Source organism: Sarcophilus harrisii, chromosome X (genome assembly GCF_902635505.1).
Source record: "Sarcophilus harrisii chromosome X, mSarHar1.11, whole genome shotgun sequence".
Lineage (NCBI taxonomy): Eukaryota > Metazoa > Chordata > Mammalia > Dasyuromorphia > Dasyuridae > Sarcophilus > Sarcophilus harrisii.
This window is the reverse complement of record NC_045432.1, coordinates 7,246,797-7,390,975: the sequence shown is the minus strand read 5'-3', so window position 1 is coordinate 7,390,975 and position 144,179 is coordinate 7,246,797. Positions and strand designations below refer to the sequence as shown.

Below are 144,179 nucleotides of genomic sequence, written 5' to 3'. Positions count from 1 at the left end.
AGATTCCATTTGGGGTTTTTTTTTTTCCTTGCTAGTTTGTCTTTGATTCTTCTCTGACAAAATGAGCAAAAAATTTAAATGGACCTTAACCACTGACAGCTTCTATACGGATGGAGAGCAGACTCTAAACCCTGAAGAGACTAAAAACAGACTGTCTCCAGATGAATCCCCAAAGAAGGATATGATCTGGTCCTCAGCACAGATGAATCTCACAGAAGAAATTAAAAAGGCTCTCACAAGAGAGCTAGAAGAAAAATGGGAAAAGGAAAGGGAGGCTTGGCAAGAGAGTATGGAGAAGTCATCCCACTCATTTAAAGACAGAGTGGGATAAAGAAATGAAATCATTGAAAAAGAGAATTAGTGAAGTGGAAACAGAAAATAACTCTCTAAAAAATAAAATTGGCGAAATGGAAAAAATTCCATAGAACAAAACAACTCACTTAAAAACTCAATTGGACAATTAGAAAAAGATATAAAAAAGTGAATATAAAGATATCTTTAGATATATATAAAGATATATAATATATATATATATAAATATAAATATAACATAAAGATATATAATAAAAAGATATAAAAAATATAAGAAAATATTTCATTGAAAATCAGAATCAAACAAATGGAACTGAATGACTCAAGGAGACAACAAGAATCATTCAAGCAAAACCAAAAACAATCAAACAATGGGGGAAAAAATGTCAAATACCTTCTTGGGAAAATAACAGACCTGGAAAATAGATCTAGGAGAGACAATCTGAAAAAAATATGATGAAAAAAAGAGCCTGGACACTATTTTCCAGGAAATTATCAAAGAGAACTGCCCAGAAGTCATAGAAACAGAGGGTAAAATAGACATTGAAAGAATTCATCGATCACCTACTGAAAGGGATCCTAAAATCAAAACACCAAGAAATATAGTGGCCAAATGCTAGAACTATCAGACAAAGGAAAAAATACTGCAAGCAGCTAGAAAAAAACCAATTCAAATATAGAGAAGCCATAATAAGGATTACCTACAATCTAGCAGTGTCCACATTAAAGGATCGAAGGGCCTGGAATATGATATTCTGAAAGGCTAAGGAACTTGGCATGCAACTAAAAATAACTTACCCAGCCAGAATGAGCATCTTTTTCCAGGGAAGAAGATGGACATTCAACGAAATAAGCAAATTTCACCTATTTTTGATGAAAAAACTAGAACTTAACAAAAAGTTTGATCTACAAATATAGAACTCAAGAGAAACCTAAAAAGGTTAAAAAGAAATCTTGGGAACTATATTTCTACTATAAAGATATATAAAGAATACATGTATACCTTGTTCTAGAAACTGGAGGTGAAAAGGAAATTGTACCAGAAAAAAGAAGTGGGGGTACTACATCTCAGAAAGAGGCAAAGGAAACCTATTATATCTGAGAGAAAGAATGGAGGGGGATGAATATAGTGGGTATCTTACTGCCATCAGAATTGGCTTAAAGAGAAAAATTTTAGACATATTTGATTTATGGTGAAACTTCTCCCACCTCATTGAAAAGTGGGAAGGGAAAAGTGAAAAGGGAAGGAATAAGCTAAGCGGAAAGGAATAGGGAAACTGTGAGGAAAGGAGTAAGATAGGGGGAGGAACTCTAAGGTGGGGGGAGGGATACTAAAAAGGGAGGGCTGTGAGAAGCAAGTGGTGCTCATAAGTTTAATACTGGGGAAGGAAGGGAGAAAAGCATAAACAGGGGTTAACAAGATGGCAAATGATACAGAATTGGTCATTTTAACCATAAATGTGAGTGGGGTAAACTCCCCCCTAAAGAGGAAGCAGTTAGCAGAATGGATTAAAAGTCAGAATCTTACAATATGTTGTTTACAGGAAACACACCTGAAGCAGGGAGATACATACAGAGTAAAGGTAAAAGGTTGGAGCAGAATCTACTATGCTTCAGCTGAAGTCAAAAAAGCAGGGGTAGCCATCCTGATTCTCAGATCAAGCAAAAGCAAAAATTGATCTAATTAAAAGAGATAAGAAAGGGCACTGTATCTTGCTAAAGGGTAGCATAATGAAGCAATATCAATATTAAACATATATGCACCAAGTGGTGTAGCGTCTAAATTCTTAAAAGAGAAAGTAAGAGAGCTGCAAGAAGAAATAGACAGCAAAACTATAATAGTGGGAGATGTCAACCTTGCACTCTCAGAATTAGATAAATCAAACCACAAAATAAATAAAAAAGAAGTCAAAGATGTAAATAGAATACTAGAAAAGTTAGATATGATAGATCACTGGAGAAAACTAAATGGAGACAGGAAGGAGTACATTTTCTTTTCAGCAGTTCATGGAACCTATACAAAAGTTGACCATATATTAGGACATAAAAACCTCAAACTCAAATGCAGTAAGGCAGAAATAGTAAATGCATCCTTTTCAGACCACGATGCAATGAAAATTACATTCAACAAAAAGCCAGGGGAAAATAGACCAAAAAATAATTGAAAACTAAATAATCTCCTACTAAAGAATTATTGGGTGAAACAGCAAATCATAGACATAATTAATAACTTCACCCAAGAAAATGACAATAATGAGATGTCATACCAAAATGTGTGGGATGCAGCCAAAGTGGTAATAAGGGGAAATTTCATATCTCTAGAGGCCTACTTGCATAAAACAGAGAAAGAGAAGGTCAATGAATTGGGCTTGCAACTAAAAATGCTAGAAAAGGAACAAATTAACCCCCACCCCCACCCCCCCCCGGGTCAAACACTAAACTTGAAATTCTAAAAATAAAAGGAGAGATCAATAAAATTGAAAGTAAAAGAACCATTGAATTAATTAATAAAACTAAGAGTTGGTTCTATGAAAAAACCAACAAAATAGAAAAACCCTTAGTAAATCTGATTTAAAAAAAGGAAAGAGGAAAATCAAATTGCTAGTCTTAAAAATGAAAAGGGAGAACTCACCACTAATGAAGAGGAAATTAGAGCAATAATGAGGAGTTACTTTGCCCAACTTTATGCCAATAAATTTGACAACTTAAATGAAATGGAAGAATACCTTCAAAAATATAGCTTGCCCAGATTAACAGAGGAAGAAGTAAATAGACTAAACAGTCCCATTTTAGAAAAAGAAATAGAACAAGGTATTAACCAACTCCCTAAGAAAAAATTCCCAGGACCAGATGGATTTACATGTGAATTCTACCAAACATTTAAAGAACAATCAACTTCGATGCTATATAAATTATTTGAAAAAAATAGGGATTGAAGGAGTCCTACCAAACTCCTTTTATGACACAGACATGGTACTGATACCTAAACTAGGTAGGTTGAAAACAGAGAAAGAAAATTATAGATTAATCTCCCTAATGAATATTGATGCTAAAATCTTAAATAAAATATCAGCAAAAAGATTACAGAAAATCATCCCCAGGATAATACACCATGACCAAGTGCAATTTATACCAGGAATGCAGGGCTGGTTCAATATTAGGAAAACTATTACCATAATTGACTATTATCAATAACCAAACTAACAAAAAGCATATGATCATCTCAATAGATGCAGAAAAAGCATTTGATAAAATCCAACATCCATTCCTAATAAAAACACTTGAGAGGATAGAAATAAATGGATTTTCCTTAAAATAGTCAGGATCATATATTTAAAACCCATCAGTAAGCATCATATGCAATGGGGAAAAACTGGAATCTTTCCCAGTAAGATCTGGAGTGAAGCAAGGCTGCCCACTATCAACCATTATTATTCAATATTGTATTAGAAATGCTAGCCTCGGCAATAAGAGTCAAGAAAGGGATTAAAGGAATTAGAGTAGGTAATGAGGAAACCAAACTATTACTCTTTGCTGATGATATGATGGTATACTTTGAGAATCCCAGAGATTCTACTAAAAAGCTATTAGAAATAATTCATAACTTTAGCAAAGTTGCAGGATACAAAATAAACGCCCATAAATCCTCAGCATTTTCATACATCACCAACAAAATCCAACAGCAAGAGATACAAAGAGAAATGCCATTGAAAATAACTGTCGACAGCATAAAATATTTGGGAATCTATCTACCAAAGGAAAGTCAGGAACTATATGAGCAAAATTACAAAAAACTTTCCACACAAATAGTCAGATTTAAATAATTGGAAAAATATTAAGTGCCCTTGGATAGGCCGAGCGAATATAATAAAGATGACACTACTCCCTAAACTAATCTATTTATTTAGTGCTATACCAATCAGACTCCCAAGAAAATATTTTAATGATCTAGAAAAAATAACAACAAAATTCATATGGAAGAACAAAAGGTCGAGAATCTCAAAGGAATTAATGAAAAAAAAAAAATCAAATGAAGGTGGCCTAGCGGTACCGATCTAAAACTATGTTATAAAGCAGCAGTCACCAAAACCATTTGGTATTGGCTAAGAAAGAGATTAATTGATCAGTGGAATAGGTTAGGTTCACAAGACAGAATAGTCAACTATAACAATCTAGTGTTTGACAAACCCAAAGATCCTAACTTTTGGAATAAGAATTCATTATTTGACAAAAACTGCTGGGATAACTGGAAATTAGTATGGCAGAAATTAGGCATAGACCCACACTTAATACCGTATACCGAGATAAGATCAAAATGGGTCCATGATTTAGGCATAAAAAACGAGATTATAAATAAATTAAAGGAACATAGGATAGTTTATCTCTCAGACGTGTGGAGGAGGAAGAAATTTGTGACCAAAGATGAACTAGAGATCATTATTGATCACAAAATTGAAAATTTTGATTACATCAAATTAAAAAGCTTCTGTACAAACAAAACTAATACAAACAAGATTAGAAGGGAAGCAACAAACTGGGAAAACATTTTCACAATTAAAGGTTCTGATAAAGGCCTCATTTCCAAAATATATAGAGAATTGACTCTAATTTATAAGAAACCAAGCCATTCTCCAATTGATAAATGGTCAAAGGATACAGACAGTTTTCAGATGATGAAATTGAAACTGTTTCTAGCCATATGAAAAGATGCTCCAAGTCATTATTAATCAGAGAAATGTAAATTAAGACAACTCTGAGATACCACTACACACCTGTCAGATTGGCTAAGATAACAGGAAAAAATAATGATGAATGTTGGAGGGGATGGGGGAAAACTGGGATACTGATGCATTGTTGATGGAGTTGTAAACGAATCCAACCATTCTGGAGAGCAATCTGGAATTATACCCCAAAACTTATCGAAACGTGCATACCCTTTGATCCAGCAGTGCTACTACTGGGCTTATACCCCAAAGAGATACTAAAGAAGGGAAAGGGACTTGTATGTGCCAAAATGTTTGTGGCAGCCCTGTTTGTAGTGGCTAGAAACTGGAAAATGAATGGATGCCCATCAATTGGAGAATAGTTGGGGAAATTGTGGTATATGAATGTTATGGAATATTATTGTTCTGTAAGAAATGACCAGTGTGATGAATACAGAGAGTCCCGGAGAGACTTACATGAACTGATGCTGAGTGAAATGAGCAGAATCAGGAGATCATTATACACTTCAACAACGATACTGTATGAGGATATATTCTGATGGAAGTGGATTTCTCTGACAAAGAGAAGCTCTAACTCAGTTTCAATTGATCATTGATGGACAGAAGCAGTTACGCCCAAAGAAAGAACACTGGGAAATGAATGTAAACTGTTTGCATTTTGGTTTTCTACTGGGGTTATTTCTACCTTCTGAATCCAATTCTTCCTGTGCAACAAGAGAACTGTTCGGTTCTGCACACATATATTGTATCTAGGATACACTGTGACATATTTAATATGTATAGGACTGCTTGCCATCTGGGGGAGGGGGTGGAGGGAGGGAGGGGAAAAGTCGGGACAGAAGTGACTGCAAGGGATAATGTTGTAAAAAAATTACCCAGGCATGGGTTCTGTCGATAAAAACTTATAATTATTAAAAAATAAATAAATTTTACTTTAAAAAAAAAAAAAGAAAGCTATCTTATCATACTCCTACTTCATACTTTTGTAGGATGGGAAAGGCATAAGAGAAGAGGGGGTGTGACTGATAAAAGAGAAAGTAGATTGAAGGAAATAAAAGCCAGAAGCAAAACACTTTTGAGAATGGACAGGGTGAAAGCAGATAGAGGATTGAATAAACAGGGGTAAAATGAAATAGAGGGAAATCATAACTGTGAAAAAAATTACAGCTTATAAAAGACCTAATTTTTCAAATATATAGAGAACTGAGTCAAACATAAAAATAAGAGTGATTCTTCAATTGATAAATGATTAAAAGATATGAGCAGGCAGTTTTCACATGAAGCAATCAAAACTATCTATAGTCACGAAAAAAACCCTCTAAATTACTATTGATTAGAGAAGTTTAAAATGAAAACATTTATGAGTTACTACTCCATACCTATCAGATTAATTTATATGACAGAAAAGGAAAATGACAAATGCAGTTTTGTAGGAAAACTGACCCTAATGCACTGTTGGTAAAGTTGTATACCAATTCAACCATTCTGAGAGTAGTTTGGAACTATGCCCAAAAGGCAATAAAACTATGCAAACCCTCTGACCAAACAATACCAATATTAGGTCGATATCTCAACGAAAAAAAAAGAAAGAAAAAGGACCTTGATATTAAAAAATTTATAGCAGCTCTTTTAGTGGTGGAAAAAAATGGCAAATTGAGATGTCTCTCAATTGGGGAAAGATTGAACAACTTGTTACATATGATTGTCATGGAATACTATTATGCTATAAGAAGTAATGAGCAAGATGCTCTCAGAATAATCTGAACACTTACATGAACTGATACAAAGTCAAATGAGCAGAGCTAGGAGAACATTTTATACAGTAACAGCAACATTGTATAATGATCAACTATTAGTAACTTACCTCTTTTCAGCAACACAATGATCCAAGATAATTCTAAAGGACCTATGAAGAAAAATGTTATCCATCTCCAGAGAAAGAACAGATAGAGTCTGAATGCAGATCAAGGCATTTTTCTTTTTCTTTATTTTTCTTGTTTCTTTTTTTTTGGCAAAAATATGCTTTGCACGTGTGTATGTGTATTATGCACATGTATATCAAATTGCTTGCCTTCTCAATGAGAAAGGGGGAGAATTTGGAACTTAAATTTTTTTTTAAATGTTAAAAATTGCTTTGTAATGGGGGAAAATAAAATTTTAAATTAAACAAAATAAAAAAGCAACATTTAAGAACTCAAGAAGCAAGGATCAAAGGTCTAGGATACTTGAGAAACCTAATGTAGACTTTGCAAGTCTAAACATCACAACAGATTTCTTTTTCTTCAGCCCTTTATTACTTCTAACCCAGGAAAAAATATCTTTGTACCTTAAGTTGGACTAGAATCAGCATTTAGAACACAGAACAATTAAATTAATGGGAAAGCAGGCAAGGTACATTTTAGAACTTGTTTTCTACTATATTAATAATGCAACATTAACAGCATTTCATTCATAAACTAACAACAGTAATGAAATCATACTTAATGCAAAATGCATTAAGCACTGAAACACTTATTTTGAATATGCAAGTAGTTCATGAGTACCACATAATAATTATGAGTGGAATAGAGTATCATTTTTAGTGCCTCCGGTATTTAGTACCACACCTGCAACATAGTAGGCACTTAAATGCAGGATGATTCCAGGGTAGGAAAAAAATCAGCGATCATCTTGGGCCAAATCTTGCCCATCTCTTGCTTTTGTCTGAAGGGAACTAAGTCAGAAACATTTCTCCATTGAGAAAATTGCCAGTACAACTAACATATCTGGCTAAGATAGCAATATAAAAGATACTAGAATCCAGAATTCCACCACCAACAACAAAAGAAAACTAAGCCATATAAGGAGTAAGCTCCTTCATTCTACACACAAAAAGACAAGAAACAACTAGAATTTGGGAGAGGATTTGCACCAGGAAAGCCAATGCAAACTCCAGTAAATATATCTGAATCATTAAAGGAATAGGAAAAGTCATACCAGGGAAAAAGAATAAAACACTAAACACAATAAATAAACACTGTATGTTAGGAGAAGTCCCAAAAGTAATCCTACAAGAAAACAATTCTGTTCAAATAAAAACATCATCTTAAGAGAAAATGGCCAGGCCACAAGGACTGTAGGTAAGGGTATGATACCCTATGTGGAAGCGGAAGGGAGGAAGGAGTTTTATTTAGACCCCTACTCTATTCCAATCACTACTAATCAGTTTGATATTTTACATAAATCATATAGGAATAATTAGATAAGGTAGGTGTTATGGGCCAGAACTCTGAACTTGAAACAAAGGATTCTTACAAGGTGCTAACTAAGTCAGTGGAATCGATAGAGACAATAGTTATCTAGTTTAGCATGGTTCAATGATAGATTTAATCTTACAACAAATAATGGTTTCCTAGTGATGTAATGATTGGTTTATACTCAGTGTAGAGCATATAAGCTAGGAGCCTTAGCCAGGATTCATTTGGAGAGATTCAGAGGGCAGAGAAGACAGACAGGAGCTCAAGCTCTCAGAACCAAGGAGAGAGATAGGCTTTTAAGAAAACTAACTGGGCCCCAAGAAAGGAGACAAGACTTTAAAAGAGATAATAAAGGATTTGGACATTAACCCCTGGCTACTCGTGTGGTGATTACTAAACTGAAACGAAGGCTGCCTCCAGAGACCCCAAGAAAACCGAACCAGAGAACATTACATTTTGGCGCTTGGGGTCTCTGGGAGTCTTGGGAGCAGCCTTCATTTTAGTTCTGTAATCACCACAAGAACAGCCAGGTGTTAAAGTCCAAATCCTTTACTGTCTCCTTGCCTGGGGTTGGGCAGCTTTCTTAGAGGCCTTCAGTTCAGAGTTCTGGCCCATAACAGATAGGTTCTTATAATAGGCCCTTATAGTGAGTCTCAGACTTGAATGAAATATTCACAACTTGTTTACCAATTATAAAGCTCAGTTGTGGAACAACAAGAATGCTTACAAAGATATCACCATCCTATTTTACTCAAATTCCATATCCAACATAGATGTCTTGATTCTTTGGAAAGTCCCTTAACTTATTCCTTAGTTCCTCTAGACCATTCTCTCTTGTCCAACCTGTGACCTCACCCCTGCTTATATAACATTTTTAGTCCTCAAAAGCAAGGTCTATTAATCAGTGAAATTCTGTATATTACCATACCTCTTTTGAATATCTGGGTACCAAACCATATTAAAAACTTTTTAGAAGAAGGGGGCATCTCAGATCATGAGGAAGATCTGAGGTTCAAGACTTCATTAAAGGAGACCCTGGACCTTTAATAAAGTGCCATTGGTTCAGCGCTCTGCCTTGGTGGTTTTTTTTTTCTTGCAGACTGACAATTTTAATCTCCACATCTTATCCCGAGGTGGAGAGGTGATATGGTGAGGAATCCTGGCCTGGCCATCCACATGATATGGGTGGGGTGATCTGAGCCACACAAGTATGGAGATCCCTGGAAAAAGCATGTTGGCTTGTACTTCTGAAAGGGAAATCTCATATGCTGATTAAGTTGCTTAATGGTAGATTTATAGCCTAAACAAACATGATAACTTTCAGTGGTGTTAAGAGTTATTTTGAAATGAAAATTGCCCTTTGTATCACAGGATAAATTATAAAATAACCTTGAGGTAAAAGATGGAGATGACTAGGAATGTTTTGGTGGAACTGAGAGGATGCTCTGGAGGAAAAGAACAGAGATTTTCTCTCTCTCCCCTTCCCTCCCTGACTGTGTGCCTTGGAGAGACAGGAAGGAGAGGCGCAGAGGAAGAAAAATTCAGTGAAATGAAAATTATTTGGAATATGATTGATAAAGGAAGTGTCATATCAGAATATGCAAAAAACAAGACAGGTACAGTTTTAGAAGGGTGCATATTATGTGTGTGTGAGAGAGAGAATGAGAGAGAGCAAAAGCAAATAGCCTCTGGGGTCATCTAATAAGGCAAGCAAGGAGAAGTAACTTTTGATATTGAAGCTACTATCCCACAGCTGGTGGTCTGTTTATGTGTCTTTCTGTGCCTGTGTGCCTCTGAAACTGTAAATGTGTGCAGAGTTTAGAAGGAAATCTGACAAATCTATCTCTGTGCCTTGTTAACTAATGTGACTGTAAGTTCTCAGAAATTCTTCCTTTCCTTTTACATTCCTGAATAGTGACCAGGTTCAAGGAACATGGAGGGAAGCATAGATAAGGAGGAAGGGAATATTTTCATTCATACTCTATATCGTTTTTATATTGTTAACTAAGTAGAAATTGAATTTAGCACTAAAATGTAATCATTCTTCTTTATTCTTACATTAACCAGTAAGAAAAAATTGTGATGGGTCTCTCACTGACAAAAAGAAGGAAAATGAAAAAAATCAAATTATTCAGATTCTATTTTGTAATCGATTCCATTCTGTATCATTCCCAATATGTTGTATAATTGTCCAAGCATGTCTCTAAATTTAATTCAGAAATTCGTTTCTATTATTTAAAAATCCAGTTCTCCCACTAATCACCAAATGTCATCGATTATTTCTTCATCTCCCTAGGGATGGGATGAAACAACAATGTAATCATTGTGGTAATTTTCTTATTGGTTATATTGTTTCCCTACTTCTGCTTGAACTGCTGTTGTGGGTTATGGGAGCCTCAAATGTAAGTTACTCTGTTTCCTCCACATTAACAAAACCACTCATAAAGCACTAAGGGAACTCTGTGGAACTCGGTATCAGAACGATTGTATGAGTAAGGCGCAAGAAAGGAAGGGTATAGAGATAGCCAGAATGGGAACATGACCTATGAGAACTACCTTGCGGAAACTACACAACAAATGCCTGCTCCAACTATCCGCTGAGAAAACTTGCACATGACCCTGGGCCATCTCTGGCACGGTGTCTTCTTTGTGTTTCTATATCATACCTCACCTGGATAGTGGTATGGGGATCCAAGATGTTACTTAGTCCTGCTGTCACCCAGGACAACTGGCCTCTTGTGAGGAACTCTCCCAATCAACCTACTTAAACCTAATAAAATCTACATATAAACAAGTTGGCATGAGCCTCTTTCTTTGATCTTAGTATCCTCTCAAAAGGTATGCCACTCTAAAATTGGCATAATTAGGACAGAACAGATCTGCTCCCTTACAAGTAGTTTGCCATTTCCTTCTGAGGAAAAATTATGATTTTCATAATTTACAAGACAATGTGTGTAATGAATATACTACTAATTTAGCTTTCTCAGAGCTGTCTCTTCTGGCCTGAGACTCAAAAGTCTTACAACACAGCTTGAAATGACCACTCAATTCTTCACAATGCTCTCCTAGGTATATGAAGTGAATCAAAGATTATAGAACCTGCTCCTGTCACAGAACTTTGATCTTGTCTCTCCTCTCCCCCCTCCCCCAATCAAGTATCGACCTGTTGATTTGACTCTTACAAATTGTTCCCACAGGACTGGAGAAGACCCATATTGTCTTGGATTAGCAGGCTTTTCATGGGAAAAGCACTCGGGCCCTAAAACTAATTGTATTGTAATCTACCTTCCCCCTCCCTTCCCATTTATGATTTGTGTATAAAATCTCTTCCTCCTCACTCTGAAAGCGATTTATTAAACTGCTACTTGATCTCCAAAGCCTGTTTGCTTTGTGTAGCACCAGCTATCCACAGTTTTGCGAATAAGGCAGTGAAATTCAGTTAACATTAATTAGTGATGGCAGGTTTTAAGAAATCGTTGTAGTAGTGAAGCCTTGAACTCTTCAGTACATGAGGGAAGGGACTAGATGCCACTAGACCTTTTCCCCCCAGAGTCTCAACTCTTAGTCTGGCAAATTCAATGCTCGACTTCTTGCTCCACTATTGGGTCCAGTCTTTGCTCATGCCTACCCCTCATTGTAAGGAATGTTCAGGAGACCCCTTTCTTGTTCCTGATCACTTTGTTCATTAAACTATCAGCTAGGTAAGACCTATTTTTGCACATGGATTGGCTTTTGCATGATCTTTTCTCTTTCATAAATGCACATCCAGCTATGGACTGCATGTTTATTTCTACAAGTGGTAAATTTTACTTATGTAAGATTTACTTATATAGTTGGCTTTGTGTGCAGGTTAGAACTGGTTGAAATTCGGTGTGATTACATGCTTGATTTGAGTTGTGACATGTTTATTTTTGTAATTTAATTGCTAGCTAGTGTCAATTATTTGTATTTGTACATTTGTATTGTCATCTCTTTACAACGTACTAACATTTGTGTATTGTGCATACTGGTTAGCTAAGTGTTATTATCTTTGAATGTACACCTTTAAAATGGGACAGATGTGAGGTAAACACAAAAGGGAGGTAGAGGCAGTTCTCATCAATTCACCCCCAGAACAAACATGTGTCTTTTAAATGGATAGGAAATATGATTCTGACTGTCCCTGCTATTGTCAGGATGGGGTTAATTTGAATAGTGACAACCCCAAACTTTTCTGGCCTCATTAAGCCAGCTTTGATAAAACCTCATTAGAGTATTTAAAGCAGAAACTGATGAATAAGGAAACTCAGCCTCTTGAATGGGACAGCTATAATAAATGGTGTTCAGAGTCAAAGAGCATAGGTTCAAATTAGAAGCAGTGAAAGAAAGGATTAAATCATTTGAAAAACTTCTCCTTTACAATCCCCAAACTATCCAACTACCCAATCTATACCCACTTTACCAACAAACTTCATCAGCTCCCCAACTTCTATGTTCCCTTTCAAGGTGCAAGCTAAAATTTGTCCAGGAAAAACCCCCAAGGACAGTAGTTTGGTCAGGATCTATGGTTTCAGCCTTGGAAGCATGGAGAAGCCAAGGAGTATCCCAACCCTAGAGAGGTTCCCATTGGCTTTGCTGGACAGTTCTGATTCACCCCGTATTCATACAGACCCAGGTGTCCCGCTGTGCATCAACTCATGGTTGCCTTGGCTGGGAAAGAGGAGAGAAAGACTTGGTGCCAAAAAGCTGGTTGGGAAGATCCCGAGGAGGATCTTAAAACAGACTGGGACTCAGAGGGCCGAGGTAAGAAGCATTACCAACTCATCCAAGTTATGGGTGAAAAACTCCTTAATGCCATACCCCTTGCTTTCCGTCAACCCAATGACTTAACAAAGGTCTGGGATACCAAACAGGATCTTGGAGAATCTATCAGTTTTATGACAGACTTGCCCAAGCTTTTGGTGCCAACTCGGGTCTCAGTTGAGTTTCTTTCCTACTTTACTAGTCATTTTCACCCACCCATCTCTAAACAAATTAAGTTATTTCTTAATTTTTGGGTTCCTTCTTGAGATTGCTGTACGGCTGGCAGTTACTCTGGTAGAGGTGGACAAAAACAGTATTTAAAAAAAAAACTTAGGGAAGCAAAAAGGAAATTTTTCCTTGCAACCCCTCTGCAGCTGCAGCAGCCCATTCTTCACCATCCCCACCCAGCAGTCCAAACCTTATTGTTCCCCTCCTGTACCATCAAAATCAATCAGGCCAGAATGTGTGGTAAAGCTGGCCAATGGAGGAAAGAATGTAAAAGGAGGGGCTAGAGTAAATGCTGAAGAGAAAAAATCCTAGAAAACATTGAGAGACCCTCCTACGATCCCAATCACTCAGCATAATTTGGCCCTGGGGAGGGTTGGCACAAGGAGAAGGATATTCAAGTCAAGCCCCTTATCCCCATGACTCCTGGTGGAGATGTCTCCTTGTTCATACAGGGGTAAGAGGTGTCTGCTCTAGCTGACATTCTCAGTTTTAAACCCTTCTGCCTTCCCCACTCCTCTCCCCTGGAGTTGATTGTATCTCAGTTGTAGGGATTGCCAATAAGACCATATCTCTGAACCTGTCTCCCTTTTTATTGGAAGGATCAGTGCTTTTTGTCCTTTCATCCTGGTCCCTGAGGCTCCTAGCCACCTACAAGGATGTGATCTGCTCCATAAATTACAGGCCACCATTTCATTTGACCCAAGTGGAATCACTTCCTTGTGTCTTATCCCCAATGTCCTCCACTTCTGAAAGTGTCCCCATTTCTTCAGTTTCTTTCCTTTAACCCCTTCTGTACCCGAGCCTTTGGCTTTTTCCCCAGAAGCTCAAAACTCCTTAGATTCTTTGAAATCTGCCCTCCAACCACCCACCAACTTTAGGCCTTCCTAACTATTCTCTCCCATTCGATTTATTTGTCTCTGAGAAAGGAGAGAATGCAATTGGTGCACTAACACAGAAACATGATGAAAACTTTTGCCCTGTAGGATACTACAGTAAAACTTTGGACAATATTGCTAAAGGCTTCTCAGGCTGCCTTTGGGTAGTAGTGGCCACAGCAATTCTTGTTTCTGCTACTGAGGATATTTATCTTGGTTCTCCCCTAATGATACATGTTTCCTATGCCGTTGGAACACTCCTGAATTCATATCACACTCAGCATTTGTTCTCCAGCAGGCTGGCCAACCTGGCAATAGCTTCGTTATTCAAGCCTAACCTGACCATCAAACTTGTAAACGCACTGAATTCTGCCATCTTTCTACCTGAGGAGGAAAGTGAGGATGAAATTTTAGATCATGACTGTGTAATTTATCTGGATTTCTTGCTTTCTCCCTGGGGAAGATCTGAAGGAAACTCCCTTACAATGAACAGACTTTGACTGGTGTACTGATGAATCCTGCCTCAGAAATGAGGAAAGAGATATGGTCACTGTTTATGGCATCTCCACTGCCACAGAAGTGGCTGAAGCTTCATCACTACCTGAGGGGCATTCAGCACAACAAGCTGAACTTGAGGCAGTAGCCAGGGCTTGGGAATTAAGAAAAGGAAAAAGGATTAATATCTATACTGATAGCAGGTATGCATTTGGGGTGGCACAAGACTTTGGAATGTTATGGAAATATCAAGGCTTCCTCAACTTTTGAGGACAGCCTATCAAAGATCAGAAACAAGTGTCTCAGCTATTACTATTTACTGTTTCCACAGACCATAGCAGTGATAAAAATTCTAGCCAAGAAAACAGCATTCATGTCCATAGAAATAATTTGGTGGACCAAGCAACTAAAACTGTAGTTTTAACTCCCCAAATTCCTGAGGACAAAGCTCCTATAGTAGAAGTCCCTATGATCTTTAGATAAGGTAAGGCTTTAGACAGGGGTGCTCAAACTTTTAAAATAGGGGGCCAGTTCACTGTCCCTCAGACTGTTGGAGGGCCGGACTATAATAAAAACAAAAACTTTGTTTTGTGGGCCTTTAAATCAAGAAACTTCATAGCCCTGGGTGAGGGGCGAGTCCTCAGCTGCCGCATCTGGCCTGCGGGCTGTAGTTTGAGGACCCCCTGCTTTAGCACAACCATCTAGCCGCGAAGCCCTGCCTAAGTCTCTTAGCCTAAGGAAGCGATAGGTACAGCCCAGGAGAGCATGCTTAGCACAAAGAAAGACAAGCTTCAAAAGGTGGGATATAAACTTGATAAGACTACTTGGCCCAAATGTACTTCTAGTATTCCCTAAGAACTTGTCCTATGTTGGAACATCTTCATCCATTCAACCATTTGGGGACCTGACAAGTTGGCGGAACTAGCCCGAAAATATTGGTGGGGAAAGTTTTCACAGTCACTGTAACCACCTGTGAGATGTGTCCCACCTGCTCCAAGCACAATACATCCAAGCCTCTGAAGCCATTTGTGGCCAGTTTACTCTCCCAGATGCACCCTTTGAAAGCTGGCAGAGCTGCTTCACCTGCCCCTGGTTACAAATATTCTTTGATTATGGTCTTTTATGTTTTCCTAGCCGGTAGAAGCGTTCCCCTGTCATACTGCCACAGCCTCGGGGATAGCAAACATCCTCTTAGAAAAAAATCATTCCATTATGGGGGGCTCCTAAAGAAATACATCGTGTTAGAGGTACCTATTTTACAGGAGCTTCATTAGCTAAACTGCTTTCTTCCTGGCCAATCACTCAGCACCTCCATTGTGCCTATCACCCCCACAGTCATCAGGAAAAGTTAAAAGACTTAATAGGATACTTAAAACCTTGCTAAATTCTCTGAAGAGCTAGGTATATCCAGGCCCAAACCCTTCCTTTAGCCCTACTAAGCCTTAGATCCAGACTATTTATGATAGTAACAGAATAACCAATGCCATAGTAACCAAAGCATAGTAGCTAAAGGTTCCCTCCTACAGTACTGCAGCGGGTTGGCTCAGAAAATATCAGACTTACCAACTTGTCTCACAGTCCTATTCTTTAAGAAGCTCAACTGAGGCTCAGTCTCCAATCCAACCCAGTGATCGGGTCTACTGGAAACGTCATCTCCGACAGCACTCTTAGAGTCACAGTGAAAAGGTCCCTTTGAAGTCCTCCTCACCGCTCCCACTGCAGCCAAAGTGGGGAGTGAATCCACCTGTCACATCTTAAAAGGGCAGTACCGCCTACCTGGATTGCAAGATGTACAGGCAACCTGACCTTGAAAAGCAAATGGGGTCTGAAGCAGCTGATAACTGAAGTAAACAGCTGTTCCCAAGACCCCAGGAAGAAAAGTAGGCAACAGCAGATGCAAACAACCAACCCAAGAAAGCGGATGGGCTTGCAGTTACTCTATGAACTAAGCCTTTTCTCTCCTTGCTACAATATATCTCAGTAGCAATCTCAATGTTTACGGAAGTAGCAGTTTTCTGTCTAATACTTTTACACTGTATCTATTCTTATGTGGCTCTACATTATATCACAGCCTTCATTCGGAAGGGAGCACTTTTGTCTATATCACACTGAAGTCCTTATTTGCAGGGAACCACTCTGCTGAATTTCCTGTCCGGTTAAAGTTGTCCCTCCATCAGTAATAGAGGCTGGTTTTTCTATCTACTGCAGTCCTGTTGGCATCTGCAGATCCCTGGCTGGTATTGTCACCACTCGTGGCAGAACTAGCCACGGAGCTGGAGCATAGGGGGAAGCTTGTCACCAACTTCCAAATGCAGGTCGATTCACTGGCTCTCATGGTATGGCAAAGCCATAGGGTTCTGGACACCCTAACAGCTGGGGGAGGCGCTGTGTCATCACTGGGGAGAAATGTTTTCTGGGTCAACCAATCCTCTCAAACAGAGAAGACATTAGTGCCCTAAACAAGCAACTGAATTTTTACGGAATAGGGGTCAGAACATTCTGAAGAATGTGTCCCCTCGCCTCCCTTTGATCTATTCACCTGGTTGCCTGAAAACTTTGGCAAGCATTCTCTGTTCTGCCCTCCCTGTTTAATGTTTCTCTTCTTTATTTGCTTTGCCATCTACCTTGGCATGAGCTCTGTAACTTACATAGTTTTACATAAAATCAAAGTCATGCCTTGAATAAATGTTCCTTGTTGATCTTTCTTCAGGGTCGTTCCGACCTTTTGATCAAAAGGAGGGAATGAGGAAAAATGATTATGATTTTCATAACTATCAAGATGATGTGTGTAATGAATATAAGAATAAATTATATTTCTCAGAGCTGCCTCTTCCGGCCTGAGAGTCACAGCCTTAGAATGCAGCTTGAAATGATCAATTCTTGACAATGCTCTCCTATGTATGTGAAGTGAAGTGAATCAAAGATTGCAGAACCTGTTTCATCACAGAACTCTGGCCCCGGACCCCACCAAGTAACGACCTGTGTGGTTTGAAACTTACAAACTGTCCCCACAGGACTGGAGAAGACCCATATTGTCCTGGATTTGTGGGCTTGTCATAGGAAAGCACTCAGACCCTAAAACTGATATTATACCTTGCCCCTCCCTTCCCATTTATGATTTGTGTATAAAATCTCTCCCTTTCCTGCAACAAGGGAGTCTCCTGTCCTAGAGAACTTCCAGTTTGCAGATTATTCCACACTCTGAAAGTGATTAACCTGCTACTTAATCTCTAAAACGTCTCTGCTTTGTGCAGCACTAACTATCCATGGTTTGGAGACCAAAACAATAAAATTCAGTTAAAACACTTCTCCAGCTCATTTTCCAGATGGGGAAACTGAAACAACAGGGTTAAGTGATTTGGCCAGGGTAACACAGCTACAATTGGCATTATTAAAGCAAAGCCTCTGCTACTTACAACTGTCATAGTCAGCAGAATAATCTATCCTCCTGATAACTGACCCAATCTGGGCAGGAAAGTCTACCCCTTATAGAAAAACAAACATCAATTTGTGGTGAGATCATAAATGGTGGTGAGAAATAAATGATATCATAAATTAAAAAGAAATTTTAAGAAGGTGAAACCAAAATCTGAGCTTAGTGAGGCGAGAACAGAGAATTAGAAACAAACCACCTTTCCCTGCTCTTAGAGTTGAAAAGGAAATGCAAAACAGGAAATACAAACTCCAAGCCAATTTTCTCAGGACCATATATCCTAAGGGAAGGAAAGATGTGGTACTCTGGGCCTTGCCCCTTACCACATGACATCACTTGCTATAAATGAATGAGTCTCCTCCTAAACATAAATGCAAGCAAGAGAGAATAACTGTGCTCAGTTATATAGATTTAAAGACTCAGATATTTTCAGCAGCTAAAAGAAAAAAGCTATTCCCAACCATTAGTAGACCAAGGCAGGATGTCCATGCTACACTAGTCCTCCTGCCTCCAAGAAGCAGAATTCTGGCACTTCCAACAAGATGTTTATACTTTAGGTGATCTGCGTATATGCCAAAGCCCACTTTTCCTGTGGGCATCCAAATACTTAGAGAAAAAGTTAACAGAATTACACTCACTACTTGAACCAGATGACTCTTTAAATAGATTAAAAAAAAAATTAAGCAACTAAACAGAATCCCAGAAAAGCTAGATATGATAAATCTTTGGTAATTACTGAATAGGAATATAAAGGAGCATATTGGAAAGGTTTAAAATGATTGTACATGTATAACCCCCATTTCTTGCTATCTTGGGGAGGGGAAGAAAAGGAAGAAAAAAATCTGGAACACAAAATTTGACAAAACTGAATGCTGGAAACTATATTTACATGTAATTGGAAAAATAAAATAGTATCGTGGGGAAAAAATAAAGATATCTATCTTTCAGGTGTGAATAGCACTTTTACAAAAACTGACTATGTGCTATACAGCATAAAAACCCTCAAAATTCAGGATAACAAATACTAAATCCGTTCTTTACTAAATATAGCACAATAAAAAGTATAATCAAAAAAAGGCCATTTGAATAAATGACTCAAACTTAATTGAAGACAATTTAATCCTAAGAAAACTGTTAGGGAGTGGCAAAACATAAATCATAAAAACAATAAAACATTTATCAAGGAAAATGTCAATGGTAGACAAATTTACTTCAACTTTTGGGATACAGCCAAAGCAGTCTTTAGGGGGAAGGGTATTTATCTAAACACTTTCATCAACAAAAGAGAAAAGAGGCAGATCGATAAATTGGACAAGTAGCTAGAAAACAAGCACCAAAGTAAAAAATTCCAACACAAAAATTAAAATCCTGAAAATTAGAAAGGAGATCACATTAAAACCAACAACAAAAAAATCCCATGAACTATTAACAGTAGGAATTTTTTTTGAATTAAGAAAAAAGTTAAACCATTAATATGTTAAGATATCAATAGTTATGAGAGGTAAACTAAATTGTCAATATCAAAAAAAGAAAAACCGTTCATAATAAATGAAGAGTAAATAGAAGAAACTATTATAAACTAGTCAGACTAATCACGGAGCAAAGCTAAAAGGCTAAATGAAATGAATATTTACAAAGATAGTTAATACTTTAGTATTAAGTTACTTAATACTTAAGTTACCAGAAGTAATAGAAAAGTAAATAACACAACCTCAGAAAAATAAAGTGAATAAACCATAAAGGAATTCTGAAAGAAAAAAAATTTGACATGATTTTTCTTGTGCAGCATGACAAATGTGGAAATATGTTTAGAAGAATTGTACATGTTTATCCTATATTGGATTACTTGCTGTCTAGAGGAGGGGAGAGGTAGGGAGGAAGGGAGAAAAATTTGGAACACAAGTTATTGCAAAGATGAATGTTGGAAAGGATCTTTGCATGTGTTTTGAAAAACAAAAAGCTATTATTTTTAAAAATCTAGTTTCAGTTCCTTGTAAATCCAAGGGATTTCTATCACTCAAAACATTTATTCCAATAAGTCATAACTTATTTGCAAAACAGGGGAAAGGGCACACCAAAAACTTTTGAGACAAATATCAATCCCGATAGCTGGATCAGAGAAAGAGAATATAGACCAATATATCCGATGAACAGATTTGCACAAATATCTAATCTTAGTAAAGATGCTACAATGAGATATAAAAGATCACACACTATTATTATATTGGGTTTATCCAAAGAATAAGATTAATTAATATTAGGAAAACGATTATCCTTTTGTTTATACATCAACCTCACTATATATCATGCCCACGTTTATACATCAACCCCAACATATATCATGCCCAATTCCTTGTGAACCCATTTGGGGTTTTCTTGGCAAAGATACTAAACTTGTTTTGCCATTTCCTCCTCCAACTTATTTTACAGAGGAGGAACTGAAATAAACAAGGTTAAACGACTTGCCCAGAGTGACACAGCTTTTAAGTGTCTGAGGCTGAATTTCAATTCAGGTATTCCTGACTCTACCCTAGGCATCCTATCCACTGAGCCACCTAACCACCTCTAAGAACAAGTCATACTGTTCCCAAAGCACGAGACCGTATAAAGTTGCAAAGTGCTATGGGAGAAATATGGTAGACATTATATGATGACATCCATTTTTTTTTTTTTTTTTTTTAATCCTCAGACCCTCCCTGGTTGGGGTCAGGATTTCTATGGCCAGCCCCAGGGAGCTGCCGAGTGCGCAAGGTGCGCGCATGCGCGCTCTCCAGTCTTCAGCGCAACTTCCGTGGACAAAGAACTGCCTCAAATCAGTCTGCCCCAAGGGTCTCCGCTCTGCCCAGCGCCCAGTTCCAACCCCAAACGTTTTCAGTTTAAATGCCCCACACTGGAATCGAATACCAGTAGCTCGGCTTGTCCTTCCGTCCGTCCCTCCCTTCTTGCCCCCTCCTCCCCGGTCCTCTCCCTCCTCCCCTTCGCCCGCCTTCTCCTCCCTTCCGGCCCCCCCCCCTCTCCCCCCCTCCCACCCCCCTGCCTCCGCCCCAGCCCCCCGCTCACATGCCCCTCCTCCCCAGGCCTCTCCCCTCACCCCCTCAGCCCGCCTTCCTCCTCCTCGCCAGCCTCCCTCCCTCCCTCCTCCGGCCCGCCCCACTCCTCTCTCCCTCGTCCCTTCCGGCCCGGCCCCCCCGGCCCCACTCACTCCCCTCTCCTCCCTCTCTCTCCCCCTCCTCCCCAGTCCCCCTTCCCTCCTCTTCCGCCCCCTCCTCCCTCCTCCTCCTCCGGCCCCGCCTGTTTCCTCCCCGCCCCTCACTTGCACCCCTCCCCTCCATCCTCCCCGTCCCCGCCTCCGCTCACTCACTGTCTTCCCTCTCTTCCTCCGGCCTTTCTCTCTCCCTCCCACCTCGGCTCCGCCCCCTCCCATCTCCCCTCTCCGCGCTCTCTTTCCCTTCACGCGCTGGGAGTGGGGAACGCCTGCGCAGATCCGGAGAGCGCTGAGGCCCCACGGCCACTCCAAAGGACCCGATTGGTCTCCGGGGCCAGGATGACGCCGGTCCGGTACCGGCCAATGAGAGCGAGCCTCGCGCCGCGGGAGCGCGTCCGGGCCGCGGCGGCGCGCTCGAGGGGCCGGGGAGCTATGGCGGTTGCCGGGGTGGGCCCTCAGCAGCGTGGTGGGCGGTAGCGGCGGGGTGCGGCACGGGCGCCGGGCACGACGAACTCTTGGCCCGCCAGGGGGTCCAACAAGCGCGGAAGCGCCCCGCAAGCCCAACTGTCAGGCCCGAGCAGTTCGGGCAGCTGGGCAAGGAGCTGCGGGCCCAGGACTGCCTGCCTTACGCCGCCTGGTGCCAGCTGGCCGTGGCACGCTGCCACCAACGCCCCACGGCCCGGCGAGGCGCTGGCCCTCACCGAAGCGGCCCGCCTCTTTCTGCGGCAGGAACGCGAGGCCCGCCTGCGCCTGGCCTGCGCCGCCGCCTACGGCGAGCCCCTGCAGGCGGCCGCCAGCTGCTTCGCCTTCGCCGTGCGCCGACCTGAGCTGGGCCAGCCGGCCGCGGCCGCCAGCCTGTGCCTGAGCGGCGGGCCCCTGGCGCCCCACAGCAGCTGGCCCGGCCGCCGTGCACTTCGAGCGCGCGGCCGAGCTGCAACTGCCTCTGTTGCCGTTGGAGGCGCTCCTGGCGCTCGGCGACGCGGCCTCCCGGTGGGCTGACGCGGGACCGACGGCGTTGAGCTCTTACACGCATGCAGCGCTGGCCGGGAGCGAGCGGCGGGGCGGCGGGCGGGCTGGGGCCCGCTGTTGGGGGCGGCGGGGGGCCCCTGCGGTCGGGCGGGGGCCCGGCCAGGGGGCCTTCTGGGACGGGCCGGTCCAGTGTGAGGTGTCCGGTGCGTGCGCTGCTGCTGCAGCCCCCGCCGCCCAAGCTCCTGCCCGAACACGCCCAGACCTTGGAGAAGTACTGCTGGGAGGCCTTCGAAGGCCACTGTCAGGACAGCATCTGCCCCTTGCCCGAGGAGCTCTTCCTGCTGCTGCAGTCCCTAGTCATGGCCGCCCACGAGAAGGACCTGGATGCCATGAGAGTGTTGCAGGGGGAGCTCTGGCCACTGCTCAGTGCCGATCAGAACCACCTGCTGCACCTGATCCTCCAGGAGATGGTCGCCCCTGCCGGGCAGGGCATCTGATGGGCATCCCTCACTGCCAGTCCCCATCTCCCAGGCTCAGGGGGTGCTCTGCTCTCAGCGGCTTCAGGACTAACCGCCTAGCCGCTCGAGAGTCAGCCTCGGGAAGACCAAAGGAGATTTCTCTGAAACCCTCTCCTTCCCGTTTAGGTAGCTCTACCTTACATCAAGGCAGGAAGTAAGCAGGAATCATGGAGGGGCCACCGGCCGTCACACTGAACCCTTTAGGCTTTTGGAGCTCATTTCAGTGCCATCCTTGTAAATCTGGAGAGCACCAAATGGGATCTTCACCCCGAGCTTTCCATGTCCTAGTCCCTCTTCTCCCCAACTCAGAAATTTTACCTCCTAAGCAATTATCTCATTATGATTATCAAATGTTGGACTGGCTGGCTAGACCTAAGTAACAAAATCACCTGTTTTGACTTTGCTTAATGGAATTTTCATTCTTTGTAATCATCAGCTGGAGTAAAGGAAAAAGGTTTGGCCAGTTCTTTTTACTAGAGAGTCACTTGTCACCCCAATCTTGGTATTTTCACTTGTTATTTTGGCTTCTGATTACATGATGATGCTTTTTTTCAAATGCTACTTTTTTCTTTGGGTACCCCTTCTGTGAAATGGGAATAAAGAATAATTCCCTTACCTGAACGTTGTCTCTGGTAGTCCCCCTTAGGATCTGTCTAATGCATCATTTCCCTCATAGGCTGTCTTTGTGGTAGCTTGTTAGCTTCGAAACGATATCAATGTGCAAGCCAAATCTTAGTATTTATAGTAGATGAATTTTCTGAAATTAACTTATTACACTTGATTCACATTTGTGAAGTTGTAGTATTTATGTATCTGCAAGATAGTATGTATTAAAAGTGACTTTTTAAAATGAAACACAATCCAGTAATTGTGTATGACAGTGTGGAGCAGTGGGAAGAGTGTTGGGTTTGGAGTCGGTGCACTTGGGGTCTGGCGTTGCCTGTGTGACATCGGGCAACTCCCCCGGCCCCAGTTTGCCTTCTGTAGCACAAGAAAGCTGAGGTCCCGTCTTACTGGAAACTTAAGTTCCTGTGATCTTTATTATGGGACCAGACATTGACTAGAACAGATGTTATGCTGAAGATGACTTTTCTCTCAAAGATTCAGCTTTGCAAATTTACCTTTTCTACTTGTGCATTTTTTATGACCAATTCATCATAGCAAGACACCTGAGTTCAAATCCTGCCTCTCTACATTTAATAGTTTCTGAACTGCTGCAAGTTACACAGCCTCCCTCAGGCTGGCCCAATCTAGAAAACAGAAAACTTAATTCCTGTCTGCTAGCATTGTTATACACGAGGGAAAAGGGGCATCTGATTTCATTTTCTTGTGTAACTTTCCCTATGTTTTAACCATAAACATTGGGGAGACGGCTTTTCTGAGATTTGTAGATTCCTAACTCCCAGTATCAATTAAGTGGCACACAATTATAATTTAAATATGAACTTTACTTTTTAAAAAACAATTTCCTCACGCTTAGAGTCAAAGTTTCATGTGTTCATGATATAATAATCAGTATTCCTGATGAGCTTTAAAGTAAATTGTTTTTTCTTTGATGATGGAAACTATCAAGAGTTACAATAATAACAATTCCCTCCCATCCCAAGAAGGGATTATTTGGTGACCCAAGTCAGGGAAGCAGTTGAAGCTTATTTGGGACTGTAGATAGAAATCCAAGGCTCAGTAAATGAAGTGGCCACTTCTGATTGGCTGAAGTTTGTTTATTTTGAAAACCTAAAGAGCTAAAAGTAATATGATGTAATCGAAAAAAAGTTTTGGATTTGGAGCCAGAAGACCTGGTTCTACATTCCTGGCCATACTTAATGCCCACATGACTGGGCCAGTCCCTTGCCCTCTCTAGCTCCAGTAACCCCATTTGTAAGAGGGGCTTAACCTTTGAGGTATGCTAGGACCTTAGGACATGATCTACAAATGGATTTCTGCACAAATACAAGCTGGGAGGGGCGTGGCTGTAGAGCAGTTCACATGAAAATAACCTGAGGGTTTTCGTGAATTACAAATAGTCATCGGCAGTGTTACATGATAGCAAAAAAAGAGGGGAAAAGTAGCTGGAAAATATCTTTGGCTACATTAATAAGGAAATGTATCTTAGGTAAGGGAGGTGAGAATCCTAGCATGCTCTGCTGTGGTTGGCCACAGAGGCAATATGATTGGTTCTGGGTACTGTACTGAGAGTTAATTGTCCAGAGGACAGCAATGAAAATGGGACCAGGACGGAAAAGGACTGGTTGAAGGAAGCATATTTAGCTTGGAGAAAAGGAGACATGGGGGAGGCATGAGAGCCTAAACAAACTTAATTCTTAATTCTAACCCTTCCTCCTTTCCCTTGGGGCAAGTAGTGGCTTCATTTTAATTCTTTGGCTCCTATGACTAAGGGCATTTAGGTTAGAGAAATCTAAACTCAGGGAAATTTGCATTCGTTTCTCTAATGTATCTATCTTGATGCAAAAGGGGAAAAGACTAATTTTATGCAACTGCAAATTTACGGGATTGAGTTTTCCATCTGTATTTGACATTTTACATATACAGTACTCAGAAATTCAATGTTTAGGAACCAGATGTGAATTCTTCAAGGCTTCCCCCGCCCAGTTCAATTAAGTAAAAGTAAAGATTGTTGTGGGTGGACTTCAAACCTGAAGATATTTAGCCTAAAGATGAAAAGTTTGGGGGAGAAAAGGGCAATGATGAAATATAACTGTCTTAAAATATTTGAGTGATTGTCCCCTTGAAGAGAGTTAACTTATTCTCTATAGTTTTAAAAAGCCAAACCAGACCCCAATGGGGAGAAATAAACATAGAACAAAGTTTAAATGCTTACGTATGAGCGCTATGCTAGTCACTCAATGATGTACAAAGTTTAAATAATCCCTACCCTTAAGTTTTGTAGGGAGCAATTGGAGGCCAATTTAATTTTAATATCAGGAAGAAATTCATTAGAGCTGCCCATAGGTGGACCAAGCAGGGAATGAATTCCCTTTCCCTAACCTTAAAGCAAAAGCTGCAGTGTTAAAGTAGCTCACGTTCTTCTATTTAACATCTTAAAACAAGCCTGTGAAGTAGATGTAGTTTACCTACGTTTTATAGCTTACAATTATCAGAATCCTGGATCTGAACACAGGTTTTCTGATTTCAGAATGAAATATGCTTTCCTGTCTATCATCAATCATGCTAGTTACAAACTTGTAAAGATGAAAATCCTTTCAAATGATTTTGTTTATACTAGGTGTCTGAATACTTGTTCAAAATAGTACCAAAGTTTTGGCTTAATTAGTGGTAGTGGCCAAATTCAAAAGTCTTCAGTCAGTAAGGTTTGATTTTGAACCCACAATCAATCTTTTCACCTCGGCTGCCAGTCCCAAGCTCTGCCTTCCAATATGAAATTGCAGCCATCAATTTGAGCACTGGGGGGCTTTTCCCCTCTTTTAACCTCATTTTTGAGGCTAGAACTTAATATTTAATAAAATTAATTAAAATGATTGGATAACAAAATAATATCACTTAAGCCATGTGCTTTTTGAGGATCATTCTATATATTTTTGTCTTCTAAAAAAATAAACTTTTATTGATATCTTTGGTTTTTATATGACCTTCCATTGTATTTCTCCTCCACTCTGTTGCAGAAAAACAGACTTTGTAATAAAATAGGGGAAAAAAGAGTAACATTATATGCAATGGCCCACACCCATTTCCTCTCTACTTCTGCCAAGAAGTGGTGGTCTATATGGCTGTTTGGGACCAAAGCTTGGCCATAGATTTGCAGTGTTTAGTAGGCATAAGAAGGGAATAGCACTTCTAGATTTCTAGACTTCAAACTAGATCAAAATCTGTCAGTAAAAATAGAAAAGATAAATAAGATTAGACTGTTTAATAAACAAGCTGGTTCTAGAAGTCTAGACTTCTAGACTTAAAACTAGAGCAAAATCTGTTGGTAAAAATAAAAAAGATGAATAAGATTAGACAAGAAAATAACAACCCCACTGTTTAATAAACAAAATAATTACCTAGAAAAGAACTCCCTATTTAACAAAACCATTAGGAAAACTGCAAAGCAATCTGGCAAAAATTAGGTTTCCAAATTTAGGTTAGAGCAACATATACCATATTTCACAATAAATTCAGAATGGACACATGACCTGAATTAATATTTAGCTATTAAAGCTCCTATTAAAAAATAGAGAAGCAAATCATATGTAATTCACAGTTGTGATTAGGTGAATTTCTAACCAATAAGTGGTAGAGGCAAATACAAAGGATAAAATAATTTTGGTTATATGAAATGAGCTTTTGAATTAACAAAATTTATCCAAGTAGGATAAGGGAAGTATCTGACTGGGGGAAAACCCCGTCTACGTGCATAAGCGATCCTATTCCATCTAGTTTCCAGCATAATTGCCCTCTCTATCATCCCTACTCTACCATTTATCTTCACTCTCTCCCTCTGTCTTGGCTGTCTCCCTACTGCCTACAAATGTCCATGTCTCCATCTTCAAAAAACCCCCACTTGAGCCCTCCTCCCCCCACTATCATCCCATATCTCTCCTCTGTAGCTAAACTCCTTGAGAATGAAATCTATATCATAAAGAAGGGAAAGGGACCTGTATGTGCACGAATGTTTGTGGCAACCCTGTTTGTAGTGGCTAGAAACTGGAAACTGAGTGGATGCCAATCGGTTGGAGAATGGCTGAATAAATTGTGGTATATGAATGTTATGGAATATTATTGTTCTGTAAGAAATGACCAACAGGATGATTTCAGAGAGGCCTGGAGAGACTTACACGAACTGATGCTGAGTGAAATGAGCAGGACCAGGAGATCATTATATACTTCAACAACAATACTAGATGATGACCAGTTCTGATGGACCTGGCCATCCTCAGCAACGAGATCAACCAAATCATTTCCAATGGAGCAGGAATGAACTGAACCAGCTATGCCCAGAGAAAGAACTCTGGGAGATGACTGAAAACCATTACATTGAATTCCCAATCCCTCTATTTTTGTCCACCTGCATTTTTGATTTCCTTCACAGGCTAATTGTACAATATTTCAGAGTCCGATTCTTTTTGTACAGCAAAATAATGGTTTGGTCATGTAGACTTATTGTGTATCTAATTTATATTGTAATATATTTAACATCTACTGGTCATCCTGCCATCTGGGGGAGGGGGTGGGGGGTAAGAGGTGAAAAATTGGAACAAGAGGTTTGGCAATTGTCAATGCTGTAAAGTTACCCATGCATATAACCTGTAAATAAAAGGCTATTAAATTAAAAAAAAAAAGAGAGAGAGAGAATGAGATCTGTAATAGGGGCCTTCACTTTTTTAAAATCCCTATAATCCCACATCTAACCTCATTTCCATTTAAACTTCTCTCTCAGAAATTACCAATCTCCCAATTGCCAATCCAATGGCCTTTTCTCAATCCTCATTTATCTCAGCTTCTGTCACCTTCCTGCATTCTCTTTTCTCTCTAGATTTTTGTGACACTTCCCTGTCCCAGTTCTCTTCCTACCTACCTACTTCTCAGTCTCCTTTGCTAGATCTTAAACCCCTTAATGCCCACTAACTGTGGATGTCCCCCAAGACTCTTTCCTGAGACTCCTCTCTCTCTCTCTCTCTCTCTCTCTCTCTCTCTCTCTCTCTCTCTCTCTCTCTCCTTCCCCCCCTCTCTCCTCTTCATGGTCCCTTCCAACAAGCTGCCTCTGCCCTAGATCCACCTTCTTGCCCCCTGCTCCCATCCTGTCCCATGCTTGGAGAGCCAGGTTTGTTTGGATGATGTCTAATATCTTCCTGTCTGTGATGGGGAAAAGAGAAAGGAATCATACCCTGAGCAAAAGTTCATACCTTGCTTCCAAACACTGAACCTTGGCTGTTCTCCTAGTAGCCATACCAGAGTGGGGCATGACATGGCATGGAAGACCCCAGCTAGCCTATATATCTGCTAAGAACAGAGAAATCTTGAAGAATCTGGGAGTGCCAAACCTGGTAACAGGCTTTTCTGGTGGTTTCCTTAATTACCCAGCTCCTTCCTGCCACCCTCTCATAAATTCAGCCATATTGATTAGTAGGCTGTTTTGTGGAATCTCCTCTGTCCTGAAAGTCTGGTATAAATGGAATACTCTCTGAGCTTTAGTTAGTTAGCTCATCTGTAAAACAGGAATCAGACACCTACCTCACAGGGTCGCAGGACCTATAGCATCCGAAAAGTGTATTCTGGGAACTTCAAAGCACCTCAGGTCACCTGTTCTCTTCACCCCAGGGCAAAGTTCCCCATGGCCAGGATGAACCAGAATCCTCCTTTGTAAAGCTGGTCTGGGCTCAGTTGTATTTCCACAGCTCTATTTTGCCCCAAGCCCAAGATCTTTATTTTTTAGATAAGAAAACTCAGGCACAGAGAGATCAAATGATATGAACACAATCCCATAGCCAGTAAGTATCTGAGATGGGACGTCAAAGTCAGGTCTTCCTGATTCCAAATCCGCTGCTTCATCCACTGTGCCGTGATGATTTACTAGATTTTAAGCTCAGACTGACACAATGGTATGACAACACTGGGGGGGAAAGGTTATACAACCTTAGGCTATGTTAATAGAAACATAGGATTAAGAATAAGGGAACAAACAACTGTATTCTGTACTTGTCAAATCTGGGGTACATGTATAGGAATGAGTATCATATTTGAAGAGGAAGAATGACAAACTGAAGGGCATAGAACAAGAATGGAAAAGTCTAGAAATCATCAAAGAAATGTTTAGCTTGGAAAAGTGACTTAGACAGTACAGCATGAACGCTTGTTTAAAATATCTCAAGGATATGAGAATGTAAAAGAATGGCTTACTCTGGGTAGCTTGGGAGGGGAAAACTAGGCAGAACAACGGGTAGAAGTTACAGAGTAGCACATATTGATTCAATGTAAGAAAGAATGTCCTACTAGACTATTTTGTTGCCCAAATGCTATCAAGAACCACAAGCCTATAATTTTTTAGTTGCCCTCAGTTCACAGCTCTATTTTTAAAGGGGAGGAAAGTTGGTAACTGGAAAGATAATTGTGTTACTCAGAAGCAGCTTGAGTTCTTACAGAGCACTACGTCATGATCTCAAGGAATCACTGGCCAGCTAGGCTGACCCGTACCTGAAAAAAAAAAAAAAAAAAAAAAAAAAAAAAAGAGGCCCCAGTCCAACGTACCTAACGAGTGCTTTGAAAATGGTTTATGGCTCAACCTGATCTTTCCCTCATGAAAACGATGGTATACAAGGGAACTTCTGCTTACTGGAGAACAGTATGGCGGGCTTGAGAATGAATCTGTTTATATCCTGACTTGGAACACTTTAGCCACCCTATATAGTATGGAGATGAACCTAATGTTCATCTGGGCTGTGAAAGTTCAAGATCAACCGTTTTAGAGGGCAGCTTCTTGAGGAGGTTGTGCCCTTCCTTTCGACTTGCCCCACTTCCATTTTCCTAAGAAAATGTTTCCTTTTTAAAAAGATAATGTATCTAGCAAAAGGTATCTAGTAAATGATACAGAGAAAAAGGAATTATTGGGAAGAGCAAAAAGTTCTTCAAGGGCCAGGTAAGTGGCACTGCAGTAGATAGAGCCCTGGCCCTGGAGTTCAAATGTGACCTCAAATACTTACCACTTACTAGCTGTGTGACCCTGGGCAAATCACTTAACCCCAATCGCTTCAAGGGGAGAAAAGAAGTTCTTACAGCAAGTTTCCAATGGCTTACTACAGCTCCCACTATCACTGGAGCCCCTCTATAACCTAAATAATCTCACTTTATTTACAATTCCTCCCCACTCTGTACTGTCTGCTCTACACTAATTTCTTCATCATCTCTTGAACATTACAGGCTTGCTCCTAACTACAAATGTAGTTGTGAATCTTCCCGTCATGATGGTCATTCTTCTCTGAACTTGCCCCAGCTTGTCAACATCCTTCCTGGAACTTAGCCCTCCAAACTGAACATTAATAAGTACAGCTGTGGTCTCACGAGGAAGAGAACAGCAGAGCCAGAAACTCTTATCTTCTAAAACTATACGTCTTCAGTACCAGTTCTGGAATTACTCTCTCAAACTCCATTAGCCTTGACAGGTTGAGTCTCCAGAGGGACACTTCTACTTGTCTGCCAACAGGTAGAGGGGTCACTCTGAGGTGTTGAAGAGTGTTCTTCTGATGCTGTGGTTCATGGTCCCCCACCAATATGCTTCTCTCCATTGATGAGTAGTTGACTGCAATTGGCCACACTTAGTTTTTAGAAAAGTTTGGGATTTTTTGTTTGTTTGTTTGTTTACTAAGGGGGAAGAGTAAGTAATAGCTGCAAAACATTCCCTTCAAAAGTCTATGACATTCAGCAATATATACCAAGGAGAAAGTGGGCTCAAGCCTAGAAAGGCTATGGTTAAAGGTAAGTTTGGGCAGTACCCTAAAGGAGGACTTCTTAAACTTTTGCCACTCATGACCCCCTATTCAGCAAGAAGTGTTTACACAACTCTCCCTCAAATATGAGCGGAGGTGTTTCTGGCAGCACTCATGACATGTACAGTGCAAAGTGTACATGTGTGTTCAGAGCTCAGGCTGCAGTGAAGTCGCACAATGCAACATGGGCAAGTGCTGCCCCAGACACCTTGGATTCATTATGCATTTGATTCTGAATTAATTTTTGGTTGTTGTGTTTAGAAACCTTTTACTATTGCCAAATTTTTTTGTGACCTCCAAGTAGAAGGGGCAAAATTTGCCTTAAAGGACAGGACTTGGCATAAAACATATGTGAGGAAAATATGAGTCCTGATCGGCTGAGAAACTTGGAAGCAAGAAGCCCAAAGACAGAAGCAGAAAGATGAGGAGAGAAGGTATGGTCTTTGAATGGTAAACAGAAAGATGTAAGATCCTTGGCACGTCAAAGTAGCTCCTCAATATTTTCCTTGATGATTTCAGAGAGGCCTGGAGAGACATGAACTGATGCTAAGTGAAATGAATAGAACCAAGAGAACATTATACACAGCAACAACTAGGTTATGTGATGATCAGTTCTAATGGATGCGGCTCTTTTCAACAATGAGGTGATTCAAGCCACTTCCACTTGTCTTGTGATGGAGAGAGCATCTGCACCCAGAGAAAGGACTGTGGGGACTATGTGTAGATCACAACATAGTATTTTCACCTTTTTTGTTGTTGTTTGCTGCATTTTGTTTTCTTTCTCGTTTTTTTTTTCCTTTTTGAACTAATTTTTCTTGTGCAGCATGATAAATGTCGGAAATATTTTTAGAAGAATTACACATGTTTAACATATATATTACATTACTCTCTATCTAGGCGAGGAGGGTGAGGGAAAAGAGAGAAAAATTTGGAAGACAAGGTTTTGCAAAGGTGAATGCTGAAAACTATCCTTGCATGTATTTTGAAAATAATAAGCTATTATTAAAAATATTTTTTTTCCTTGAGTCCCAGACACTGCTAAAAATGAGTAAGCTTCTGGGAGTGAGAGCCATCTCACTCAGATTTCTCAAAGCTTTCAATTCACTCCTGGATCACTGAGTTCTCTGACTCTTGTTTGTTCTATCTACTCTGTATGACTTTCTCAGTTGCTAATTTTGCTAAATATGTTTGCTTGCCAATCTCCACGATTCTACGTTGTGAGGAATGGCAGTGGGAGGGAAGACTCTTTTTCTGACTCGTTTTAATCAGTGAGTTTGGGATTCCATTGGGATTCCAATATGAGAGATTGCAGTAAGAACTACAAGGAAATTTGCCTGGACTTCTAGGGAACTGACAATGATACAGGTATCCCAGAGAACTGTTGATGTTCTGGGTAGGAAGAGACATGTAGAAAAATTTGTCCAGACCCCACCTGGGGTCTTATGCACTGAGGGAATGATGAAAGGAACCCAACTGGTGAACATTTGAGTTGTTGGCAGTAGAAAAAAACAGTCCCCAAAACTTTTTAGAGCACCCTGAAGAGTGATACCGCTCACCTGGATATGAAAATTAGAGCCACACCCCCTGTCAAGGAAAGCCTCATCAGAGTTAAAACTGCACCCTTCACATTTGTAGAGAACTGTTGGCTTTTGTGGTGAGATACTTGGGCCCTGCATGTTCGGAGGATTGATTTTGCTTGTGCCCAGAAATCCTAAGGAAGCAACTCGTGGGGTTAGCTTAATTCCTTCTCTTGAGAGCTTCATTTCTCCTTAGACCTTATTTGACCTTGTTTTGTTATTTTTATAACTGAGCCTTCTTGTCCTACCTGGTGAGTTTGCAGTTCCATTTGGATTGTCCTTGCAGCAGCAATGGTCCGCTGGAGGAGATTTTGTGGTTGCCCTTTGGGATAAGGACCCAGAGGAAATTTACCCGTATCCCTAAGGAGATCATATACTGGGATTCCAAGAGAAATTCTGTTGTGCTTTCTGTGGAAGGGAAATAGGAATATTTGTTTAGTTTGGAAATGTTAGAAATTAGTTTGGTTGGATGATCTCATGTGCTGAAAAAATCATGGAAGAGTTTTCATGTAGGACATTTGTTCCTCATTGGAGAGTCAGAGTGGCTTTTTAATCTACCCCAAATCCTTACCCCTTGTGTGAAGAGTCTCAAGTGCCCTGTGTATGCAACAGACTCCCATGACAACTAAAATAAAAGTTTAGTGGGAGAGGAGCTAAGAGGACTGAGGTTAATCTAACTCTCATTGGCCTGGTATGGGGGAAGATCTACTGTATCTCCCCCCCCCATGGGAAATTGACTCAGATACTTATTTTCCTTATCATTCACTGCATGACTTTCTCCCCTGTGAAAGCCCTCAGGGGCTGGATCTCAAAAGTAGTCTCAACCTTATCCCACACTAAGCAATTCCTGCTCCACCAGCTTAGATCTCTGCCCCAACTGACATTTGACCAGAAATGTCCACAGTTGGATGCCTCAGACTCGGTGGAGTATTACAGAGCCATCTGTCCACCCCCACCCCTGTGACACGTGTTGTCCTGTCTTCGTGACCTGACCCAATCTCTCTGTTTTTCAGGTCTTTGGTCCAGCACTGGCAATTCAGAGCTGAAGTTTCCGGGGTCCCTAAAAGGCTGTGGCCAAGCTGGCAAGTGTGATCCAAACAAGCTTCCACAGCTTGCAACTGAGGTTCACATGGTACTGGAAAGGGGAAGGGGGAGCCAGGGTGCAGAGATAAGTTTCATTACAGACCTGTGTTTTGTCTTTGAGTCTGCTACTGGGGAAGGAGTGAGCTCAGGGTTAGTAAGCATCGATTCCTGGAGTTTGTTTTTAACTTTTTTTTTAAAGTGGAAGTGTCCTAGGCCAGAAAGACAACCAAAATCAACACATCCTTTCTATTTCGGAGAGCTTTGAGAGGTCATGGGAATCAGAGAAAATGTCTATTCTCCCTTCTTATTACTCATGTAATAGATGAGCCCTCTCCTAAGTTCAGCACCTAAGCTGACTTCCTCTTCTCCTGGCTGCTCATATGTCTTCCGTCATCTTCCCACACCATTAAACCACCTTCTTCTCTTCCTGCCACATGGCTCCTTGATGATGATGATGTGTTTGTATCTATATCTATCATGCTCGTTCTCTTCCCTCCCTCCATTGTTTATAAATTGCAGCTTGTTTACCCTCTTATCTGGAGTATGCTGGAGCCAGCTTAAACTAATTTTTGAGAGCTCTTTGTTAAACAGATAAATCAAGGCTTTATTTATTATTTTGTTGATTGTCTAGACTTAAGCAAACGATGCAGAAAATATTAATAATGAAGATTACTCTTCAAAGTGTGTGGGTCCTGAGGGAAATGAAGTCAAGATAGTGGAATGAGGAGAAGCATTTTTGCCTAGGTTACCCAGCAAACCTCCTCTACAAGCTGGAAAAAAGTTTCACTGAATTCTGATCAGCAAAGCCAAGAAAAAGTCCCACTAAGTGATTCTGTAGATCCTAAGGTGGGATATGGTCAAGAATACCCAAAGCCCAGCACCCAGGCCTAGAGACAGAAAGGAGCCAAGCCAGGGCACCAGAACAAGAAGCTCCGCACGAGCACTGGCTGTGGGAATGGGGGCCATCTGGTAATTCAGGAGCCCATTACCCAGGTCCCCATTACAAATCCAGGACAATGAAGAACAGCCGCAAATGTGTATAAGGAAGACCCTACTGTGCACTGAGCCCTCACCAAATTGCAGAAGCATAGCTCTCTGCATGGCTCAGAGTCTGGGGCAGAGGGTGCTTCACTTGTAACCTTTAGCCCAGCTCATGAGCCTGCAGTGGAAGGAACCCCAGACCGACTGGAAGCCAGCAGTTCAGTCTTTCTGAACCTACAGAATCTCCCAGTGGGCTAAAAGTGACTGAATCCAGCAGCAGCACATGGGAGCTTGATCACTCATATAAACATGTGCTTTTGGTGAATTAGCCAGAGACTCCTGAGTGAATTGTGGTATCGGGAGAGCCTTGCACCGTTCATGCCCTCTAAGCCATTTGCACCCAGATGAACCTGAGGCAGGACATGGAATTGCCAGAAATGTCCTTGGGATGGCTCCTGATGTTCCTGGTGCTGCTGATTCACTGCATAAAACGTTATGACTTTGTCAACATGGAAATGGTATATAATAGATTTCCTTGTTTCCCATAATTGAGATTTTGCTGTTGTTTAGTTCTGTCTGATATTTCATATCATGATGATAACATCCATGGGGTTTTCTTGGCAAAGATATTGCAGTGGTTTGCCATTTCCTTCTCCAGTCAATTAAGGCAAAGAGGACTTAAGTGCCTTGCCCAGGGTCACACAGCCAGTATCTGAGACTGAATTTGAACTCAGATCTTCCTATTTCCAGGCCCAGTGCTCTATCTCCTGAGCAACCTAGCTGTCTCACAATTGAGATTAGTTCTCCTTAAAAGACAGCAAAAATGTTGCTGTGACTTGATTGGCTCCTGCCTCCATTCACACAGTTTCCTGGCTACCTAAGGTCATAAAAAGTTTCACCAACTCCGGCATCTGAGATAAAAATTCACTATTTGACAAAAAATGCTGGGAAAACTGAAAAATGGTGGGACAGAAACTAGACATTGACCAACACCTAACACCCTATACCAAGATAAGGTCGAAATGGGTTCATGATTTAGACATAAAGAGCAAATTAAAAGAACAAGGAATAGTCGGTCTCTCAGATCTGTGGAGAAGAAAGGAATTTATGGCCAAAGAAAAACAAGAGAACATTATGAAATGCAAAGTGGCTAATTGTCATTATGTTGAACTAAACAATTTTTGTACAGACAAAATCAATTCAGCCAAGATTAGAACAGAAGCAAAAAACTGGGGGGAAATTTTTACATCCAAGAGTTCTGGTAAAGGTCTCATTTCTAAACTATATAGAAAATTGACTCAAATTTATAAGAATACAAGCCATTCTCCAATTGAAAAATGGTCAAAGGCTATGAACAGACAATTTTCAGATGAAGAAATTAAAGCCATGCTTAGCCATATGAAAAATGCTCTAAATCACTATTGATTCGATGTAGAGGGTCACAGACTGTGGGGAACCTCTGGGTAAGGTATAAGACCCTTCAGCCCAGAGGGAACCTGCTGACAATGTCTGGTTCCGCTCCCCCTCTCCCCTAAGGGCTCAGGGGGTGGTGACAACCTGTGTTGAGATTGAAGCAGAGGGATAGCAGGTGGAAGAGTGATACCAGGTGGCAAACTGATGAGGTATGGATCGTGGCAGGAATATGGGTTGGTCTCCTAGTTCTCCAAAACACCAAGTTAGGGCGGGTTGGCAGCGAGAAACGCTACACAAAAGGCTGTGATAAGAAAAGGTACTTTATTAAAGAGAGAGACACCAAGATGTTCTCTTAGTGGGCAATGTCAAAGAATTGCCAAGAGACATTTTCTCAGGGCTTACTTATATACAAAAGAAAATAATTTGGCTTTTGCATCCGAAAGGAACATACTTGAGATAGGGTGTGGGGAAAGAGTCTTTCCCAGGGAATGTAGGTTTTGCATCCAAAAGGTGCATAATGTGTGGGGAAGAGAGTCTTTCCCAGGGAATGCAGATGCTCTTCTGGGCGAGGCTGTATTGTCCTCATCAAAACTACACACAATAGCAAGTTGTTCATGTGGTCGCTTGTGCATAGTGTATACTGGGCACATGCCCGGTGTTTTTGTTACATAAGGGGATGAGGGTATCAAAAGAGGAAAGTCCTTGTGTAATGCCAAAGGTCACTTTTAATGGGGTGACCAGTTCCTCCATTTGTCCTATTTCGTATTCTGCCTTAAGGTTATGACCTTCCCCTCTTAATGGTTGAGATAAAGGTGTTATAGACATTCCTTAATGTCATTAGAATATCAGTAACCTCCATCTACGAGGCTATCCCCACCTAGGTCTCTGCATTATGTCATCGTTCTTGTTATCCCATAAAAGGCTTGCTGTCCCGATACTCTCGGGGCTAGACTCTTTGAGATGATAGTCTCGTCTAGCCCTGGGATCCATTGGTCCCAGTATTTCTCTCCATTTAATAAACTATTGAATTGGTCTCTAATCTCTGTCTTGCTCAGTTTCTTTTGACATTACACTTGGAATAAACGGATTCCATGTTTCCACCATTCTCGGGAGCCTCACCTCATCACTTCTCCACTAAGATGGTATGTTTTAATCACCCCGGCATGGGGGCTCTAGGAAGCAAGACACAATATTTGGTGCCCAAACGTGGGGCTCTAGCTGAGATCCCATACACTCATGTGATCCACCGAGTTCAGTGGAGAAATCCCAGTGACCCAATATAGGGTATGTATAAAAACAGGCAGGCAGGAAGATTCAGTAAGGGCTAATCTAGTCACTCTCATTTTTCAACCAAAATCAGGCAAATACTAAGAAAAGAGCCTCCCCTCCAGGGGAAGTATGACGCAGGCTCTATCAGGTTAACAAAAAAGCGAGGTTTGTTGGTAACTCGGAAGCAGATCACTGGGTTCTCAGATGCCCTGGAGTGCACGTCTCCGTGGCTTTGTAAGAAGGAGAGTTTGGAGCCAGAGATGTAGAAGTTAGTGGGAGAACAACTAACTGAATACCATGGAGTAAAATCGCTCTTAAGGAATCCTACAAGTTTTAAAAAAGGAAAGATTTTAACTTGGGCAGCCAGACAAGGAATTATGAGGAGAAAACCAAGCAGAGTTGGTGCCTGTAGCTGTAGAGGGTATACAGCAAGTGGGGCAGAGCTAAAGTCTTTTTTAGTATTTTACTGATTTATTTTGCTTGTTACTGCTCTAGATGGTTTGCTGGGCAGGGCCAGTTGGTCTAGAAAATAGTTAAGTATCTTAAATACTTAACTATTAATTAATATATTATTATTATTAATTAATTAAGTATCTTAAATACTTAACTATTAATTAATAGTTAAGTATCTTAAATACAGGTTTTATAACCTGTCAGAAGGGCAGTGTCCAGTGCAAGCAGCTCCACTATCTTTAGATAATCACCAGGTGATGTGGAGAGATCCAGAAAGTGGTGAATGGAAGGGACCAGATAGGTTAACTGCTTGGGGGAGAGGGTTTGCTTGTATCTCAAATTTTTCAACATTGACCCTTGCAAAAACTTCTGTTCCAACTTTTCCCCTCCTTCCCCTCATCCCCTCCCCTAGATGACAGGTAGTCCCATACAGGTTAAATAAATTAAAGCATATGTTAAATATAATATATGTATACATATTTATACATTATCTTATTGCACGGGAAAGATCAGACTTAGAAAGAAGGTAAAAAACAAAACCTGAGAAGAAAAAAACAAAAATGCAAGCAAACAGTAACAGAAGGAGTGGAAATGTTATGTTGTGAGGACACAATATTTTAATAACCCCGGCGTGGGGGCTCTAGAAAGCAGGACACAACAGTTAGAGAAATGCAAATTAAGACAACTCTAAAGTACCACTTCACACACCTCTCAAATTGACTAAGATGACAGAAAAAGATTTTAAATGTCGAGGGGATGTGGGGAAAACTGGATCACTAATACATTGTTGGTGAAGTTGTGAACTGATCCAGCCATTCTGGGGAGCAATTGGGTATTATGCCCAAAGGGCTATCAAACTGCTTACACTTTGATCCAGCAGTGTCTCTATTGGGCCTGTATCCAAAGAGATCATAAAAAGGGAAAAGGACTCAAATGGGCAAAAATATTTGGGGCAGCCCTTTTGTAGTGTCAAGGAACTGAAAACTGAATGTCCATCAGTTGGAGAATGGCTGAATAAGTCATGGTATATGAATGTTATGGAATATTATGGTTCTGTAAGAAATGATCAGTAGGATGATTTCAGAAAGGCCTGGTGAGACTTACATGAACTGATGCCGAGTGAAATGAGCAGAACCAGGAGCTCATTATACATGGCAATAAGAATTATTATATGATGTTCAATTCTGATGGACATGGCTTTTTCAAGAGGGCGGTGACTCAGGCCATTTCCAATGGTCTTGTGATGGAGAGAGCCATCTGCACCCAGAGAGAGGATTGTGGGGATCGAGGGTGGATCACAACATAGTATTTTCACCTTTTTGTTTGTTTTTTTTTCTTATTCCCCCACCCCCTTTGATCTAAATGTGGAAATATGTTTAGAATTGCCCATGTTTAACCTATATTGGATTATTTGCTGTCCAGGGGAAATGGGGAAGAAAAAAATTTGGAACACAAGGTTTTGGAAGGGTGAATGTTGAAAGCTATCTTTGTGTATATTTTGAAAAATAAAAAGATATATATATATATAAAGCTTCACTGGCAGATTTCTGAAGACGAACCAAAGTCACCATATCCTCCTCTCCTAACCAGTGCTGTTTGCACATGGAAATGAGAGGAGCTGTATCCAGAGCAGCCAGAGGCCACTGTACCCTTGTGACATATATTAAAGTCAATCTCCTTTTTGTTACCTGTCAAATAACTTTTAAGTGCCACATTTCATCTCAACATCAAACTGAACTGGGTGCTAGTGTGAAGCCAATCTTTAGGAACAAGCCCGAAACACCAGGAACACCTCACAACATAGCGGCCACATGAATGTCTTGTTGCAAAATGAGAAGGAACATAAATGAAGGAACGGAGAGGAAGAAGCTAGAGGGGAATGTAGGATATAGCCTGATGAAGTCAATAGTCAAATAATAAATAGTAAAACATGACAGGGAATAGAAAATCACTCCTATAGTTTCTCAGGAAGAAAAGGGCCTACAGGTGAGGTGGCTAAGGGAAGGAGTGAAACAGGACAGAAAGAAAGGGGGAAATTTCAACTCATTCGGTGGGAGAGGACATCACTGAAATAGACTCCCATAAAGAGAGAGAGCAGTGTGTGTGTGTGTGTGTGTGTGTGTGTGTGTGTGTGTGTGTGTGGTGAGAAAAACAGACCTTACAACAGGAATAATCTTCAGAGATTTTGTCAGTTTAGAGAGACTACTTCCTCTGAGAGAATATCGGGCCTCCTTAGATAGCATCTTGCCTCAGGAGAAAGGGAATCAGGGCTTCTAGGAGCAATGGATACCCAGAAGAGTGGACCCCTAAAGGAGATTTCATGAAAACTGAGGGGAAATGATCCTAGGGAGGTAGGGGGTAACAATGAACTGCTGAATCAAAGACTGAAGGAAATTTCTACAATGGATAAAATACTTCTAAGTTCTCCATCTCCTCCAGAAATGTATAATTTAAGAATGTAAGAGTGAAATACAACATAAAACAGGGGAAGGAGTAAGAAGCTAGAAGGTATACAAGCTGTTTAGAAGTGGAAACACAAAATAGGTACTTTAGAAGTTTTAATTCCATAAAGAACATAGAGATTAAAAAAGGAATCAATAAACATAAGGACTATTATTAAAGAAACAAAAGCTACAACAGACAGAAATAGTGGAGAGAGAATTAAGAGAATAAGGAAAATACTCCTTTGTTAAGGCATAGAAAATGAAATTTAAAACTAATGAAAAAGTTGAAGGTAAAGAGAAGAAGGGACATTTTACTTGACTATTTAACTATGAGGAAAAAATGGTAAAGAATTAGATTACCATATAAAAGGAAAAAGGGAAGTACAATTAATAAGCAAAACTCCAAAACAAGGGAAAAGAAAGACAAACAGAAGGGGAAGTGGGGCAGAGGGAAGGGGTTAGGGTTAGAGTTTTTTCAGAATAAAGTTACCTTAAAGTAGCTGAAGCTAAAATAACAAGTAACAATTCAGAAAAAAACTCAATATTGAAGACAAAAAATAAAAATATAAAACATAGCTTTAAATGTGAATACATAAAACAATCCAATAAAATAAAAATGAGTGAAAGAATGGATAAGAAAAAAACATGATCTGATACTTACAAGAAACATACCTAAAGTAAAAGATACATAGTGAGGATAAAAATGAAGGGTTGAAACAAAATTTACTATGTATCAGGAGAATCCAGAAAGAATGAAAGTACTATCATAACAAAACAAAAGAGACATTCACAATATAAAAAGAGGTACATGAGAAAAATGCATAAGCAAATCACAAGAAGATCCAGAAATTTTAATGTCCCTCTCTTGTTTTGGACAAATGTAACAAAGAAAAGCGAAAAGAAAAAAAAAATAGAAATGTAATACATTGTTGCAAAAACTGATATTAAAAGATGTATGGTGTGGCTAATTGATACATATCATTCTTAGCCCCATGTGGAACTTTTGTAGAAACTGTATCAGGGGTTGGAGAGTTGCAAATAAATGTAAAAAGGTAGACATAGTAAAAGTATCCTTTACAGATCACAACAGAATAACAAAGGGAGCCCAAACAAAAGACATAGATCCAAGTGGAGACAACATTGAAATCCTCATTAATCAACTGGTCAAAAAACAAATAATAGAAGCATTAATAATCATGCAAAAGAAAATAATTATAATGATACATTCAGAAATTTCTGAAATGCAGCTAAAAGCAATCCCCAGGAGAAAAATTATATATTAACAAAATAGAAAAAGAGAGGATTAATGAGCAGAATATTCACTTATAAAAATTTTAAAGTCAACAATTTTTTTATTTAAAATAAGCACAAAATTAAAGAAGAAATAAACTGGAACCCCCCCAAAATATCCTACAGAAATGATATATAAATAATCTTTGAAAAGACTAACAAAATTTATTATTTTGTTTTTTTAGATTTTGGAGACAATCACGGATAAATGACTTGCCCAGGGTCAGACAGGTATTATCTGAGACTGGATTTGAACTCAAGTCCTCCCACTTTCAGGGCTGATGCTCTATCCACTGCACTACCTAGCTATCCCAAAAGCAATGACATTTAAAAAAAAAATTTAGCCATCTTGATTTGAAAGAAGAGGGCAGAACATTAAATCAAGGAAATTGAAGAAGGTAAAATCACTACAATACCAGAAGGACCCACTATACCCAGCTATCTGCTAACAAATCCAAGAGCACAAGAGAAATAGAGTATTACCTTCAAAAATACAAAATGCCCAAACTGACAAAAGACCAAACAAAAATTCAACTATCAGAAAAAGAAATGGAATAAGAAAAGTACCAAAAGAAAATATTCCAGGTCCAGATGGATTCACATAAGAATTCTATCAAACTTTTAAGGCACAATTATTACCCACATCACATCAATTTTTATCAAATATTGAAAAAGAAAACAAGCTACCAAGTTCCTTTTATGACATAAATGACCTGATCAGGCCAGAGGATAAAACAGAAGGAAAACTACAGACCAACATCATTAATGAATATCGATTCAAAAATAATTTGAGGTAAAATCCTGTAGACTACAGAATTCATTCAAGAAATCATTGAGCCCATGTGAAGTGGTATACTAAAGATGCAAGGAAGCTTCAACATTAGGAAAAGAATCAACCATATTAATAATTAACCATATTAAATACAAATATATCCCAAAGCACATGATTAGCTCCATAGATTCAGAAAAGGCCTTTGACAAAGTGCAACTTAAGGATGCTCCTTCTCCTCACTGTTAATTGATATAGTACTAGAAATGCTAAGAACTGCAATAAGAGAAAAACTAAATGCATAAAAATGGTAAAGAAGAGGTAAAACTATCCTTTTGGCAATACCTCAAAGAAATGGAGTAAGATATTATTGGGGCACCTAGCTGCCCCAAACAAAACTTTTCTCAAAAGCATAGTAAACCACGAACCACCATATGAAAGGACACTCCAAAGCGCTAATTAGAAAGATTGCAAATGGAATCAACCCTGAGATTTTACCTCATACACTGAAAATTTGCAAAGATAAAAAAAGATGGAAATATTCACTATTGGAGGAATTATGATAAGACAGACACGTTAGTGTATTGTTGGTAGAGCTATAAACCATTTTGGAAAGTATTTTGGAATTATGCCAAGCAAGCAACTAAATCACCAGAAGGTTTATTCCTCAAAGAGGTCACTGAAAAGAAAAAAATCTCCATATACTCCAAAATACTTAGAGCAGCACTTGATGATAGCAAAGAACTGTAAACCAACTGCTGTAGATGCCCATCTACTGAGGAATGGCTAAACACATTGTGGTACATGGATGTGATGTATAGTTCTGTGCCGTGAGAAATACTACATGTAATGAATATAGAGAAGCATGGAAAGCTCTACATGAACTAATGCAGAGGGAAGTCAAACAGAGTAAAAAAAAAAAAAAAAAAAACTCAGTCACTACAATAATGTCAATGGAAAGAACAAACAACAGCAAAAAAAAAAAAAAAAAAAATCCCAAAGTTGCAGATTTGTAAAGAACAAGTATGATTCAAAAGTGAACACCCCGACCCAGTCCTCTGAAGAAAGGAAGAGAACACCCATTTACTAAGCACCTATTATGTGCCAGTCACTTTGCTAAGCATTTTATAATTACTATCTCATTTGAGCTACACAACAACCATAGGAGGTAGGTGCTATTATGGTCCTCGTTTTTCAGATGAGAAAACTGAGGCAGAGGTAAAGTAACTTGCCCAGAATCATAATCAGATCTTCCTAGGTGGCGCAGTGGATAGAATGCTGGCCTTGGAGTCAAGAAGACTCATCTTCTGAATGCAAATCTGGCCTCAGAGACTAGTTGTGTGACCCTGGGCAAAGCACTTACCCCTTTTTGCCTCAGTTTCTTCATCAGCAAAATGAGTTGAAAAAGGAAATGGCGAATCACTCCAGGATCTTTGCCAGGAAAATCGCAAATGGAGTCACAGAGTCAGATATGACTGAAAAATGACTGAGCAAAAGCAAACAACTTCCTGCCTTCAGGAGCAGAACTGTGCTGCCAACGCTGCAAAAGTGGGAGGTTTCTGAATGAGACATATATTTTCAGACTAAAAATGTCTTTATCAATTTTGTTGATTCCTTTCTCTCTTTTTGTCCTTTAAAATAGAGAATTTGTTTTTTGGTATGGCTTTCTAGGAGAGGGGAAGAATGATATAATGGGAGATATTTTGGTGATATACAAAAGAAAAAACTAATAAAATTTTAATTTAAAATTTTGAAATCGTATTCAAAAGTTTCAGCAAGCAGTATGTGTGTTTCACATATGGCCTATGAAAAACAGGGAATGTGGTCCAGAACTGAATCAAGTAAAGCCCAACCCTGTAAAGTCTGGAGAGACAGATGGTGTCTTCGAGATGATTCAGGCCAGTTCCCTGATGTTACAGATGGAGAAAAGGAAAAGTGGATGCTTTCTCACACACGCCATGAATGCAAGGCCGGAATGGACCCAGCACTAGGCCAAATTCATCCCATGGCAAAATGAGGAAATGCAGAATAAGAAGGAATAATCAATAGGTCAAGCAAAGCCTCCCTTATCCCCTTTCTCCAGGTTCAGGATGGAAGGAAGCCCTCAGACCTGTGAAACTAGAGCTCCTTGGATTTGGTGTCACTCAGGCCAATGGCATCACACAAGAATTCACAGAGGGAAGCTGCCAAAGTAGAAACTGAGAGTTAGAAGGGACTTTTTGAAATCATCTAGTGATATATAGTCCAACTTCTAGAAAAGGAAATGGAGTTCCAAAAAGAAGAAGTAGCTTACTTAAAGTCACACTTTGAGTAGCAGGATTGGGATTTGAAGCTAAATCTCATTCGTAGACTCCACAACCAACACTTTTTCTCCTGCCTCAAGTGACTGAGTAAAGGGGCCAAGATACTGAAAAGCCTTCTCTTGGAACCAGGGCCCTCCTGAGCGAGGCTAATTTAAAAATGTGAGTAGACATATTGGTGCTTCCCGACCCCTTCCCATTCTCCTACGTGGGCCTTCTCTGGTGCCAGCAACGAGATGCAGCCCAGAGATGTGAATGTCTCCCCCTCGGGGAAGAGTTGGATTCCCAGGAGCTCTTGCTAACTTTTGTCGTTCACCTAAACACTCCAAAACTGTGCAGTATAGCCGGCAAGCACCAAATGCACACCATTGTCCTCAGGCCTAGACTCCAGCAGCCAGCTAGAAACTGTCCCCTGGTAGCCATTGCATGCTTGGTTCATTCCTGGTTTACCAATGACTTCTCAAGTCCCCCGGGAACCTGGTGGATCTTTTCCCATCGTCAGCTCTAACATTCTTCTGTGAGTGAACAAAAGCTAGGCTGCTTCTTTGTGCCCCATAATGACTCAGTATTCAAGTAACAGCTTCCATTTGTGAAAGGCAGGCAGGCAGGCAGTTAACAGTCAACAAGTATTTATTAAGCACTTACTATGTACTACTGGGTTATGTATTGCACACTTTGCCGAGGCAGACAGGCAGGCAGACAACCTTGACCTCTTTGGACAAGAGCTCATTTGTTAATTACTTCTTGGGCCTGAACTTGACAAGGGAAATAACTGCTGAACTAAGAAACAAGGAACTGAAACTTCATTCTAACTTTGTGGCTTGGAGCTGGAGTTGAAGCTAAACTACTCCTTGCCCTCGGTACTGCACATCAAGATTGGAGAAATCTTACTACGCTCCTGAAAAATACCCAAGGGAGAAGAAGAGGGGAAGAGGAGGCAAGGGCCAAAAGGGGCCCTTTTTTCCTTCTTCATGAATCATGAAACAGAATGTAAGCCTACAAGCCAAGACCAGGAATGAGGTCTTCCCCTCGTGCTTCTCTGAATTCAAGCCCTGTTTGAGTCCTGAGATCCAAAGCAGTTGGTAGCAGCTCTCCAAAGGCCAAGAACAATTGCCTTTCTTCGGCATGGGCAGATTGGAATGAAGTTATAGGCAGAACCAGGAAAGCAACACACCAACAAATACGTGCAAGAGGCAATGACAATGGCAAGAAACATATTCTCATGCCCAAATGTAGCCTGGGAGAGGAAGGGAGACAATGCTCCTGCTGCTGTGTGGGACCCTCTAGCACAATTTATTGAGTCTGGACATAGACGGTTAGCTGGTGTTCTTTCCTCCTGTTTTTATTCTTTGTCACAAAACTTTCTGGGGAGAGCGGGAGGGTTGGATGGCTATATTCAGAAATGGAAGTGATGGAAAAAACCAGAAAGACATCACAAAGACATCTTTCAGGACTTGCCTTCTTCCTAATGCCTTCACATTTTCCCAGTCACTCAGGGTCACAGCCTCGTTTTGACTCTACTTTTATTCTTGACCTCTCCCATGCTGCCCCCATCCCCATGCTTACTCAGTTCCCAAGTCTTCCAAAATATCTTCGGCAGCTGTCCCCTCATGTGTATAGCCACTGTTATCCCCCTTCATCTACAACTGGCATATCATTTTCAAGTTTGCAAAACACCTACTAGATTCTCATATATAGAATTTTATTTTATAGATGAAGAAACTGAGGCTCAGAGAAGTTAAATAATGTGCTCACAGCCACATAACAAGTTAAGCATCAGAGTTTGTGTTGAACCCATCTTGTTTCCACATCAAGCACAGTCTTCCACCAATTTCCCCACACTGCCTCCTTAGGGCTAGTCTCCCTGGTCTTCCTGCCACTCCCTTTCCCAATTCATCCTTCCCACTTCTCTGTTAAATCAATGTTCCAAATATAAAGGTCTGTGATCATCATTCCCCCCCAAATGTTTTACTCCAAGGAATAAAATGTAACCTCCTTAGCATTATTTTTGTGGATCTTCCAGTTTCCTCCTCTATAAAGCGGGGCTCTACAATGCCTTCCAGCTCCGAACTCAAAACACCTGAAGGAAAAATGACAGTCAGCTGGGTGGTCTACACAGCTGAGAGTGGAATGGACAACAAGAATCAGAGAAGTGCTTTAAAAAAAAAAACCTATTCATTTAAAATGTAAATACACAAAATAGAAAAAACCACATTACCATGTGGTACCATTGTGGCACAGCACAATATCAGAGTATTCAAACTATAAAACAATAAATTTCCATCTCAAGAAAGCCTATATAATGAATCCTACACATTGTCTTCAGAGCTGTCCATCTTTGCTTCCTTGGAGGTTCTCTTTTGTTCTCTGTCTGCACTTTTTATTTTTTTTCCCCTTCCTGATTCCCTCCCCCCAAACAAGTACTTTGAAGCACTTTCCCCCAGAACTGAAGGATGGTCTTAGCTATGCTTGGACCCAACCTCTGTCCATCCCCACAGACCCAGGAATAGACAGAAAGACAGGGTAAGGCCCAGAAAATTTTTGAAATGGGAGAATTTGTCCTTGGAGCCTCGGTGAAAGTCCCCTCCCTAGCTTTATCAAAATATCTTGATCACCTCTTCCTACCCCATCCCCCTACAATGGTAAATCCTGCATTTCCCCAGAGGATATGACGATCTGGGGATTTTACATTTTATAATAGAGGCAGAGCCAAGATGGCAGAACAGCATGAAGCAAAGAAGTCCCAAACCCCTCCAAACAGAACTAGAAAACGCAAAACTGAAACTTGATGGGGAAATCTAAGAATGAGTCACTGTGTGTCATTTGTCCAGCCAGTGGCAACATTGGGAGATAGGTGTGGATATCTGTAAACCCTGAGAATGGAGTATGGCCAAGAAAAGTACACCAGCAGAGTGCTCCAGCATGCATGGGGAGGTGGTGCACCAGAGCTATTGCTCGGTCACTCCCAGAGCCATACCTCAACAGGAGCAGATGCCAATCGATAGCTCTGTTGCTCACTACCCAGTTCTGTGTCACAGATTCAGGGCTGATTGAGTATGGGGCACCCAAAGGTGGTAGGCCAGGGTAAGGTATGGAGAAGACACTAAGAGTAAGAAGAGAGTAAGAGAATAAGAAGCTGAGCAGCCAATAGCAGCAGTGTGGCTTAGATCTCAGGAGTATAACAGGGTCTCAGTTCAATTTCTAGCGTCTTCAGCCTGCAGAGGCAGGAATATCAAATTAAAAGGTAGCCCATGATTCTGACACTGAACCAGCAGAGCTTCCCAGCTTCCTGACAGGAATGAAGTCCAGAATCACTTGATGGCTGTACACACCCAGGTCAGGACCTTGCAGAGCTCAGACTGGGGAGGGGAGCAAACTTTGCACTGAATCAGACCTCTTTGAATGCACTGAAAGCTTGCAGGTCCCCAGCTCAATCTGGCCCTCAGATCCTAGAATGACATAATACTCAATACCCCCAAGAAACAAAGAACAAGACCAGCCTAGACATTTCCTCCAGAAGTACCACAGAGGCTAGCTTTAATATCTAGCCCAAAGTTAGGAAGTAAGCTGGAATAATGGGCAAACAAAACTAAATAATAACCTGACCATATAGAGTGGGAATGCTCAAAACACAGACCCAAAAGAAGAGAATGAAGCCAAAACATTCACAAGGAAAGAGCTGGAGAAAAACACAGTATGGAAACAAACTCAACTAGGATTCTAGAAGAGTTGACAAAAAGAGTTTAAAAACTAATCTGAAAATATTATCAGTGAGATGAGAACTAATTTCAAAATATTATCAGTGAAATGAGAATAACAGAGGGAAAAAATGAGAAAATAAATGAGAACTATGGAAGAAAGAATCGGAAAGGGAATTAACAGTTTGGCACAAGAGGTATAAAAATCCTATATAGGAAACAAACTCCCTGAAAATTAGAATAGACTAAATAGAAGTCAATAACTCCATGAAACAATAAGAAATATTAAAGCAAAAGCAAACGACTGGAAGAAAAAAAAACAGAAAACAGCAAAAGCAAAAGACTGGAAGAAAAAAAAACAGCAGAAAAAAGTCTATGGTATCTTATAGTAAAATAAATAAATAACCTTGAAGACAGATTGAAGAGAAAACATTAAAGAATTTTTAAAAATTTAAGTATTTTTTAAAATTTGCTGCTGAAAAATTCAGAGATGTGTAGAAACTCTGAAGTTCCAACGCGGAGTGAAGAGAAGCATGAAAAAGTCAACACGAATGAACAATGATAAAAGGCCGAACAAGGATAAACTGATTACACTCAAACATGGACAGAGGTTACAAAGGTCCTCACTGTTGTTGTCAGAGGTCATAGAGGGAACTTAATTACATAAGGTCTGACATGTCTTGAAGAATTAAAAGAAGAGGGGAGGCATAATACATTGGGAGACAAGGCAAAGGAAGAGTAGTAAAAACTATCCCACCCAATTAAGGTCCACAAATTGAAATTCATACAAATAAAGTGGAAGAGAGGTGGGGAGAAGAGGTTGACACCTGTAGTCACTCTCATCTGAACAAGTCAGAGTGTGCTTTCTCTCTGTCTCTATCTCTGTCTCTCTCTCCTCTCTCTTTCTGTCTCTCATACTCTTTCATTCTCTGTCTTTGTCTCTTTCTGTCTCTTTCTTTGTCTATCTCTCTGTCTCTGTCTCTGTGTCTCCTCTCTCTCTGTCATACTCTTTCATTCTCTGTCTTTCTGTCTGTCTCTGTGTCTCTGTATCTCTGTCTCTGTCTCTCTGCCTCTATCTCTGTCTCTTCCTCTGTCTCTCTCTTTTTCTATTTGTCTTTGTCTCTGTCTCTCTCTCTCTGCCTGTTTCTCTTTCTGTCTCTCTCTCTCCCTCCCTCCCTTTTCCTTTCTCCCCCTTCCCCTCTTTCCCCCTTCTTACCACCCTTTCCCTCTCCCCACCTCACACACACACACACACACACACACACACACACACAGATATTTGGGTACAGAAATACATTTCATTTCATACAGAAATGGGGGGGAGGAAATAAAGGGGAAAGGGGGAATTAGAGGGAGAGCTTATTTCTAATCAAAACAAGTTTGTAAACCACCCTGCATAGCAGCTTTTTGTAGAGGCAAAGAACAGGAATCTGAGGGGGTACCTAAAATGGCTGAACAAGGTATGGTATATGAAGGTGATAAAATACTATTGTTCTATCAGAAATGATGAAAGGAATGGTCTCAGAAAAACCTGGATTGGTTGCTTGTTGTCCTTTGCTGTCAAGAGAACCAAGATAACATCACTATGCCAGGGCCAAATTACAACGTGTCCAACGTAGCCGATCAGACCAATAGAGGTTCAGAATTTGCCCATCTCATGTTTCTTTGAACTCTCACAATTATGCTTTGCCCATAGAGCATAGCATCATCTTTGATGCAGGTATGCCATCCTGGGCTTGGCTTTGCCAGTTTTGATTTCAAATTCTTCAGAAAGACCCTGAGATTGTCCTTATGTTGCTTCTTCTAACCTTCATGTAAATGCTTGCCTTACATGAGCTCTCTATAAAAATAGTCTTTTTAGGCAAGTGTACGTTTGACATTCGAACAAAGTGGCTGACCCACCAAAGTTACATGCTCTGCAATAAATAGAGTTTAAATGCTTGGGGCACTTCAGTTCAAGAAAGGACCTCGGTGTCCTGTACCTCATCTTGCCAGGTGACATTCAATCTGAATGGAAATGATTTCCTGGAATGGCACTGGTATACTGTCCAGATTTCATAGGCATACAATAATGATGGCAGCACTTCCAGTTTGGTAGGCAGTCTAATATTTCTTCTCTCAAATACTTTCCTTTGGGGCTTCCCAAACAGTGAGCCTGTTCTGACAATGTGTACATCAACCTCATCACCTATGTCAACAATCCTGGAAAGCATATTGCCAAGGTAACTGAATTTATCCACAATATTCACAATTCTCTATTTGCTGTTAACTAACGATTCTACAAATAGAAGGTGTAGTGTTGGCTGGTGGAGAGCCTCTGTTTTCTTGGAGGTAATTGTCAGACCAAAATTAGCACAAGCAGCAGAGAATCATGCGTATTCTGTTGCATTTCAGCCTCAGAGACTGTACTGAATGCACAATAATCTGTAAATCAAAAATCACCCACATAAAAAATTCATGCACCAACTCTCCCTCTACTTTCTCCACAGTAGTGTTGGCTTTAGCCTATTCAAGTTAAATAATTTACCATCAGTGTTGTAGTTGACCTTGGTGCTTTACTTGTCCTCATTGAAGACACTGGGCAACATTGCTGAATACATCATGCTAAAAGACATGGGAACAAGCACACAGCCCTGGTTCACTCTATTAGTGACTGGAAAAGCAAGATAGTATTGCCCATTATCCAGAACTGTGCAAGCATGCCATCGTAGAATTCTATGACGTACAATACTGATGAACTTCTCTGAGCAACTGAATTTTGCCATGATCTTCCACAAGCCTTCACAACTGACAGAATCTAAGACCTTGGTCAGATTGATGTTGTGTAGAGAGAGATCTCTGTTCTGTTCCTGGCATTTCTCCTGGAATTGTCAGACAGCAGATCCCATAACTATTCCTTGGTCTTTTCTGAAGCTACACTGACTCTCAGGTAAATGACCATCTTCCAGGTAAAGAAGCAACCTATTGAGGAAGACTCTGGCAAAAAAAAAAAAATTCTTTCCAACAATGACTAAGAGGGAAACCCCTCTGTGATTTTCACAGGACAATGATTTCCTTTTCTTTTACAGAGGGATAATCTCCTTTTGTCATGTAACCCATTTTCAGTGAGTAGTAGAATCCCTGCCTTGTAAATGTCAGCTGAATAGAGTCAGCACCAGGCAATTTGGCACCAGAGAGGAACTTAATGGCATTCAAAACCTTTTCTTCAGTTGGAAGTTCAGCTAGAAAGGGACTAACTTTAGCCTGAGATATATGGTCAATAGCTTCAGCTATTCAGATCTCTAGGATCATGTCCTTATCACTAATCAATGTGACTCCATCAACACTGAATAGCTGAGATGCACCCAAGTCTTTGGCCCATAAATATCCTTTAGGGCATCAAAAAAGAGCTTTGGGTTGTTACTATCAACATAAAATTTAATTTCATCTGCCTTCTTACTGAGTCAAGAATCCTGCATCTCTCTCTGAGCTTTGCTTGCACTTTACTTTGGGAGTTAAACACTGCCTTCTTAGAGATGGATGAACTATCCTGCTGGTACACACCCTGTGGAGTTCTCATTTTTCATTTAGCAGCTTCTAAATTTCCCCATAACTTTCATCAAACCAGTCTTGATGTTTGTGAGAATTCTGATCCACCTGAGTGCTATAAACCAAATCTCTGAAAACTGCCTATTCTTTTTTCTTCTCCATTGTTGTGTTGGCTCAGTTTATCCTCTGAGTTAACACAAATTGTTACCTCTCAGAGGAGCACTCTAATCTATTGACATTAATTCTTCTAGTAGTTTTTTTTTGCCTTTAGGCCACCATTTTTGTTGAATGTGAATATTCATCTTGGAAAGGATAAGTCTATGATCAGTCCAGCACTCTGCACCATACATTGCCTTAGTCACTCTCACATCCTGTATGTATGTCTCTTCTTCTCACAATCCCATAGTTTATTAAATGCCAATGTTTGCTGTGAGCGTGCCTCCATGAAATTGTATTGCTTTTAGAAAAGTGGAAGACAGTACTGGTGATGAGGTTATGAGATGCACAAGTCTTCAATAGTAAATAACCATTGCTATTGCTGTTTCCAACTCCATTCCTCCCAAGGACTCCCTGCCTTGTCTGATAGTCTGAGCGTACTTTAGCATTAAAGTCACCCAGAATTGTCAGCTTGTCATCTTTTAGCATATTAATGATAAGGGTCTTCAGGTCTTCATAAAATTTTGCTTTGACCTCATCAGGGTTCATCATCTGGGAACATAGGCACTGATGTGATGGTAGTTTTTCTGCCAGTGGCAATCACATTGTCATGAGCCTGTCTTTCATTCCTTTTGGAAGGCATGGGAGCTTGTTTACTAGATTAGTTTTGATTGCAAAATCTATACCAGCTTCATGGTGCTTCTCCTTACTGTGGCCACTCCGGAAAAAGGTGTATCCATCTCTGATTTCAGTAAGATGGCCTTCACTTGCCAGCCTTGTTTCACTCAGGGTTGCTATTTGTACATGATATCTGATGAATTCTCTTGCAACAAAAACTATTCATCTTTCAGATCTACTGGATTTTTTGTTGTCTATGAGTGCGCACACATTCCATGAACCAATGGTGAATGGAATCATTTTCACAAAAGCTTTTGTGCATTTGTTTTTGCGTTTTGATCTCAAGGTAGGATCCCCGATTACCATGGTTAGCAGGCAAGGGTTAGGTTAGGTGAAACTGACAACTTTTTAGGGCACCATTTTTTCTCTTTTTTTTTTTTTTTTTTGTTAAGTCTTAACTATATTCAGTATTCATTATTTTACAATGACAGAATAATTCTCATATTTGAATTGAAAGATCACTCTTTTTGATTCAAGTTTCCACCTATATGGGCTCTAATGTGATGTGAACTTCTTTAACATCGTTTGTTTTGACTTCTTTTTTCTTTTTTAAAATGTTTCTCAATAGTATTTTATTTTTCCAAATTCATATAACAATAGTTTTCAACATTCACTTTTGCAAATCTTTGTGTTCCAACTTTTTCTCTTTTCCTTCCCCCTCCTCAAGATAGCAAGCAATCTGATATAGGTTAAATATGTGCAAATTTTAAAAACATATTTCCATATTTGTCATGTTGTGCAAGAAAAATTAGACCAAAAAAGAAAAAACGTGAGAAGTAAAAAGCAAGCAAACAAACAAAAAATTGAAAATACTATGCTTTGATCCACATTCAGCCCTCATAGTTCTCACTGTGGATGTGGATGGCATTTTCCATTCAGGAACTTTTTTAGCCCTTTCTCACACCAGGGGGTGAGCAGTGCTGTCCTTTAAAAAGGATGCTCAAACACCCAGGGAACTGCAGAATCCTAGTGCTCTTTCAGTCTGAGATCATCCTGTGGTTTGGGGCTGCCAGCATTTAGGGTTGTGACTATCTATCTACCTAATACTTTGTCCTTTTCCTGTTGCCACAGGATTTTGAAGTACATAAAATTTGCAAAATGGTATAGGTGACATCTTTTTATTTGTGCACAAATTGGTTTTAAGGAAGTCAGAGTTGCACCAAGTCATCAGACTAATTCTCTCTTCCAAAGTATTACAGACCAATGGCAGGACAAAGTCAAAATGACTGGTGATGAGAGAAAACTATGGAAACTGAATGTGGATCAAAGCATAGTATTTCTTCTTTGTCTTTGTTTGCTTGTTTTTTTCTTGTGTTTTTTCCCTTTTGATCTGATTTTTCTTGGGCGGTATTACAAATATGGAAATATGTTTAAAAGAATTGCATATTTAATTTATGTCAGATTGCTTACTGTCTAGGGAAAAGGGGTGTGGAGGAGGGAAAGAGAAAAATTTGGTACTCAAGGATTCACAAAAGGGAATGTGCAAAACTATCTTTGCACATATTTGGAAAAATAAAAAGCTACTAAAAATGATTGGCAATGGTCCGGGATGCAGTGGGTGACCTTGGCATATTTGGTGTCTGACCAAGCTCTAAGCACTCCCCAGAGCCTTGCTTTAGCTGCCTGCATGGTCATTGCAACAAAATGTTCCCATTTGCCCATTGCACTGGGGAAGCCTTTATGTGTTTGCAGTAGATACCCCCTTAACTCACTGATGATTTTGAGTCCCCCTAGATTGATTTCAACTTGGCTTACCCCATCTGCCAAAATGATTTGTTTCCTGGAGTGTGTCTACTGCACATTTTATAGCTTCTTAGAGCCACAGTTAGGAGGTGGATGAACACAAAGATGTAAAAGCAGCCCTCACACCAGAGGTATTAGTCTTCTGTGAATATCCATATAGCCCAATATTTTGAGGCACATTAAGAGAAGTCTTATTTCTTTTTAAAAATTAATTTCTTAATACACATTGCTTTATGAATTATGTTGGGAGAAAAAAATCAGAACAAAAGGAAAAAACACATGGGAAAGAGAAAAAAACAGAAAAAAAGTGAACATAGCATGTGTTGATTTGCATTCAGTTGCCATATTTCTTCTGGATGCAGATGGCATTTTCTGTCCAAAGTCTATTGGGATTGCCTTGGAGCACTGAACTACCGAGAAGAATCAAGTCTTTCCTAATTGATCATCACACATTCTTGCTGTTTTTGTTTGAATATAACGTATTGCCATTCTCCAATTGAAAAATGGTCAAAGGATATGAATAGAATATAACGTATTCCTGGTTCCACCTGTTCCACTCAGCATCAATTCATGTAAATCTTTGCAGGTTTTTATAAAATCAGCTTGTGCATCATTTTTTTCTAGAACAATAGTATTCCATTATCTTCAGCCATTCCCCAACTGATGGGCATCCACTCGTTTTCCATTTCTTTACCACAACAAAAAGAGCTGCTACAAACATTTTTGCACCCGTGGGTCCTTTTCCCTCCTTTAGAGGAGGCTTATTTCTAAGGAAAACCAACTCCAACTATTTTTTGTTGGTTTTCCTTATTTATTTCTATTTCTATTTCTATTTACTACTATTTATTTATTTCTAGCTACTCTATTTGCAATAGCATATCAAGACATATATCAACTGGGGAATGGCTGATCAAATTATGGTATCTGAATGTGATGGAATACTATTATACTGTAGGAAGTAATGAAGGGGATGGTTTCAGAAAAACCTGGGAACACTTGCATGAGTATCTGATAAGTGAGCAGAACCAGGAGAAAAAAAATCATATCATTATAATAAGACAGACAACTTTGAAAGACTTGGAAACTCTAATCAGCCTAATCACCAATCGTAAGTCTGGAAGATTAATGATGAAACATGCTAGCCATCTCCTCCTAGAGAAATGAAGAACTGGGAGTGGAGAATGGGACTTTTTTGCACATGGACAATGGAGAAATGTGTGTTGTTTCACTATACAATTTTGTAACTAGGGTTTAGCTTTCATTTTCATTTGGGATGGGAAAGTTGGGGAGGAAGAGGAGGATTTTTGTTGATTAAAACACACATACTCTCTCTCTCACACACACACACACACACACTCACACATATAAGAGAAAAAGGAAGGCAATGTGGATACATCTGTGCTGTGATTGCTGATTGCAAGGGTTTCGGACACTGGGAATTTGGCTTCATGCTGCAGAGAAAAGAGTAAATGGCAGGCATCTGGGTTTCGAAAAGGAAGTAGTCATGGTATCACTCCCAGCCTTAGAGACGAAAAAGATTCTCTAGTCTAAGTACTTAGTAAACCTTAAATGCATATTTGTGTGTATCTATATGCATACAGACATACATATACATAGAAAGAGAGAGATCCACTATTTTGCATATTTTTGGTGGCCACACAAGATTCTTGAGAGCAGAAAAACTGTCATTGTCTAGCACATAGCAAATAGCCTCAGGCACTTTCTAGCTGTGTGATCCTGGGCAAGTCACCTCAACCAATTTGCATCAGTTTCTCTCATCTGTCAAAAGGGAATCATAACAGCATCCAATTCCCAGAGTTGTTGTGGGGACCAAATAAGATATTTGTAAAGTGCTTAGCGTAGTGTTTGGAATATAGTAGGTGCTTTATAAATGTTGAGGTGCTTCATAAATGTGAGCTACTCAGTGGTTTGAGCTTTGCCCAGTGTTTGACATACTTTATGCTGGTTTAATCCTCACCTTTGCTCTGGGGGTTGGTCCTCTTATCCCTATTTTACAGATGAAGAAGGCAGTTAGCAATGAAGCGACTTGCTTAGGGATACAGAACTAGTAGTTGTTGAAGGCGCGATTTCCACCTGGGTCTTCCTGATTTCAAGTCAAACACGCTACCTCCGGGGTATCTGCTGCCTCCATTCTACACATGTGGTTCACTGACTTGTTGGGAGGCGAAGGTTTGAAAGGATGTTCAGCTCCAACTTGAGGACATTAATCTAGTCTCTGATTCCTTTTCTCAATGGCCCTTGAACTTATTAGAATCTCTGCTTTCTTTCCTTTCTCCAGGTTTTTTAGCCCAGCCGAGCCTGGGAACTTCATCTGGGTCAGTGTTGCCCACCACACCTTCCACTGCCAAGGAGTTGAAATCTGACTGGCTCAGTGGGTTGGCAAGCATCAGGAGAGAAGTGAAATTTGCAAGCAGGCTGGGAAATGACCCTTCCCATCTCTGTTCCCTGCCCCACTTCTTTTCCCTATCGGCTAACGGGGAGAGCCCCCGAGGACGGACGTGGCTATGTGCGTGCTGTGTGTTGAAATGCTGGGGTGGAGAAGGGGACGGGGAAATTGGAGAAAGGACATAGTTTTTTCCTCTTTGGGATGGGACAATTCGGTAAACGACCTTCCTTCCTGAGAAAATCCAGGGCTCTGGTGGCCTGTTTCCTGTAAGAGCTTTTGGATGATGTCAGGTTATAGGAACAGATAGGAGAGGTCCTTTTCTGGGCTTGGAGCCCAGACCTCAGAGGGAGGTTTCAGGATAGCATTTGGCCCACTTGACAGATAAAAGCAAATCTGTAGGGATGTGCTGAATCTGTTCATGTGTGTGCGTGCGTGTGTGTGTGTGTGTTCTGTGTGATGCTGAGTCATGGCTCTGAGACCTCTCTGGTTAGCAACAACCACTCCCTTCCACCATACACGCCCCCTTTTGCCCCTCCTTGATTGAAAACTTTAAAGTCAACAGGAAGAAGGAAAATGAATTCAAGAACTTCCCCTAAGTGTTTCAAGTTTAGTCACCCCATATCTTGATAAAAAGGGTCTGCCCCTAGTCCTAGCCCTTCCCAGCCAGAGGCTACTGCGAGAAGACTGACTGCTTCCTGGGCACCACATAGCCCTCTGTGCTTTGGTGGGGGTGGTCTGCTCGCAGCCGGCAGCAGTGCAGAAAGCAAGATAAGATGGCAGGCTTGGGGTCCAGCGCCAAACAGGAGCCCGAGATCGAGCTTTTTGTCAAGGTGAGTGCCTGCTGGCCGGCGTTCGGAGGGAGGGTGGTGGTAGAAGGGAGGCAGCAGAAGGAAGGAGGATTGGTAGGGGGCATCGGGAGGCCATCTTTTTTGCTGGAGAGATGAACGGTTCTCAGAGTATCATTCCTTGGCATTCCAGAAAGAAGTCTTGGTTGTTTGTCTTGACTCCGAGTTAGCAAGAAGAGACAAATGGTGGGTTTACAGTGAGGAAGAACAAGGTTCTGATTCTCCTTCTCATCATCATTATCTATGTGACCGGGCAGGTTATTTCCTGTCTGATTGTCCATTTCCTAGTCTATAAAATAGGAAGGAAGGAAATACACATTTATACAGCGGCTATTATGTGCCGAGGCACTTGCTAAGCGCTTTAAAAAAACAACCCTGGGAGGTAGGGATTAGCATTATGTCCATTTTACAGATGGGGAAACCAACAGGCAGCTGTTAAGTGACTTGCCCAGGGTCACACAGTCATTGTCTGAGGCTACATCTGAATTCAGGTCTTCTGACAGCAGGCTCAGAGCTCTGTGTGTTGTGGGGATCCAGGGGATAAATAGAGTTTAAAATGCCACACCTTCTTCGGGGCAGTCGTGGGATGGGATAATCACAATCTGCAAACTTTCTGTGGTTCTACATCTCTCAGGTGTTGTTATTACCGAGTGAGCTGAGCCCCTCTCGACCCCTCTAGGCAGGGAGCGAGCACTGAGGTAGAGCTGAGAAGCCAGACAGATCAGAAGGAGCAGCGGGGCTGAGGGGGAAGAAGATGGCTCAGGGAGGAGAGGTTAATTCCACTTTGGGCTGGATCTTGAAGTTTCCTTTGGAAAGCCCCTACAGCTCTGGTTTTGTACCAGGCAGTGAACAAGGAAGCCAGCAAGTAAAGCCCTCCCTTTCTTCCCTTGCTTATTTCCAGCATTCTACTTGGCTTGACCCTTAATGCCGGACACTTTCTCTATGTGTCATCAAAGAATTGGCCACCGGAGCCATCGGAGAACTGGCAAAAGTTGCTAGCTGGGGATTGGGACGAGTCCCTTCCATGCTGCATGCAGCCTCTGGTTTCTTCCTCTGGCGTGTGGGGACCCTAATCGTAGCTGATGTTAAACTGGCTCCAGAAGAAGACCTGGCTGGGGCTTTTTTTGCTCTGTCATGATCCATGTCTTCCTGCCTCCAAATGGACATTTATTCCTTTTCTGTGTCTCATTTTCAACCTCTCCCTTTCCACTGGCTCCTTCCCTTCTACCTGCAAACACTCAACTCTCCCGGCAGAGGGCTGCCAGGGCCTACTTGCACAGGTTCCCAATAATGGTAGTCCGATTTTTAGGGTCCGAGTATTTGATGTACTAGTGCCTTAAGGTTTACATATATTCGTGCTATCGTCCCTGTGTTGTAGAAGGAAAAAAAAAAAACCAGACTCAGAGCTGAAGTGACAGATCCAGGGTCACACAGCAAAGGTGGATCTAAATTCAGCAGAAGCCAGCATTCTATCCATCTATCTATATGCCACGTTGCGTGACCTACCCATACCACGGTTCCAGAAGTCACTGTCCCGAGGGAAAGTACTCCAGAACAACAGCCACCGTTCTAGGGGCCTCGGGCTTAGTAGCCAAAGTCTGACCTCTGCAGTTCTTTCTGCTGCTATTAACCCACCCCACAGCTTAGCCAAAGTAGCTCCCTGCCATGAAGTAGTTGCCAGGGGTCAGCTACAGGTCGCCATCAAGCTGGTATCCAGTTAGCTATGTGAAGAACTCTTGAAGTAAGCACCCAAGTACTCCTCAACCTAGAAGGCAGAGGGGGGGCCTACAGCAACACCGCTAAAGTGAGCAAAACAATGAGCCAGAGGGGCCGCCTGACGGCCTGGAAGTTTCCCCCGGCTCTTGGTCATAGTTGAGATAAACCAAGAGTCCCTGAGATAGCCCATGTCCCCACCAAGCACTTAAGAAAGGCTTGCTGATCAGTGGGTTTGCCACCCTTGGAATTTTTCATGTTCCGTACTGCATTCTAAGGAGAGGCGAGCTGACAGATTTCCTCCTGGCTCAAGAAGCTAGCATATTTGCTTTTGGAAGAACTGGTGATTTGTTTGTTGAAAACAGCTGGTGCTGGCCCAAGGAGACTGCTGGGAAACTTTCAAACACAAGGAGTTGACTACCAAACCATTCCATTCCATTGTTAGAAAACTCTAGTAATCAAGTGTCTCTCCCTTAAATCAAACTGAAATCAGCTTCCCTTCAACTACATCTTGGTGGTGGTGTCCATGCTGTCTCACTCTTCACGATCCCATTTGGGGTTTTCTTGGCACAGATGCTGGAGCCGTTGACCATTTCCTTCTCCAGCTCATCTTACAGAGGAAACTACTGAGATAAGCTGGTTAAGTGACTCGTCCAGGGTTTCCCAGCTAGGAAGTGTCTGAGGCTGGATTTGAACTCAGATCCTCATGACTCCAGGTCCAGGGCTCTATGCACTGCAGCACCATGTAACTAGCACATTTTTGTGTTACTTTCCATCTGATGATATTAGGAGTCAACCAAAACAAGGCAAGTCTCCCATCATCCCCTCACACTCCTTCAGGCTCAACAGTTTCAGTGTCTTCATCAGCTTCCTCCAGCTCTCTCTCCTTGGCTCCAGCAGAAGACCTGGCTAACGCTCTTTTTGCTCCATCATGATTCATGTCTTCCAGTCTCCAAATGGACACCGATTCCTTTTCTGTCTCTCGTTTTCAACCTTTCTCTTTCCGCTGGCTCCTTCCCTTCTACCTGCAGACACTCAACTCTCCCGGCAGAGGGCTGCTAGAACCTGCTTCCACAGGTTCCCAATAATGATAGTCTGATGAGCGTCTGTGTGCTTGATGTGATGTTTGTCTAGACTTTAGAATATATTTTTAATGTAGATGAAAATTCCGTGCGTCCTCTTTTGTTCAATATTTACTAGTACCCCCTTCCCTTTAGCCATTTAAAAAATCCTTCTCTTTACTTTCAAATGGCAAGTCATGTAACTGTAAAATGGGCAGATAAAAGCTGCCATTTCTGGAGCACAAGCAGCACTATGTTTGGGCAATATTATCTTAATTGCCCCTTTCAATAGCCTGCAGAGGCTGGTGCTCATAGGGTCATCTTCATTATCAAGGTGGGTACGTAGAGTGATTTTGCCCGAGCCCCCAGTTATGAGTCTCAAGGACCAAGGGTTTGGAACCTTTCTTTGTTTTCTAGTCACCTTTTCTTGCCCATCTTCTTGTTTGAACTTTAGCGGTTCACTGTAACTCCCAGGCACCCAAAGACCAAGACTTTGCTGTTTATACGCTTCCACTGACGACTCTTTGGCCAGAGGGGCGGCTGCCTCTATGTCCTGGCTATTGTGTGATGCCCTCATTGGGTCTGAGGAGTAGCAATATTGGGGAAATAGCACAAAACAGCCACCTTGACTTGCTATCAAAACAGCCACCTTGACTTGCTATCCATGCCCAGCAACGAGCTCACACAGTAGGTGTTTCGTACTACTTTTTCCGAATAGATCCATTTTAGCCACCCATCAAGTGAGTAGCTAGGCCGGTAGCCTCTTCTGTCTTCATGCTTTTTTCCCTTTTGAGACATCCGAGGCTTTTTATAGCAACATCATTTCCAAAGCCGACCGGTTGCCGGTTCCTGGCTTTCAGGGCTCAGGCACTTGCTTCTTACTAGATTTGGGATGGTAGAAGGGGCCATTCTTTTCAGGCACCTGGAATAAAAACTACCTTCGGGACATGGTAGTTTAAGTTTCTTTTCTCTTCTTCCCCTCCTGCCAATTTTTAGGGGACATTTGGGAGGTGTCTCACTAATCAGGTTGGGATTTATGCCATGGTCCTTTAAATCAGCACATCACTGAAAGAAAAACTAAAATGGGGTTTCCCCCGAAAACTTGGCTGTGTTCTCCTCTCCCCTCACCCCCCTCCAGTATTCCCTTGTGCCCAGAGTGCCCTCCCTTCCTGTTATGTCCAATGGCAAATTCCATTCCCTCCCCACTTCCCATGTTAGGGCTCTGTTCACTCCCCCCAGTTCAGGATGCACCTACTGTCTGCTTTGTCCACTTTCCCCATACAGAAAGCCTGCTGCCAAAGACGGATGAGGTTCCCTCTGTTCCCCTTCCCCCCACCACAGAGGCAACCAAAACTGAGAGGACATGCTCTGTTCCATCTAGACAGAAAGAGACAGAGCAAAATCCCACAAGAAATCCAGGAGTTTTCCAGAGCATTTGGAACAAGTCCCGATTCAGAGAGTGTTAAAGGACAAAGGCTTAGTCTGTCCTCTTCCAAAGAGAGGACACGGGAGCTGAGAGATCTGGGAATCCGGGAGGTTATTTAGAATCTCAAGACTGTATGAAAAAGCTATAGGCAGGAGCAATGGCAGATCAGTTCAGGGCATTCATTGAGCTGGGGAGTTGAGGGGACCAAGAAAGGCTTTGTACAGAAAGGCCCCTAGTGGGTCTCTTTTGCCTCCAGGATCAAATAGAAAATCCTCTGTGTATCATTCAAAGTCCCTCATAAAGCAGCCCTGTCCTTCCTTTCCAGCCTTCTTACCCCTTATTCTGCAATATGTACTCTCTGATCCAGTAACACTGACCTCCCGGTTGCCCCATGAACAAGCCACTTCAATCTCTTGGCTCTGGGCTTTCTCAAACTGAGACAGACAGGGTGAAGTGACTTGCCTGGGATCCCACAGCTGGTAAATGTCTAAGGTCAGCTTTGAACTCATGAAGATGAGTCTTCCTGAGTCTAAGCTCAGTGCTCTATCCACTTTGCTTGGAGATGAAATAACAAGCAAAATAATATATAGAAAGAGGAGTCTTCCAAGACAGACCCTTGGGAAAGGTTCAGGTTTTATGGGTGTTGCCTGGGGGGAAATCCAGCAAAAGAGACTGAGTATTGATTAGTTTGGCAGGTAGGAGTAAAGAAAAGAGAAAGCAGTGTGACAACAACTAGAGAAGGGAGAATGCAGGAGAAAAGTTGACGGACAGCGTCAGAGGCTGCACAGAGGTCAAGGAGGAGGATTGAGAAAAAGTCACTGGATTTGGTAATGAAGAGGTCATTGGTAACTTTGGAGAGAGCAGCTCCAGTTGAATGAGAACAGAAAGCAGAGAGAGAAGAAGTGAAAGCAGCAAATGTAGAAGGCTTTCTAAAGGACACCAAAGGGAAGAGAAATGGCTGGTAATGGGGATCAAGTGAGGGATTTTTAAGGCTACGGGGGTTTGGGTGGGGTTGGAGGAAACAAGGAAGGGGGCAGTAGATATGAAGTGTTGAAGATTAGTAAAAGAGAGGAGGTGATGGGGGCAGTCTGCTGGAGAGTGCTCAGATTTTGCCAGTTTCCGATGTTCACTTATCCCAGTTTTCCATCGGTAATGTGAAGAGGTTGAAATGGATGATCTCTTGGTCCTCTTTTAGTTTGAACATTCTATAGGTTACTAAGGTAAGGATTCTGACATCCAAAGTGGTGGCTAGTTTGAGGTCAAAGTTCTTTTTGTCTTCAGGGAGCTTCTGGACTCTCCCCCAAAGAATTGGTCAACAACAAACAGACGAAAGTCCTTCCAAAACTTAACAGGCATTCTTCAAAAGTTGTTGGGGCCTAATACTTCAGCACTTGTGAGCAACCAAGTTGGCTTGAGAAAATGAAGGAAGCATTTCCCAGCAAGGAGGAGCAAATTTCCCCACGGAAGTTGAACAGGGTGGGAGAAGTTTGGGGAAAGCTTGAGGCAGCCTTTAAAGCTTTGGAGCAGAGGAAGGACAGGAAGAACTGGGTGTGATGATGACTCAAAGAAAGAGAAGTGAGGCTATCGTTTCCTTAGGTGACCGTTACAGAAATTGGAGAGTTGGTGGGTCTAAGGAGCAAGTGCTCTTTGGAGGGTCAGAGAGGAGCTACACATTTTCTGGGGCTGCCTCTATAAAGAGGGGGAAGTGGCCCTATCTGGGGAAGTGAGAGGAGACCATGGCCCTGAGCCAGTGTGGGAATTCTTCTCTTGATTTGGAGCCCAAAATTTGTCAGTGTTGTGTAGCCCCTTTCCCAATTCTTTCTTACCCCAAGTTCCTCTCTAGCCCTCATCTGAGCCTCAGACCCTGAGTTGGGCTGCCCTGGGAAAAGGAATCTTCGCTTTGGTACTGGCCGGGGAAGGCAAGGGGAAATGGCACTAACTCTGAGGCCCACTGCTACCTCAGCACAAACGCCAACTGGATGTGTAGGAACGTGGGCAAAGAGATGGGCAGATGCAGCCCCAGATGCCAGTGTTTTCCACCCCAAATGAGACCAAATACCCAAGTTCTATTACCCCAGAGGGCTGCAAACTGGTGGGGAGAACTCTGAGGATTAAGGGGACACTCCTCTCTCCCCAAACCTCATCTGGGCAGCACAGAAAAAGTGGGAAGATTAGGAACTTTGTTTAGGAGTGTTCAATAGGAGAAGTCCTAGAAAGCCCAATTAAAAATATGCCTAAGGGGGCAGCTGGGTGGCACAGTAGATAGAGGACCAGCCAGAAGTCAGGAGGATCTGAGTTCAAATGTGACCTCAGATACTTTAGCACTTCCTGGCAGTGTGACTCCAGGGAAGTCACTTAGCCCCCATTGCCTCAGCTATACATATATATGTGTGTGTGTGTGTGTGTGTGTGTGTGTGTGTCTATATACACAGCTAAGAATTGCAGTCCAATCTTAAGAAAGCAGAAATGTAGCCTTCTCTAACTCCTTCAATAGATTTTACCCAATTCAAGAGCTGCTCTAAGTGGGATACTGCATCCCTTAGTTCCTTTTTGCTTGTAAATTCTTTACCGAGTTCAGCTGGGATAGGGATTTGCCGCTCATTTTTCTGTTCTGAAATGAGAGTGGAGAAAGGGGCAGGCCTTAGCCACGTGACTACTGTGAGCTGGAGCTGCTGCTGGGTGAAAGCGGCATCTAGTGGCAGGCCACGGTGCCCATTTTATCTGCAGGTCGGTGTGGAAATCTGCACTGGAGGAAAATCCAGCAAAAGAGATTGAGTATTGATGAGTTTTAGAGAGCTCATATAAGCAAGAAGTATTTAAGTACTCATTGGAGTTCACACGTTTGGGAGATTTCAGGGTTTAGTATGAGATATCCCAATTCACACCTCCCTTAATCCCTCCCTTGGGAGAAGTCAACCTTTGGGAGATCATATAGAGAGAGGAAGCTCTTAGAGCTCAAAGGAATTACTTCGGAACATTGACTGGGGTCGGAGAGGAGCACTCTGGGAGGAAGCCCACAAGCTCGTGAGCTTTTCTTTTGCGCTGCCTTTGGGGAAAACCCCAGCAGAGGAGCAGAATGCGGGAAGTGGCTGGGCTAGCCCTTCTCTTTCAGTTCCTCTCATTGCAGATGTGCTCCCAGCTGCCCTGAGGGTGCGCTTGGGATGCCCGGATTCTGCTGGCCTCCCCAGGCCCGGTGGCTTTATTCTGGCCTGAGAGCTTTCCTCTCATTCCTGTTAGCCAGTAAAACCAGGAAGCGACTGCCAGGGTGCCCAGAGCCCAACATCCCCTCGTGAGAGTCTCCTTCCCCAACAGACAACCCAGGTGACGCAGGCTCACGGCCCCCAATCTGCAGCCAAAGCTGGGCCAGGCAGTGGCCGCACCCCAGGCTCCCCAGATTCCCAGCCCTTTGCTCAGTGCAAGGCCAACACAGGCAGGCATGCTTCTGCTGCCCACTCCCTAGCTTCAGTGTGGTGGAAGCCAAAGAGGAAGGAGGGATCAGTGAAGGAAGCAGCTCAGGGCTCTGACTGTAGACCAGGGAACCCGAGGGTACCACTCAAACTAGCCCTTGGAGCAGTCAAATCCCCAAGTTCTACAGCACAGGGGGCCATGCCCTACAGCCTGGTGGGGGGGGGCTATCAAGGTATTGGGGCACAGATCGGAACTGGAGGAGAAGGGAGGAGAAGGTCACAGGGGACAGCAGTGGTCAGGGAGATCCCAGGCCACAGGGAGATCAGAGACAGAAGTCTGGAATCCAGGGAGAGGGAGGAGCTGGTAATGGGGAAGCAGGGAGCAGGCAAATTAGAGAAAGACACCAGCCATGAAGATCGGAGCCTCAGATTCCCAGGGAAATCACTGAGAGAGATCTACAGTCCAAGGGAGAGGAACATGAAGTGGTAAGGGACAGTAGCTTGCAGGGAGATCAGGGTCAGAGACACCCCCCCACACACCATGGAGATCAAGGGCAGAGATGTTTGCCACAAAAGAAGGGAAAAGAAACTGACAGGGCAGCAGAGGTACAAGGATATCAAGGGCTCTTCAGCAAGATCAGATGAAAGACATCAGGGGTTAATGGGAAGGGAAGAGAAAGTTGAAAGGAACGTCAAAAAGCAGGGAGATCAGGGGCACAGACCTGCCTGGATATCTGAAGAAGAAACCAGTCTTGGAAATCAGGGGAAGAGACCCACTCAATGGTGATCAGAAGCACAGATGCCCCATGAAGATGAGGGGAGAGGTCCACAAGGAGATCAAGGACAGAGATCTGAAGTCCAAGGGAGAGGAAGATGAAGGGGTAGGAGGCAGAAGATTGCAGGGAGAAGAGGGGCAGAGATGTTTACCACAGAAAAAGGGGGGAAAGTGACAGGAGCCGGGAGGGTATGGGGATATCAGGGGCTCCATAGAAAGATCAGGGGGAAGACATCAGGAGCTAATGGAAAGTGAGGAGAAAGTTGAAATGGACAGCAACTGACAGGGGGATCAGAGGCACATACCCACTCGTGCAAATCAGGGACACAGAAGCCAAATGGAGATGAGTTGAAGAGATCCCCATGGAGACCAGAAGCAAAGACCCCCATAAAGATCAGAGGCAGAGATCCCCCCTGTGGAGGTCAGAGGTAGAGACCCCCCATGGAAATCAAGAATAGAGACCACCCATAGAGGTCAAGGGCAGAAACCCACCCATGGAAAACAGAGGCCTGTTATGGGCCAGAACTCTGTACTTAAAACATGAGTTCTTACAAGGTGCTAACTCAGAGGAATTGATAAAGACAACGGTTATCTAGTTTAGCCTGGGGATTAAGAGTTCTCTAGTTCAGTACATGTACTTAGGACTTAATATAGTTCCACAAGATTCACACCTATGATAGTGTAATGATAAGAGAGGATATAACAGCCAGCAGGGCCCCAGAGACAGATTCAGTCCCTCATCCCCTTTGTGTGGCTGGAGGTTGAGGTAATACCTTGTTAGAATCCTTGTTTCAAATACAAGAGTTCTGGTCCATAACAGACCCCCCACCATGGAGATCCAGGTCAAAGAGCCCTATGGAAGAGACCACCCATGGAGAATGGGAAAGAGATTCCCCCATGAGGATCCTGGGGAGACAACCCATGGAGATCGAGGTCAGAGAACCCCATGAAGATCAGGGGCAAGTACCCCTCATGCAAATCAGAGGTGGACCCCCCTAGGAGATCAGGGTCAACGCCTCCCTATGGAGAACAGGGCAGACTCACAATGGAGAGCATGCTCATGGGCTGAAATTGACAGAGATCAAGGACAGAGAGCTGAAGTCCAAGGGGAAAGAAGAGAAGGTGGAAGCAAATGTGTGTGGAGGTGAGGGGCAAAGATTCACAGGGAAATCAGGGGGAAAGAGCAGGTCACAAGGAAGGCAAGAGAAGCATGGAAGGAGGAGAAGGTGGCAGAATTGTTGTGGCAGAAACCCCACCAAGGACATCAGGGGCAGAGACTGCACATGGACATCAGAGGCACAGAGACCCCATGGAATCAGCACCAGAGACCCCCATGGGGATGGGAGGCAGAAAGACCTCCATGGAATTCAGGGACAGAGACTTCCCATGGAAATCAGGGGCTGAGAAGCCCTATGGGAGAGCAAGATCAGAGACTCCCCATGGAGTTCAGAGAGACACCTCCTGTGGAGACTGGGATAAGAGACCCCCTATGGAGATCAGGGCATTCTCCCAACTGAGATCATGGGGTTGAGACTGAGGAAAAGGTAAGGGATTAGAGAGCTGTAGACCCAGGAAAGAGAAGAGAGGGGGAAAGAAGGAAGCAGGATGTGTAGAGATGTGGGGCAAAGATGTTCAGGGAAATATGGGAGGAAAAGATCAGAAGTTTCAAGGAAGGGAAGAGAAATGTGTAAGGAAAAAAAAGTGGCAAGCTTATTTGAGAAGAGATACCTCCACAGAGATGAGGGGCATAGACCCCCCACAGAGATCCTTGGGAGAGACTCCCCATGGAGATCCAAGTGAGGGACTCCCCATGGACATCAGAGGCAGACGCCTATAATCAGTGGAGTCCCCTCATGGAGATCCAAGTGAGGGACTCCCCATGGACATCAGAGGCAGACGCCTATAATCAGTGGAGTCCCCTCATGGAGATCAGGGGGAGACGTCCCATGGAGATAAGAATCAGAGATACCCCATGGAGATAAGAGGCAATCTCCACCATGGAGAACAGGAGACTCCCTGAGAAACCATGGTCAGAGACACCTCATGGAAATTAGTGGGAAATCCCTCTGGGAGACTGGGAAGACCTCTATGGAGATCAGGAGGAGATGCCCCATGGAGATCAGAGGTAGACTCCCCGCCATGGATATCACTGGCAGTCCCCACTATGAAGATTGCGGTGAGAGACTCCTCCATAGAGATGCAAGGCATAGACCACCCACAGAGGTCAGGGGTAGAGAACCCCCATAAAGATCCTGGTAAAAACCATCCATGGAGATCACATGCAGAATGCGCTAAGCATGGCAGGTTCAAACATATGCCATGGAAATCAGGGAATTCTCACCATGGAGAACAAACACAGACCCCGCCATAGAAATCAAATTTAGAACCCCCCCCCCCAATTCAAAGACGAAGTCACATGGAGATCAGGGTCAATGACCTCTCATGGAGAAAAGTTACACCCCCCCGAGAGTGCTGGGTCAAAGACCCCCTATGGAAATTGGAGAAGATGCCCACCATGGAGAACATAGGCAGTGACCCAGTTGAGATTACACGCAAAGGCCCCCATAGAGATCAGAATGAAAGATAGCCAAGGAGGTCAAGATCAGAGATCCCCCATAGACATCAGGGGCAAAGACCTTCCATGGAGATAAGAGGCAGATCTCCCTTGGAGAGCCTAAGCAAACCTGTGCAGATCAGGGTCAAAGACCCTCCATGAAGATCAGGTGGAGACCCATCATGCGGCCCAGTGTCAGAGAGCCTCCCCGTGGAGATCAGGGTGAGAAAAAACGCATTGTGAGAGGAGGCAGACGCTTCTTGGAGATCAGGGGGAGATTCCTCTGAAAATCACTGTCAATGACACCTCATGGAGAAGACTTAGACCCCCCCCCCATGGAGTCAAAGACCCTCGCATGGACATTGGGGAAGATTCCCCCCCATGGAGAATACAGGTAGTCCCCTCATGGAGATCAAGGTCAGAGACACCTCATAGATATCAGAAGTAGATCCCCCATGGAGATCACGGGATGAGATCGAGGAACACATGAGGGATAGAGAGCTGTAGAACCAGGGAAGTTAAGAGAAAGTAGGAGGGGGCAGCAGGGTGTGTGCAGATGTGGGGCAAAGATGTTCAAGAAAATATGGGAGGAAACCATCAAGAGGTCCAAGGAAGGGAAGAGAAATGTGTAAGGAAAAGTTAGCAAGGTTATTTAAGGAGAGACACCTCCGTGGAGACGAGGGACACAGACACCCCCCCACCAAGAGATCTTTGGGAGGGACCTCCAAGGGACATCATCAAAAGACCCCTATGGAGATCAGTAGTAGTTCCCCCATGGAAATCAGGGGGAGGAGGCCAATGCATATCAGAGGTAGACCCCATAGAGATCTGAGTCAAATCCCCCCCCCCCATGGCAATCAGGGAGGACCTCCCCTCATGAAGAATACAGGCCGTCCTCACTATGGAGAGCAGGGACAGAGATGTTCCATGGAAATTACAAGGAGATCCCCCTGAGAGACTGGGAAGACCCCTAAGGAGATCAGGAGGAGATGCTCCATGGAGATCAGAGGTAGATATCACTGCAGTCCCCCCATGAAGATTGGGGTGAGACCCCTCTATAGAGACGTGGGGCACAGACCACCCATGGAGGGCAAATGGAGAAACCCCTCAGGCAGACCTTGGTAAAGACCACCCATGGAGATCAAGGGAGCCCCTGATGAAGATCAGGATCAGAAGCCCCTTATGAATACGGGGTGGGGGAGGGAGAAACCCCAAATGGAGAACAGAGACAGAACCCCAATGGAGACCAGAGATCAACCACTTATGGAGATCACAAGCAGAAGCCCATGGAGATCAGGGTCAGAGACTCCCCATGGATATGAGGGGGTAAGACCACCAAAGGAAATCAGAGGCACATCTCCATGGAGATTAGGGGCAGACACACCCCCCATGGAGATCAGGGAAAACCCCCTAAACGGAAAGGCCCCGGGAACGGAAAATTAGAAAAAAGGGCGGGAGGGCCCCATGGAAAAGGGCAAGACCCCTGGAGTCAGGGGCCCCCATGGAACCAACAGGACCCAGGAAAACCAAGACCCCTGGAGCCAGGGGAAAACCCCCATAACAAAGAAAATTTCAAAACCCTTGGGAGAACCCATTGGAAAGGGGAACCCCCATGGAGACCCGGAAAATTTAGAGAAGACCCCAGGAACGGGGAGATCCCTGGGGAAAAGGGGCCCCAGGGAAAGGGGAGACCCCTAAGTCATGGCATTCATGGAAAAATTTGGGGGGACCCCAACTGGCAAAGCCCTGGGAGAAGGGGAACCCTGAGACAAGAAGCTTTCCCAGGAATAAGGCAGCCCCCCCAGGAAAGACTGGGGTAGAGCCGGGATTGGGGGAAAACCACCAAAAAGGAACCCAAAAATGGAAAAAAACAGACCCCAAGAAATCAAATTTGGAACCCCATGGAATCAAAAACAGAACCCCCCTGGGAAAAGGCAAGACCCCATGGAATAGGGAAACCCCATGAACACAAGGGAGACCCCTAAGCAAAAAGGGCCCTTTTTTTCCAAAAAATAAAGACCCCTTGGAATTCGGGGAAAAGACCCATAGACGGGAGACCCTCGGGGAAAAATTTTGATGGGTAAACCCCATGGAGTAGGGGGAATGGGTGGGAACACCCAAACCCCCGGGGAGTAGGGAAAAGCCCCAAAGACAGACCCCTTTTGAAGAAAAGGACCCCTATGGAACATGGGACCCAGAAGGAAATCCCAGGAAAAGGGCAAAACCCCAAGAAGGAAAAACCCCTAGAAAAACCCCCATGGAATAAGGGCAGAGACCTCCCTGGAATCAGGGGACCCCAGGGAATCAGGAACCCCCATGGGGGAAAACCCCCTGGGATCAGGCAAAGCCGGGAAAGGGTAGAAAAAACCCCCCAGGAACGGAGGCCCCTGGAATAAAGAAAGGAGCCACCAAATTGAGACCGGAGAGACCCCATGGAGTCAGGGGGAGACCCCCAAGGGAGTTTAAAGAACAGAGAGAGACAAAGGGTAAATACCCCCTGGAAAAGACCCTTTGGATAGGGAGAGAAACCCCCTGGGTAAAAGGAAAGACCCCCATGAATTGGGGAAAACTTGAAAAAATTACCCAGGAAGAAAAGGAGAAGAAAAGGGAAAGGCCCCATGGGAATGGGGCCCAAAGATGGCAAGAAAAAAGGGGGGGTCAGGAAACAAGAAAAGAGCCCCATGAAAGGAAGAAAAGGAGAAGGGGAATCCCCATGGTGGGTTTGGGGATGGGGCCCCCTGGAAAATAAGGGTCAGAACCCCCAGGAATAGGGAAGCCCCTGGGAGACAAGAGACCCTCCCTTAAAGATAGGGAAGAGATCCCCCAAAAAAGAAAGGGTAAAAGAGGAGATTAGGAATCAAAATGGGCCCCCAAGGGGAAAATCAGGTTCGGGGAGATTGGAAAATCTGGGAAGACCCCCCATGGGGGGCAGGGCCCCCATGGAGGGTCAAAAGGGGTTAAGGGTGGGGTAGGAATCAGGGAAAGACCCCCTGGAATGGGGGAAGCCTAAAAGCAGGGCCTCCCCATGGAGATTAAGAGACCCCCCATGGAGATCAAGAAAACCCAGGAGGGATAGGAAAGAATCCCCATGGAAATCAGGCAAAAAATTTGAATGAAAAAAGAGCCAAGAGAGCAGAGCCCCTTTGGGAAGACAAGGGAAGGACCCCCATGGAACAAAGTGTTACCCCATGGAAATCAGAGGCGTCCCAAGGAGCGGGAAAAATCCCCTGGATCAGGAAGGCCCTTCCATGGACAGGGAGATAGGCAAAACCCCTGGTAGAGACCCCCATGGAGAATGGGGAACAGCCACCCCCAAGAGCAGGAAAAATATCCGGGGTAGAGACCACCCATAAGGATGGGGAAAATTCCCGAGACCGGGGAGACAAACCCATGGAGACGGTCAAGAACCCATGAAGAAACCATGAAAACGGGGTGGACCCCCTAGGGACTGGGGAAACCCCAAGAGAATAGGGAACCCAATGGGAAATTCAGGGCTAAAGACAGAGACGGGCAGAACGAACCAAGGGGAAAGAAGAGAAGGGGAAGCAAATGGGTGGGGAGGGCAAAAAGATTACAGGGAAATCCCCAGGGAAAGACATCACAAAAGAAGGAAGAGGACATGGAAGGAGGGAAAGGTGGAGAATTTGGGTGGAGAAACCCAAAGGAATAGGGGCAGAGAGAAATGGGAATAGGGGAACAGAACCCCCTGGGGAGGGACAGAAGACCTCCAAATTAGGGGCGAGATCCCCATGGGGGGGGATAGGCCCCCCGGAGACTGGCAAACCCCATTGGGATAGGGCAGAAATGCCCCTGAGATCAAAGAACCATTGGATAAAGGGAAGACCTAAAGTCAGACCCCCATGGAGATAGGGGCAGAGACTCCCTGGAGACAGGAGAACCCCATGAAGATTCAAGGCAGGACCCCTTCATGAATTTCAAAGATCCCGGGGAAGAAGCCAGGAGATGGGGCTCAATGGAAACAGAGCAAATCCCCCAGGGAGATTAGGGGTGGAGACTCCCATGGAAATCAAGGAGATCCCTAGGAGGGGGACAAAGAGCCCCGAGAAGGCCCCCTATGAAGACAAGGAGCAGAGACCCCCATAAAGAAGGGATAGACCCCCCATGGAGATCAGGAAAAAAAACCCCCCAGGGATCAGGGGGAGACCCCCATGGAGATCAAGTCAGGACTCCCATGGAGATTAAAGGGCAAGACCCCCCCAAGGACATCAGGCATAGAGACCCCCCATGGAGAAGGGGTTAAAACCAGAGACGGCAACCCCCAAGGAGAAAAACAAGATAGAGATCCAAATGGGGATCGGGGGGCCAAGGGAGAAAGGAGGGGAAAAGAAACATGGCCCGGAGCCCATGGAAATTAAGGGACCCCGGGAGGGGGAAGACTAGGGAACAGGGGGAGAGCCCTTGGAGACCCAGGGTGACCCCCCATGGTTCACTGGCACCCCCAGAAGATTGGGCAGACCCCTCCATAGAAATGAAGGTAAACCACCCAAAGTCAGAATGAGACCCAAGGGAGATCCTGGAAGATTGGCACAAAGATCCAAGAAGATTGCAAGATCCTGGTAAACCACCCATGGAGTTCAGGGAAGCCCCAGGAGAAAGGAACCCTCCAGGAAACAAGAAACCCCCTTTGGAGACCAGGCAGAACCCCATGAAACAAGGGAGAACTCCAATGGACATCAGAGGTAGACTTCCCCATGGAAATAGGGAACCCCATGGAGCCACCCCTGGAGATTTGAGGAGACCTCCAGGAATCGGGGAGACCCTCCTGGAAATAAAAGGGTTAAATCCCTGGGTTAAAGGGCAACCCCCAGGAGGCAGGCAGTTCACTGGGGATGGGGTAGAGAACAAAATTCCCAAAAACCAGGGAGATAGGGAATCCACTGAGATCAAAGCAAGGCCCTGGAGAAAGAGAGACCCTCCCCCATGGAATCACTTAGTTTATGAGGATGGGGTCAAACCTCCATGGAAATCAGAATCCCCACCATAGAAAAAAAGACCCCCAGGAAATCAAATTTAGAACCCCCATTGGAATGCAAGACCCCCTGGAGTCAGGGAACCCCAGGGAGACAGGGAGACCCCCATGAAAAACAAAAGCAGACCCCCATGAGATCAGGCAAATTTCCTTTTCCAAGGGAGGGTCAAGATCAAAGATCCCTGAAATCAGGGAAAGACTTCCACAGATAGAGGAGACCTCTGGAGGCCCGGGAAAACTTTCTGTCCGGGATCCGGTAGAGACCCCCAGGGAGTCAGGGGAGAATTGGGGAGAACACCCAGACCCCCGAGACAGGGAAAAAGCCCAAAGTCACAGACCCCATGAAGAAAAGGAGCCCTCCCATGGAATCAAATTGATCAGAGGAAGACCCTCCCTGAAAAGGGGAAACCCCCCAAGGAGACCAAAGACCCTAGACAAGACCCCCCATGGAATCAAAGGGCAAGACCTCCCTGGGATCAGGGGACCCCAAGGGATCAGAGGGAACCCCCATGGGTACGGGATCAGGAAAGCCTGGGTCAGGGGTCAGAAACCCCCAGAACCAGAGGTCATGGAAAACGAAAAGAGACCCAGTTGGAACCGGGACAGAGAACCCATGGAGTCAGGGGAGACCCCCTGGAGCAGAGGCAACTAAAGACAGGGAAAAACCCCCATCAAATGAAGCAAACCTCCCAAGGAACGGGGAAGAGAACCCCCCCTGGAGAAAAGAGAGACCCCCGAATTGGAAAGACATGAGGAAAGAGCTAAGCCCCAGGGAAGAAAAAGGAAGATAAGGGGACATATGGGGAATGGGCAAAGGGCCAGAAATATGGGGGGAAAGAAACTCAGGAAGGAAGAGAAATAGAAAGGAAGAAAAGGGTCAGATTATTTGGGAGAGACCCTCCATGGCTGGGATACCCCATGGAATAAGGTCAGGACTTCCCAGGGAGATTAAGGCCAGAGCCCCATGGAGATAAGAGACCCCCCCTTGGAATGAAGGAGATATAGGGAGAGGGAATTCCCCAGGAGAAAAATGACCCCCAAGGAGATCAGGTTCAGAGAATAGGGGGAATCTGGGAAGAACCATGGAGAAAACAAAAGGGCGCCCCCATAAGTTCAAAAGCAAGGGGTGGAAAACCCCCATGGAGATCAGGGTCAGAGACCCCCCATGGATATGAGGGGGTAAGACCGTCAAAAGAAATCAGAGGCACATCCCCATGGAGATTAGGGGCAGAGACACCCCCTATGGAGATCAGGGAGAAAACACCTATGGAGATCAGGGACAGAGATCCCTCATGGAAATCAGGGTCAAAGAATGCTGGGGAGATGAGAGTAAAAGAGCCAAGAGAGTCAGAGACCCCCTATGAAGACAAGGAGCAGAGATCCTCCCATGGAGATCAGTGTTGGAGACCTCCCATGGAAATCAGAGGCAGAGATCCCCAAGGAGATCAGGAAGACAACTCCCATGGAGCTCAGAGGAAGGCCCCTTCCCATGAAGATCAGGAGATATGTGTCAAAAATCCCTGTGGTAGAGACCGCCCATGGAGAATGGGAACGAGACCACCCCCCATGGAGATGCAGGAAAAATATCCCTGGGGTAGAGACCACCCATGGAGGATGGGAAAGCGATTCCCCCATGAGGATCCTGGGGAGACAACCCATGGAGATCACAGTCAGAGAACTCCATGAAGATCAGGGGCAAGTACCCCTCATGCAAATCAAAGGTGGACCCCCCCTAGGAGATCTGAGTCAAAGCCTCCCTATAGAGAATAGGGCAGACTCACAATGGAGAACATGCTCATGGGCTGAAATTGACAGAGATCAAGGACAGAGAGCTGAAGTCCAAGGGGAAAGAAGAGAAGGTGGAAGCAAATGTGTGTGGAGGTGAGGGGCAAAGATTCACAGGGAAATCAGGGGGAAAGATCAGGTCACAAAGAAGGGAAGAGGAGCATGGAAGGAGGAGAAGGTGGCAGAATTATTGTGGCAGAAACCCCACCAAGGACATCAGGGGCAGAGAGACCCAATGGAATCAGCAACAGAGACCCCCATGGGGATGGGAGGCAGAGAGACCTCCATGGAATTCAGGGGCTGAGATGCCCTATGGGAGAGCAGGATCAGAGACTCCCCATGGAGTTCACTGGACAACACCCCATTGAGATCAGGGTCAGAAATGCCCCTTGCAGATCAAAGAACGCATTGATATCAGGGTCAGAGACACCCTAAAGTCAGACCCCCTATGGAGACCAGGGACAGAGACTGCCCGTGGAGAGCAGTGTTAGAGACCCCCCCATGAAGATTCAAGGCAGTGACCCCCTTCAGTAGAGATCTGATTCAAAGATCCCTGTGCTACAGACCAGGCATGGAGATCAGGGGCTTCAATGGAAATCAGAGTCAAATCCCCCAGGGAGATTAGGAGTGGAGACTCCCCATGGAGATCAAGGAGATAACACCTAGGGAGATCAGGGACAAAGAGCCTCCAGAGACAGAGACTGCCTATGAAGACAAGGAGCAGAGACCTCCCCATAAAGATCAGGGTCATAGATCCTCCATGGAGATCAGGAACAAAATCCCCCTATGGTGATCAGGGGCAGAGACACTCCATGGAGATCAAGTTCAGTGACTCACCATGGAGATTAAGGGCAGAGAGACCACCCCCCAAGGACATCAGGCATAGAGACCTCCCATGGAGAGTATGGTTAAACCTACCATGGAGATCAAAGGCAACCCCCCCCCCAAGGAGAACAAGATCAGAGATCCAACATGGGGATCTGGGAGGGCCCATGGAGAACAGGAGGAGACTCCCCAAGAAATCATGGTCCCGGATGCCTCATGGAAATTAATGGGAGATCCCTGGGAGCTGGGAAGACTGCTAGGGAGAGCAGGAGGAGATGCCCCGTGGAGACCAGAGGTAGACTCCCTACCATGGATATCACTGGCAGTCCCCCCATGAAGATTGGGGTAACAGACCCCTCCATAGAGATGCAAGGTATATACCACCCATATAGATCAGAAGTAGAGATCCCAAGTGGAGATCCTGGTAAAGATTGCGCACAAAGATCCTGCTAAAGATGGTGCATGGAGATCCTGGTCAAGACCACCCATGGAGTTCAGGGGAAGCCCCCATGGAGACCACAGGGAGACCCCTCCATGGAAATCAAGTTTCAAGACCCCCTATGGAGATCCAGGTCAGAATCACCACATGAACAGCAGAGGGAGACACTCAATGGACATCAGAGGTAGACTTCCCCATGGAAATCGAGGGAGACCCCTATGGAGCCACCCCCTGGAGATTTAGAGGAAGATTCCTCCATGGAGATCGGGGGAGACCCTCCTGGAAATCACAGTTAGAGGTCCCTGATGGCGGTTAGTGGCAGACCCCCCATGGAGGTCACTGGCAGTTCACTGAAGAGAGATGGGGGTGAGAGAACAATCCGCGCCAAAGACCACGCCGTGGAGATCAGGAGAATGCCACATGAGATCACAAGCAGCGTTCCCATGGAGATAAGAGCAGACCCCCTCCCCCATGGAGATCACATGTAGATTGCACTGAGGATGGCAGGGTCAAACACATGCCATGGAAATCAGGGAATCCCCACCATGGAGAACAAACACAGACCCCGCCACGGAAATCAAATTTAGGAACCCCCCCCCCATTGGAATCAAAGACAGAGACCCTCACCTGGAGATCAGGCAGAGACCCCAGTGGAGATCAGGGATGACCCCCCCCATGAAAACACAAGCAGTTACCCCCAGCTGAGATGACAGGCAAAGGCCTTTCTTTGTCTTTGCTCAAGGAGGTCAAGATCAAAGATCCCCCTTAGATATCAGGGGCAAAGAGCTTCCATGCAGATCAGAGGCAGACCTCTCTGGAGGCCCGAAGCAAACTTTCTGTCCGGATCACGGTCAGAGACCCTCCATGTAGCTCAGGGGGAGACCCATCGTGGAGAACAGTCTCAGCTATCCCCCACAGAGAGCAGGGACAAAAAGCCTCCAAAGTCACAGACCCCCTATGAAGACAAAGGAGCCTCTCTCATGGACATCAGCGTTGATCAGAGGAAGACCCCCTCCCGTGAAGAGCAGGGTCAGAGACACCCCATAGAGATCTGGTCAAAGATCCCTATGACAGAGACCACCCATGGAGATCAAGGGCAGAGACTCTCCCTAGGGATCAGGGGGACCCCACAGGGAGATCAGAGGGACACCCCCCATGGGTACTGGGATCAGGGCCAAAGAACACTGGAGATCAGGGTCAGAAACCCCCAGAACCAGAGGCCCTCATGGAAAACAGAAAAGAGACACCACGTTGAGACCAAGGACAGAGACACCACATGGAGATCAGGGGGAGACTCCCCATGGAGTTTACAGAGAGACAGATCAGGGATCAGGGTAAAAACCCCATGCAAATGAAGTCAGAACCTCCCCAAGGAGATCAGGGAGAGAACCCCCATGGAGAAAGAGGACCCCCATGAATTGAGAAAGAACAAGGGATAGAGGATAACCCCAGGGAAGAAAAGAGAAGATGGAAGGGGGCAGCAGTATGTGAGGAGATGGGGCAAAGATGGTCACAGAAATATGGGGGGGGGGAAATCAGGAAATCATCAGGAAGGGAAGAGAAACATGAAAGGAAGAAAAGGTTGTCAGATTATTTGGGCAGAGATCCCTCCATGGTGCTTTGTGGGGCATAGGCCACCCATGGAGACAAGGTCATGATTGCCATGGAAATTCAGGGTTCGAATGGCTGGGGGGAAGATTGAGATAAAAAGGAGCCCCAAAAGGAGTCAGAGGGCCCCCATGGAGAAAGACCAAGGAGCAGGGAAGACCCCAGGAATCTGGGAAGACCCCCAATGGAAATCAGGGCCCCAAGAGATTTCCCCAAAGTTCCAAGGGGAAGACACCCCCTGGAGTCGGAGAGGCCCCCCGGAAAGGAAGGGGTAAGGTTCAAAAAACCCTGGGAGGCCCCCCATGGAGAATTGGGGCAAGAACCACCCCATGGAGAGAATCAGGGAAAAACACCTTGGGGTAGAGAACCCCATGGAAATGGGAAAGAATTCCCAATGAGGAAAACCGGGGAGGCCCCCATGGAAGGCAAAGCAGAGAACCTCCCATTGAAGATCAGGCAGACCCCCATGGAAATCAGGGGAACCCCCAAGGGAGATCGGAAAGCCTCCCATGGAGTTAGGGGAACCCTTCCCAATAAAACCAGGGTATGGGCTGGAAAGTGGAAGAGATCAAGGAAGAATGGAAGGCCAAGGGAAAAAAAAAGGGGAGAACCAAATGGGGGAGGTAGGGGAAAGATTCCCCAGGAAATCCGGGGGAAAACCCAGGGTCAAAGAGGGAAAGAAGAAGGACCCCATGGAAAAGGGAGGTGGCCCAGGGATTGTGGGCAAAGCCCCCAAGGAAATAGGGGCAGAGAAGGAGGCCAAGTTAAGAATCCCCCTGAAACCCCAAAGGGGATTGGGACCAAGGAACCTTTCCCATGAATTTCAGGGCCTAGATCCTGAAGGCCCAGGGGATAGGGTCCCATGGAGTTACTGGACCAACCACCCAAACCATTGATCCAGGGTCAGAAACCTTCCTTCAGACCAAAAACCAATTGATTACGGGTTCAGAGACAACCCCTAAAAATCCCGAACCCCCTGGGAGAACCAGGGACAGGAACCTCCCTGGAGACATTTAAGAGAACCCCAGAAATTCCAACATGACCCCCCGGAGATCCGATTCCAAAGATCCCTAACCAGCCAGGGGCCCAACCTTAAAACCAGATCAAACCCCAGGAGGTGAGGGGAGAACCCAGGAGACCCAAGATGACAACCCAGGGAGGATCCCGGGACCAACCTCAGAAACCCAGGATCCAGGGAAGACCCAGGACCAGAACCCCCCCATTAAAGATCCCGGGAAAGCCATGGACCCCCAGGAGATCGGAAAGAACTAATGGTGTCAGGGGGCAGAGGACCCCCATGGAGACAAGGTTGGGAACCCACCATGAACCCCAAAGGAAAGAGAAATCAAGAAGAGATCCAAATGGGGATCCGGGAGGGCCCATGGAGAACAGGGGGAACCCCAAGAAATCATGGTCCCGGAGCCCCATGGAAATTGGGAATCCCTGGGGGCTGGGAAGACCGCTAGGGGAGAGCAGGAGGAGATGCCCCGTGGAACCAGAGGTAGACCCCACCATGGAATATCCTGGCAGTCCCCCAGAAGGTGGGGGGTAACAGAACCCTCCATGAGAAATTTAACCAACCCAAAGATCAGGGGAAGAGATCCCAAGGGAGATCCCGGAAAGGTTGGAAATCAAAGCCCAGAAGATGGGGTTGCATGGAGATCCCTTCAAGACCAACCCATGGAGTTCGGGGAAGCCCCCATGGAGGACCCTGGGGAGACCCCCTCCCATGGAAATCAAGTTCCCAAGACCCCATGGAGATCCAGGTCGAACCACCCAGAACAGCAGGGGAGACACCCAATGGACATGGAGGTAGACTTCCCCAAAATGGGAGGGAGCCCCCTATGGAGCCAAACCCGGAGATTTAGAGGAAAGATTCCTCCATGGAGATCCGGGGAACCCTCCTGGAAACCACAGTTAGAATTCCCTGATGGGGAGGGCAGGACCCCCATGGAGGTCACGGCAGTTCACTGAAGAGAATGGGGGAGAGGAACAATCCACCCAAAGACCCCGTGGAGATCAGGAGAAATTGCCACATGAGATCAAAGGGCACCCCCATGGAGATAAACCCCCCTCCCCATGGGATCAATGGGGATGCCCGAGGGATGGCGGGTCAAACATGCCATGGAAACCGGGAATCCCCACCATGGAGGCAAACACAGACCCCCCACGGAAATCAAATTTAGGAACCCCCCATTGGAATCAAAGACAGAGCCCCCACCTGGAGATCAGGCAGGACCCCAGTGAGCAGGGATGACCCATGGCCAAAGCAGTTACCCCAGCTGAGATGACAGGCAAAAAGGCCTTTCTTTTCTTTTGCTCAAGGGTCAAGATCAAAGATCCCCTTAGAATTGGGGCAAGAGCTTCCATGGCAGATCAGAGGCAGACCCTCTGGAGGCTAAGCAAACCTTCTGTCCGGATCACGGTCAGAGGACCCTCCATGTAGCCTCAGGGGAGACCCATCATGGAGAAAGTCCTAGGCCATCCCCCACAGAGAGAGGGGACAAAAAGCCCCCAAAGTCACCGGGCCCCCATGAAGACAAAAGGAGCCCTCTCCTTGGACATCAGCGTTGATCAGAGGAAGACCCCTCCGTGAAAGAGGGAAGGAGACACCCAAGAGATCTTAAAGGTCCCTATGGACAGAGACCCACCCATGGAGATCAAGGGCAAAGACCTCCCTAGGGACGGGGACCCCAAGGAGATCAGAGGACACCCCCCATGGGACTGGGATCCCAAAGAACACTGGAGATCAGGGTCAGGAAACCCCAGAAAACCAAGAGGCCCCTCATGGGAAACCAGAAAAAGAGACACCACGTTGGAGACCAAGGACAGGAGACACCACATGGAGATTGGGGGAGACTCCCCATGGGTTTACAGAGAGACAGATCTTAAGACGGGTAAATAACCCCCATGCAAAATGGAAGCCGGGACACCTCCCAAGGAGATCAGGGCAGAGAACCCCCCCATGGAGAGGAGAGAAGACCCCTACATTGAGGAAAAGACATGAGGGATGAGAGCAAAGCCCCAGGGAAAGAAAAAGAGATGGAAGGGGGCAGAGGAGATTGGGGGAAAAGAATGGTCAAAGAAAAGGGGGGAATCAGGAAATCATCAGGAAGGGAAGAGAAATATGAAAGGAAGAAAAGGTTGTCAGATTATTTGGGCAGAGATCCCTCCATGGTGCTTTGTGGGGCATAGGCCACCCATGGAGATCAAGGTCAGTGACTTGCCATGGAGATTAAGGGCCTAGATGCCCCATGGAGATCAGGGGGAGAGACCCTCCCCTTGGAGATCAGAAGGAGATCCTCCCATAGAGTCTGAGGTGTTCCCCATGGAGTCCCCGACCCCCAAGGAAGTCGGGTTCAGGCCCCCTGAAACTGGAAGACCCCCCCAAATGGAGAACGAACAGGGCTGCCTCAAGGGTGGGTCAAAGTTCATAGGGGTGCACCCCCATGGAGATCAGATTTGAGACCCCCCATGGATGGGGGGAAGACCTCAAAAAATCAGGGCAATCCCCATGGAGTTGGGGCAGGGACCCCATGGAGACGGGAAAACACCTATGGAGATCGGGACAGATCCCTCATGGAAAAGGGTCAAAGAATGCTGGGGGATGAGGTAAAACCAAGGGGAGTCAGAGGCCCCCATGAAACAGGACAGAGATCCTCCCTGGAGATCAGTGTTGGGAGACCCCATGGAAATCGAGGCGAGATCCCCAAGGAGATCAGGAAGACAACTCCCGGAGCTCGGGAAGGCCCCTTCCCATAAAGACCAGGAGATATGTGTCAAAAACCCTGTGGTGAGACCGCCCATGGAGAATGGGAACGAGACCACCCCATGGGAATGCAGGAAAAAATATCCCTGGGGTGGGAGACCCCCATGGAGGATGGGAAAGATTCCCCATGAGGATCCTGGGAGACAAACCCATGGAGTCACAGTCAGAGAACTCCATGAAGATCGGGCAAACCCCTCATGCAAATCGGGTGGATGGGAGATCTGGGTCAAGCCTCCCTAAAGAGAATGGGCAGACTCAAATGGAGACATGCTCATGGGCTGAAATTGACAGAATCAAGGACAGGAGCGAAGTCAAGGGAAAAAGAAAGGTGGCAAATGTGTGTGGAGGTGAGGGCAAAGTTCACAGGGGAAATCGGGGGAAAGATCAGGTCACAAAAAGGGAAGAGGGCATGGGGAGGAAGGTGGCAGATTTTGGGCAAAACCCCCCAAGGACATCAGGGCAGAGAGCCCTGGAATCAGCAACAGAGACCCCATGGGGATGGGAGGCAGAGACCTCCATGGAATTCAGGGGCTGGATGTATGGGGGCGGAAGGGAACTCCCGGAGTTCATCAACACCCTTGGTCGGGGTCAGAAATGCCCCTTGCAGATCAAAGAACGCATTGATATCAGGGTCAGAGACACCCTAAAGTCAGACCCCCTATGGAGACCAGGGACAGAGACTGCCCGGGAACAGTGAGGCCCCATGAAGGTTCAAGGCGTGACCCCCGGAGAGCTGATTCAAAGATCCCCGTGTACAGACCAGCCATCGAGATCGGGGCTTCAATGGAAATCAGAGTCCAAATCCCCAGGGAAAGGGGGACTCCCCATGGGGCGGAGAAACACCTAGGGAGTCGGGACAAAAGAGCCTCCAGAGACAGGACCGCCTAGAAGCAAGGAGCAGAACCTCCCCATAAAGTCAGGGTCATATCCTCCATGGAGTAGGGAAAAATCCCATGGTGATGGGGAGAACACTCCATGGAGTCAGGCAGTGACCACCATGGAGATTGGGGCAGAGACACCACCCCCAAGGACATCAAGCATGAGACCTCCCCATGGAGGATGGGAAACCCACCATGGAATCAAAGACAACCCCCCAAGGAGAACAGGATCAGAGTCCAACATGGGGATCTGGGAGGGCCCATGGAGAAACAGGAGGAGCTCCCGAAATCATGGTCCCAGAGCCTCATGGAAATTGGGAGATCCCTGGGGCTGGGAAGACTGCTAGGGAGGCAGGGGGAGATGCCCCGGGAGACCAGGGTAATCCCCACCATGGAATCACTGGCAGTCCCCCATGAAGACTGGGGTAACAGACCCTCCATGAGATGCAAAGGTATATACCACCCATAAGTCGAAGTAGGTCCCAAGTGGAGATCCCAATTGAGCACGAGATCCTGGTAAAGGGCGCATGGAGTCCTGGTCAAGACCACCCAAGTTCAGGGAAGCCCCCATGGGGAAACGGGAGACCCCTCCATGGAAACGTTTCAAGACCCCTATGAGTCAGGTCGAATCACCAATGAACAGCAGGGGGAGACACTAATGGACTCAGAGGTAACTTCCCCATGGAAACGAGGGGAGCCCCTAGGGCCACCCCTGGAGTTTGGGAAGATTCCTCCATGGAATCGGGGAGACCCCCTGGAAATCACAGTTAGGGTCCTGATGGCGGTTGGGGACCCCCATGGAGGTCACTGGCTTCGGAGAATGGGGGTGAAGAACAATCCCACCAAAGACCACGCCGTGGAATCGGGGTGCCAAAGACACAGCAGCGTTCCCCATGGAATAAGGCAGACCCCTCCCCCATGGAGATCACATGTAGATTGCACTGAGGATGGCAGGGTCAAACACATGCCATGGAAATCAGGGAATCCCCACCATGGAGAACAAACACAGACCCCGCCACGGAAATCAAATTTAGAAACCCCCCCCCCATTTGAATCAAAGACAGAGACACTCACCTGGAGATCGGCAGGCCCCAGTGGAGATCAGGGATGACCCCCCCCATGGAAAACACAAGCAGTTACCCCCAGCTGAGATGACAGGCAAAGGCCTTTCTTTGTCTTTGCTCAAGGAGGTCAAGATCAAAGATCCCCCTTAGATATCAGGGGCAAAGAGCTTCCATGCAGATCAGAGGCAGACCTCCCTGGAGGCCGGAAGCAAACTTTCTGTCCGGATCACGGTCAGAGACCCTCCATGTAGCTCAGGGGGAGACCCATCGTGGAGAACAGTCTCAGCTATCCCCCACAGAGAGCAGGGACAAAAAGCCTCCAAAGTCACAGACCCCCTATGAAGACAAAGGAGCCTCTCTCATGGACATCAGCGTTGATCAGAGGAAGACCCCCTCCCGTGAAGAGCAGGGTCAGAGACACCCCATAGAGATCTGGTCAAAGATCCCTATGACAGAGACCACCCATGGAGATCAAGGGCAGAGACTCTCCCTAGGGATCAGGGGGACCCCACAGGGAGATCAGAGGGACACCCCCCATGGGTACTGGGATCAGGGCCAAAGAACACTGGAGATCAGGGTCAGAAACCCCCAGAACCAGAGGCCCTCATGGAAAACAGAAAAGAGACACCACGTTGAGACCAAGGACAGAGACACCACATGGAGATCAGGGGAGACTCCCATGGAGTTTAAGAGAGACCGATCTATGGATCAGGGGTAAAACCCCTTTGAAATGCAGTCAGAGACCCCCAAAGGAGATCAGGGAACCCCCATGGAGAAAGGGAAAGACCCTCCCCAAGAAAGCTTGAGGGATAAAGCTAGCCCCAGGGAAGAAAGGTGGAGGGGGCAGCAGTATGTGAGGAGATGGGGCAAAGATGTTCAAAGAAAGGTGAGGGAAAAGATCAGGAGGTCACCAGGAAGGGAAGAGAAATGTGAAAGGAAGAAAAGGTGGCAAGGTTATTTGGGCAGAGTCCTCAATAGAAATGTGGGGCATCGACCTTCCATGAAGATCAGGGACAGAGCACCCCTCCCTCGGGAGTCCGGATCAAAGAACAGGGGAGATCAGGGGTAGACCCCATGGAGATGAGGGTGAGATCCCCCATGGAGATCAGAGGTGGATCTCAAATGGTGATCACGGTCATGGAGATCAAGGTCAAAGACCCCACATGGAGATCAGGGTCCTACACCACCCAGGGAAAGCGACCCGTTATGGAGACCAGGGTCAAATGTCCTTAGGGTTGGAGACCCCCTGTGTAGATCAGGTTTACAGACACCCCTACCCTATGGAGATCAAGGTCAGTGACCAGCCATGGAGGTTAAGGACAGAGACTGTCATAAAGGTCAAGCATAGAGACACCCCATGGACATCGGGGGAGACACCCCATGGAGATAAGAAATAGACCCCCCCAAAGATTACAAACAGACCCCACATGGACATCAGGACACATGAGAACCTGGGCCCAGGGAAAAGAAGCGAAGAGGAAAGAAGGAAGCAGAATGTGCAGACATGTGGGGCAAAGATGGGGGGGGAAGAAAGATCAGGGGTTCAAGGAAGCAAAGAGAACTGTGTAAGGAAAAAAGTTGGTGAGGTTATCTGATGAGACACCTCCATGCAAATGAGGGTTACAGACCCTCACGGAGATCACTGAGGAGAGACGCTCTCATGACGGTCTTGTTCAGGGACCCCCATGGACATCATCAGTATACCCCATGGGGATCAGTGGGAGATGCCACATGGACATTAGAGGTAGACCCCTGGTAGAGATCTGGGTCAGAACCACCACATGGCATTTAGTGGCAGACCCCCACATGGAGTAAACTGGCAGTCCCCCAAGGGAGAGAGGAGGTGAGACTCCAATAGAGATCCGGGTCAAAGACCCTCATGGAAATCAGGGTCAGAGCCTCCCTATGGAGATCAGAAGGAGACCCTCAATGGAGATCAGAGGTAGACCCACCATGGATATCACTGCAGTCCACCCATGAAGATTGGGGTGAGAGTCCCCTCCATAGTGATGCAGTGTATTGACCACCCACAAAGATCAACTGTAGAGACCCCCCATGCACACCTTGGAAAAGACCACCCATGGAGATCAGGAGAGACCCTGATGAAGATCAGGGTCAGAGACCCCCTATGGAAATGGGGGGGAGAAACCCCAAATGGAGACCAGTGACAAAACCTTCAGGGAGACCAGAGATCAACCACTTGTGGAGATCACAAGCAGAAGCCCAGGGAGATCAGGGTCAGTGACCCCCATGGATATCAGAGGCTAAGAACTTCAATGGAAATCAGAGGCAGAGATCCCCAAGGAGATCAAGAGGACAACTCCCATGGAGATCAGAGAATCATGGTCAGAGAACTCCATGACGATCAGGGGCAAGTACCCCTCATGCAAATCAGAGGTGGACCCCCCTAGGAGATCAGGGTCAAAGCCTCCCTATGGAGAACAGGGCAGACTCACAATGGAGAGCATGCTCATGGGCTGAAGTTGACAGAGATCAAGGACAGAGAGCTAAAGTCCAAGGGGAAAGAAGAGAAGGTGGAAGCAAATGTGTGTGGAGGTGAGGGGCAAAGATTCACAGGGAAATTGGGGGGAAAGAGCAGGTCACAAGGAAGGGAAGAGAAGCATGGAAGGAGGAGAAGGTGGCAGAATTGTTGTGACAGAAACCCCACCAAGGACATCAGGGGCAGAGACTGCACATGGACATCAGAGGCACAGAGACCCCATGGAATCAGCAACAGAAACCTCCATGGGGAGGCAGAGAGTTCTCCATGGAATTCAGGGGCAGAGACTCCTGAGATGCCCTATGGGAGAGCAAGATCAGAGACTCCCCATGGAGTTCACTGGAAGACACCCCATTGAGATCAGGGTCAGAGACCCCCTACAGTCAGAGAACAGGGAAAGAGACTGCCTGTGGAGAGCAGTGTTGGAGACCCCCCATGAAGATAAAAGGCAGTGACCCCCCCTCAGTAGAGATCTGATTCAAAGATCCCCATGCTACAGACCAGCCATGGAGATCAGGGGCTAAGACCTTCAATGGAAATCAGTCAAATACCCCATGGAGAATATAGGCGCAGGGTACCCCCATGGAGATCAGGGAGATAGCACCTAGGGAGATCAGGGACAAAGAGCCTCCAGAGACAGAGCCTCCCTATGAAGACAAGGAGCAGAGGCCCTGCCATGGAGAGCAGTGTTGGGGACCCCCCATAAAGATCAGGGTCAGAGATGCCCCATGGAGAACCCCCATGGAGACAGAAACAAAAACCCCCGATGGAGATCAGGGACAGAGACCCTCCATGGAGATCAAGGTCAGTGACTCACCATGGAGATTAAGGGCAGAGACATCTCCCCCCAAGGACATCAGGCATAGAAACCCCCCATGAAAATCAGGACGAGACCTCCCATGGAGAGTATGGGTAAACCCACCATGGCGATCCAAGGCAACCGCCCCCCCAAGGAGATCAGGATCAGAGATCCAACATGGGGATCTGGGAGGGCCCCCCATGGATATCAGGGGGAGACACCCTGTGGAGATCAGAGGTAGACCTCCCCATGGAGACCAGGGTCAGAGATGCCCCATGGAGAGCAGGTAAAAAATTTCTAGGGGTAGAGACTCCCCTCCAATAGAGATCAAAGGAGCACTATGGAGATCAGAGTCAGAATCATCTAGGTTCAATACCACTCTGGGAAAGAGACCCATTATGTAGACTAAGGGCAGAGACCGGCCCATGGAGACTCATCAGAAATATCCCTAGAAGAAGAGACCCTCAATGAAGATCGGGGCAGAGACTCCCCATGGAGATAAGAGGCCGACCCCATCATGGAGAACAGGAGGAGACTCCCCAAGAAATCATGGTCCCAGATGCCTCATGGAAATTAATGGGAGATCCCTGGGAGCGGGCAAGACTGCTAGGGAGAGCAGGAGGAGATGCCCCGTGGAGAGCAGAGGTAGACTCCCCCCCATGGATATCACTGGCAGTCCCCCCATGAAGACTGGGGTGAGAGACCCCTCCATAGAGATGTGGGATATATACCACCCATATAGATCAGAAGTAGAGATCCTATGTGGAGATCCTGGTAAAGATGGCGCATGGAGATCCTGGTAAAGACTGCCCATGGAGTTCAGGGGAAGCCCCCATGGAGACCACAGGGAGACCACTCCATGGAAATCAAGTTTCAAGACCCCCTATGGAGATCCAGGTCAGAATCACCACATGAACAGCAGAGGGAGACACTCAATGGACATCAGAGGTAGACTTCCCCATGGAAATTGAGGGAGACCCCTATGGAGCCACCCCCTGGAGATTTAGAGGAAGATTCCTCCATGGAGATCAGGTGGAGACCCATCATGGAGAGCAGTCTCAGCTATCCCCCACGGAGAGCAGGGACAAAAAGCCTCCAAAGTCACAGACCCCCTATGAAGACAAGGAGCCTCTCTCATGGACATCAGCGTTGATCAGAGGAAGACCCCCTCCCGTGAAGAGCAGGGTCAGAGACACCCCATAGAGATCTGGTCAAAGATCCCTATGACAGAGACCACCCATGGAGATCAAGGGCAGAGACTCTCCCTAGGGATCAGGGGGACCCCACAGGGAGATCAGAGGGACACCCCCCATGGGTATTGGGATCAGGGCCAAAGAACACTGGAGATCAGGGTCAGAAACCCCCAGAACCAGAGGCCCTCATGGAAAACAGAAAAGAGACACCACGTTGAGACCAAGGACAGAGACACCACATGGAGATCAGGGGGAGACTCCCCATGGAGTTTACAGAGAGACCGATCTATGGAGATCAGGGGTAAATACCCCCATGCAAATGACAGTCAGAGACCTCCCAAGGAGATCAGGGCAGAGACCCCCATGGAGATAAGAGAAAGACTCCCCATGACATTGAGAAAGGCATGAGGGATAGAGAGCTGTAGCCCCAGGGAAGAAAAGAGAAGGTGGAAGGGGGCAGCAGTATGTGAGGAGATGGGGCAAAGATGTTCAGGGACACATGGGGGGAAAGATCAGGAGGTCGTGAGGAAAGGAAGAGAAATGTGTAAGGAAGAAATGTTGGCAAGGTTATTTGGGCAGAGTCCTCCATAGAAATGTGGGGCATAGACCTTCCATGAAGATCAGGGACAGAGACACCCCTCCCCTCAGGGAGATCTGGATCAAAGAATTTCCAGGGAGATCAGGGGTAGACCCCATGGAGATGAGGGGGAGATCCCCTATGGAAATCAGAGGTAGATCTCACATGGAGATCACAGGCAGAAACCCATGGAGATCAAGGTCAAAGACCCCACATGGAGATCAAGGTCATGGATTCCCCCATGAAGATCAGGAACAAACCCCGCCAATGGAGATCAGGGGCAGAAACCCTCCATGGAGATCAAGGTCAGTGACTCACCATGGAGATTAAGGGCAAAGACACCTCCCCCAAGGACATCAGGCACAGAGACCCCCCATGAAGATCAGGAGGAGACCTCCCATGGAGAGTATGGGTAAACCAACCATGGAGATCAAAGACAACCCCCCCAGGACATCAGGATTGGAGACCCAACATGGGGATCTGGGAGGGCCCCCCATGGATATCAAGGGGACACACCCTGTGGAAATCAGAGGTAGACCTCCCCATGGAGACCAGGGTCAGAGATGCCCCATGGAGAGCAGGTAAAAAATTCCTGGGGTAGAGACACCCCCCCCCCATAGAGATCAAAGGAACGACATGGAGATCAGAGTCAGAGACTCCCAATCATCATCTAGGTTCAATACCACCTTGGGAAAGAGACCCATTATGTAGACTAAGGGCAGAGACCGGCCCATGGAGACCCATCAGAAATATCCCTAGAAGAAGAGACCCCAATGAAGATCGGGCAGAACTCCCATGGAGATAAGAGGCCAACCCCATCATGGAGAACAGGAGGAACTCCCCCAAGAAATCAAGGTCCCAGATGCCCAGGAAATTAATGGGAGATCCCCCTGGGGCAGGCAAACTGCAGGAAAAGGGAAGAGACCCCTGTGGAGACCCAGGAGACCCCCATGGATACCGGCAGTCCCCCAAAGATGGGGGAGACCCCACATAGAGATGGGATATATACCACCCTATAGATCAGAAGTAGAGATCCCATGTGGAGATCCAAAGATTACAAAGATCCTGGTGAAGATGGGCATGGAGTCCGGAAGACTGCCCATGGAGTTCAGGGAAGACCCCATGGAGACCAAGGGAGACCACCCATGGAAATGTTTCAAGACCCCCATGGAGATCCAGGTCGAATCACCACGTCAGCAGAGGGAGACACCCAATGGACATCAGAGGAGACTTCCCCGGAAATTGAGGGAGACCCCTATGGGCCCCCCGGAGATTTGAGGAAGATTCCCCTCCATGGAGATCAGGTGGAGACCCATCATGGAGAGCAGTCTCAGCTATCCCCCACGGGAGCAGGGACAAAAAGCCCAAAGTCACAGACCCCTTGAAGACAAGGAGCCCCTCCTCATGGACATAAGGTTGATCAGGGGAAACCCCTCCGGAAGAGCAGGGTCAGAGACACCCCAAAGACTGGTCAAAGAAACCTATGACAGAGACCACCCATGGAGATCAAGGGCAGAGACTCCCCTAGGGATCGGGGACCCCCACATGGAGACGAGGGACACCATGGGTATTGGGATCAGGCCAAAGAACACTGGATAAGGGTCAGAAACCCCCAGAACCAGAGTCCATCATGGAAGAGACACCACGTTGAGACCAAGGACAGAGATACCACATGGAGATCAGGGGGAGATCATGGAGTTTAAGAGAGACCGATTATGGAGATCAGGGGTAAAAACCCCATGCAATGAAGTCAGAGACCCTCCCAAGGAGATAGGCAAAGACCCCCATGCAGATAAGAGGCAGACCCCCCCATGACATTGAGAAAGACATGAGGGATAGAGAGCTATAGCCCCAGGGAAGAAAAGAGAAGATGGAAGGGGGCAGCAGTATGTGAGGAGATGGGGCAAAGATGTTCAGGGAAAGGTGAGGGAAAAGATCAGGAGGTCACCAGGAATGGAAGAGAAATGTGAAAGGAAGAAATGTTGGCAAGGTTATTTGGGCAGAGTCCTCCATAGAAATGGGGATAGACCTTCCATGAAGATCAGGGAAGACACCCTCCCTCAGGAACCCGGATCAAAGAATTCCAGGGGATGGGAGACCCCATGGAGATGAGGGGAGATCCCCATGGAATGAGGAATCTCACATGGAGATCACAGGCAGAAACCCATGGAGATCAAGGTCAAAGACCCCACAATTGGAAGAAATCAAACCCCCAATGGAGATCCAAAAAGGGTCAAGGTGACTCACCATGGAGATTAAGGGAAAGACACCTCCCCGGAACAGGCCAGAGACCCCCATGAAGATCAGGAGGAGACCTCCCATGGAGAGTATGGGAAATGCACCATGGAGATCAAAGACAACCCCACCCAGGACATCAGGATTGGAGACCCAACATGGGGATCGGGAGGCCCCATGGACATCAAGGGACACACCTGTGGAAATCAGAGGGTAGATCTCCCATGGAACCAGGGTCAGAGATGCCCCATGGAGAGCAGGTAAAAATTCCTGGGGTAGAGACACACACCCCATAGAGATCAAAGGAACGACATGAGATCAGAGTCAGAGACCCCAACAATCATCTAGGTTCAATACCACCTTGGGAAAGAGGACCCATCATGGTGACTAAGGGCAGAGACTGGCCCATGGAGACCATCAGAAATATCCCAGAAGAAGAGACCCCAATAAGATCGGGCAAGAGACCCCATGGAGATCAGTCACTCCCCATAGAGAAATGGGCAAACCCTTGCAGATAAGAGGCAGACCCAGTGGACATCACAGGATGAGATCAAGGAAACATGAAGGAGAGAGACTGGAAAATCCAGGAACAGAGAAGTTGAAGGGAACCGCATGTTATGTGGGGTGGTAGGGGCAAAGATTCAGGGAACATGGGGGGAAAGATCAGGAGGTCGTGAGGAAAGGAAGAGAAATGTTAAGGAAGAAATGTTGGCAAGGTTATTTGGCAGGAGTCCTCCATAGAAAGGGGCAGACCTCCATGAAGATCAGGACAGAGACACCCCTCCCTCAGGGAGATCTGGATCAAAGAATTAGGGAGATCAGGGTAGACCCCATGGAGATGAGGGAGATCCCCCATGGAAATCAGAGGTAGATCCTCATGGAGATCACAGGCAGAAACCCATGGAGATAAGGTCAAAGACCCCACATGGAGATCAAGGTCATGGATTCCCATGAAGATCAGGAACAAAACCCCAATGGAGATCAGGGAGAAACCTCCATGGAGATCAAGGTCAGGACTCACCATGGAGATTAGGGCAAAGACACCTCCCAAGGACATCAGGCACAGAGACCCCATAAGACAGGAGGAGACCTCCCATGGAGAGTATGGGTAAATGCACCATGGAGATCAAAGACAACCCCCCCAGGACATCAGGATTGGAGACCCAACATGGGGATCTGGGAGGGCCCCCCATGGATATCAAGGGGACACACCCTGTGGAAATCAGAGGTAGACCTCCCCATGGAGACCAGGGTCAGAGATGCCCCATGGAGAGCAGGTAAAAAATTCCTGGGGTAGAGACACCCCCCCCCCATAGAGATCAAAGGAACGACATGGAGATCAGAGTCAGAGACTCCCAATCATCATCTAGGTTCAATACCACCTTGGGAAAGAGACCCATTATGTAGACTAAGGGCAGAGACCGGCCCATGGAGACCCATCAGAAATATCCCTAGAAGAAGAGACCCTCAATGAAGATCGGGGCGGAGACTCCCCATGGAGATCAGTCATACTCCCCCCATAGAGAAATGGGCAAAAACTCCCCTTGCAGATAAGAGGCAGACCCCCAGTGGACATCACAGGATGAGATCAAGGAACACATGAAGGAGAGAGACTGGAAAATCCAGGGAACAGAGAAGTTGAAAGGGAACCGCATGTTATGTGGGGTGGTAGGGCAAAGATTTTCAGGGACACATGGGGGGAAAGATCAGGAGGTCGTGAGGAAAGGAAGAGAAATGTGTAAGGAAAAAAGTTGGCAAAGTTATTTGGCCAGAGTCCTCCATAGAAATGTGGGGCCTAGACCTTTCATGGAGATCAGGGACAGAGAACCCCCAATGGAGATCCAGATCAAAGACCATCCATGGAGATCAGAGGTGGATCCTACACGGAGATCACAGGTAGATTTCCCATGGAGACTAGTGTCAGAGACCCCCCATGAAGATCAGGGAAGACCCCCCCTATAGAGATCAAAGACAGACTCCCACACGGAGATCAGGGGGAGCCATCCCAAGGAGATCAGGGAGAGACCCCATGTGTAGATGAAAGGAAGATAGTCCATGGAGAACATGTTCTGAGCAGCCCCAGGCAGATCTGAGTCAAAGACACCTGGGGTAGAGATCCCCATCGAGATCAAAGGAATGCCTTGGAAGCAAGAGTCAGAGAACCCCCCAGAGCCAGGGGCCACCATGGAAACTTGAGGAAGAGACACTTCTTCTTGCAGTGGAGATATGGGTAAAATATCCCTAAAAGACAGAACTCCCCTATGAAGATGGAGTAGAGAACTCCCATGGACATCAAAGACGAAGAATCCCCATGGTCATCAGGGTCCTAGATCACTCAGAAAAAGAGACCTTGTTATGTAGACCAGGGTAGAGACACCACATGGAGAGCTGTGTCGGAGGTATTTCAAGGAGATTGAGGCAGAAACCCCACATGGACACAAGGGTCAAATATCCTTAGGGTTTGAGACCCCCTATGTAGATCAGGTTTAGAGACCCCCCACCATGGAGATCAAGGTTAGTGACCAGCCATGAAGATTTAGGGCATAGACCACTATAAAGGTCAGGCATAGAGAAATCCCATGGACATCAGGGTTAGAGAGTCCCCATGAGGCTCAGAGGCAACTACCCCCCAGGAAAATCAAATGCTGACCACGTATAAAAATCAGGGTCAGAGACGCCCCACAGAGATCAGGGCAGAAACACCCCATATAAATAAGGGGCAGACTCCCCATGGAGATCATGGGATGAGATTAAAGAAGATATGAGGGATAGATAGCTGCAGACCCAGGGAAGAGAAGAGAAGGTGAAAGGAGCAGGATGTGTGGACATGTGGGGCAAAGATGTTCAGGGAAATATGGGGGGAAAGATCAGGATGTTCAAGAAGGGAAGAGAAATGTGTAAAAAAAAGTTGGCAAGCTTATTTGAACAGACACCTCCATGGAGATGAGAGGCATAGAGCCCCTCAGAGATGATTGGGAGAGAGCCCCCATGGACACCCGGGTCAGGGACCCCCCAGCGACATCATCACTAGAACCCCAAGGAGATCGGGGGTGATGCCCCATGGACATCAGAGGTAGACCCCTTGGAGATCAGAATTAGAGACACCCCATGGAGATAAGAGGCAATTCTCACCATGGAGAACAGGAGGATACTCCTCAAGAAATCATGGCCACAGATGCCTCACGGAAATTAGTGGGAGATCCCCCTGGGAGGCTAGGAAGACTTCTATGGAAATCAGGAGAAGATGCCCCATGGACATGGAGATCCTGGTAAAGACCACCCATGGAGATCAGTGTAGACCCCAATGGAGATCACAGGTACACCCCTCCATGGAAATCAAGTTTACAGACCTCCTATGGAGACCTGGGTCAGAATCACCACATGAATAACAGAGGGAGATACTCAATGGCATCAGAGGTAGACGTCCCCATCGAAATCCAGGGAGACCCCTATGGAGGTCAACCTCAGAGCCACCCCATGCAGATTAGAGGCAGACCCCCGTGGAGTTCCTGGGGTGAGAAGCAGGAAGACATGAATGATAGACAGCGATAGACCCAGGGAAGAGAAGGTGCAAGGGGGCAGTAAGGTGTATGGAGATGTGGGGGCAAAAGTTTTCAAGAAAATATGGGGGGAAAGTTGGAGTTCTCGAGGAAGGGAAGGGAAATGTGGAAAAAAGAAAAATTGGCAAAGTTATTTGGGCAGAGAGCCCTCCATGGAGATGCAGGTCAAAGACCTCCCCTGAAGATCAGGAGAATACCCCCATGAGATCACAAGCAGAACCGCCATGGTGAAAAGGCCAGACCCCTCCCCTTAGAGACCACATGCAAAACACCTTATGGATGTCAGGGTCAAAGACATGCCATGGAAAGCAGAAAAGACCCACTCCGGAGATCAAACACAGACCTCTCCCCATGGAAATCATGTTAAGAAAACCCCCATTGACATCAGGGAGAGAGGCGCTCACATGGAGTTCAGGGGGAGATTCCCATGGAGATCAGAGTCAAGGAACTCCATGAGAAGAGGTAGACCCTTCATGTAGATCAGGGGGAGATCCCCATAAAAATCAGGGTCTGTGATCCCCCATGGAAAAGAGTTAGATCCCATGGAGATCCGGGTCAAAGACCCCCCCCCCCATGGAGATCAGGGAAGTCCCCACCATCAGGAATACAGTCAGTCCTCCCCATGGAGATCAGGGTCAGTGATACCTCATGAAAATTACTTGGAGATTCCCCTGGGAGACTTGGAAGACCCTCTATGGAGATCAGGAGGACATGACCCATGAAGATCAGAGATAGACCCCCATAGAGATCACAGGCAGATCTCTCCATGGAAATCATGTTTATAGTCCCCCTAATTGAAATACAGAAACACCCCATGAAGAGCAGAGGGAGATGCTCAGCAGACATCAGAATTAAACCTCCCACCATGGAAATCGAGGAAGACCCGTCTAGAGGTCAAGGTCAGAGCCACCTCATGGAGATTAGAGGCAGAGTCCCCCATGGAGATCAAAGGGAGACTCCCTTGGAAATCAGGGTCAGAAATCCTTCATGGTGTTTAGTGGCAACCCCCCCCCATGGAGTTCACTGGCAGTTTCCCCCAGGGAGATAGGGGATGAGAGACCCCCAATAGAGATCTGGGTCAAAGACCCCCACCGTGCAGTTCAAGGTCAGTGCCCCCTTGTGGAAATCAGGTGAAGACCTCCAAAAAAGATCAGAGACAGATCCCCTGTGGAGATCACAGGAAGACCAGGTCAAAAATCCCAAGGGGTAGAGTCCCTCGATGAAGATCAGGGCAGAGAGTCCTCATGGAGATGAAGGTCAGAGAACCCCTTCAAAGAGATCAGGGTCCATTACAACCCAGGGAAAGAGCTTCTTCATGCACACTGGGGCTGAGATTCCCTACGTAGAGCGGTGTGGGACATACCCCATGTGCACCAGACCTGCCATGGACATCTCAGTCAAATGTCCCTAGGGGTAGAGACCTTAAATGAAAGTCAAGGAAGAGACTCCCCAATGGAAATCAAGGGCAGAGAACTCCACGGAGATCAGGGGCAGACCCCTACATGGAGAACAGGGAGAGACTCCCCAAAAAATCACAGTCAGAAACCCCTCATGTAAATCAGTGGGAATTCCCCCAGGAGACTGGGAACACTCCTATGGAGATCAGGAGGAGATGTCCCATGGAGATCAGAGGTAGACCACCCATGGATATCATTGGCAATCCACCCATGAAGATTGGGATGAGAGACTCCTCCATAGAGATATAGGGTATAGACTCCTCCATGGAGAGCCTGGTAAAGACCAGCCATGGAGATCAAAGGCTGACCCCCTCTGTGGAAATCAAGTTTAAAGATCCTTAATTGAGATCCCACTCAGAAACACTAAATGAAGATCAGAGGGAGAACCTGAATGGAAATCAGAGTTAGACACCCCAAATGGAAATCAAGGGAGACCCTTATGGAGGTCAGGGTAAGAACTAACCCATGGAGATTAGAGGCAGACTCCCCCATGTAGATCAGGGGGAGACACCCCTAAAATACAAGATCAGAGCTCCTTCATGGCAGTTAGTGGCAGATCCCCCATGGAGATAGGTTTCAGAGACCCCCTGTAGAGATCTGGCTCAAAGACACCCCATGGAGATCAGGGTCAAGGCCTCCCAATGGAGAAAAGAGGCAGACCACCCCTTGGATATTAGAGGCAGAATCCCCAGGAACCGGGTCAGATATCCCAATGGGTAGAGCCCCTCAGTGAAGATAAGGGCCGAGAATCCCCGTGGAGATGAAGGTTAAAGACCCCCCAAAGAGATCAGGGTCTGTGACAGGGGTCCTCAAACTACGGCTGTGGGCCAGATGCAGCAGCTGAGAACGTTTATCCCCCTCACCCAGGACCATGAATTTCTTTATTTAAAGGCCCACAAAACAAAGTTTTTGTTTTTACTCTAGTCCGGCCCTCCAGCGGTCTGAGGGACAGGGAACTGGCCCCCTATTGAAAAAGTTTGAGGACCCCTGGACTATGACAACTCAGGGAAAGTAATTCTTTATGTAGACTGGGCCAGAGGGTCCCCACATAGAACAGTGTGGAAGATACCCCATGGGCATCAGGGGCAGTGAACCCACATGGAGAACTGGGTCAAATATCCTTATGGGTAGAGACCTTCAGTGAAGGTCAGGGAAGAGAGTCCCTATGGATATCAAGGTCAGGGAACTCCATGAATATCAGGAGCAAATACCCTGCATGCAAATTAAAGGTAGACCCCCCCCCCCCATGAAGATCAGGGCAGAGACCTCCCTTCTATGGAGATCAGAGACAGACTCCCATGGAGTTCCTGGGGTGAGATCAAAAAAGACATGAGTGATAGACAGCAATGGACCCAGAGAAGAGAAGGTGCAAGGGGGCAGTAGGGAGTATGGAGATGTGGGGCAAAAGTTTGCAGGAAAATGTTGTGGAAAAGATGGGGAGGTCATGAGAAAGGGAAGGGAAACGTGGAAGGAAGAAAAGTTGGTGAAGATATTCAGGCAGAGAGCCCTCCCTGGAGATGTGGGACAAAGACCTCCCCTGGAGGTCAGGACAATACCCCCATGAGATCACATGCAGAAGGCCCTGTGGATGTCAGAGTCAAAGACATAGCATGGAGGTCAGGGAAGCCCCACCATGGAGATCAAACACAGACCCCCACCATGGAAATCAAGTTTTAAACCCCCCATTGAAATCAAGGAGAGATGCCCCCATGGAGACCAGGGAAGACCCCCAGATTGATCAGAGTCAGACACTGCATGGAGATCACGGGATGAGATCGAGGAACACATGAAGGATACTGAGACATAGAACCAAGGAAGACAAGAGAAGGTAGAAGGGAGCAGCAGGGTGTGTGCAGATGTGGGGCAAAGCTGTTCAGGGAAATATGGGGGGAAAGATCAGGAGATCATGAGGAAAGGAAGAGAAATGTGTAAGGAAGAAAAGTTGGCAAGAGTATTTGAGAAGAGAGATATCCATGGAGATGAGCAGCATGGACTCTCCACAGAGATCATTGGGGACCCCCCATGAACATGAGTTAGAACCTCATGGTGATCAGGGTCAGAGTCACCTTATGGAAATTAGTGGCAGATCCCCCTGGGAGACTGGGGAAACCCCTATGGAGATCAGGTGGAGATGCCCCATGGAGAACACAGGCAGTCTCCCCATGGAGATCAAAGGTAGAGACCCCCAGGGAGATCATATGCAGACCCTCCATAGAGATCAGGCTCAAAGACACCCCATGGACATTAGCGGCTGACCCTGCATGGAGATCACAGGATGAGATTGAGGAATACATGAGGGATAAAGAGGTGAGACTTCAGGAAGACAAGAGAAGGTGGAAGGGGGAACCCATGTGTGTGGAGTTGTGGGGCATAAATGTTCTGGGAAATATGGGGGAAATCAGGAGGTCTGAGGAAGGGAAGAGAAATGTGTAAAGAAAAACAGGTGGCAAGGTTATTTTTGGAGAGCCACCTCTATGGAGATAAAAGGCATAGATGCCCCATGGAGATCATTGGGAGATACCCCCCCATGGAGATCCGGGTCAGAGACCCTCATGGACATCAGAGGTAGACATCCATAAAGATCAGTGGAGTCCCCCCATGGAGATCAGGGGGAGACCCCCCCATGGGGATCTGGGAGAGATGCCCCATGGACATCAAAGGTAGAAACCCTGGAGATAAGTCAGGGCTATCCCATGGAGATAAGAGATAGACTCCTCTATGGAGAACAAGGGGAGATTCCACAAGAAATCATGGTCAGAGATGCCTCATGGAAATTAGTGGGCGATCCCCCTGGGAGACTGGGAAGACCCATATGGAGATCAGATGTCCCATGGAGGTCAGAGGTACAACCCCAGTGGATATCACACAGTCCACCCATGAAGACTGGGATGAGAGTCCCCTCCATAGCTATGCGGGACATATAATCCCCAATGAGATCAAGGGTAGAGACCTCCCATGGAGCTTCTGATAAAGACCACCAATGGAGACAATGGGGGACTCATTGGTGGAAATCAAATTTAGAGACCCCTACTGAGATCTGAGTCAGAAACTCCTCATCAAGCTCAGAGGGAGATCCTCCATGGACATCAGAGGGATACCACCCGTGGAAATCGAGGGAGACCACCATGAAGGTCAATGTAAGAGATACCCCATGCAGATTAGAGGCAGACGTCCCCATGGAGATCAGGGGAGACACCTCTGGAAATCAAAGTCAGAGAGCATGAATGGAGATTAGTGCCAGAGCCCCCATGGAGGTCACGGGTGTCTCTCTCTCTCTCTCTCTCTCTCTCTCCCCCCCCCCCCCCGCCCCGCCATGGACATAAAGGTGAGATGCCCCTCCCTCATTGAGATCAGGGAAGAAACCTATGGAGATCAGAGACAGATACCCCATGAAAATAAGGGGGTGAATACTCAGAGAGCTGGGTCAAAGACCTCCCATGGAGATTAGAGGGAGAAATCCCCATAGAGATCACAATCAGAGAAGCACCCATGGAGATCTGAATGAAAGATCCCTAGGGTAGAGAGCTCTCATGGAGATCACAGGAACACCATGTAGATCAGGGTCCAAGAACCTTCATGGAGATCAGAGGGTCACCTCCTATGGAGATCAGGTCAGAGGTCCCCAATGAAGACCACAGGCAGATCCCTCCATGAAAATCAAGTTTAGAGACCCCCTATGGAGATCCAGGTCAAAAAACCTTACAAGATCACAGGGAGACCCTCTACGGACATCAGAAGTAGACCTCACCAATGGAAATCGAGAGAGAACCCCATGGAGGTCCGGGTCAGAGCCACCCCATGGAGATTCGAGGCAGATACCCCAATAGAGATCAAGGAAAGACACTCTGGAAATCAGGGTTAGAGACCCATCATGGAGATTAGTTGGAGACCCCCCCATGGAGAACACTAGCAGCCCCACTGAGGAGATAAGGGTGAGAAACGCTCCCCATTGAGATAAAAAAAGAACCCCATGGAGATCAGAGACAGATAGCCCATGGAGTTAAGGGGCAACTCCCAAAGAGATCAGAGGTAAATGCCACATAGAGATCCAGGTCAAAAAACCCCCATGGAAATCAGGGTCAAAGACCCCTCCCCCTCGAAGATCTAGAGGACCCTCAATGGAGATCAGAGGCACACTTCCCCATGGAGATCACAGGTAGAACCACCATGAAGACCTGGCAAATATCCCAATGGGTACAGCCCCTCAATAAAGATCTCAACAGAGAATCCCCATGGACATCGAGATCAGAGAACTCCATGGATGCCAGGGGCAAATACCCATAATGAAAATCAAAGACAGACCCCTCATGGAGATCAGAGTTAGAAACTCCCCATGGAGATCAGAGGTAGACCCCTGTGGAAATCCTGGGGTGAGATTGAGGAAGACATGATAGACAGAGGTAGACCCAGGAGAGAGAAGGTACAAGGGAGCAGCAGGGTGTATGGAGATGTGGGCCAAAAGTTTGCAGGGAAATATGGGGGAACAGATGAGGAGGTCACAAGGAAAGGAAGAGAAAAATGTAAGGAAGAAAAGTTGGCAAGGTTATTTGAGGAGAGACAAATCCATGGAGATGAAGGGAACAGAATCCCCACAGAGATGATTAGCAGAAATTCCCATGGAGATCCAGATCATTGATCCACCCCCCCGCCATGGACATCGCAGATAGACCTCCATGGAGATAAGGGGTAGACCTTTAATGGAGATCTGGGGGAGATGCCAAAAGGGCATCAGAGGTAGAGCCCCATTGAGATCAGAATGACAGACTCCCCATGGAGATAAGAGGCAGACCTCCTCCATGGAGAAGAGGAGGAGACTCCCCTAGAAATCATGGTCAGAGATCCATCATGGAGATTAGGTGGAGATCTCCCTGGGAGACTAGGAAGGCCCCTATGGAGATTACAAGGAGATGGCCCATGGAGATCAGAAGTAGACTCCCCCCCAAAGATATCACTGGCAGTCTATCCAGGAAGATTGGGGTGAGAGACCCCTCCATGGAGATGTGGAGTATAGACCGCCCACAGAGATCAGGGGTAGAGACACACCATGGAGACCCAGATAAAGAATGCCCATGGAAATCAGAGGAAATCCCCATGGAGATCACAGGCAGACCTCTCCGTGGAAATCAAGTTGAGAGATCCCCTATTGAGATCTGGGTCAGAAACACCATATGAAAATCACAGGGAGATACTCCATGGACATCAGAAGTAGATACCCTCCAATGGAAATCAAGGGAGACCCCTATGGAGATCAAGGTCAGAACCGCCCCATGGCATTTAGTGGCAGACCCCCCAACGAGATCCTTGGCAGTCCCTCCATAGAGATAGGAGTGAGAGACCTCCCATAGAGATCTGGGTCAAAGCCTTCCCATGGAGATTAAGGTTAGAGACCTCCATGGAGATGAGGTAGAGACTCCCAATGGAGATCAGAGACAGACCCCAGTGGAGATCACAGGCAAACCCTCCAGGAAGACAGGGTCCAATATCCCAAGGGGTAGAGTCCTTCAGTGAAGATCAGGGCCAAGAGTCCACATGGAAATGAAAATCAAATACTTCCAAGGAGATCAGCTTCCATTACAACCAAGGGAAAGAAATTCTTTATGTAGACAGGGGCAGAGTTTCCTCACATAGAGATACCCCATGGACATCAGGGGCAGAGACCCCCCCCCCCCATGGAGATCCAGGTCAAATATCCCTAGGGGAGAGGCCTTCAATGACGGTCGGAGAAGAGACTTCCCACAGAGATCAAGGTCAGAGAACTCCATGGAGATCAGGGGCAAATACCCCCATACAAATCAAAGGTAGAGTCCCCCCATGGAGATCAGGGTCAGAGAACCCCTATGGAGGTCAGGGCAGAGACTCCTACCCATTGAGATCTCCCCTGTGGAGATCCTGGGGTGAGCTTGAGGAAGACATGAGTGATAGAGGTAGACCCAAGGAAGAGAAAGTGGGCAGTAGGGTATATGGAGATATGGGGCAAAAGTTTGCAGGGAACTACAGGGGAAAGATCAGGAGGTCACCAGGAAGTGAAGAGAAATGTGAAAGGAAGACAAGTAGGCAAAAATATTTGAGGAGAGACACCTCCATGGAAATCTTGGTAATAGAACCCCTCATGGGGGTCAGGTCAAAGATTCCTAGGAGTAGAGACCCCCATGGAGATCAGAGGTAGACCATCCATGGAAATTACAGGCAGACCCCCCACAGAGATAAGGATCAGAGACACCCTTGGAGATTAAGGTCATAGACCCTCCATGGAGAGAAGTGTTGGAGATATCCTAGGGAGATCACAGTTAGAGACCTACCGAGTAAAGAGGGAGATCCCCATAGAAATCAAAGGAAGACCCTCCCCCATGGTGATAGAGTCAGAGACCCCCCCCCATAGAGAATGGGTCAAAATTTCTTTGGGGTAGAGACACCTAATGAAAATTGGGGTTAGAGACTCCTCATGGAGATCAAGGTTAGTAAGACTCCATGGAGATTAAAGGTATAGATCCCTCATGGTGTTAAGGCATAAAGAGCCTTGATGGAGATGCCCTATGGAATTAAGGAAGCTCCCCATGGAGATCAAGACCCACCCCCATGGAAATCAAGTTTGGAGACTCTCTCATGGAGATCAGGGGCAGGGACTCTGATGGAAATCTGGGTTAAATTCCCCCCTAGGGAATGTAGGGAAGAGCCCCCATGAGGATCACAGACTCCCCTATGAGGATCAGAGCCAGATGCCCCATGGAGATAAGGAAGTGATGCCCCATGGAAATCAGAGGAAGACTGACCTTATGGAGGTCAGGATCAGAAATGCCCCAAGGAGATTATATCAAAATTTCCTACGGATAAAGACTCCTCCATAGAGATCAGGGTGTGTGAGCCCCACGGTTAATCAGGGTGGTACCCCCAAGGAAATCAGATGAAGATCCTCCATGGAAATCAAGGTCAATGCTCTGCCATGGAATTTAAGGGTATCAACCACTCATGGAGATAATAAGGAGAAGCCCCATGGAGACCAGGGGAAAACCCCCTATGGAGACTGGGGGTGACCCCCCATGGAAACCACAGGTAGACCCCCCCCATGGAAATCAGTGAAAGAAATCCCTCATGGAGATCCAGGTCAAATATCTATGGGTGTAGAGATCCTCAATGAAGATGGGGACAGAGAATCCCATTGGATCAAAGTCAGAGACCCCCCATGGAGATCAGAGACAGACTCCTTCATGGAAATCATGGGGTGAATTTGAGAAACACATGAGGGACAGAGAGCTGTAGACCCAGGGAAGAGAAGAGAAGGTGGAAGGGGGCAGCAGGGTGTGTGGAGACGTGGGGCCAAGATGTTCACAAATATGGGGGGAAAGAGCAAGAGGTCACCAGGAAGGGAAGAGAAACGTGCAAGGAAGAAAAGTTGGCAAGGTTATTTGGGCAGAGATCACTCCATGGAGATCAGGGGCAGAAACTCCCCTCGGAGATCCTGGTCAAATATCCCTAGGGGCAGAGACCCCTCATGGACATCAGGGTTAGTGATACCCCATGGAGATCTGCATCAAAAGCCCCCATGCAGATCAGGAGAACCACCTTAGAGAGCACAGGTATCCCCCCATGGATAAGAGTCAGCTATTCTCCATGGAGATCACAGGGAGTCACCCCCATGGAAATAACAGGCAGACCCTGCATGGAAATTAGGGTCAGAGACCTCTCATGGAATTCAGCCAGAGACCCTCCCCCATGGGGATAACAGGCAGACCCCCCATGGAGATGATGGGGTGAGATCTAGGAATAGATGAGGCATAGAGAGCTGTATACCCAGGGAAGAGGAGGTAGAAGTGGGCAGCAGGGTGTGTGCAGAAGTGGGGCAGATTTTCAGGAAAATATTGGGGGGGGGAATCAGGAGGTCATGAGAAAGGGAACAGAAATCTGTAAGGAAGAAAATTTAGCAAGCTTATTAGGGCAGAGACCTCCTCATGGAGATCCGAGTTAGATTTCCATGGAGATCAGTGTCAGAGATGCCTCATGGAGATCGTGTCAAAATTTCCTAGGGTAGCAAACCCTCATGGACATCAGGAATGCCATGGAGAGCAGTGCCAGAGACCCCCCGAGTCAAAGACTCCCATGGAGACCCGAGGCAGAGACCCCCATGGAGACTGCAGAGTTTCTCCCCCATGGACATCTGGGGCAAAGAACTTCCATGGATATTATAGGGAGAACCCCCATGGAGATTGAGTAGAAAGCTCAGTGACAGACCAGAGATCAGGCTCAGAGACCCCAATATCAGTGTTAAAGAGTCATGGAGAGCAGGATGAGAGATGTACCATGGATATCAGGGTAAAAGAGCCCCAGGGAAAGGGAGCCTTTTTGGAGATTGGGGGAAGAGATCCCCAAGGGGATTAGTGTCAGAAACCCTCCATGGATATCAGGGATGAGACACCCCATGGAGATAACAGGCAGACCTCACATGGAGATCAACCTCAGGCACCACTCATGGAGTTCACGGGGAGACCCCTCATGGAGATCAGGAAGAGCCCCCCCATGGAGATCCAGGTCAAAGAACCCTAGGGAGATCAGACAGGTTCAAGAAATGTCATGGAGATCAGAATCAGAGACCCCCAAGAGTCAGGACCCACATGGAGACCAGAGGTAGAGACATCCCCCCCATAGAGATTAGGGCAGAGCCCCCAATGGAGGTCAGTGATAGAGACCAGGTGCAGAGATCCCTCCAGGGAAATCAGGAGCATAGATCCCCCATGGAGATCAGAGGGGGAGATCCCCATGGAGATGAGGGGCAGAGACCAAGTCCATGAAGATGAGGCAGAGACCCCCCATTGAGATGAGAGGCAGACCCCCCCATTGAGATCCAGGGCAGAGCCCTTCCATGGAGATCAGGGGTAGAGTACCCCCCCAATGGAGATCAGCAGAATAGATCCCCCCTACGGTGATCTATTGTAGAGATTCACACAAAGACTTAATACAAAGATCTGGAGTCCAAGGGAAAGGAATAAAAGGGGTAGTTGGTTGCAGAGGGATGAGGGGAAAAGATCCACAGGGAGATCGGCTGAAGAGAACTGGAGCTCCGGGAAGGAGGGGAAAGTGGAAAAGAAGGAGAGGGGGCAGGGAGCTTGGGGGAAGAAAACACCCATGGAGATCAGAGGGAAAGATTCTTCACAGAGATCAGGGACGGGCATACATAGGGAGATCATGGAGAGAGATCTGGAGTCCCAGGGAAAGAAAAAAGTGGCAGGGGGCAGTTAGTTGCAGGAAGATGCAGCGAAAAACTCAAGAGAGGGATCAGGGAGAAGAGAAATGGAGCTCTATGGAAGGAAGGGATAGAAAGAGGCAGGGAGATCAAGGGCACAGATTTGGAGCAGAGGGAAAAGGAGTAGGAGGGGGCAGGAGCAGCAGGAAGCAGGGAGAGAAGGGGCAGAAATGCCCAGGGAGAACAGGGGCAGAAACCCCCCAGGGAGATTAGGGGGAGAACCCCCCCAGGGAGATCAGGGGCAGAAACCCCTCAGGGAGATTAGGGGGAGAGATGGAGATCCCAGGGGAAGAGAGGAGGTGGCAGGGGTAGCCAAGGGGTGAGGAGATCAGGGGCAAGAGGACCAGTCATAGTGATCAGAGGAAGAGACTCCCCAGGGATAGCAGGTGACATGTCAGGAGCCCAAGAGAAAGATTATGGGGGCTGCAGGGGCAGGCAGGTCAGGGGCAGACCCCTCAGGGATAGCAGGTGACGTGTCCAGAGCCCAAGGGAAAGGAGATGATAGGGGGCTGCAAGGTCAGGGGCAGAGATCCCCCAGGGATAGCAGGTGACATGTCCGGAGCCCAAGGGAAAGGAGATGATAGGGGGCTGCAAGGTCAGGGGCAGAGACCCCCAGGGATAGCAGGTGACATGTCCGGAGCCCAAGGGAAAGGAGATGATAGGGGGCTGCAGGGGCAGGAAGGTCAGGGCAGAGACCCCCCAGGGATAGCAGGAGACATGTCAGGAGCCCAAGAGAAAGATTATGGGGGCTGCAGGGGCAGGCAGGTCAGGGGCAGACCCCTCAGGGATAGCAGGTGACGTGTCCAGAGCCCAAGGGAAAGGAGATGATAGGGGGCTGCAAGGTCAGGGGCAGAGACCCCCCAGGGATAGCAGGTGACATGTCCGGAGCCCAAGGGAAAGGAGATGATAGGGGGCTGCAGGGGGCAGGGTCAGGGACAGAGACCCCCCCCCAGGGAGATTAGGGACAGCAGGGACTAGGGAAATTAGGTTGCCGCAATCTGGAGACCAGGGGAAGGGAGGAGGTAGCAGGGGACAGGGAGATCAGGGGTAGATTCCCCAAGGGAGATTAGGGGCAGGGACCCAGAGCCCAGGGGAAGGGAGGATGTGGCAGGGACCAGCAGGGGGCTGTCTGGAATGTAGGGGAAAGGAGGAGTTGGTGGAAAGGGGCAGAGAGATCAGGGACAGACTTTCCCCATGGAGATCAGGGGCAGGGAGAACCCCATGATGATCGGGGCAGACTCCCCATGGAGATCAGGGATAGACTCTCCCCATGGAGATCAGGGGCAGAGAGGTAAAGCCCAGGAAAGGGAGTAAGAGGTGGCAGGGGCAGCAGGGCCAGGGAGATCAGGGGCAAGGGAAGCCCTTATGATGATCAGGAGCAGAAACAGGTGCCAGATATTGTCCAGACAGAGACCCCAGGGAGATGAGAGACAGAGATGTAGAGCCCATGGGAAAAGAGTTAAGTAGTGGTGGGGCAGCAGGCAATAGGGAGATCCGGGGCAGTGTTTGGAGCCCAAGTAAAGGGAGTAAGAGGTGGCAGCAGGGGCAGGGAGATCAGGGGCAGTGACGCCCCATAGAGATTAGGGGCAGGCTGGGTAGGGATATTGGGCTGCAGCTACCTGGAGCCCAGGGGAAGGGAGGAGAAGGTGGCAGGGGACAGAGAGATCAGGAGTAGAGGCCCCCTCAAAAGAGCTTAGGCGTTAGAGACCCCAGGGAGACCAAGGGCAGGGGGACCCCCATTGTGAACAGAGGCAGAGACCCCGCCCCAGGAACATCATGTGACAGAAAAGTGGAGCCCAGGGAAAGGGAATAAGAGATGGGAGGAGCAGCAGGGGGCAGGGAGATCGGGGCAGAGACCCCCCAGGGACAGCAGGTGACATGTCAGGAGCCCAAGGGAAAGGAGGTGATAGGGGGCTGCAGAGGCAGGAAGGTCAGGGGCAGAGACCCCCCAGGGACACAGGTGACATGTCCGGAGCCCAAGGGAAAGGAGGTGATAGGGGGCTGCAGGGGCAGAAAGGTCAGGGCAGAGACCCCCCAGGGATAGCAGGTGACATGTCGGGAGCCCAAGAGAAAGATGATAGGGGGCTGCAGGGGCAGGCAGGTCAGGGGCAGAGACCCCCCCAGGGAGATTAGGGACAGCAGGAACTAGGGAAATTAGGCTGCAGCAACCTGGAGACCAGGGGAAGGGAGGAGGATGTGGCAGGGACCAGCAGGGGGCTGTCTGGAATCTAGGGGAAAGGAGGAGTTGGTGGAAAGGTACAGAGAGATCAGGGACAGACTTTCCCCATGGACATCAGGGGCAGAGAGGTAGAGCCCAGGAAAGGGAGTAAGAGGTGGCAGGGGCAGCAGGGCCAGGGAGATCAGGGGCAGAGACCACACCCAGGGACAGCAAGTGACAGAGATTGGAAGCCCAGGGAAGAGGAGGAGGTGGTGGCAGGGGCTGCAGAGGGCGGGGAGAGCGAATGCCAGAAACCAGGGCCCAGGGCAGGGAAGGAGCTGGGGGCTGGGGCAAGCAGGAGGCTGGGGACCGGCTGAGGAGGGCGAGGTGGCAACAATAATCCGACCAACCTTTCCCCCCCCTTTTTTTGTTGGGGTAGAACTTTTATTTTTCGTTATTAAAGTAATATTTATTTTATAAAACTATGCCCTCCCCATTTGAAAGTGACCTTTCAGATCCTCCAGCCCTCCCCTGCTGGACTCTCCGCTTGAGGCCGTTAAAGTAAGCCTCGAGGCCACCTACTAGAGTAAGGGGATAAGGGCAGGGGGTCTCCAAGACCCCAATCACAGTGGCCCCGGGGGCACATTGGAGGGCTGAGCCTCTCAAGCCGCTCCTTGGCCCAGGCCCCGGGCGCCGCCTCGGGCGCCCCGGCTCTGGGGCAGGATCCGAGCTGGTCTGGCTTGGGACAGCAGGGCGGCTCCCTCTTCCCTACTCAAAGCGGCCAGGAGGCTCTCGGGGAGGGTGTGAGGCCTCCTGGGGTGGGCCACGCCAGATCTTCCTTCAGCAACCCTGACCAAAGCTGCCAGCAGATTCTCCGGGATGGTCCGGGGCCTTCGGGGGTGACTCACGAGGTGATCTCTATGGAGACCGTGAGCGAGGCCGTGGGACCGTCTTGGATGGGCAAAAATTTCAGGTCTTCCATCTCCCGCACCGAGTAAAGGTCCATGAAGACGATTGGGGAGAATCCGGGATCTCCTCAAATGTGTCGCCATTCTCTCTCCTCCGTCTCCAGCCCCGATCATGGCGTTGTGGTCCTCCTCGGGGCCCTGGGGCCACCTGGGATAGACCATCGGAGGGGGCATTGCCTCAGCCACCTCTTCCCCTCCACCAACCAAGCCTGCAAGAAAAAGGTTCTGGAGACCTGCAGGCCCCCCAGCCTGTTCCCCGGCGGGGAGCATCATGCCCCCTCCATCCCCGCCACCACCTAGAGCGCCCGGAACAGCATCTGCTTGGATCCCAGCGCGGGCATCAGGTAATGGGGGCAGTTGAGCTAGTCCTTCTCTTCTCCTCAGTATGGGCTGAGCAGATGCCATACCAGAGGGCCTCATGCCCCCTCTAAAACATGATGGACGAGGGCAGCAAACCTAGCCTTCCTTCCCCCCTGGAGACTTCACACCTATGTCTGAAGGATGGTTTCTGGACTACAGGTCCCGGAGCCGGTCAGTTGTGGCTACCCTATCCCATGGTAACCCTGGAACCCCGTGGCATTCTGAATAATTACACAATTTGCTCTTAAACCTGCAGTCTTGGGCAAGGCATTCTATGTCCACAGGGGCTGGAATGGCAGAACGACACATCTGCCTGGGGGGGGGGGGGCTGATCAGGGGAGGGAGGGGGGATCACAGAGAAGAAGGGCTCCCTATGGGGGCAGTTAAATGGTGCCATTGTGGACGGTGACACATCTGGACTGGGGAAGGCTCCTCTTTCTCAGTTCAAATGTAGCGCAGACTTGTTGCGTGCCCCTGACTAAGTCCCCTGTTTGCCTCAGTTTTCTCGTCTGTTAAATGGCGATGGAAATAGTAAAGCACTCCAGTATCTTCGAAACCGCCCCCCCCCTCCCGCCCAAAGGGCTGGGGTCAGTTTGGCAAACAACAGTTGGCGTGGGGCTTTAAGATTTGCAAAGTTCTACGCCTTTTGTTCTACCTAACAATCCGAGGAGGCAGATGCTAGCGTTTCCCCCATTTTACAGGGGAGCAAACTGAGGTTGAGGGACTTGCCTACGTAGCTGGGAGGGAGGGAGGGAGGGAGGGAAGGGAAGAGGAGGGAGGAAGGAAAGGGAAAGAAGGGAGGAGAGGAGAGAGGGCCAGAGGAAGGGAGGGAGGAACAGGCGTTTTCACAGTACCTACTATGTGCCAAGCAGCGAGCGCTTTACGGCTCTTTTCTCCCCGATCCCGGGAGGTGGGGACCCCCATTCTCCTCCGTTTCATGCTCGAGGAAAATGAGGCAGGCGGTGGCGGAGTGACGTGGCCTGGCTCCCCCGCGGGCCTGAGGCCGGCTTCAGGCCTCGGGCGCGGGACTCAGGAGGCCGCCCCCCCCCCCCCCCCGCCCCCCAGACCGATCATCGTTGAGCCGGGGAATGGGTCCGGGCGCCCCCGCACCCTGAGTGCCCGGGGCCGCCGGCAGGGCTCGGCGGGGGAGCGCGGAAGCGCGCGCTCGGGTCCGAGCCCCCTCCGCCGCAGACAAAGAAATGGCCGAATGTCTCGGCGGCTCTCTTCTCCCCCCGCCCCCGTATCACCCCTCGAGCCCCCCGCTCCCGCGGCCCCTCCTTCGCGCTCCTCCGTCTCCTAAGAATCCATCTGGAGGAGGCGGGGAAGGGGAAGGAGAAGGGGAAGGGGAGCGGGGTTCGGGCGGCGCGCCAGGACCGCTACCACCTCCTCGCTCCCGGGCTCCGCGCGCGCGCGCGCCCCTGGCCCCGTCACCGCCCCCTCGCTCTCTCCCTCCCTCGGCCGCCGCCCCCTCCCTCGGCCGCCGCCGCGCCGCCGCCGTGGAGCGGTTTTCGATTCCCGGAGATTTTTGTCCCTCCGCGCTCGCCCTCTCTCCCCTCCCTCCCCTGGCCTCCCCCCGCCCAACCCCCACCCCGGCTCCAGACTGCGGCCCCCCCAGCCGTTCCTTCCCTCTTGCTGGAGACCTCGCGGCGGCGGCGGCGGCGGCGGCGGCGGCGGCGGCGGCGGCGGCGGCGGCGGCAGCGGCAGCGGCGGTAGCAGCCTGTGGCCCTCCTCCTCCTCCTCCTCCTCTCCTTCTCGTCCTCCTCCTGCTCTGGCCGCGGCTCCTGCTCTTCCTCCTCCTCCTCCTCCTCCTCCTCCTCCTCGGGCGGCGGCGGCGGCGGCGGCGGCCGCGGCGGGCGGCGAGATGCACCCCAGCGCCCCCAGCTACCCCACGGCCTCGCTGTACGTGGGGGACCTGCACCCCGAGGTGAGCGAGGCGATGCTGTACGAGAAGTTCAGCCCGGCCGGGCCCATCCTCTCCATCCGCGTCTGCAGGGACATGATCACCAGGCGCTCCCTGGGCTACGCCTATGTCAACTTCCAGCAGCCGGCGGATGCCGAGAGAGCCCTGGAGACCATGAATTTCGATGTCATCAAGGGCAAGCCGGTGCGCATCATGTGGTCCCAGAGGGACCCCTCCCTCCGCAAAAGCGGCGTGGGCAACATCTTCATCAAAAACCTGGACAAGTCCATCGACAACAAGGCTCTGTTCGATACCTTCTCCGCCTTCGGCAACATCCTGTCCTGCAAGGTGGTGTGCGACGAGAACGGCTCCAAGGGCTACGGGTTCGTGCACTTCGAGACCCGCGAGGCGGCCGAGAGGGCCATCGACAAGATGAACGGCATGCTCCTGAACGACCGCAAGGTCTTCGTGGGCCGCTTTAAGTCCCGCAAAGAGAGGGAGGCCGAGCTGGGGGCCAGGGCCAAAGAGTTCACCAACGTTTACATCAAGAACTTCGGGGAGGACATGGACGATCTGAGGCTCAAGAGGCTCTTCGGTAAGTTCGGGCCCGCCCTCAGCGTCAAAGTCATGACGGACGAGAGCGGCACGTCCAAAGGCTTCGGCTTTGTGAACTTCGAGAGGCACGAGGACGCCCAGAAGGCCGTGGAGGAGATGAACGGCAAGGAGCTGAACGGGAAGAAGATCTACGTGGGCCGGGCTCAGAAAAAGGTCGAGCGCCAGACGGAACTCAAGCGCAAGTTCGAGCAGATGAAGCAGGACCGCATCACCAGGTACCAGGGGGTGAACCTGTACGTGAAGAATCTGGACGACGGCATCGACGACGAGCGCCTGCGCAAAGAGTTCTCCCCCTTCGGGACCATCACCAGCGCCAAGGTGATGATGGAAGGGGGCCGCAGCAAAGGCTTCGGCTTCGTCTGCTTCTCCTCCCCCGAGGAGGCCACCAAAGCCGTCACGGAGATGAACGGCCGGATCGTGGCCACCAAGCCCCTGTACATAGCCTTGGCCCAGCGCAAAGAGGAGCGGCAGGCCCACCTCACGAACCAGTACATGCAGAGGATGGCCAGCGTCCGGGCCGTGCCCAACCCCGTGATCAACCCTTACCAGCCTCCCTCGGGCTACTTCATGGCGGCCATCCCCCAGGCGCAGAACCGCCCCGCCTACTATCCCCCCGGCCAGATCGCCCCTCTCAGACCCAGTCCCCGGTGGACGGCCCAGGGGGCCAGGCCTCATCCGTTCCAAAACATGCCCGGGGCCATCCGGCCGGCGGCTCCCAGGCCCCCGTTCGGGACCATGAGGCCGTCTTCCTCGCAGGTGCCAAGGGCCATGTCCTCCCGGGTCTCCAACGCCACCTCGCAGAGCATGGGCCCCCGCGCGGCCGCGGGGTCCGCCTCCGCGGGGACCCCAGCCGTGCGTTCGGCGCCCCAGTACAAGTACGCCGCTGGCGTGCGCAATCCCCAGCAGCACCTGAACCCGCCGCCTCAGGTGACCCTGCAGCAGCCCGCCGTCCACGTGCAGGGTCAGGAGCCGCTCACGGCTTCCATGTTGGCCGCCGCCCCTCCACAGGAGCAGAAGCAGATGCTGGGAGAACGGCTGTTCCCGCTCATCCAGGCCATGCACCCGACCCTGGCCGGTAAGATCACTGGCATGTTGCTGGAGATCGACAACTCGGAGCTTCTCCACATGCTCGAGTCCCCGGAGTCTCTGCGGTCCAAGGTCGACGAAGCGGTGGCGGTGCTGCAAGCTCACCAGGCGAAAGAGGCCGCCCAGAAAGCGGTCAACAGTGCTCCCGACGTGCCTCCTGTCTAAAAGGAAAGATGAGGGACCGGGGATGGAAGGTCTGCTTTTTTGAAGAAGGCTATTGTGGAAACAAAAACATTGCAAACTAAGGGGAAAAAATGGAAAGGAAACTTTGAACTTGATGTACCAACAAATGCCAGGTCTAGCAAACTTAATGCTAGTCCTAGATTACTTATTGATTTATAAGCCAAAAAAAAAAAAAAAAAAAGAAAAAAAAAGAAAAGAAAAGAAAAAAAAAGAAAAGAAAAGAAAGGAAAAGAAACCCAAAAAAGAGTAAAATACAAAAACAAATTAATGTTGAATAGATGGGGTGGGGGTGGGGGTGGGGAATTTTCAGCACAGTTGTTGTTGTTCCGTCGTTTCAGTCGTGTCCGACTCTTTGTGACCCCGTTTGGGGTTTTCTGGGCAAAGATACTTGGAGGGGTTTGTCCTTTCCTCCTCCAGCTCATATGACAGATGAGGAACTGAAGCATTCCTGTCTTTAACTTTGTAAATCTTTATTGTAGAAAAGCTCAGAATATTACCACTGTTTTAAATAACAGAATTGAGAGCTGAGCAAGGAAACGTAATTTGAATTATAAAAATTCTTGCTGTAATAAAAATACCTTAAACAGTGAAAAAAAACCAAGTGCCAATTAGTCCCCCCCCACCCCACCCCACATATAATTCCATAGCAAAAAGGGGGGGATAGAGCATCAAGTGCAGAATTTGTTGTGGGTTGGTGCTTTTTTTTTTTTTTTTTTTTTTTTTTTTGATTTGGGTTTTTTGTTTTGTCCTGTTTTTCCAGTGGAGGAGAGATTTGAATGTTTTTAGCTGGAAGGGAATAAGGTAGAGAAGACAGAGGTAAACTGAAGAAATGACAGGAAGAGTAGAATGTGTAAGGTCCAAGTTCCTGAGAACCTCTCAGTAAAGCCTGAGTCTAGATGGCAGAGGAAGGATGAGAGGGTGAAGACATTAGGGACTCAGAGAAGAGAGAGTTGGCAATCATCCAGTAACCACTGTGCCAGGCAATCAATGAAAGATTAAAAGAAGAATTGGCAAGTAGTGACAAGGGACCAGGGTTTGGGAAGGAGTTCCGTTGAAGGTTGCTGATATAGCCCAGGCTCTCTTCAAATGCGGGTCCCCGAGAGTGAAACTGAGGTTTGAGGTGTACCTCAGCTCTGGGTCTGTTGGAAAATGTGGTCTGGGAGGCCCCACCAGTGCTTATTTTCCACCATAACAAACTGGGGAGGAGGGGTGCTGCACGGGAAGACAAACTCAAAACAAAGATACTTCATGAAACAGAATAGTATGGAACTGTTGTCTACACTGTGATTCTCCAAAACACCAATCAATAGATAAAACGTGGGTTTGGCCTGAATATCAGCAGGTGTGGGAGATATACCTGATGCTTCCCAGACCTATACTGCTTTGTCTTTAAAGGGACGGGGTCGTCTTACAGATGAGGTGGGTCCTGAGGCAGAAAAAGCACAGCTTGTATGGGGTTGGTGTTCCTGAGATTTGGCATTGTTCCCACTGCTCTGCAGGATTTCCTTCTGACCAAACGTTGCTGTCCTGGCAAATAACAGCGTGTGTTTTTATTAAATTGTTTCCTTTTAATAACACTGAGTAAATTTATTTTGATCGCAGTTCTAGAGTGGAGACTAATGTCCCCATTAGCAATTCCCTGGGCTGAGCCTCCTGCTTAGGCCTCAGGGCACCCAATGTGGTTAGGAGGGTGCTAGCCTGCCCAGTCTCAATGGGGGAGGGGGAGGGAGGGGATCTCCTCGTGGATGGCTTGGTATCTGTGGAGACTCCACTTTTCTCAGCAGCCATCTCCTTCATTAGAACGGATCCTGGTTGGGAAGTGACAAATGGCCAAAATTCTCCCATGCTTTGGTCACTGTAGAAATGTTCCGGTTTGCTGCTTTAGGTCTGCCTCTGGATGCCGGGTGAGATGGCCGGATACCACAAAGATGTTGCTTGGTTTTTTCCTATCTTTTCCCAGAGATTTTTTTTTTTAAAATGGGGCTTACCTTCCAGCTTCAGAAGCTGACTGATACCTCGACTCTCCAGAGAAGCAATATGGGGCAACTGTTTTCTTTTGAACATACCAAGCACATCTCACACATCGTCCACTTCTCTGCTGCCATCTTGGGCTGGAGTAGAATCATTTCCAGAGCAGCTAGAGAGGCCTACCTTGGCCCAAGTACCCAGAGTCACCCTGTAGCGTTTTCATGGCTATATGCCTTTAGTGTCACCAACTGCTCTCGTGTCCTTTGTGTCTGATTTCTTCCCATTTGCTGGTCCTTCCTGGTAGAGCCCCAAATCTGCCATTCTCTTTAACAGTAGGTGTTAAGCTCTGGGGCATGAGATTTGAGGCAATTTTTTTCTCCTTATAATTTTCTTACAGACCAAGAAAGGGGATGCCATTTTCATAAGGTGAAAGAATAGAACCATAGCAAGAGGGGGAAGTGGCACTAAGTGCAGGGCTTGGTGTGGTGTTGTTGCTGCTATCGTTCTGGTTGCTGTTGGTGTTGGTGTGTTGTGGTTGTTGTTGTGGTTGTTGTTGTTGTTGTTGTTGTTGTTGTTGTTGTTGTTGTTTTTAAGAAAAGGTTCCTCTGAGTGTAGGTAGAAGGGAATAAGGATGTGAAAAATGAGGGGGGAACTAAAGACCCCTAGGTCCTGGGAACTGTGTGAGCTCAAGATCTCTGGGAATCTGTCAGTAAAGCTCAAGTCCGGCAGACATCACTGGAGATGGGGAAGTGATTAGGTGATTCAACAGAGAAGTTTGGCGACAGCTCAGTAGCTACGATTGGATGATGTGCCAGGCAGTCAACGAGAGATTTCAGAAGGACGAGCCAACGATTACAAAGACCAAATTAAAGTTGGCCCCCGACTGGAAAGGCTTTAAGGAGGGAGCCGACTCTGTGCTATGTTTTTAACCGAGTGTGGTATTTGGAGGGAGGGGGAACGAAGACATTTGGGTATATGGAGGGGTGGGCCAGAGATTGAGGGAAGAGTATGTATAAATGCATGGAAATATAAAGAATCATCTTAGGAGAAGAATGTGGGAAGAAGGTTTGGGGTTCAAGGTACTAATTTTTAGAGATGGGAAAGGTAACTGGTCTCCCCTATTTGCTTCCCACTACTTCATAGCAAAAGATTTCTGGGTGAATGGCTATATGATCTGTGAGGGAAATGAGAAGAAAAGCATACCGAGTCACATATTCCAATGCTGTTTATCGAAAGCTATAGTTACATATTGGAAGGTAGCTTGATGCAATAGGAAAAAAACCTGCCTTGGTAGCCAGAGGACCTGAATTCAGATCCTAGCTCTGCCACTTCCAACCTGCACATTCTCTGGAGAGCCACTTTGGTGCTCTGGGCCCCAGGTCCCTGACCTACCCAGCAGGGGGCTAGGGTCACTACTTAGGTCTTCCGGCCCTAAACTGATGATGCTCCGGTATGCAAGGAAAAGCCGTTTGACTACTCAACTTTCGTTCAGTCAATCAAGACGCATTTATCCAGGAAAGTCCCTTTTCTCAGAGAGCTCACCTCCTGTCAGGGAAGACAACATGAGGGTCACCTGCAGAGTTGTTGAGAGTGAGCTTGTTCTTCTGGCTTCCAGCTTCAAGATGGGTCCCATGTACTTCCACATGTACTCTGCAGAGACGGGTATCTGGAGGAAGAGAAGCTGGGCCTCAATCACATTCCTATTCCGCACTAATGGGGTATATTAGTGACCAGCCAGGGACTCTCCCTGGGATGAACTCTAATTCTCAGTGGGAATCATTCGTTCCATTTATTGTCTGGTTTTTTCTAATTAGTATGACTTCTCTGAATGCTGGGTTGGAGAAGTGTATTTATTTGTTCTTTGCTCCATGTAACGGGCTTTATGTGACCAGCATCGTTGGGAAGAGGGGGGGGGTCAAGTCTTCAGATATAACTTAGGGCATTCAAATAGAAATGGAGGGCGCTCATTTGTTTTTTTAAAAGATCCCTGTGGGCCACATAGAGACTTAGTTTTAAAATGTAATGTTATTTATGTTTTATTATATTTTTATTTTTTAAAATAGTTTCCAAGTTCATTTGAATCTGGTTAAGGCTGTACTGGGGAGTGTTGCAGGCTACGTTTGGCCCATGGACCTTGTGCTTGACACCTCTGATTTAGGACACTCCTTCTCATTAAGGGATAAGAGCCAGGAACATGCACTAGCAATGGAACGGAAATAGGGGAGAGAGACCATTTTACTCTGGCATTCTCCCTCGGGGGAGAGCAGAGCTGTCGACTTGATGGCCCCAATGTCTTGGCCCCTGCTTGGCAGGTCGCAAAACTCCCTTGGAGAAGGGAGAGTCCAGAAATATCCATTAGTGATTCCCTTCGAATCACATCTAGACGAATTTGTGTGGACACGCATACCCTACATGTGTATAAGAATGGCTGGCTGGCAGAGCCTACGGAGGTTTGCGGAACTGGAGGTCATGCCATCCATCCCATGCCCCCTCCTTCCCAGTGAAGCATTCAGCTCCTCTGTGACATGTAAAATGCAGCAGAATATTTACCCAAGCATGACTTCTTTTCCAATAGGACTGTCCCAGTAGGACGTACCAAATATTTATATTGTATTGTGACAAACGTTGTCACCCCATCAATCAAGTCCAACTGACAAATGACTAGGTAATAAGGCCTCCCCAAAGCTAGGCAAGATGCAAAGTGGCCTAAACCCTCGGCATTTGGCATCAGATACCATTCAACTCAAACTGCTCTCTTCAGTTACTAATCAGCTCAGTTGCTAATATGCTAATGACCTTTTCTCAGTTTTCCCTCTTGACTTCTCTGCAGCTTTTCACACTATTGATCACCTTCTGCTGGATACTAAAGCTCCTATCTAACCTTTCTCTCTCTCTCTCTCTCTCTCTCTCTCTCTCCTGATTCTCCTCCTACTTGACAGACTGCTCCTTCTCTGTCTCCTTTACTGGATCTTCAGCTAGGTCGTGTCCAGTAACCCGTGAGTATCTCCCGCAAATCTGGTCTGGGCCTTGCTTGGTGATCTCAATTCCCCTCATCTCTATGAAAATGCCTCCCTTCCTTTATAAATTCCACCGTCTCTCCTGATCTCCTGAATCACTTCTCTAAAGGCCTTTCAAACATCTTAAACTGTATCCTGGAGCCATCTTAAACTCAGCCTGTCTGGAATGGAATTCCAGCCTCCATTCTTTGAACCTTTTTATTACTGCCACGCCCACTGTCAAACTTCCACATCCAGGCTGGCCACCTTGCAAATGTCCTCTATTTCTCAGTTGCACTCATCCCCCATAGCCAATCACTTGTCATTTCTACCTTTACGTTCACTCTCCTCTAGGTGCCCGTCTCTCCTCACGCACTGTCACTGGTCTGGGTCATGCCCTTGTTTCTGCCCAAACCTTCGGCTGCTGCTGGGCTCCCCTGCCTCGAGCCTTCCTCCGTTCCGGCCCATCTTCCTCAGTTGTCCGTCTGAGCAGGCTGTTCTCCTCAATAAGTTCCAGTGGTTCTTCTTGGCTCTAGGACCAAATATACAATCCTGTTTGGCTTTGGAATCCCTAATCTGACTCTCTCCTATGTCTCCTGTCACAAGTGGTGTTCCATCCCCTTGTCTCTATAGCTCTCCACTGACTAACCCCTATTCTCCTGCCATGTTTCTCCCCCCACCTTCACCTCCCAACTTCACCAGCTTCCACTCAGCTCAGATCCTCTCTTCTTCCCTCCCTTCCTTTCCCCAAGCGCCTTCTCTTGCCTCTCAGATTATCTTTCATTTACTCAGTCTCTCTCTTATTTTTTTGTCTCTATCATATTTGGATATAGTTGTTTGCACGTTGCTCCCCAAGTCGGGAGCCATTTTTGTTCTTCTTTGTATCCCCAGTGATTAGCACGGGCTGCTAAACAGTAAACCACTTCATAAGTGCTTCTTGATTTAACTAATCATTTGGAATTACTTGCCAACATTCTCTATTTGAAATATAAAAACAAATTGTGGAGTTTATTTTTTTTTCTCCATTTTCAGTTAAAGATGTCTTATGTTTCCTTTTTCATCCCTTGACAGGCTGGTTTTGATGGGGAGAGCATTGGAAATTGTCCCTTTTGCCAACGCCTCTTCATGGTCCTCTGGTTGAAAGGAGTCAAGTTCAATGTGACAACTGTTGACATGACCAGGTGAGAAAAAGCAGGCCCCATTTGATAAGGGGGCCTAAGATTGAACAAGACAGCTGGGAAAGTCTGCCTTGAAGCTGTGCTGGTCCCAGTTCTGGCAAGACTGGGAGAATAGTATCATATCATCCCATCGTAAGGTTTCTCAGGGTCAGCCAGTGATAATCTAGCATGTGATGTGATCTTCACTTTTGGGAGGACTGACATTCCCCCCAAAGAGCATGGCTTGACTGAAATTCAATCATTTAAAAATAAAAAAAAACAAAAAAGGCCTCCTTTACTGCACTATACAGATATTGAAAGGGAACATGGAGCATTTGATAAAGGACTTGACTTAGAGTCAATTTTTCAGTCATGTCCGACTTTTCGTGACCCCACGGACCTATGACCAAAGGTTTCTTGGCAAAGATGCTGGAATGGTTGGCCATTTCCTTCTCGAGTGGCAAACACAGGTTAAGTGACTTGCCCAAGTGGCTGGGATGCCTGCCCATGCGTGATGCCACAGTTCAGTTTTCGCTTTCTTTTTTACCCTCTCCCCAGGAAGTTTCTGAGTCTGGATTTGAACTCAGGTTTTCTTGCCTCTAAGCCCAGTGCTCTAGCTGATGAGGTCTAGGTTTGGGTAGCTAAATGAAATTAGGGTTTAATTGAGGTCTAGTGGCAGGTTTGGGGTGCAGGGAGTCAAATAGAGCTCCCCTGCAACCCCTTTGGATTCGGCGCAAGGAAACGGAGTTAAATGAGGCCTAGTGGCGGCGGGAGTCCCTGCAAAGGAATTTACAGGCCCCAAAAGCTAGATTGATAAAAGAGGTTTATTGTGGGGTTTGGAAGTAAGGTTCAAGTCTAGTTAGTAAAAGGTGAAGGTAGAGATAAGAAGGGCACCGGATTCCAGTGGACAGAGATCCCTGGCGTGCCAGGCATAAGGCTGGCATGTTTGGACCCTCTGCAAAGAGAGGATTTTAGTTTGGCTCTTTTATAATGAGAGATTTAGCTAAAGGGGCCTGTGGGTGGAGTCCCAAGTTGGCTCCTCGATGGATTTCAGTGGGGGCTTGAGCTTGCTTGGTGGGGGTTGGGAAACCTGAGCAGATCATTAGAATGGGGGCTGGGAGAGCCCAAGTTGGCTCAGATCTGAGTGGGGGCTGGGACAGGGCCAGATCTCCTATTATAGTTCTAAGGGGTGCTTTTGACCAGGATTTGTGAATCAAAGGTCCTGGCTTCCTGAATTGATAATGCATCGGCCAGGAGGGGTTGGGAATCAGAAAGGAATAAATCAATTCTTAAAGGGACCAGAACCTGCATCATAGCCACTTTACCTCCCAGCTGCTGGAGCCAGGAATACCTGGGTTAAAATCTTTTCTCTAACCCACACACCCTGAGCCAATCACTTCAGCCCAAAGGGCTCCAGGGAACTTTTAAAACAAGCTGCATCTACCACTACGTTAAGGGAGATCCCTATACCAGCGAATCGCAGGTCTGCCCTCACCCCCTCTAGGAGTCACTAGAAAATTAGTACACAACATGAAGCACATGAAAAAATATGTAAGGGCAGCCGGGTGGCACAGTGGATAGAGCACCAGCCCTGAAGCCAGGAGGACCTGAATTCAACTCCAGCCTCAGTCACTTAATACTTCTTAACTGTGTGACCCTGGGCAAGTCACTTAACCCCAATTGTCTCACAAAAAAAGACAAAAAACAAAACAAAACAAAACATGTTCAGTTATTGAAATACCCCCACTCCATGCCAGGGTCACCGGTTTCCCAGATGCAGTTAAGCCCAGAGAACTGGGAAACAAGATCAATCTCCCTAGGCAGTGTGGCATTGGAAACAAAGAACTGGTCATTAGTCAGGAAGATCTGAGTGTAAATCCAGCCTCTAACACTTACTAGGCCCTGAGCATGTCACCTAAAGTCTGTCCTAACTTCCTTATCTGAGGACAGCTCAACAGGTCTAAAAGTGAACTCGAGTTTTCCCCCTAAACATCCTCTCTGCCTAAGTTCCCCGTTGCTGTAGGAGGAACAACCACGTGGAAACATGGCGCCGTTCTCAGCTTCCGATTCTCCCTCACCGCCCACATTTGGTCGGTTGCCGTTTGTACCATCACAACAGACCTTCTGCATCCACTACCTTCTCCTCACTCAAGCAACCTTACATTAGATCCTCATTACCTCTCACCTCAGTGGTTACCATGGTTTCCTACTGAGGCCTTTTCTGTCATCTCAGCCCCTCCTACTTTCTGCTGCCAAAGGCAGTTTTCTGAAGTGCAGGCCTGACCATGTGACTCCTCTGCTTAACCAATTCCCAAGGTTCTCTGTGGCCTCTAGGATGGAATAGAAATGCCTCTTTTGGTACTTAAAAGCCCTCGGAATCTGACCCCAGCCTTCCTTTCCCACCATCTGCAATGGAGACATTTGATTTCTTACTCACGTGTGACCCCCCACCTCCAAGCCCCCCTGCCGTGGTACTAGCTATCCACCATGCTCAGCATCCCCTGCCTCCTACCCTCGCCTCAGGGGGCCCTTTTTCCTTTCCGATGGCTCTTGAGCACTATCTTCTGCCAGAAGGATGCCCCCGACTGGTAGTGCCCTCCCTCCCGGGCTACCTTGTACTTAACTAACGCGTGTGGATGTAACATATCCATTTCCTTTCTATTTCTGCCGTATCCTTTTGCGTACATCCTTGTCTCCTCCAGACTGTAAGCTTCTTGGGAAGAGTGTAAGAGTGGGAATCGTGCCTCTCTCCCAGCACTTACTTAGCCCAGGGCCTGGTTCATAGTGGGTGTTGATCGATTGCTTAATCGATCTGAAAATGGAGATAATTATAGACCTATTCGGGTGCCATTTTATGAGGATGACATGAAGTCACGCAGGGAAAGCACTTTGATTTAAAGGGCCGTGTAAATTGCAACTCTTGTCATTATTCATTACTCATTAGAATCTGGAGGCCAGTCAGTTTCTGCCTTCTAAATCCTCTCCCAAATTTCCAGAATTGGGAAGGACACAGTGACCATCTCTGACCACGAACCTACGGCAAGTGGCTAGCAGCTCCTGCGCCAAGGTCTCTGTTCAGTGAGTCCCTCCTCCTCTGATGTCCATGAGTGAGTGCTCACGTTTACTCTCTAAGGACAGTTGGAATATCTTTTAAGGACGATTTCACCTAATGTGCCCAGGGTAAGGGCCTTTTACCTGCTACACCAGGGTACAGGTTTCATAGTACTCTGACCTATCATGTTATCTATTTCTATACATTGCTTCCCCAAGGCTGCCCAAGACCCCCTTTGAGGGGGAAGGTGTGCCAGGATCATCAGTTACTACTTTGGCGGTTCTCTCTTCAAATCTACTTTGGCCCTAGCCAAGAGGAAACTAAGCATTTTAAAAGGTAGTCCAGTATTGGGAGGGGGGATAAAAGTAAAGAAAAAATGAAAAGATAGAACAAATTGCACATGTATCATAGCCTTTGGTAATCATGGCCACTTCTATGGAATAAGCGCCTCATTTTACAGATGAGACAACTGAGGTTCAAAGAAAGATTATCCCTTTGTCCAGGATGATATACCCATCCAGGTGTCTGGTTCACGATTCAGAGTCGGCTCTTCCTGAAAGCCACCATATCAAGTTATTTGGCTAGATATGAAGTAATATCTTCCCGTCTCCTTCCACAACTTAGTTGCACTTTCTGATTTGTATTCCGGTTGTCCCTATGCATGTCACATTCCCCTTGAGGAGTTTTAAAATAATTGTTTTGCATCTTGATATTTCCTGTATCTGGGACGTAATAGGCACTTAAGAAATATTTATTTGAATTTCAGTTAAATCCCAGAGAAAAGAAGATGGATCCCAAATTCTGTTTCCTAAGATCCACTACGAATTTGTGTTATCTAATCTTAACCAGGCATTCATTGCAGCAAGGCAATCCACCTAAATCAATTCACTAGCCTATGATGATCCTGACATATGTGACAGGATAACTGTTCTTCAGCCCCCACAGGGAGTCTTGGGAAGCCTGTGCTTGCAAAGACACCCACAGCAACTATCTCAAACCTTCTTTCCTCAAGCCCCCCATTGCACCCCATTCTTTCATCTGAAGACCTAGGAATAAAACAAATTGAGGTCAATCAATGGGCTCTCCATTTTCTCTTCTTCATCATCTCCCATAACTTATATGCCTTCCCACGTCATCTCCTCCTTCATTCTGATCTCAGGTCTCTGGCCCATTCTTGGCAAGGCCAGTTCTTTTGAGTACAATTATGATCCCACCCCCTCTTATCCTTTCCAACAGATTGCCTTCCCTAGCATTCCCAACTTTTTTTTTTTTACCTCCACCTTTTCTCTATCTATTGGCTTGCATGTTATCTCCCCATTAGACTGAGCTCCATGGGGGGGCGAAACTGGTTCTGGCTTTCTTTGTATCTCCAGTACTGGCACATAGTACGTGTTTAATAGGTACTTATTTGCTGATTAGCTGATTATCTGCCTTCTGCTAATGTCCACAAAGAGTAAAATGACCAGAAGAGAAGGGAAAGAGACAGGATAATTTATGAACAGGATAACCAGCTCTTGAAAAGTATAAAGCAGCCATGAGTGGTCTTTGACGTAAATCTTTGGCCTTCTATTAGCCCCGAGTAGATAGGCTTCATCATTTGCTGCTCTCACAGGATATTCTGTCATCTCCTTGGATAATGTGTGGGTGGCTTCTCTGCTATGTGTCTAAATCCAACTCAAATAGAAATGGGTCCCTGCAGGTCTTATATTGATGCAGAAAATCACAAATTAACATGATCTATTGGTGGCCCAGTAGATAGAGCACTGGGCCTGGAGTCAGAAAAGCCTGAGTTCAAATCTGGCCTCAGACGCTTCCTAGCTGTTGTGATCCTGGGCAAGTCACTTCATCCTCTTTGCCTCAGTTTCCTTCTCTGTCAAATGAGCTAGAGAAGGAAATAGCAAACCACTCCAATATCTTTGCCAAGAAAATCCCAAATGGTATCACGGAGAGTTGGATACAACTGACTAACAGCAGTGTTTTATTGCATTTTTATTTATTTTGTTAAACGTTTCCCAATTACATTTTCATCTGGTTCCCACTGCAAGAGGAATTTTGCTGCAGCATGCACCCGGGTGAGTCTGAGCCTTTGTAAATAACCCTTTCTTTCCCATCCCTCTAGGAAACCGATAGAGCTGAAAGAGCTAGCCCCGGGAACCAGTCCTCCTTTTTTGTTGTTTAACAAGGAACTGAAGACAGACTTCATTAAAATCGAGGAGTTTCTAGAGCAGGTCCTGGCTCCTCCAAGGTACAGAATTTTTCCCCGTTCCTCCATGGCATAATAAGCGGAGCAATTGAATTCTCTCTTCCATTTGTTTACCCTCCAAACTTTTGACTCACTCACTTTTAGGCCTGTGGAGTTTGGGGGCCAGACCTCTCTTTCATTCTTGAGGAGAATCTTGTAAATAATCACTTGCTCATTTCCCCAAAGAGAAGGAAATGATACTCATTGTGCTGCTTTGGCTTATCTGGAGAAGAGTCTATATTTTGGAAGTAATAATGGGGTAACATCGAGTATTTCTGATGAGCCCAGCAATCACAGCGAGATGGGGCAGACCTGCTTTAACCTGAGAGTCATGTTGGGTTTTTGTTGTTGTTATTGGTGGTGGTGGTGGTGGTTTGGGATTTGTTTGTTTGTTTTAAATAAAAGAGTTGGAGTCAAGTGACTTGCCGAGAGCACGCAGCTAGGAAATATTAAGTGTCTAGGGCCGGATTTAAATTCAGGTCTCCTAACTTCAGAGCCAGTGCCCACTGATCTCTGCTGATCTTGATGAGGTCTAGATTTGGGGTACCCAAAGGAGGACTAGTGGCAGGTTTGGGGTACAGGGAGTCTAATAGAGCTCCCCTGCAACCCCTTTGGATTCAGCGCAAGGAAACGGAGTTAAATGAGGTCTAGTAGCGGCATGAGAGTCCCCTGTAAAGGAATTTATAGACCTGAAAAACTAGATTGATAAAATAGGTGTATTATGGGGTTTGGAAGTAAGGTTAAAGTCTAGTTAGTAGTAAAAGGTGTTAGGTAAAGAGAAGAGGGCACTAGAAATATTATTCCAGTGGGCAGAGGGTCCTTGGTGCCAGGCATGGTGCTGGCATGTTTCGGCCCTCTGCAAAGAGAGGGCTCCAGCTTGGCTCTTTTATGATGAGAGATTTAGCTAAAGGGGCCTATGGGTGGAGTCCCAACTTGGCTCAGATCCGGGTGGGGCTGGGACCCGCCTGGATCTCCTATTGGAATTAAAAGGATGCTTTTGACCAGGATTTGTGAATCAAAGGTCCTAGCTTCCTCCATCAGCCAGGAGGGGTTGGGAATCAGAAAGGAATAAATCAATCTGAAAGGACTAGTTTCTTAAAGGGACCACAGCCCGCTTCAATCTGACTCTTGTCTTTCCACAATCAACTTCACAGCTTTGGTCTGTCTTCTTCCTGTTACCATTACCTTCCAAATCGATGCCTCAGATTCCCTTCCTCAGAGGTGAACACCCAAACTGGCTTTAACTTTCAGTTCCTCTAGCCTCTGGGAGAGGCTCCTTTCCACCAGGCTTCTGACCCCAATTTCTAATTCCTCACCTCCCATTACCTGAAGGTGTTCAGTTCCTTTAGCTCAGGGGTGCATAACTTTTTCTGGGTCATGGATCCCTTTGGCAGGCAGTCTAGCAAGTCTGTGGAGGCCTTCTCAGAAATGTGTTTTTAAATGCCTAAAATAAAATCATTGGTATTAAAAGGGAAACCAATTATAGCAAAAATATATTTATCAAAATATATATTTAAAAACTCCCAGATTTACAGCCCTGTGCCCTAGATGGATTCTACCTTATCTACCTACAGGATAGATAAATCACACTCAAGACCCAAGTCACCACCAGAAATTGCTCTACCTTGATACTCCCGAACTCTCAGATACCCATCTCTGATCCTAAGCTCCCATCCTCCCAGCTGTCCCGCCTCCCAACTCCTTAGGAGTCTGCCCAATGGCCTTCTTTCTTGAACTTCTGTTCCCAGTCCAACACCCTTCTTTAGCTTCACCGCCCTCCCGGCACAGTTTGGCCCTTATAAATCTGCCACTCCAACAAGGCGTCCTCCTCCCCCATGTTCTTCTACTATGGGTTCCCATGCTGGAAAGCCACGATACTGGGTCTTTCTCATTGAATACCTTCTCTGCTTCTTCTGAGATTTTGAGCATACTAGAGAAAACCAAGATATTGTTCACTATGACCCCTCAATAATTGCTGACTGATCCTTTTATTCATCTTGGACTCATTCCCTATCACACTGTCTCCCAATTGGGGATTCCAAACTTTCTCCTCTATTAGCCCCAATTCTACCTGTGTCTTTTATGTTTTTTAAAAGATTTTTTTCTACCTATATCTTTTATATTTTTTCAAATTCTTTTCTACCTATGTCTTTTAGCGAATGTGTCTCCTCACTCTGCTGAGATCATGGCCATCCAGTATGAGCTCTCTCATTCCCCTTCCTGTGGACCTCAAGATCTCTCTTGATTTACCCTCATTTCCTTCTTTCTAGTTTCAGAGAATGAGGCGGGTTGTCTTGGGGACTTAGCTCCCATGTATAATGTCAATTCTATGGGTAAAATGCCTTCTTCAGGTCTGGCAAAGCAGAATGAATTGGAAGTCAAAGGTTTGTAGCAGACACTAAGTGAAGATCTAGACGCAGGGGTCCTCAAACTAAGGCCCGTGGGCCAGATGCGGCAGCTGAGGACGATTATCCCCTTCACCCAGGGCTAGGAAGTTTCTTTATTTAAAGGCCCACAAAACAAAGTTTTTACTGTAGTCCGGCCCTCCAACAGTCTGAGGGACAGTGAACTGGCCCCCTATTTAAAAAGTTTGAGGACCCCTGGTCTAGATAAATGGCTTCTATTTACAAACTCCCTTTGCCTCCTGGCACAAGGAATAGAAAAAAAGTTCCTTGCGTATTTCTTCGCCTGGGAGTTGTCATCGACAATGCATAGACATGTTAATGTTTTGGGTTCAGCGTTACCCCAAAACCCAAGTGACAAAGTTGACACTCTGGCTAAAGTCTGTTTGAGGGTCTGTCTTTTTCTTCTCCTAAGGTATCCACGTCTGAGTCCCAAGTATATGGAGTCCTTTGATGTGGGGTCTAACATCTTTGCCAAGTTTTCTGCATATATTAAGAACACACAAAAGGATACCAATAAACGTAAGACACAACTTTGTATCTGCCCTCTTAGATCCTAGGGGGTTTTGTTGTTGTTTAGTTGTTTTTTCAGTCATGTCTGACTCTGCGTGATCCCATTTGGGGTATTTTGGAACAAAGATTCCAAAGTGCTTTGCCATTTCCTTCTTCAGCTCATTTTGCTGATGAGGAAACTGAGGCAAACGGGATGAAGTGACCTGCCCGGGATTACACAGCTAATAAATGTCTGACTTTTGATTTGAACTCCGGCCTTCCTGACTCCAGGCCCAGCGCTCTATCCACTGTGCCACCTAACTGCCTGTTAGAGTCTTTTTTGTGAGGGTTATTAAAGTGACTTGCTCAGAGTCACACAGCTAGTAAGGGCTAAGTGTCTGAGGCTGGATTTGAATTCAGGGCCTCTTGACTCCTTGCTTAGTTTCTTTAATTCTTCCCACCTTCCCCAAATTTTCATCTTACCCATACGACAAGAAAAGAAAAAGGTATGAACCAATCAATGAATCCAATCCGATTCATTCCAGTGGGAGATGGCAAACTAATGTGTCAGCAAATAGTATTCCACTCTTTACTAATAAATAATGATAATCATAATAGTTAACTTTATATAACATTTACACCGTGCTAAGTTCTTTACAATTACAGTCTCATTTGATCCTAACAACAACATTGCAGGATAGGTACTATTGGTATCCCCATTTTAAAGTTGAAGAAACTGAAGCAGGCAGAAATGCAGTGGCTTGACCAGAGACATACAGTTAGTAGTCTGAAGCTGGACTGGAAGTTAGGTCTTCCTGACTGGCTCAAAGCCTGCAGTTCTATCTATTCTGCCCCTCCCGGTCCTTCTAGCTAACACATCATCAAGTACAAGGCCTGGCCCATCAGCAGCAGGCACCCAATGAAGATCTGATGTTTGAATGAATAAAGGAATTGGTGGCTTGATTGTTGTCCTCGGGTCTTGAAGAGAACCAAAATAATATCATGATATTGGGTCAAAGTAGACCGTGTCCAGTTGTGGCTGATCAGACCCATGAGAGCTTGGAAGACTCTTCCACAAGTTGACATACATTTGGGGCAGAGATGGCTCTAGATATGCACATCTATTTCCTTTGAGCTACTGCAATTGTGCTTTGCTCGTAGACCGCGGAGCCTTCTTTGATATGCTGGGTGGGCCTTTGCCAGTGTCTCCCATGTCTCACGATTGATTTGAAAGTTCTATGACTGAGTGAATTAAAGAGCCACCAATAAAGTCTTGAGTATGGGACACGTAGGTATAAAAACGTGGGCAAATAAGCACACCGGGAGACATTTGGCAATGGCAGTTGAGCATCTAAAAATAAACCTGTGACTTCATTAAATGATTCAGATCTGGAGAAAGCTTTGCTGAAGGAATTTAAGCGTCTAGACATCTATCTGAATACCCCTCTTCCCGAGGAAATTGATCATGACACCATCGACGAAATCGTGGTCTCCAGAAGGATGTTCCTGGATGGAGATCAGCTGACCCTGGCGGACTGCAACCTGCTCCCAAAGCTGCATATCATCAAGGTGAGAAAGAAACAGTAAGAACAGCAGGTATACTATACCATGCTTTGGGTGGCCATTTCTACTGAAGAACGCCCATGATGGTCACTTTTTACCAGTGTTGATATGTATATGGCTTCACAGATCAATGACTTTTCCCTCTCTTTTACTTGCTCTTCTAGGTGGTTGCCAAGAAATATCGGAACTTTGACATCCCCCAGGAATTCTCTGGAGTCTGGCGCTATCTGGGAAATGCTTACGCCCGAGAGGAGTTCAGCCACACATGCCCTGCAGATAAGGAGATCGAAAACACTTACGCATCTGTGGCTAAAAAATGAAAAATTCAGGCTGCGTGTTCCAAAGCAATGATAGCCATGCAGGCTACCTTTTGTATCACATCCCTACTTCTGCTAGAAATGTCGGTAAAAATGTTTAGTTTGAAAGAGTATTCTCTGCTTTCTGTCTAGCCAGCCATACCCAGAATCCACCTGCAATTTCTGTGTGGCCTCAGGCTTTCCCAAGCTTCCAGCATCCTGATGGCAAATCCATTTGATTCCCGAATCCCTAAAATGTGTTAGGTAAATCTCAACAGAATCAGAGTCTAAATTGTCTGGTGAACTTGATACCCCAGCCCAAGATCCTGGATGAAATCATTTAAGCGGTGAAGCGTCTCTTAACACTACCCCGACTTTGGAGCTCCCCTTACAAAGTGGGCCTTTGTCGGGTCAATTTGTTTTACAAGCAAGACATCGGCAGGTCAAGATTCTGAACCTGAAAAAAACCTATATTCCTGGCCTCCCCCGCCCCCGTCTAAGCGCCCATTCCACTTGAGTCAGGGGAAGAGAATAAGCATTTGTATGGCACCTACCGTGTGCCAGATTCTGTGATAAGTATTCCAAAATAATGAAAGCCAACCCTCCAGTCTTAGGAACGTCAATACACCTCATGCTTCTAGATGATTAGACTATATCCGTCACTATATTGAAATGCTACCAAACTGTTAACTGATTATTAGCCATCTATCAATGATAAACCCAAGTAAAATGATGAAAAGCCGAGATGCAGACATGTTCTGTCATAAAATGGACTCAGCGATTGAAGTCACTAGCTTAAAATTTTCTATCCCCGGTACAACATAGTTAATATTTTTCTTGCTTTTAGTAGAACAGCGGATGATGCTCCCCTCCCCCACAATTTAGGTAAACTATAGAAAAAGGGAGATATGGAGGGAAATCTCTAGCCCCCAAGGGACTTTGATTTTCCCTCAAAGAGGGACAGAACTCCCAAATTTAAAAGACGCACCAGTAGATATAGGGCTAAATTGCTCTGTGTGTGCATATAAATCAAATGTGGTATTTCTCTATCCATAGATTTGAGGAAAACTTGGCAGCATATATTACGCCCCTACTACGTGCTAAGTGTCAGGGATACAAAGGAAGGCAAAAATACAGTTCTCAAGGAGCCCACCCTTTATGGAGAGCCGGAGCAGAGGGAAGGTTCTAAAATTAAGAGGGAGCAGGAAAGACGTGCTGCAGGAAGTAAGTCTTCAGCTGAGACTCAGAGGGAGCCAAGGGAGCCCAGCAGGGGAGATGAGAAGAGGAAACACTCTAGGCATAAGGAACAGCCAATGAAAACATTCGGAAATTGGGAGATGGAGTGTGTTGTTTGAAGAACAACAAGGGGGTTATAGTGTCACATTGGATCATGTTAGGATGGGGTGGAATAAGGTGTAAGAAGACTAGAAAGGAAGGAGGGGGCTTGATGCTGAAGAAATACGAAGGGGGGTTGTATTTGATCCTGGAGGCAATAGGGAGCCGCAGGAGTTAATTGAATAAGGAGGTGACGTGATCCAACCTGCAATTTGGAAAGATCCTTTCGGTGGCTGGATTGAAGATGGACTGGAGTGGGGAGAGACCTGTGGCAGGTAGACCCTCCCAGAAGCTATTGCAATCATCTGGGCGGGAGGTGGTGAGGGTCTGCACCAGGCTGAGGGCGGTACCTGAGAATTGGGGCATATTCGAGAGATAACTCCAAGGTAGAAACAATAGGACTTAAATGATTATCCAGATGATTATTCAAAGGAATCATCCATGCTGTACACACAGGGCAACGCAGAATAAAGTACTGGGTAAATATTAGCTATTTTTGAAAAATAAAATATCACTGAGAGGCAGCCTTGGCCTAGTGAACAGAGAGCTCGGAGCCAAGAGAGCTGGCTTCAGATCCAGCCTATTGTAGGGAACTAGAAAAGTTACTTCCATTCCTAATTCTGGCAGTCCGAAAAATCACAGAAAAGGCACCCGACTGATGGATGGGCTTTCATCTCCTTGGCGTTTCCTAAGCCAGTAGAAGCACCTCTGGTCTGGGCTTTAAGTCAAACACCAGCACATGTTATTCACAGACAAATCAGTGAACAGAAGCTCTGGAATCCTGAGACTGTTTTGGTATTAAAACATGTATTCTTCTTCTTACATTATTATTAGTCACTTTTTCCTATTTTATAACATCCTGAATAAAAACCAAGTTTGTACTTTCTATTCTCAGAAGCTTCTTTCTAGCACCTTTGGAGAAAGGCAGTTGTGCAGTTAAGCTAGGATTCCGTAGCCCGTACCTGTGCCCTGAGAACCCCTGGAGGGGCTTTCCCAGCCTGTTTTGGAGAAGCAGAGGAAATGGCAGGGAACCCCTTGAGCCGAAGACTCCTTCAATTGCCTCTGGTCCTTCTAGACCTTGGGACTAATATTTACTACCATTCTCCTCCCCACCCCCAAGCACATCCCACAACTTCAAAAAAACTGCCTTTGGTCAGTGAGGGGCCTCCATCGATGTGGTCCCCACGTCTTCATGCTTTAAGTCTTCATAAGTTCCTGTGCCCTCGCCCCATCCTCAAATCATCACTTACCTCAACTGCTGCCCCAAGGAGGAGGACTGGGAGACGGAGCCCGTTCTCTTTCAGAGGAGGAAGTATCTGGATGCCCTTCCTGATATGCGGGGTGGTGGGGAGGGCGCTGATCGTGCCTCTGTTCCCTCTCCCTTCCAGGTTAATGAGACTCCTAACAGCCGGCCCCTGGCTGGGCCAGACCTCCAGGCCCTGTCAAAGCCAGGAACAGGCAGGAGAAAAAGTTATTCCCCGGCTGTCCCATTTGTTTCTTACCAAAGCTAGGCTCCAGCTCAGCCCGGGGAAGTGGGCAGGGTTGCCTAGAAAACTCCTCTAATCATCCTCCCCACGGCTACCCAACACCTTGGGGAGGAAACCCCACACTTTCCCTTCTGCAATGTGCGTTTGGGACCCACACCAGCCTGGCCCGCCCTTTTGGCCATCGGTTCCTGCACGCAAGCCTCTTGGGCCCCCTTTGACGAGGGGCACGCTCCCACTTGGGCAGTGAGAATGATGCTGTGGGCCTATCGTGAAACCAGTTAGCCTCTGGGAGGCCCTCTCAGCTGCCCTGGATGCAACCCAAGAGGACCGTGAATCTCTGCACATTGCACGTGTCCCAGAGAACTTCCAACGAGGACATAGTGTCCAAGGTTTTTATTTCTCAGGGTTCCCGGCCTTCGCACGATGATCACGATGCCGTGGAAGGCACGATAAAATCTGGGCCAAAGTGCAGACAGAGATCCACCTAAAAGTCGGGATGAGCAAGTGAGGCCAAGTCTCTGGGTGCCTGTGGAAGAAAGAACAGCAGCCCCACATGGCTCCTTTGGGCCACCAGCAGCTTGCAGATTCATCAGCGGGAAGGGACCCCTGTAACCTCCAACCCCACAACCTGAAAGAGTGGTGGCCCCCATGCTGTCAACAGGGATTAGGAGGTTCTGTGATGTAGGGTCCCCAGGAGACAGTCGTGCAGGTGCACCCCCTGGAAGTTCATGGGCCTCTTAGACACTGCAATCCCTGGGAATCTTGAGCAGTCTCCGGGATGGCCACTAGCATGGAGGAGCTGGGAGGAGAAGTGGTCACTCGGTTAGATCTGCAGGGGGGGATCTATCCCTGCCATCATCTGTGTAACTGTACCCCCAACCTGCCCCTCGCCCATCATTGATACGGATACCCTTGCCTGGCAGTTCAGCATTAGGAACAAACGTAAGAACTTTTCCCTAGTCGTAAAGGCCTGCTGGGATTTGGTGGCCCTGCTCACTCCCCTGTGGGTGGGGGACATTCCCCAATGCCACCTGCTGAGAGACTGAGGTTTGTGTCCACTCAAAAACACCCTCTTAGACTCTGGTGGGTGAGCATGCAGCTTTTCCCGCTCGACCTCCTGTTTGCTGATGGTCAAGAGTGGTAACTCACTGAGCTCGGGTTCCCCTCTTGGGGTTCCCCTTCTGGACATTACTGCACTCGCTGCAGCGGGGGCCCAGCTGGCACCTCTCACACACCTCAGCAATATGATTTATTCTGCCACTGCTCCCGATGCCAGCTGGCCCCAGTCTGCTTTCATCTTTACCCACCTCCCTATGGGTTGATTGCCCCTGGGTTGTGCAGACCACACTTAGAACTTTTTCATTGGCCTGTGGACTGAATGGTGGCGCCATATGGGATCCGGCGCTTTGTTGAAGAGGTTCCAACAACTCCGGGGTCCTATTGACATAGGTGGACTGTGGCTCCGTATGACGAGGAAGCACCTCGAGAAACTAGGGCACATTTAGACTCTGGCTGGACTTGAGAAGGGCAAAACGTCCTTCACCTTATCCATGAGAAGTCCTGGTTCTCCCGGCACCAGCCACTGTGAAGGAGGCCTAGTATTTGCTTGGCCTCTCTTAGCTCCTGAGGCAGCACATCCCACACCTCCCACTACTCCCATAATCTATGTCTGTAGATGAGACACACAAAAATCTACCTTCTATTGGGGCCTCAAGCAGGATGCCATTCAGGGCATTCTCCCCTGCCACCTCCTGTGCCCTTCCCCTAGTGCCATAGACGGGTGGCTTCAAGGCTGAAGATTAAGTCACTTCCACCCATGTGTCATAGACCTTATAGACACGGCATTCTGGCCACCACTTCCCCAATAAAAGAAGGCCTGAGCCCACAGCTTGCCTCTCTCCCCTTGACTACCAGCTGGTGGCTACCTAGCTGACACAATATTATGGAGACCAAGGCTAACTCCACCACCACCATTGCTCCCGATCATCTCCTTTTAGGCCCGTCAACCCCCATCAGCTCTCAGTTGGCCTGAGAACCACTCCAGGACTGAAGCTAAGTAATCTCCAGCCACCTTGGCACGGACTAACTTCAGGACTGGCTGAAGCCGTGTGGTCTGGCTGGCCCAGCCCAAGGCATCTGAGAGGCAATTGCTACCTCCTGTGCGCTCGTGCCCACCCATGGAGGCATCTCCCGAAAGACCATACTGGCTCGATGACTGGCCGCACAGCAATTGGCGGGTAGATTACGTCAGCCCTCTGCCCTCTGGTGCTATCACATTGGTACTTACTGCTCTCGATGCCTTTACCTGTTTATCGAGGGCATGCCTGGGCCTTGACCTGTACTACCTTGTGGTCGGCCCCAGTTGTGCACATTCATCACTGGCCTGATCGAGGGCCATGATGAGCTCCTGAAGAGCCTCCTGCTGAAATGACTTGATGGGGCATGGGAGCCCACGTAGACTAAAGTTGTCCCCACAGCCCTGATTCTGATAAACTCCTCCCCATATGGCTTATGTTTCTGCCTACTCTTTATCCACTGGAGGGACACACTTGACTGGAATCCCTGGACCTGGACAGGCACGGTTGCTGCCACCCTTGTTGTTGCCTCCTTTGTCCAAGGGCCCAAGACACTCCTACCAGGATGGTCACCTTCAGCTATCGTTCGTCCTGGTGACTGAGAAAGGCTATGGATACCCCTTCTCGTTAGCCCCCATGAACCAAGGGACGGGCATGTGGAACATAATCCAATACGATCTGCTTGTCATCACCCTTCTATGCTCATCCAACTATAGGAAATGGCAGTCAGAAATATTGCCATTGCTTCCTCACTTTCTTATTACTGCTCCCGGTACCGTGGTTTCTACGGTAGACAACTGCCATTGTTCCCCAAGGAACCCCAGATCTGGAACATCTCTGATGCATGATGCTATGAATGACTGGGCGCTCACCCTGAACTGGAGCATGGAATGGGGCCCGGTTTCCGAGCGAGAATATACATAAAGAGAAGGGCAAGGTGTTCGGCCATGACGATAGGACTTCTGACCCTGGGAAACATCATCCTGAAACTGTATTCGTGGGACCAGAAAACTGACTGTCACCCTGACCTTGTCAACCTCGATCGGCCTGGGGAAAGCCCAAATTTCTGATGCACCGGGTGATAACAGCAACCTCCACACCCGCCCCAGACCTCCTAGAATCTCATGAGACGGCATGGCCAGGTCAAGATATACTATCAGAGTATATACAGCACATAGGATTTGTCTTTGGATTTAGACACCTCCCAGATTGTAAAGGACAGAAACATATCCCTGGGCTTGTTCCTTCGCACCTCAGTGCCCCGGGTGATGGCATTAATGCCTTAATGCAGCCAAGGGGGAGCCTGGTTATTTACATATTTACCATGACCTTTGAGACAGCTCACGTCCCTGTTCAAACAGATGGAGAGGATGAAGAAAATGGGGAGCTTTCTTTGACTGCTCTCCTGCCACTAACCATGATTCCTATTCTATCCAGCCTCCTCCTCAAAGGGATCCCTCAGCACTTTCCATAAACTTTCAGAGATCTATAACCTATTATCTACAACTACATAATCTGTAAGTCAGCAACAGTCACCCTAGTGCTCACACCAGGACTATCTGCGTGTAGTTAAAATTTCTGGCCAGTAGGAGGCAGAGGGGGTATAGTAAATAAGATAAACCGCTTCAGCCTTATAGCTCAGAGAGACTCTCCAATACTTGGGAAATCCCCTCTTTACCCTCCCCAATGCTGATTTTTTACACTAATCCTACCCTGACAGAAAAGGAACTTTTTAAAAATTTTAATTATTATTTTTTATTATAGCTTTTTATATACAAAGCACATGCCTGGGTAATTTTTGAACATTGATCCTTGTAAAAGCTTCTGTTCCAACTTTTCCCCTCCTTACCTCCACCCTGTCCCCTAGATGGCAGGTAGTCCCATATATGTTAAACATGTTAAAGTATATGTTAAATGCAACATAGGTATACATATTTATACAGTTATCATGTTGCACAAGAAAGATCAGATTTAGAAAGAGGGTAAAAATAACCCGAGGGGAAAAAAACGCAAGCAAACAATAACAAAAAGAGTGGAAATGCTATGTTGTGGTCCACACTCATTTCCTACAGTTCTTGCTCTGGTTGTAGCTAGTTCTGTTTATTATAGATCAATTGGAACTGATTTGGATCCTCTCATTGTTGAAGAGAGCCATGTCTATTGGAATTGATCATCATGTAGTATTTTTGTTGAATTATATAATGATCTCCTGCTTCTGCTTATTTAACTTATCATCAGTTCACGTAAGTCTTTCCAAGCCTCTCTGTCTTCATCCTGCTGGTCATTTCTTACAGAACAATAATATTCCATAACATTCATATACCACAATTTCTTCAGCCATTCTCCAACTGATGGACATCCATTCAGTTTCCAGTTTCTGGCCACTACAAAAAGGGCTGCACAAACATTTTGGCACATACGGGTCCCTTTCCCTTCTTTAAGATCTCTTTGGGATAGAAGCCCAGTAGTAACACTGCTGGATCAAAGGGGATGCACAGTTTGATAACTTTTTGAGCATAGTTTCGAATTGCTCTCCAGAATGGTTGGATCTGTTCACAATTCCACCAAGAATGCATCAGTGTCCCAGTCTTCCCCACGTCCCCTCCAACATTTGTCATTATCTTTTCCTGTCATCTTAGCCAATCTGACAGGTGTGTAGTGGTATCTCAGAGTTGCCTTAATTTGCATTTCTCTGACCAATAATGATTTGGATCACTTTATCATATGACTAGAAATAGTTTCAATTTCTTTATCTGAAAATTGTCTGTTCATATCCTTTGACCATTTATCAACTGGAGAATGGTTTGATTTCTCATAAATATTAGAGTCAATTCTCTCTATATTTTGGAGATGAGGCCTTTAGCTGTAAAAATGTTTTCCCGCTTGATTGCTTCCCTTCTAATCCTATCTGTATTAGTTTTATTTGTACAAAAGCTTTTTAACTTAGTATAATCGAAATTTTTTATTTTGTAATCAATAATGATCTCTAGTTCTTCTTTGGTCACAAATTCCTCCCTCCTCCACAAGTCTGAGAGGTAAACTATCCTATGTTCTTCTAATTTATTTATAATCTCATTCTTTATGCCTAAATCATGGACCCATTTGGATCTTATCTTGGTGTACGGTGTTAAGTGTGGGTCCATGCCTAGTTTCTGCCATACTAATTTCCAGTTTTCCCAGCAGTTTTTGTCAAATAGTGAATTCTTATCCCAAAAGTTGGGGTTTTGGGGTTTGCCAAACATTAGATCGCTATAGTTATTGACTATTTTGTCCTGTGAACCTGACCTATTCCCCTGATCAACTAGTCTATTTCTTAACCAATTCCAAATGGTTTTGGTAACCACTGCTTTATAATATAGTTTTAAATCAGGTAAAGATAGGCCACCTTCGTTTGATTTTTTTTCATTAGTTCCCTTGAAATTCTTGACTTTTTGTTCTGCTAGATGAATTTTGGTGTTATTTTTTCTAGGTCATTAAAGAGTTTCTTGGGAATCTGATCGGTATAGCATTAAATAAATAAATTAGTTTGGGGAGTATTGTCATCTTTATGATAGTTGCTCGACCTATCCAGGAGCACTTAATATTTTTCCCATTGTTTAGATCTCCTCTGTTAATCTGAACAACCTATATTTTTGAAGGTATTCTTCCATTTCATTTAAGTTATCAAATTTATTGGCATGAAGTTGGGCAAAGTAATACCTAATTATTTCTCTAATTTCTTCTTCATTAGCGGAAATTTCTCCCTTTTCACTTTTAAGACTAACAATTTGATTTTCCTCTTTCCTTTTTCTCATCAAATTTACCAAGGGTTTATCTATTTTGTTGGTTTTTTCATGAAACCAACTCTTAGTTTGATTTATTAATTCAATAGTTTTTTTTACTTTCAATTTTATTGATCTCTCCTTTTATTTTTAGCATTTCAAGTTTAGTATTTAATGGGGGGGGGGGGTTAATTTGCTCTTTTTCTAGCTATTTTAGCCACGCACGTCTTTTGGATTGGATTTACTGGAAGCAAAAATGCAATCGAGGCGGTTGGACGCCAGGGCCTGTCGAACACAAAGGAGTGTGGTAGAGTAGGTGGCAAGTGCTAGACACAAGAAGAGTGAGAATATTTCCATGAACTAGTAAAGAAAAAGAGACAGCTGAGCAACAGCTGACTGCAATCAAGTTAAAAGAGAGGGTGATGGCACTCCTGCTTGGCCGGCTTCCACAAAAACAGTGCCTGCCCAGCCACTCATAGCTCCACCTCATCACATTGGATAGTGTGGCAGGGGACCTAACTTGTATCCTGGAGTACAAAACAATCGGAATCTGGCCTCGTACATATAGAGCAATCACTACCTGCTGTCTCTCTACTATGGACTATCTTCAGGGACATCTCGGTACTGTTCACTTGCCCCCACCTCCCGGACAGCAGGATGTGTTAGCCATGGTAAATGCTTCCTGGCTAAGATGTGAACTCCAGCAGGCGCCCCCATTCGGTCTTGAAGGGATTAAATGAACTTGTTTTAAGTCTACACAAGTTGGAAGTCTACTACTTCTCCCTCTCAACGCCTACTGAAGAGAAATGGATGGTTACCAGACAAAGGAGTGTGGATCACGATAGAAAAGTTGTTAGAAGAGTAGGGCCCGTGATACGGAAGTTGTTCGAACTTCCCGATCCTCGACCTCGCCCTGTTTCTGCCCCTGGTGTCCACCTCCAGTGCTTTCTGAAAGAAATATTGGCGCTCTGAGCTATAGGCAAAGACCAGGACCCGTCCCGGGACACGTTGCCAGAAACTTGGAACCCCTCGACCTTTAGAGAATTCTCTGTCCGGGGCGTCCGGCAGCACCTTCTCCCTGGTTTTCAAATGGAGGAATATTTGTCTCGGCAAACGTCCCGGGGACTGGGCTATGGCTAGATCTGCTGGACAGCTCCCTCTGGCAAGTGCTCAAAGAGCCCCGAGTCGTTGCCTTCCAGAGAAGGCCTTTGGAGGAACCTCGCTAGAGGCAGCCCAGCCCCCTGGGAGCCAGAGAGAGATAAAGATCCCTGGGAACCAGGGACAGACTGGGAAAAGGCGATGGATGAAGGAGTCTCCCCATGGGGAGGTCTGTGACTTGGCTCTTTCTGCCCGTTCCCCCCGAGCCCGCCGTTTGCTCTTCATTCCCGGAGAGCCATGACATCCAGGAGCTGACACCGGAACTCCACCACACCAAAGTGAATCTGGATCGGAGGGCGGGCGGCGGGCCAAGGTCAGCGGCCTCCCTGTTCCCTCCGGCCCCAACTACACTAAGTCCCGGCAGCCAAACACGTCTCCGCTGCCTGCTGGGAACTTAATCCCCTAATAAACAATTACTGAAGCATAATCCTAGTCTTCCCAGTTTGCATTTCACAAAACTCATGCAACCTCCCAGATTTCTCTAAAACGCCGTCATGTTCCCACTGCTCCGAGGGAGCCCCTCCCCCCCTTCTCCCCCCCCCCCCCCCCACCGCAAGGACCCTCTCGGCACACCCGGGTTCCTCAGAGGCGTGTTTATTGACCCGATGCATCACGCCCCAGAGGCAGCCGCCCGGGCACCTGAGAGACAAGGACAGCGATCAGCGGCAGGGGCCCGGGGGAGGCGGGAAGGGGGGCGGCTCCGGGACCGGGGCCACATCTGCCTGACGCAGCAGCCTCGGGGCCCAGGGAGGAGGGGGCACGGGAGCCCACGCCCCCAGATTGCCAAGGGGTCAGGCCGGCCTCCCCTCTGCCCTCTGCCCTGGGCGGCGGCACACCCAGACAGCGGCACCCCACTCTGGGATAGAATGTGTCTGGGGGTGGTGGGCAGGTAGAGAAGACCCCCCTGCCCCCCCACTCCTCCCCACCACCACCACCACCCCCCGCCCGGGCCCCTACTTACTCAGGGTCTGAGCGGGCAGCAGTCGGGCTCGGTCCTAGAGGACCATGCCTCAGCTGACCCGATGTCTGGTGGTCCTGGTGCCCCACAGAAAGATGCTGCTTCTGGCCCAGCAGGGCCGTTTTCTGCCTCTTGTTCTGGAACACGCCCCAGCCCCCCCAGGGCCCCGTGAGGAACGAGTCCGGGCTGCCCCGGGGCTGTGCGTGGGCCCTGAAGGGGGGACGCCCCTCTGGGTGGCTGGTATGTGTATTTGTGTGTGAAGTGCACTTAAATGTCTGTTGTGTATTTGTGTGTCTGGTGTATGTATATTTGTGTGTGGTGTGTATATTTATGTGTCTATAGTGTGTTCAGGATGTGTGTTTATTTGTGAAGTGTATTTTTGTGTCTTGTAGATTTTTGTGTCTGGTGTGTGTAGATTTCTGAGTGATGCGGATTTGTGTATGGTATGTTTATTCATGTGTCTCTAATGCATTTGGTAAGTATATTTGTGTGTGCAGTGTATTCTCTTTCCTGTTGTGCATCTTTGTGTCTGGTATGTGTGCATTCGTGTGTATTGTGTCTTTCTGTGTTTGTATTTGTGTGTGGTGTGTATATGCACGTGTCTATAGCGTTTTTGGTATGTGTATTTGTGTATGACGGGTATTCATATGTGGCATGTATTTTTTGTCTGGAGTGTGTGCATCTGTGTGTTATTTGTATTTGTGTGTGGTGTGTGTCTGGGCGGCTGCTATGTGTCTGTGTGTGGAGCTGTATGTATTTGTATATGGTGTATATTTTTATGTCTGGTATTTGGATGTATTTGCATGTGGTGTGTGCGCATTTGTGAGTGGATGGACTATGTGGTATGCTTCTTGGTGGTGTGTAATTTGTGGTTTTGGTGTGTGTGACGTGTATTGTTATCTGGTATGTATTTTTAAGTGTCTATTGTGTATGCTTTGTGTATTTCTGTGTCTTGTGTGTGTATTTGTGCGTCCATGTTGCGGTATATGTATTTTTGTGTGTGTTGTAGGTGTGGACAGTATATTTGTGTGTACTGTATGTGGTATGTGTGTATTTTATGGGGTGTGTGGTTTTTTAAATGTATGTGTGTATTTGTGTATGTGGTATGCATATCCATGCGTCTATGGAGTGTATGATATGTGTATTTGTGCATTGTGTGTATTTGTGTATGTATCCTCTGTGTGGTATGTGTATTTGTGTGTATGAAATGTATATGACATGTGTATATTTGTGTATAGTGTATGAAATGTAAATTTATGTGGAGGGTGCAGTTTGTGTGTTGTTTGCATATGCATGTCTATGTATTTGTGTGTGATATAAACTTTTTACGTGATGTATTTGAGTGTAATATGGGTATTCTTAGTGTATGTGGTGTATGTGACTGTTGTAAATGTATTTGTGCATATGTGTCTTGTGTGCAGTATATGTATTTGTGGTATATTTAGTGTTTGCCTGAGTGTGATGGGTGGGTATGGATGGTGTGTGTTATCTGTATATGCACACATGTCAATTTGTGTGCGATCTGCGTGGTGTGTGTTGAAATTGTGTGTATAAGTATATTGTGTATTTGTGTGAGGTATAAGCATTATTTTGAGGTATTATATTTATATATGTGTGAGTTTGGTGGATGGTGTGCCTGATGTACGTATTTGTGTGTCTGTGGCGTGTGTTATGAATAATTGTATGTGTATAATGTATATTTGTGGATATTGCACATGGTATGGGTATATTTTTATGGAGTTGTGGTTTGTGTGCTATTTGTATAAGAATGTATATATATTTGTATATGATACACACATGAGTTTGATGGATGTGTGTATTTGTATGGTGTGAGTGGTTTGTGGGTTATGTATTTGTATGATGTGAGTGGTTTGTGTGGGGTGTATTTGTATTTTATGTGTGGTTTCTGTGCTGTGTATTTGCATAATGTGAAAGGTTTGTGTGTTGTATATTTGTACAATGTGAGTGGTTTGTGTGGTATTTGTATGGTATGTGTGGTCGTGTGTTGTGTATTTATATGATGTTAGTGCTTTGTGTGCTGTGTATTTGTATGGTGTAAGTGGCTTCTGAGTTGTGTATTTGTATGCTGTGTGGTTTCTGTGCTGTGCATTTGTATAATGTGAAAGGTTTGTGTGTGTTGTATATTTGTGTGGTATGTATGGTTCGTGGGTTGTCTGTGTGGTGTGAGTGCTTTGTGTGTTGTGTACTTGTACAATGTGAGTGGTTTGTGTGGTATTTGTATGGTATGTGTGGTCGTGTGTTGTGCATTTATATGATGTTAGTGCTTTGTGTGCTGTGTATTTGTATGGTGTAAGTGGCTTCTGAGTTGTGTATTTGTATGCTGTGTGGTTTCTGTGCTGTGCATTTGTATAATGTGAAAGGTTTGTGTGTGTTGTATATTTGTATGGTATGTGTGGTTTGTGTGTTGTCTGTGTGGTGTGTTTCTGTGGTATGTGTGGTTCGTGTGTTGTGTATTTATATGTGTTTGTGTGTTGTGTACTTGTACAATGTGAGTGGTTTGTGTGTTGTGTATTTGTGTGGTGTGAGTGGTTTGTGTGTTGTATATTTATATGGTGTGAGTGGTTTGTGAGTTGTGTATTTGTGTGGTGTGAGTGGTTTGTGTGTTGTGTATTTGTGTGGTGTGAGTGGTTTGTGTGTTGTGTATTTGTATGGTATGTGTGGTTTGTGTGTTGGGTATTTGTGTGGTGTGAGTGTTTTGTGTGTTGTATATTTATATGGTGTGAGTGTTTTGTGTGTTGTGTGTTTGTATGGTGTGAGTGTTTTGTGTGTTGTGTGTGTGAGGTTTGTGTGTTGTGTATTTGTATGGTGTGATTGTTTTGTGTGTTGTGTGTTTGTACAGTGTGAGTGTTTTGTGTGTTGTGTGTTTGTACGGTGTGTTTTGTGTGTTGTGTATTTCTACGGTGTGAGTGTTTTGTGTGTTATGTGTTTGTAATGTGAGTGGTTTGTGTGTTGTGTATTTGTATGGTGTGAGTGGTTTGTGAGTTATGTGTTTGTACGGTGTGAGTGTTTTGTGTGTTGTGTGTTTGTACGGTGTGAGTGGTTTGTGTGTTGTGTATTTGTACGATGTGAGTGGTTTGTGTGTTGTGTATTTGTGTGGTGTGAGTTTTGGGTTGGGATTTTGGTATGTGGGTTTGTGTGGTTTGTGATTTTGTGGTTGGGAGTGGTTTTGGTGTTGTATATTTAAAGGGAGTGGTTTTGAGTGTAATTTGTGGTGGTGTGGGGTTTTTGTGTTGGGATTTCCCATTAAAGTGGTTTGTATTGTGTTTAACAAGGAGGGTCGTGTGTTGTGATTTTGTGGTGTGATGGGTGTTGGGTATTTATAGGTATGTGGGATTTGGTGTTGGGATTTGTGTGGGAGGTTTTGTGTTGAATTTATATGGGGAGTTTTTGGAGTTGTGTGTTTGTATGGTGTGAGTGTTTTGTGTGTTATGTGTTTAAGGTGGAGTGTTTTGGGTTTGTTTTGAGGTGAGGTTTTTGTGTTGTGTGTTTTGTAGGGTGGTTTTGTGTTGTATTTTTTACTTGAGTGTTTTGTGTGCTATGTGTTTGTATGATGAGTGTTTTGTGTTGTGATTTTACAAGTGAGTGGTTTTGTGTTTGGATTTGTGTGGTGTGGAGTGGTTGTGTTGGGTATTTGTGGATGTGGGTTGTGTGGGATTGTGGGTGGGTTTTTGTGTGTAATAATGGGAGTGGGAGTTGATTTAAATTTGGTGTAGTGTTTTGTGTTATGTGTTTAGGGTGGGGTTTTGTGTTATGTGGGGGTGGAGTGTTTTGTTTTTGGAAGTGGTGGAGTGTTTTGTGAGTGTGTACCCAGGGAGTGTTTGTGTTATGTGTTTACGGGTGGTTTGTGTGTTATGTGTTTCCCAAAAGAGTGTTTTGTGTGTTGTGTGTTTACGGGAGTGGTTTGGTGTTGTGTTTGACAAGGAGTGGTTTGTGTGTTGTGATTTTGGGGTGAGTGGTTTGGAGAGTGGCATGGGTTTTTGTGTGTGTGTCTTTGGTTTTTGTGTTGTGATTCACGGGGAGGTTTTGGTTGTGTGTTTTCCCGTTTGGGAGGGTTTGTTTTGTGATTTTGGTGGGTGGTTTTGTGAGTTATGTTTGACAGTGGGTGTTTTGTGTGTTGTGTGTTTATTGTTTTTGGTTGTGATTTCACTTTTGAGTTTGTGTGTTATGTGTTTGTACAATGTGAGTGGTTTGTGTGTTGTGTATTTATATGGTGTGAGTGGTTTGTGAGTTGTATATTTGTACGG

At 46.3% G+C, this 144,179-nt stretch overlaps 2 protein-coding genes and 1 pseudogene across 2 annotated transcripts; all 3 read left to right on the top strand.

The window, feature by feature from the left end:
• The first annotated feature begins 21,561 nt into the window (after window positions 1-21,561).
• Window positions 21,562-24,816, top strand: LOC111721662 (40-kDa huntingtin-associated protein). Its single transcript, XM_023507263.2, is given in 6 exon segments — window positions 21,562-21,742; window positions 21,744-21,776; window positions 21,778-21,960; window positions 21,962-22,156; window positions 22,158-22,460; window positions 22,462-24,816. Coding segments are annotated over 6 exon segments (1,122 nt in total). The 5' UTR covers window positions 21,562-21,629; the 3' UTR covers window positions 22,757-24,816.
• A 32,712-nt stretch (window positions 24,817-57,528) lies between these two features.
• On the top strand, window positions 57,529-131,361 carry CLIC2 (chloride intracellular channel 2). The gene is made up of 6 exons (XM_031944823.1): window positions 57,529-57,837; window positions 119,008-119,117; window positions 124,265-124,390; window positions 127,205-127,311; window positions 128,669-128,850; window positions 129,009-131,361. Exons 1-6 carry the CDS (start codon window positions 57,781-57,783, stop codon window positions 129,162-129,164), a joined length of 738 nt encoding a protein of 245 aa, XP_031800683.1. The 5' UTR covers window positions 57,529-57,780; the 3' UTR covers window positions 129,165-131,361.
• Window positions 111,011-113,128, top strand: LOC116420323 (annotated as a pseudogene).
• Window positions 131,362-144,179: the final 12,818 nt, after the last annotated feature.

Bases quoted from the DNA above. Each gene is read 5' to 3' on its own strand.
- CLIC2 (XM_031944823.1), top strand. From the start codon at position 57,781: ATGGCAGGCTTGGGGTCCAGCGCCAAACAGGAGCCCGAGATCGAGCTT. The intron at 127,312-128,668 runs GTAAGACACAAC...TAAATGATTCAG, and splicing joins ACAAAAGGATACCAATAAAC to ATCTGGAGAAAGCTTTGCTG. The intron at 128,851-129,008 runs GTGAGAAAGAAA...TTGCTCTTCTAG, and splicing joins CAAAGCTGCATATCATCAAG to GTGGTTGCCAAGAAATATCG.